General features: G+C 46.0%; 2 protein-coding genes across 4 annotated transcripts in view; both read left to right on the plus strand.

Moving 5' to 3' along the window:
- Nucleotides 1-2,761, plus strand: part of LOC142296997 (cytochrome P450 2C5-like) — a 150,592-nt gene extending 147,831 nt beyond the window's left edge. For both annotated transcript variants that reach the window (XM_075341199.1, XM_075341198.1), the window contains 2 exons: nt 1,666-1,807; nt 1,922-2,761. In XM_075341199.1, the coding sequence (XP_075197314.1) occupies nt 1,666-1,807; nt 1,922-2,100 (321 nt within the window). In that variant the 3' untranslated portion in view covers nt 2,101-2,761. The remainder of the gene's footprint in view (nt 1-1,665; nt 1,808-1,921) is intronic.
- A 28,964-nt stretch (nt 2,762-31,725) lies between these two features.
- Nucleotides 31,726-118,436, plus strand: LOC142296996 (cytochrome P450 2K1-like). Of its 2 annotated transcripts, XM_075341195.1 has the most exons (11): nt 31,726-31,874; nt 39,355-39,551; nt 46,627-46,780; nt 62,113-62,211; nt 69,069-69,218; nt 82,814-82,974; nt 97,197-97,373; nt 100,876-101,017; nt 116,571-116,755; nt 117,214-117,355; nt 117,471-118,436. In XM_075341195.1, exons 2-11 carry the CDS (start codon nt 39,369-39,371, stop codon nt 117,647-117,649), a joined length of 1,572 nt encoding a protein of 523 aa, XP_075197310.1. In that variant the 5' UTR covers nt 31,726-31,874; nt 39,355-39,368; the 3' UTR covers nt 117,650-118,436. The 2 variants fall into 2 exon arrangements, with proteins under 2 accessions (XP_075197310.1, XP_075197311.1); XM_075341196.1 differs by lacking the exon at nt 62,113-62,211 and having other exon boundaries at nt 31,728-31,874.
- Nucleotides 118,437-121,896: the final 3,460 nt, after the last annotated feature.

Here is a 121,896-nt window from a genome sequence, read left to right on the forward strand (position 1 = left end):
TCCATAGGGGCCTTTTTAAAATTGTTGCTTACTGGGGCAACTTTGCCTATCTTAACTATGTAGGTGAACCGGGAATACAGACTGCATAGGGTAAATTTGTCAAACTTGTTGCTCTGTGGGAGAAGTCTGGCAATCTTGACTGTGTGGGTGAAATGGGAATACAGGCTCTGAAAGGGCCCTTTTTTATTTTGTTGGTCTGGAAAATCTCCGAAATCCATCTATGTGGGGTCACTGTTACAATTTATATTTTCTTAATTCACTTGCTATGTAACCATAATTGGTATGGTGACAGAAGCCCTTGAAGTCATTTCCCTATCCACATTTGCTTGCAGGGTAATTGGCATGCTCTTATCCCCATATAGGTTCCTTTTGCAGCCCCCTATCCCTTATTACAACCATTTTACAGCCCTGAACTTGGGCTCCCTATTAATTTGTATGGGGTTTGTTGTTCAGGGTCAAGTTCTGTTGCCGAATCCAATTTATTTTTTTTTTCTTGCTCGGTGCTCTTTCGGTGAACCCGAATATCCATGGGTTTGCTCCTCTCTAAATACACTCTGTCGGATTATGGATTGGTGGAGCCCAAACTCATTAGAGATGGTTTATAACCCTTTACAGCCTGTTAAGCTAAATTGTCAACAGGACAAGTTTTCTTTGTTAGTGCCATAATACACTTCCACAAAGGTGTTTGACGATCAGACTTTTATAGATCATTGATAGTTAAATAAAAGAGGTCAGCAACTCATACTTGATTGTCCTCCCATCCCACGATTGAAAATTCCAAGCTCTAATTGCACCTTATTATCTGCTAATCTTACAGGTTCACATATTTTTGCCACTCACAGATATGTGATATTGGATATATTTCCTAAAAAAAATGATAGGGTCTAATATGTTGAGTAATTTGTTTGATTATGTACTTTTATATCTACTTTTACAACCTTTGAGTATCTGATGTAGTTTTAGGTTAAATTTTTGCAGCAATATTGAAAATTCTTAAGGGTTCACAGATTTTCAAGCACAAGTGTATTTTTGTCACTAAAAAGAAAGATGGCTTTCTTATAGAACAGTGATATCTTGAAGACTTTGGTTAGAGCGAATTTCACTAAAGAGGTGGCGCTGCGATCAGTGCTGTAAAATTCGCACTAATATTGAGGGCAAATAGGGAGCCCAACTTCACCTGTAATCTCTCAGCCACTGGCAATCTATCAGTGAAGAAAAAAAATTAGAAAAAGCAGCAGAATTTGGTTTACAAAAGGAAAGGTCACTAATTATTAGCTAACAATGAGCAAATTGGTTCCCAATATGGTGCCCTTCTTTTCACCTAAGAATAACTACACAGGCCATGGACTAGATTATTATTCTTTTTCCAAGCCCCCTTGGACCTACTAAGTATACTGTATGATCCTGAGAGGCTACAAAAAGATTATATTGTTTTCCGTCATTTCGAAATTAGTGGATGATTGAGAATAAGTACACCATCCTCCTCAGTTGCCCACCAATGTGTTCATGATGGAGGCTGATGAATATAATAGGATTTTTAGGGACCCAAACTCTGGTGCTATAAGAACCTACATATTTTGGATGGGGACCCTATCTTAAAGTTTCACTATATTGAGATTTTTGGGGGTGAATTTCAGTAAAAGAATCATTCATACATTTTTGCAGGGAACTCACATAATGCCATCAATGACGTCTCTCCTGCGAGATGACAAGTACTTCAAGAAACCTGACGAGTTTTACCCGCAACATTTTCTTGACTCTGATGGAAACTTTGTCAAAAACGAGGCCTTTCTACCATTTTCTGCTGGTAAGTAATATCAAAATAAAGATGAGGAATACCTCAACCAACCCAGGGGCTTTCTGCTATCAGACTCCATGATAAACTAGCACTATGATGTTTTCTGTCTGCTCCTTTTTGCAGGGAAGAGAAGTTGTGCCGGTGAGAGCTTGGCAAAAGTTCAGCTTTTCCTTGTCTTCACAAAGCTACTCCAGAACTTCACATTCACGGCTCCTCCAGGGGCACAGCTGGATCTCTCTGCTGCCGTTGGCATTATCTCACACCCCAAAAAATACGAGATCTGTGCAATATCAAGAACTTAATGGACAGGTTCCACTGTGTTTGCCCCACAATTAAAGGAGATAATAACTTTATGGTTAAAGTGAAAAAAATGTGTGTTATATGTGAATATTTTCAAGTTACTAATATACCGTTTATTGACATTCTGTGCCATTTTCAATATTGATCAAGTCACATCAGTCTTATTCGGTAGTATGCCATCCACAGCGTGCTTTCCAATGTGATATCTGCAGATGGAGACCATACACATGCAACACCTGCCTGGAACTGTACCGCCCGGGGCTTGACTGGCTGCCGAGCCGCTTGGATCTGTGCTCGTCGGTGGGTGGCTCAAGCTCCTCACGGACCCGGGAGTCGCATCGCTCTGAAAGGGAGTTGCTGGCGCTACGTGAGGGGTGGTGTTCGGTTGAGAGGTCCACGGCCGGGGCCGTGGTTGTTTGGGGGTTAAGTTTGTGACGCCACCCACGGGTTGTGGTGAATGGATGGACACCACCGCTGCCGTTGACTAGGCTCCCGGGGACGGTGTTGCGCAGCTTGGTATTGCCCCCCTCCGTGGGTAGGGGGATGATGGTCCCGGGGGCCCGAGGGAGGTGCTGACTCGGGGGAATGTATGATGCTGCTGGCGTGTCGGTCCGGCGCGGTGCGCAGCCCGAAGGCACTGTTGTCCTCACTATTACAAACACGCTGGAGTCTCTGGTAAACCAAACAAGATGGTGGATGGTGCCCGCAACCGGCTGCGCTTTTCCCCTTTTCAAGTCGGTGGTTTCCGCCTTTCTCCTGCACCTCACTTTTGTAGAAAATGATAACTTCAATGCCTGAGCAATGGTAGTCCGCTCCCCAGCCTGATGTGTGCCAGTAGAGCCCGTGTGCCCGCAGCCGCTGGCCCGTGGGGTCTCGATGCCTGGGCGGTGGCTTTCTACCTCAATCGTTGGGCTGTTGTCTTCAGTTGGGTCTTAGGTGGGAAAGGACCTAAAGTCCAGTCCTCAATCAGTTGATTTGACTCGGTCCAGTTGTTTCTGGGCCTCGTACTGAGTCTGGGTACCCCTCCTGGTGCTCCAGTTTCCAATCGGTTCCCCGGTTCGGTACCGCAGGGCCACTACCCGGTCCTGGTCCCTTACGGTTCCACCTGCTGTAATTCCAGCTCCTGCAGGCAGCCACCACCGTCTGCCTCCTTGCCAGAGGTGACTGGCTGCAACCCAGATACCTGGTGTTAGACTATGGCAGACCTGGACACAGGTCTGCACTTGAGCTCCACTCCACTTCACTATTCAGACTCAACTACTGTTTTTCCTGCCTCAGGGCCTGTGTACTCCTCGGTGGGCGGGGCCAACCACCTGGCTCCACCCCCTGGTGTGTACATCAAACCCTGAGGGAGGTGACAAGGGTTTTGTAGGTTGGCTGCTGTCACCTTATTAAGGGAGGAAGGTGTTTGTGTAAGGGCCTACCTGTGACTACCTGGCTAGTCCAAGGTGTCACAGAACCACAGGCTCAGACTGGCTGTCATGGACAGGCTAGAGGAAAGCTACTCACAAAGCAGGACTCCAAGAACCCCAAAACCCTTTAACCCCTATACAGGCATTTGGAATTACTACAGGGACGTGGAGATCACTACCTGTGGAAGGCTGGAGTCAAGAGGAGAGTAGTAGTCAGGCAGGGTCAAACCAGGAGATGCAGAACAGGGACAAAATCGGCAGACAAGGACGTAGTTAGGAAACCAGAAAGAGGTCAAATCCGGATCTGGCAGTGAGGTACAAAAACGGCAAGTAAAAGGGAAATCAGAGAACAGGCAGAGGTCAGAACCCAGAGATTACTATTCAGAACAGAGCAGGGAACAGAAAGCAGAAATAGAAAACTATCTCTAGCAGTGACCAGCAGACAGGAGGGGGAATTAGAAGTATGTGGTGTCTTCCCATTGGCAGTAGCTGAATGGTGGTAACTTCAGCTGAAAAAAACCACGCCACCTACAGTTAGCCATTGGTACTGCAGGTCCCAGGGAAACCCAGCTTAGTGGATGAGTTGAGCCTACGCCCACCAGAGCCCCTGGTACTGACTCCTCTCCCATCACCAGCACAATCCACGGCGGGAACACGGCATAGCCTGGCGATCAAAGCAGAAGTCACAGGAGTGGACTCTATTTGGGACGTGACAACACATCATTCAACATCCTCAGCTGCACACTAAGGCGGGCTTTGCACACTACGACATCGCAGGTGCGATGTCGGTGGGGTCAAATTGAAAATGACGTACTTCCGGCATCGCATGCGACATCGTATTGTGTAAAGGCTTGATTATACGATTAACGAGCGCAAAAGCGTTGTAATCGTATCATCGGTGCAGCGTCGGCGTGATCCATGATTACGCTGACGCGACAGTCCGATGTTGTTCCTCGCTCCTGCGGCAGCACACATCGCTGTGTGTGAAGTCGCAGGATCGAGGAACATCTCCTACCGGCGTCACCGCGGCTTCTGTAGGATATGCGGAAGGAAGGAGGTGGGTGGGATGATTACATCCCACTCATCTCCGCCCCTCAGCTCCTATTGGCCGCCTGCCGTGTGACGTCGCAGTGACGCCACACGACCCGCCCCCTTAATAAGGAGGCGGGTCGCCGGCCAGAGCGACGGTCGCAGGACAGGTGAGTCCATGTGAAGCTGCCGTAGCGATAATGTTCGCTACGGCAGCTATCACAAGGATATCGCTGCTGCGACGGGGGCGGGGACTATCGCGTGCGACATCGCAGCATCGGCTTGTGATGTCGCAATGTGCAAAGCCCGCCTTAGTGTACTTTAGTGGAGGATCTTGAATGACATGAATAGTCACCCGAATCTCTAAATGCTTGCAGCCATCATACGGACCAGACCATTTGGATGGCACATAAAACGGACCAGACCATTTGGATGGCACATAAAGCTTACCAATCAAAAAAGCATGACTTAAGGTGCTTGTGCCCAGATTGTAAAATGTATGTTCTTGTATGTAAGAGAAACCACAGTTCAGGAGTCTTAGGATTGAATTGGGTGTTGGTACCCCAGGTGCTTTTGGAGTATACAGAATATATAATCGGGATAAACACAAGAAGAGGAAGGGCACTACCCGTGGGATCTCCAGGTATACAGAAAACTATGCCAATAAATGTAAGAGAAAAGAGGTATACCAAGCACGGGATCACCACATTGTCAATTAATACAAGGAGTTAATTTTATTGTACAAAAAAAACCACATGTCCGCACCGGAAGTGTGGCACATACAAAAGATAATAAAAACACTTAAAAAGCCTATGGCATGTTAGACCTATCACGTTGGAAAACAATACATATAATGAGAAAATTGTATATCAATATAATATTAGTAACCTCTCCTTAATGCACCATACATATATTTCAACCAGTATCTACACGTTACATTGCTACCAAGTTTATCCAAAATAATTGATCAGTTGGATCCACCACAAATGATGACAGGATTTACAATACTACATACAATTTAGTAAAGGCCTAGACCTCCAATAATATGCAAGAGATGTAAATAAAGGATGCTACATTAACATCAAGCTGCAGTATTACATCCTAATATCCTAGAGATATATCGGTGAGATGCCAGCAAAATACACAAAGAAACGTGCTGTCTCAGCTTTCTCTTTTCCCCTGAGGAAGCCACCCTTAGAGGTGGCGATACGCGTGGGGTAATCCCGTGGGAAACCCTCTCCTTACGCCACCTTTATTTGCACGTTTCTTTGTGTATTTTGCTGGCATCTCACCGATAGTGAGTATAGACTAATGGGACCCTGAAGGCTTGGTGTAGGACAACTGCTCTGATTTATTCTGGGTTACACTGGATTGTGGTCATGTTGTCTCAGTATAGCCAGATTCCTGTAGCCAGTTAATGATCTAGGATATTAGGATGTAATACTGCAGCTTGATGTTAATGTAGCATCCTTTATTTACATCTCTTGGATATTATTGGAGGTCTAGGCCTTTACTAAATTGTATGTAGTATTGTAAATCCTGTCATCATTTGTGGTGGATCCAACTGATCAATTATTTTGGATAAACTTGGTAGCAATGTAACGTGTAGATACTGGTTGAAATATATGTATGGTGCATTAAGGAGAGGTTACTAATATTATATTGATATACAATTTTCTCATTATATGTATTGTTTCCCAACGTGATAGGTCTAACATGCCATAGGCTTTTTAAGTGTTTTTATTATCTTTTGTGTGTGCCACACTTCCGGTGCGGACATGTGGTTTTTTTTGTACAATAAAATGAACTCCTTGTATTAATTGACAATGTGGTGATCCCGTGCTTGGTATACCTCTTTTCTCTTACATTTATTGGAATATATAATCGGGGTGATGAATAGTAGATTTGAGATAAAATGGGGGACTAGATAGATATTTAAGAACTTTTTATTCTGATGTGTGAGTTGAAAGGGAGGAGAAAACCGGTTTATTTTCTGGTTCTTTATAGCTTATATTGTATGTTGGTGAGATTTCAGGGTCCATATATACAGTGGGTGAAATAAGCATTGAACCTGTCACCAATTTTCTAAGTAAATATATTTCTAAAGGTGCTGTTGACATGAATAGCTAATGTGATATTGATAACAACCCATGCAATTCACACAGGCAAAGAAATCAAACAATAAATGTCTATAAATTTAAGGTATGTGTAAGGCCTGCGACACACATCCGTGCTGCCGGGACGTGTTTGCCATTTTTTATACGTACCAGTGGCACGGAGACACGTTAAGCAATGCTACCCTTTTGTAGCAGGCACACACGTAAAACCACACGGAACGTGTGTCCGTGTGCGTTTGTGCGTGTGTGCGTTTTTCTACACGCTGACATGTCAGTGATTTCTCCAGCAGCACGGGTGTCACACGGCCCGCACCCGTACCACACGGGTGTAGTGTGGATGCGGTCCCGTGTGACACGCGCCGGAGAAAATACACGTGTCAGTGAAAAAAAAAAAAAAACTTAACTCACCTTCTCCAGCCCTCCTGTCTCTGCCGCTGCTGCCTCTTGCTGCCGACCGCTGCTCATTATTCTCATTTAATATTCACTTCACTGCCTGGCAGCAGCAGCAGCGGGGAGACGAGAGGGCTCGAGACCGAGGATCAGCACCACGGACAGCAGCGCGGACCACGTGAGTATGTAAACAACCTGTTCTCCGTATGTTATCACGGATAGCACACGTAGAACACAAGTGGCCTGCACGTACCAGAGACATGTACTTACCTGCACGCAACACGCAGGGGAAATACGTGTCTCTTGGCACGTGCGTGATTTTTACGTGAGTGTGTCGGAGGCCTAATAATGAGAAATTACACAGGGGAAAAGTATTGAACACACAAAGAAAGAGAGGTGCAAAAAAAAATGGATAGTGACACCAGCTGAAATCTATCAGTAATTAGAAATCAATCCTGTCAGTTAGTAAAAAATACTATCAGCTGGTTCAACTGATGGACTATAAAAAGGTGTCTCATTACCAAGGTGCCACACAAGAAACATCTCATAAAAGGTAAGAGTGAAGAGTGTTTGTGTGAAAGTTTGGCCAAAATCACACCTGAGCAATGAATGCAACTAGTTTCTCCATACAGAAAGTGTTTTGAAGCTTCATCACCAACAAAGGTTTTTGGATGGCGTAATAAGTAAATTTCAGTGTGTTAAATGTTTTCCTTGTGTCATTTCTCATTATTACAAATTACTACATTTATGGACATCTGTGGTTTCTTTGTCTCTGTGAATTGAATGGGATGTTTCTAACATCTGGTGAGAAATTCATGTCAATAGCACCTTTTAAAAAAAAAAAAATAAAAAAAATAATAATAATAATTGGTGATGTGTTCAATGCTTATTTCACCTGCTGTATGCACTAACTGTTTTAGCATATAAACTATGTATTTTATACATTTATATGGCGATATTTTTCAGTTGCAAGTCTTCTAACAAGTATAATGCTGCTAAGCTTATTATGTCGGGTAAGAAAGTGCCCATCAGGGATAAAAAATTCCTGTTCTGTTGATTAGTGCAGGCATCAGTGGTTGGACTCAGCCCAGATCAGTAAGTTTTTACGTATTCTATGTATAAGTGATTAACTGCTTCAATATGGAGTGTTATAACAATGTTACCTTATTATTTTTATCTTGGTGAAGGAGTTGGGACAAAACATGCTTTGTGGATTGTGCCCTTTTTAAAATTAGTAATAATCCTTACAAGAAACACTTTAAATAAAAAAAGTTATGAAAACATGTTTCAGGGCATTTGCTATGAAAATAATCCATTGCATAACCCCTTTAAATTTGTGATTAGTTACACAGCAAAACATCTGTATTTGTATATTTTTGTTTATCATACAAAGATTTTTTGCAACCTTGTTTAATTTAGTGGAAAACCGGGGGAATGTGTCCAGCAGCCAACAGGGAAGAGCTCCTGTGCCTTCTGGTTCCAGAGCGGCTCTTTACCCGCTCATAGCCTAGATCGAGCTCCAAAATGGGCTCCGCTCATTCCACTGATGACCCTGGACACGAGGGAACTGAAAAATTCCCGAGAGAAGCAGAGGAAAAGCCCCTTGAAACTCACCCACTTCTTCTGCTGCCAAGATGGCGCTGGATACCTCAGCAGAAGTGTGCCTGCAGTCTGTGCCAGCACCAGTGTGTGCAGCGGGGTGAGTACCTCTTCCCCCGGCAGATCCCCAGCCTAATCCCAGTGCCCAGCAAGCAGCGACCCTGGTCAGTCTCTCCTTGATGCAAGCATACTATCCCTGAAGTTACGGGTGACAGAGATGTCGCGGGCGGAGAGGACGCCGCCGCTGCTGCTGGTCGCTTGCCAACACTCGGGTCTGGCGCTGCTGCGGCTGCTGCTGCTCGGTGGCTCAAGCGGTGGGCCGGATCCGGGGACTCGAGCGGCGCTCCTCGACCGTGAGTGAAAGGGTTGGTTGGTTTCGGGGATTTAGTCCGTGACGCCACCCACGGGTTGTGGTGAAGATAAACACCACCGCTGCTGGTGACGGGGATCCCGGGAGCGATGGTAAGGAGCAGCTGGGATGTTGTTTCCCCCCTCCGTGGGTAGGTGTCGGTGGTCCCGGGGCCCGGTGGTTTGACGTGGTGGCAGGGTTGGTGAGGTGCAGGGTTGCAGGGGCAGTGCAGCGCGGTGCCGGATGGCATGGGTGTACTCACTCGGCAAGAGATGCACAAAGTCCTCGGTAAACCAACCGGCTGGATGGACGGGTCCCGCAGCCGGCTGCAGTGTCTCTCCCTGGACAGGTGATGGCGGCTGTCTTTCCCTGCACCTTGTTGTACTTGTTTGACTACGATGGATCCCCAACGGTAGTCCGCTCCCCGGTGTATGGATGCCGGAGGAGCCCGTTTGCCCGCAGGCGCTGGCCCTTGGGTCTCTAGCCTTAGGCGGTAGCTGTATACCCTCACGGTGTGGGTGGTTTCCTTCTATCAGGTCTTTGCCTGTTAGGAAACCCCTGGGGTTCCGGTCACACTCAGATTAGACTATTGTCGGCGGCACCAAGCCTGGTCGGGGTCCGATGGCCCTGCCTGTGTGTGCTGGCTTCACTTCGCTCCCCGGTCAGTACCGGCGGGCCAACGCCCGACCCCGGTCCTACGGTTCCGCGTTGCTTCACCACTCCTGCAGACGGCCACCACTGTCTGCCAACCTTGCTGTCAGTGCCTGGGCCACAAACCCAGACACCCAAGTTTTTACGCCTCACACTTCAAACTCCAAACTCGTTCTGTCACTTTTTCCGCCTCCAGGCCTGTGAACTCCTCGGTGGGTTGGGCCAACCGCTTGGCTCCTCCCCACCTGGTGTGGACATCAGACACTGGATGGAGGCAACATGTTACCTCTCTAGGATCCCTTTCATATTGTATGCAGCCCCATAAGGATAGCCTCTTTTTCTGTGACCATTTATATTACCAGGGGGATGTTTTATCCCTTACAGGGGATAAACAAAGCTCATAGAGGCTTGTTTGTATGCCTTTTTAAGTGTTTTTAACATGTTTGTGTCCACTTGATTGTCTGTTGTATAATAAAGACCCTTTGTACACTTCTACAGGTGTATCCCTTGTTTTTGCACACCATCTTTCTCTCCATATACATTTGTGAAGAAGGATGTAACATTAGCGTATCGTGCCAAATCTGGCTCCTTATTGATTGTGGGAGACTTTAATGCGGGCGTCACATGGTACGATATATCGGACGATATGTCGGCGGGGTCACATGGTAAGTGACACACATCCGGCATTGTTTGATATATTGTAGCGTGTGACCACTACGAGTGACGGTGAACGAGCAAAAATACTCACCTTATCGTTGCTCGTTGACATTTCGCTCAGTTTCAAAATGTCGTTTCTTCTTCTCTGCGCTGGTTGTTCATTGTTCCCGAGGCAGCACACATCGCTCCGTGTGACACCCCAGGAACGATGAGCACAGCTTACCTGCGTCCCGCCGCAATGCGGAAGGAAAGAGGTGGGCGGGATGTTTATATCCCGCTCATCTCCACCCCTCCACTTCTATTGGCCGGCCGCTGTGTGACGTCGCTGTGAGGCCGAACGTCCCTCCACCTTCAGGGCGAGGATGTTTGCCGCCCACAGAGACATCGCTCAAAAGGTAAGTGCGTTTGACGGGGGTTAACGAGTTTCTGCGCCACGGACAACAAATTTCCCGTGACGCACAAACAACAGGGGCGGGTACGATCGCTCGTGCGATCGCACGATAGATCGTACCGTGTGACGCCCGCATAACTCTACTCTATTGCCCACTATGGACTCCACCACCAAGTCCAAAAAATTAAATCCAAACCCCTTGGTTCAACACTTCCACAACAATGAACATTTTGATGTGTGGAGAGTATGTAATCCTTCGGAAAGGGATTTTACTTTCTTTTCCAACCTCAACCAAACCTACTCAAGAATAGATTTCTTTCTGATAGAACCCTCCTGTCGAGGATTAAGGATGTAAAAATTTCTAATATAACATGGTCCGATCATGTCCCTATCTCTATATCCCTCTTAGCTACTTCAGTCTGCACGCTCCTGTTTGGTGGATAAATATATATATCCTAAATCAAACAGAGATATCCCTCCTTCATCACCAACTCCATGAGCTGAATTTGTATAAATACGAATATGCTTTGAAAAAACGTAAGATGTCCTAATATTGGCAGGGTAATAAACCTGGTGCTTTGATAGACAAAGTGACCAAATCTAGGCAAACCAAATCTACAATTCCGTATATAAATTCTACCAACAACTCTAAACTTATGGACCTCCATAACATAGTGAACAAATTTGCAAAATATTACAATTCATTATATAATTTAAAAAATGACTTGTAAACATCTCAACCAAACTCTAAAGCTATTTCCCAATTCTTGAATAAGATCGACCTCTCTTCCCTTACTCTAGAGCGGCTAGATTCTATTTTCCATAAAAAAGTGGCCAGAGCCATTGATGACTTAAAATTTTACAAATCCCCGGGCCCTGTTGAGTTATCTAATGAATACTATAAAAAATACAAAAATAAAAAACCTGTTGAAAAAGAAGCGCAATAGGGTCTTACCCTGACAGTCAGGGGGTGACAGAAAGGATAATCCTACTCACCAAGGAGGGTTGTGAAAGACACAACTCCTGTAACAGCATAAATCTGGATCAACGGCAGCAGTACCCTAGGTGGCTGATAACAGAGAGAGATTGTGGAACAGGGCTTTGTAAACCGCGCCAAAGATCACTGATGAAATTTTGGATTAATGTAAACTTTTTATTTTTGCACAGGTCTACGCGTTTCAGGAGGCTCTGCTCCCTTCCTCAGGACCAACAGGCATAAGCTACATCAAATTTGATGTAGCTTATGCCTGTTGGTCCTGAGGAAGGGAGCAGAGCCTCCTGAAACGCATAGACCTGTGCAAAAATAAAAAGTTTACATTAATCCAAAATTTCATCAGTGATCTTTGGCGCGGTTTACAAAGCCCTGTTCCACAATCTCTCTCTGTTATAAAAAATACAAAGACATTCTGACCCCCTTCTTGGTAAGCCTCCTTAGCTATGTGCCGACAAGAAATCTTAAAAGCCCTGATTGTTACTATCCCTAAACTGGGCAAATTTCCAGACTCCCTGGTTAACTTCAGGCCCATATCTTTGCTCAACTCCGTTCTAAAGTGTTACACTTAAATCATCTCCACAAGACTAGTAAATATTCTTCCCACTTTGATACATCGCGACCACGTGGGGTTTATCAAAAATCGTCAAACAAGGGATGGCACTAGACGATTCATTAATCTAATTTCCCAGGTGGAGGGGGGAGGTCGGAGAGCCTTATCTGATCCTTTCTTTCGATGTGGAGAAGGTATTCAACTGTGTTCACCTGGGGAACCTTGAAAAGGTGCTGAAAAAGTTTGGCTTTGCTGGAGAAATCTTATTGGCAATAAAATTTCTTTATTCCAATCCTTCGGCTCAGGTCTATACTTCGACAGCAATATGCACTCCCTTTCCTATAACTAACGGAACCCACCAGGGTTGTCCACTTCCCCTCTAAGCTTTACCCTAATCATGGAACCCCTCGCCCAAACAATTTGCTCCTCCCCAAATCTTATGGGTATCCGTGTAGGCCCGGTGGAGCACTGTATAGGATTATTTGCGGACAATCTAATCTTTTGTGTATCTAATCCCCTCAGCCCATTCAGGATGAATATTAATATAATCCAGGACTTTGGAGGTATTAGTTACTATAAAGTTAACACATCTAAATTGTTAATTCTTGGCATGCACATTCCGGATCCCCTGAAAATAAGTTTGCAACAAACCTTCACTTTCTGCTGGTCTGAGGGCATGTTACCCTACTTGGGGATTTTGTTAACCTCCCCAATCAAAAATCTAGAACCCCTAAATGTTGGTTCTCCAAGAAATACAATCTAGAGGGGTATCCAAAAGTATAATAAATTCCCATTATCCAGGTAGGTCGAATATCTACGGTAAAGATGATTCTCTTGCCTAAAATGATCTACTACTTTCAGAATTTGCCAATCTAACTCCATCTCTTCCAAAATCCTAAATGATCTGCAGTTATTATTTTATAACTTTCATTTGGAATAATAAAAAAGCCAGAGTCCCAAAGAGAATGTTGGATTTACCAGTGGATGTGGGGGCCCTGGGCTGCCCAGACTTTATGAGCTACCATAGAACCTCCTTGCTGGACCAGCTGAGAAGTTGGTGGTCCAATGACTCCTCTAAGCTATGGGTTGACCTTGAATCTCATATTACTGGCCTACCCAGATTTTCATTTGCTTTGTGGTTGTCCACGGGTTCTGGGGAGTTTCACCATCCTTCATTTCCAGCAATTCAGACAGCCCCATGCATTTGGATGAATAAACTTAGAAAAGAAACTTTGGTGCCATTTAGGCCTGCTGAAATGCCTATGGATCTCATTTCGTGTCTTGTTCCATCCATTAGACTAGATGACTGGATCTCAAAGGGTATCCTCAAATTTGGCAACCTAATGCAATCCTTATACAATGAGACCCTTCTCAAACCTGAGGGAATCATGTGAATTTCGCAAAAAATTACTTCTATATGTACTTGTAACACAGACACTTCATTAGTACCTTAACTAAGTTTCTCCAGCCTACTAGATCAATGTATGAAGACTATTTCCTCACTAATAGAGACACTGCCAAGGGTATCTCCAAAGATTACCATTAGTGTTGAGCCACCCCCCTAGTGTTCGAGTTCGGTTTGGTTCATCGAACGGCGGGCAAGTTCGGTGAACGTTCGTCGAACGTTCGTCGAACCCCATTGAAAACAATGGCAGGCAAACACAAACACATACAAACACATAGAAAACACCTTCTAAGGTGTCCAAAAGGTGACAAACAACTCACAAGACACCACAAACACATGGAAAAGTGACAAGTACATATACTCATGCGAAAACAAAAGAGCTGGATGAGTAAAAGGAGGAGGAGACACAGATATAGGCATGTCATGCCCTTCTAAAATCATGTAAAATACAGCAAGGGGACTCAAAGCAGAGTCTCCCTTTTTTCCAAAAATTGGGCCACAGACACCACTTCAGAGGCATCACTTGTCCTCCAGTTGCAAACTTCACATGTTGATTTGCATCAAGCACATTCAAAAATACGCCAGCCTTTAGTGTCCACAGGATGACACAGGGGTAGCAAAGTCCTTGCTGAACCATGACTTGCTCATCTTGGAACTTTTTTAAAAAAACAGCAAGGGGACTCCAAGCAAAGTCTCCCTTTTTTCCAAAAATTTGGCCACAGACACCACTTCAGTGGCATCACTTGTCCCCCAGTTGCAAACTTCACATGTTGATTTGCATCAAGCACATTCAAAAATACGCCAGCCTTTACTCTCCCCAGGATGACACAGGGGTAGAAAAGTCCTTGCGGATCCATGACTTATTCATCTTGATGAACGTTAGTCTGTCCACATTATCACTGGACAGACGCGTGCACTTATCTATCAGCACACACCCAGCAGCACTGAAGACGCGTTCCGAGAGAACGCTGGCTGCTGGACACGACAAGATCTCCAAGGCGTAAGTGGCAAACTCAGGCTATTTCTCCAGATTGGAAGTCCAAAATGAGCAAGGCTCCAGTAGCAGAGTCATGGCATCTATATTCACTTGGAGATACTCCATAGAGATACTCCTGTATCATTCTCTCCAGCCGTTGACTATGTGTCAGACTTCTTGTCTCTTGTGGCCTTGCAAAGGATGGTCTAAAAAAATCATGAAACGATTCCATAAAATTGCTGTTACCACCAGATATGGTGTTGCTGGTACATTTTGACTAATGATGACTCGACAGTCACATGGTTGGCAAGTTACAACTGTGAAATTAACTCTGTGCACCACTGGTGTTTATTGGAAAAGCCGAGCTAAGATTGCATAACAGCTTCTGCTGATACTCCTGCATACGTGCGTCCCTCTCTATGGCTGGAATTATTTCGCAAATTTTGACTTGTACCGGGGATCTAATAGTGTGGCAACCCAGTAGTCATCATTACTTCTAATTCGGACATTCCGAGGGTCATGTTGTAGGTAGTGCAGCAAGAAGGCGCTCATGTGTCTTGCGCATCCATGCGGACCAAGTCCTTGCTGTGTTTGTGTCGGCGAGGTGATAACCGTGCTTCCTTCCTCTGACATCTCCCCCCAACCTCGAACAACCGAAATTTGATCAAGGTCTCCCTCATCTGCTGAGTCTTCCATGCCCATTGCCAGTTTGTCCTCCATTTCTTCCTGGGCTCCTGCACCTTCCTCAACAGTTTGGCTGCTACCATGTGCCCTTGTTAATCCCTCTACCCCACCGTCCCATGCCTGCCGACTTGGTGATGCTGAACGTCTGGACCTTGTAGATCTTGGTATCCCTTCTGCACATGAATCCTCCTGTAGTTCCTCCCTTTCCTCTTGTCCCACCACCTGACACCGAATAGTGTTTAGCGTGTGCTCCAGCATGTAAATGACTGGAATTGTCATGCTGATAATGGCATTGTCAGCGCTAAACATCTTCGTCGCCATGTCGAAACTGTGCAGAAGGGCGCATAGGTCCTTGATCTGAGACCACTCCATCAGCGTGATCTGCCCCACCTCTACATCTATTTGACCCAAGTTATTCGTCATAACGTATTGCACCAGGGTTCTGCGGTGCTGCCACAGTTGCTGCAACATGTGGAGAGTCCAATTCCAGCGTGTCGACACATCGCATTTGAGGCGGTGAACCGGCAGGCCGAAAGACTTCTGGAGCGATGCAAGTCGCTCAGCTGCGCCGGTTGAACGGCGGAAGTGAGCAGATAGTTACCGTGCCCTGTGCAGAAGCCCATCTAGGCTGGGATAGTGGGTTAAAAATTGCTGGGCAACAAGGTTCAACACGTGAGCCATACAAGGCACGTGTGTCACCTTGCCCCGGCGAAAGGCTGCACCAATGTTTGCAGCATTGTCGCACACGGCCTTCCTTGGCTGCAGGTTGAGTGGAGACAACCATTTACGAAACTCGGTCTCCAGAGCTGACCACAACTGGTCAGCTGTGTGACTCTTATTTCCCAGACATTTCAACGTAAAGACCGCCTGATGCTGTTGAGCTCTGCTGCCATCATAGTAAGGAGGTATGTGGGATTCCTTGGGCGCAGTTACAACATGGGTGGCCTGACCAGACAGGCTTGGGGCGGAGGTGGAGGACCCAGACGAGGTTGAGGAGGCAGAAGCAGTGGAGGAACTTCTACATACAGAGGATTGATGCACAACTCGTGGGGACGGCAAGACTTGTACAGCAGACCCTTCTCCATCTCTCACCATAGTTACCCAGTGCCCAGTCAGCGACATGTAACACCCCTGTCCATGCTTACTGGTCCAAGTATCGGTGGTGAAATGAACCCTGTGACACACAGTTTCTCAAGGAAGCGGTGATGTTGTGTGCGACATGCTGGTGTAAGCAGGCACACATTTTTTGGAGAAGTAGTGGCGACTGGGCATCTTGTACTGGGGCACTGCGATGGACATAAGGTCTCGAAAATCCTCTGTGTCCACCCGGCGAAAGGCAGCATTTCTGTAGCCAACAGCTTGCAGAGGGTGAAACTCAACCTCTTAGCTTTGTCATGGCTAGGAGGAAATGGCCTTTTACTTGTCCACATCTAAGGGACCAAGGGCTGGCTGCTGTGCTGAGATGGCGTTGAGTAGGGTGTCCCATGAAAATGGTAGGAAAGGAGAAGATAGGACTCAGCACCAATGCCATATAGTAAAACTTGGAAACTTTATTTCATCCTTTTAAAATAATCAAGGGTATTCCAAAAAGAACGCCATGCGGCTTGCCATGCGGCTTGACGCGTTTCGGACAAGAAGGGGGAATTAAAAACAGTCCTTAATCATAAGCCAAGATGTGTTAGTGGCAACAGGTATTTATAGTGTCCAAGACAAAAAGACAACAAGTCAAAGAGCAAGAAGGGTGTAACCCCAAAAAATGCAAATGAGAGAGGAGAAAAAGACAAAGGAATGCGATTTGATTAACCCCTGTGTGGATATGTGAGAAAAACAGGGGGAGGACACTATTTGTAAACAATGTGCATACATAGAAAGACGCATAAGTGTCAAATATATAAGATCATACCATGAACACTATTTACAAAAATGTATATAGCTGAAAGTGAAATCAAATAAAGTAAAAAAATTAATCGATTCATTTATTCTTTTTATATCATTACCTTTATGTTGTGTATGCTATACAATTGGTTTATATATCTATTTATATTTATTGCATGTTCATGTTTCATAATTACCTTTTGATAATAATTATTATATATGTCTTATTTTTTATAACTATTTTTTATTATAATTTATTATTTTTATTATTATTTTTTATTGTATATTATTTGACTTTATTATTTACTTTCCGTATATTATCTTATTATTTATTAATTTGTTGTTTATTTCTGATTATAATTATGTATGTGATATATCCTATACCTACTGTTTGTAATCAAGTTTTCCTGCATGGATAAATAGAAAAATTCTTATAACGGCATAGGTAAGATTCACTACATATTATCTATATCATATTCATATTTGTTAAAATTATATGTAACTTTATGTCTATATTTATGTGGTTATGAAAAATTAATAGGTTTTTTGCTGCATTTTTTGTTATTCTGATTCTCTTAATTCATTACTATTTTAGCTCATTATGTACTAAAAAGCAAATGGAATCTCCTATGATATAAGAAAAGGAGAGAGATTCTCATAATATCGGGGAAAATTGATGGTAGTTTGAACTTTATGTCTAGAAAATTTCTTTTACCCCTATATTTATATTAATATTTGTAATGATTCATTAAAACCCATATAATTCCATTCCATTTGATTTAGGAATATAATTAGGGAAGCAAGGCCAAAAGCAAAATAAAAAAGGAGTGAAGAAAAAATATATATAAAAAAGGGGGAAAAAAAAGAGAAAGAAAAAGAAAAGAATATGGAAATACATTTACGTGAATGTATGTACATCCAAAAACCATATATATGGAAAAGATATATACAAAGAGAATAGATCTCCTTATAATATATGTGCACATACATACATGCATGCAGGAAAGCACATCTATACACTTCCATACTTGTACATTAAAGTTCACATAATATAACGTAACTCTGACCGGTAATTCAGTCCTTGTGGATGTCTGGTGTCCAGATGCAATATCCACTTTGCCTCAGCATACAGGAGATCGCGGAACCAATCCCATCCTCTCAGAGGTTTTTTCACTTGCTTGACGTCCACAACACTCAGCCCGGTGAAATCACCATTGTGTGCATCGAGGAAGTGTCTGGTAAGTCCAGAGATGGATCTTTTGTTCTTCGAGGTATCCACGGGTGTGGAAAATGATGAAACATTTGTGTGCTCAGATATTCTTTTCCTAAGAGGTCTAGAGGTACAGCCAATATAGTCCTTTAGGCATATATCACAGGTGGCTCTGTAAATAGCATTTGTGAGAACCCCTCGTACTACGCCAGGTTCCAGTATTAGTCTTGGATATATATATATGCAATGCCTGATTGGAGCCACAGACTCAGACTGTCTGTAAGGGGAGTCTAAAGAAAAGTCGCTCACAAAGCAGGACCCCAAGAACTCTGCAACCCTTTAACCCTTATACAGGGATTTGGAATTACACAGAGCCTCAGAGATCGCTACCTGTGGTAGACTGTAGTCCGTGGTCGTCAGGCAGAATCAAAAACCAGGAGATGCAAAACAGGAACCGAATTGGCAGGTAAGGGCATAGTGAGGAGACAAAGCAGAGGTCAAATCCGGAACTGGCAGCAAGGTACAAAAACGACAGGCAGGAGGGTAGTCAAAAAACAAGCAAAGGTCAGCGCACAGGAATCAACATACAAACAACACATGAGCCAGGAGTACAGAACTATCTCTGGCAGTGGTCATGTGACAGGAAGGGGAATAAGAAGGGTGTGGTGTCTTCCCATTGGCTGCAAGTGAATGTTGTCAACTTCAGCTGGAAGACACACACGCCACCTACAGTCAGCCAGTGGTACTGCAGGTTCCAGGGAAACCCAGCCTAGTGGATGAGCGGAGCCTGTGCTCCGCAGAGCCACGGGCACCGACTCCTCTCCCATCACCAGCACTATCCATGGTGGGAACATGGCGTCGTCTGGCGATAGGAGCAGAAGTCGCAGGAGCGGGCTCCGGTGGGGATGTGACAATATATGCTGGGGGATACAAAGTTGCCAATTGTCTTGGCCTTTCTGGCCACAACATTTACGCCGTTAGACAGTATGTTGGCAAGTTCAATATTCTGACAAAGGAGGGGAATATGGCGTAAAAAGACTTCTTTAATCCTGGTGAAATCCACACTATAAAGAGTTGAAAAGGTTACTCGATTGATTCGTTTCTCAGGCTTGTTATTATCTAGAAGCAAGTCACTGTGGGTTTTATTATTTGCAGTTCTTAGTGCACGATAGAGAACCTTATCCTTGTAGCCTCTGCGCCGCAGACGTGTTTTCATATTTTCAACCTCAGAGAGGAAAGTAACATCTGTGGAACACAGGCGGCGAGCTCTTAAAAACACACCTAGGGGTAAATTAGATATAGTATTGTTGGTATGGGTGCTGTCCGTATGGAGAATAGTGTTTCCACTAATCAGTTTCCTATATAGAGAGAGGTATTTATGGAACCGGTTTCAGGATTGCCTGTGAGCTGCACATCCAGGAAAAAGGTGGTATTTTGAAAAAACGCAAATGTAAGTTCATATTATTGGAGTTCATATAAGTACAAAAAGCTTCAGACAGGTTCATATTGGGTGGTTTTCCTTGTGTTTCCAAATCATTATCAAGTCATCTATATATCTTGCGTACCAAAAAATATGGTCTATAAACGGATTTTCAGATGTATGTATGAAAGATGCTTCCCAGGAAGCCATATATAGGTTGGCCAAAACGCAAGAAAAACTGGCACCCATAGGGCAACCATTGACTTGTAAATAGAATCACTGATTGAAGCTGAAAAAATTATGTTTCAGTAAGAAATCACAAACTAAAAGAATGAACTCTTTATAGGTGTCACTTAAATTGTTTTGTTTGTTCAGATGAAAGGAAAGGGATCTAAGAGCCTGATCGTGTGGAATGCACGAGTACAAGGAGGTGACATCACTTGTGACCCAAAACAAGTCATCAGTCCACGTTAAATTGAGAAGGCCCTACAAGAGGTCTTTAGTATCTCTAATGTAGCCAGCAGTTCTCTTAATCAAAGGTTGCAAGATGTTATCAAGCCAGTCAGAAGTCCGACTTGTGAGAGAATTAGTGCTGGCTACAATAGGACGTAGGGGTGGGGGAAAAAAACCCTTGTGAGTTTTAGGGAGTCCCTGAAAAATAGAACAAACAGGAAAAACATTGGTTAAGTATTCACGTGTGCGTTTGTCCAAATTACCTAGAGCCAAACCCTGATCAAGGATGGTATTCAGTTTGTTTAAAAAGGTACTTGTAGGATCGCCAGTTAATCGCCTGTAGGTGGAGGTATCCTCTAACATTTTTAGTATCTCTCTCTCATATAGAGAACTATCCAAGATCACCACTGAGCCGCCTTTATCAGCAGCTCTGATGGTAATGTGGTGATTATTTTTAAGATCCCTAAGGGCTTTTCTCTCATGGATAGTTAGATTGTCCATCACTGGAGAGTCTGTGGAGAGAATATTTTTTATCTCAGCCTCCATTATGTCCTGGTACATGTCCATGATAGGCGCACGTGAGGCAATGGGGTAGAAGTCACTATTAGTGGTTTTGAAAGGAGGAACCCTTAATTCAGTGTTTTGGGAGCTATCCAATTCCAGCAAAGTCTGTATGGAGATATGTTCTTTCAGATTCATATGTATAGTAAAAATGATCTCCTTGGGAGTGACATCAGGTAATGCAGGTGTGTCAATCTGTTTTTGTTCAGACGGGAGAAATGCTTTTTAACCGTCAAATTTCTAATAAATATATTTACATCTCTGATGGTCTGAAAGAGGTCAGCTCTGGTGGTGGGAGCGAAGTTCAAACCTTTTTTCAGAACTTGAAGCTGGTGAAAATTGATGGTACATGCAGACAAATTGATGATGGAAAACTCAAGGTTTTTGGTCTCATTTAGTATCTCTGTTGTCTGTTTCTGTTGGTACGACGGGGAATATCTCTTCTTATACCCATTGTGTTTTCTTCCTCCTCTATGTCGACTGCGTTTTTTGACTTTTTTGGAATAGCACCCCCTGCAGTATTGGAATATCTTTCAGAGTCCAGTGAACTACCACTCTCACCTGTCGTATCCAAATCTGTGGAAGAAAATATCACGGACTTGTCTTTGGGAATTTTTTCATTGCGATTCTTCAAAATGGATTTTCTGGTTATATTCCAGGTATAAACTTGATTGGTGTTATAATAAAAAAAAAAAGAAGAAAATAAAAATAATTGAATTTCTGTTTTTACTAATTATGTACACAGAAGAACAAACAGTAGTAGTACCAAATTAAATAATATAAAGAAAAATTAGAAAAGAATAAAGAAGTTTTAATTAACCAAATTATCTATATAAATTTACAAAAAAAATGATCAATCACAATGAGTTAAAAGAGGGTTGAAAACAAAAGTGTAAGGGTACAAATAGCCCTGTACAAGGATTCAGCAATGAGAGTACAACCACAGAATTCATATAATGTAAAGAGAGGACCTTATACAAATACAATAAATCTTACCCACCAAGGGTTAACAAGGGACATAGAATAAAAAATGTGCAGCAGCTATTGCTACTATAAAAATAAGTTCCAAGTTAACTGCTAAGACCTTTGAGGTGAGGGTATCATAAGGTCACAACCAAGGTAAGGCCTGTTTTAAATGTCAGTGATTCTGGTACGTATGTGCTAGTTGTTATATGTACCAGAATCACTGACAAACGCAGACCCATTATAATCTATGGGTCTCCGCACACATCAGTGATTTCTCACTGACCGTGTCTCCGTCCACCATACATGCGTGTCCGTGATTGCTGTACAGAGACATGTCCATTTTTTCTGGCATCACTGATGTCCCATGGATCACACTATGGTGTGGTCCGTGAAACACGTACCAAAAAAAACCCTACATTGAAAATAAAAAGCATTTTCAACTCACCTGTCTCCAGCGACGCTGTGTTCGGCAGATGCTGTCTGCTTCTTCCTGGCCGGCTCATTATGGTATGCATATTCATGTATGCAGCCAGAGCCGACCCGGAAGTAGCTGCAGAGGTGACACAGCAGCGCCTGGATGCAGCAAAGCCAGAAACTTCAGCACCACGGACAGCATGAGCGGAGACAGGTGAGTTTATCGCCTTGTGCAATCAGGGAGTATCATGTATCAGGGATTGCACATGGGCAACCCACGTGAATCACGGCACATGGAGGGACATAGGCATTTTTATACGTCAGTGAAAAAGTCTGTGGTTTTCACTGATGTGTGAAACAGGCCTGAGGAGAAAGGCTCTTAGTTGCAGAGAAGCCGCAAGTGGTTGCACAGAAGAAAGTACATGATGATTTCTGCATTGCCTCTACAACAGTGTGGCTATAGTGGAGAGAAAGGAGCGAGCCCCAACGACCATTTTGCTATGTAAGCAGCTTTTTCCAAGGGGTGATGTAACTGAGAATGTGTCTGTGAACCATTTTATTCTGCAGATATATGTATGCCTGCTTGTGAATGATTGCAGAATTCAAATAGGAAAAGGTCCAGATAATGTGAGGAATGATGGTCCTATGAAAAGATCAAAGGTCAAAGATCCACAAAAAAGGGGGAAAGGAGAAGACCTATTTAAGATCTATTGAAGACCATATGCGATTAAAGTCTTAGGGGTACTTTGCACACTATGACATCGCAAGCCGATGATGCGATGCCGAGCGCGATAGTCCCCGCCCCCGTCGCAGCTGCAATATCATTGTGATAGCTGCCGTAGCAAATATTATCGCTACGGCTGCTTCACATGCACTCACCTGCCATGCGATGTCACTCTGGCCGGCGAACCGCCTCCTTATTAAGGGGGCGGGTCGTGCGGCGTCACTGCAATGTCACACGGCAGGTGGCCAATAGGAGCGGAGGGGCGTAGATGAGCGGGATGTAAACATCCCGCCCTCCTCCTTCCTTCCGCAGAGCCGGCGTTAGACGTGGTGACGCAGGTAGGAGATGTTCCTCGCTCCTGCGACTTCACACACAGCGATGTGTGCTGCCGCAGGAGCGAGGAACAACATCGGACCGTCGCATCAGCGTAATATGGAATTCGCCGACGCTACACCGATTATACGATTGCAACGATTTTGCGCTCGTTAATCGTATCATCTAGGCTTTACCTACTACGATGTCGAGAGCGACGCAGGAAGTGCGTCACTTTCGACATGACCCCACCGACACCTGCGATGTAGTAGTGTGCAAAGCCCGCCTTAGACTGCAAAAAAGATTTTTTTTCCCTCCTGGTTTCATATATATATATATATATATATATATATATTATATATATATATATATATATATATATATCTCTGTATATATATGTATATGTATACATTATAATTTTATCTTTGTGTGGTGTGTCGTTTATTCATTTTTCTTTTTCCGTTTGTATTCAGTAGGTCAGTTTTTCTTCAATATGGTGTGCGCCTGCAGAAAGCGTATACGCCCGAAAATGGTGCCACGACAGAGCACACGGTGACGCCATCTGCTCCATTACAGTCAATGGCCAAACCGGCACATGTGTTCAAAACCCGTTTTGCGGGGTGTTCGGACAGAGGTCAGGACAGTCACAGGACCACTGAACGTTGGTAATATAACGCAATGTGAAGGGGCCCTAAAGGTTAGAATCAGGAGGCATATTTCAGACAGTAATAAAAATTAGAAATTTAACATGTCGGCGGTCTCAAATATCGAGCTATAAAAATGGCTATTAAACCAACCCGAGGAGGAGACTTCAGAAGGAAAATCCTGAATATGGAATCCTACTGGATTTTTAAACTTAAAAGCAGATTTCCGGATGGTTTGAATGTCAAGCAGGATCTTATTATATAACACATAATTGTGCTGGGTATCTCCATGATTAAATTTATTAGTTTTTCCTATTACATAACATCTATAATTATGGTACTAATTTCCATAAAACATTTTACTATAGCTTGCTACTATATTTTCCGACTTGTGACTTGTCTGCAGATTTGTTGTTTCTTGCTAGCTTCATAAATTAATGTTTTAATGCAATATTCATGATTTTGGTGGGAATTTTTGTGATTTCTATTCCTTGTGTAGCATGTTTTCCCATGGCTTGTCATTGCATTTCTGTACTTGTAATTTGTCTGTTTGTTTTTGGTTCTTTGTTAGTTCCTTAATCAATGCTGTTTTTGTGTTTTTTCCTTCTTTCACTTTGCGCCATTTGCATACTTCATGTTAATTTGATTTCATCATGGTGTAATTAACATAATTAACATGGCGTTCCTTCTTTTTAGATATATCTTTGTGATCTGGTGGACTAGATGTTTATCCATGATTAAAGCATATCTTACTTGCCGAAACTAGTTGGATTTCTTTTCCATACATCAGCTCTGTTTGTGTCTGGGCAGATTATTTTAATATGTAAAAAAAAAACCTCAGGATTTTATTAATCTATTCAGGCCTAAGCTCGCTGAATTTTGCTTTTCCTAAAAATTTGGTATATTCCAAAATGGTACCCAAAAAAACCTTCAGCTCATAATTCAAAAAATAACCCTCATTCAGCTCTGTTGGCCAAAAAATAAAAAAGTTGCAGCTTTTAGAATAAGATGATAAAAAAAACCTATATAATCTATATAACCTAAATAATTTTTAAAGTGTGTTCTTAGCAAAACATAAAAACAATCTGATATCGTTGTAAGGACATTGACCTGAAGAATAAAGTCATCTTATCAGTTATACCATACAGTGAACCACGCAAAACTGAGAATTATTCCTGTACTGCTGTCTAATTATTCATTTTACCTCCCAAAAATCAAAGTAAGGGTCAGCTGACATTTATCCTGCACACTTACAGAAGCATGTCAATAAATTAGAATATCATCAAAATGTTAATATATTTCAGTAATTCAATACAAAAAGGGAAACACATATACTATATAGAGTCATTCCACACAGAGGGATCTATTCCTATTTATTATATAGAGTTATTCCACACAGAGGGATCTATTTCTATATATTATAGTCATATATTATAGTCATTATACACAAAGGGATCTATTGCTATATAATATATATAGAGTCATTACACACAGAGGGATCTATTCCTATATATTATATAGAGTCATTACACACAGATATTTCAAATGTTTATTTCTATTAATGTTGATGATTATGGCTTACAGTCAATGAAAGTCCAAAAGTCATTATCTAAGAAAATTAGAATATTATATAAGACCAACTGAAAAAATGATTTTACAATCAGAATTGTTGGCGCCTACTGAAAAGTCTGCACAGTAAATGCCTCAATACTTGGTCGCAGCTTCTTTTGCATGAATTACTGCATCAATATGGCGTGGCATGGAGGCGATCAGCCTGTGGCACTGCTGAGGTGTTATGGAAGTGTGACGCCCTGGCAAAACCAGGTAGTCATACAGATTAGGCCCCCGCACAACACCTTCCCACACACACACTGGCAGGAAGGAGTTAAAGGCTTTTCAGCACGTTGTTGGAGCCTGTATGACTCATTCTGTCTCCTAAATGAGCAGGTGTTCAGGTCCCCATGACAACCTGAGGGAGGGGGCCTGAATGAGGAGTGAATACAGTGCAGAGCAGACAGGAAGTTTGGCAGTCTGCAGGAGAAGAGGAGTTTGGAAGGAGCTCCTGTGTGGAGCTCAGGAGAGTGGCAATGAGGGCCACAGGAGAAGGCCAGCCACTTTCGGGGAACCTGAGGCCGACCGGGGCAGGGTTGTAGCCCACCGGTGCCAAGAGAGGGGACCCGTTCCGGACCTGTTTACCAGCAGACACAGACATCAGGCAGGAGGAAAGCACCTGTAGTACACACCGGGAAGTCTAGTCCAGAAAGAACACAAAGTGCAGAGGAAAGGGACATTGATCTTCACCTTCGGGTGTGGGACCAGATACACCCGTCTGCGGAGGCCGGCCACCATCACCTTGGTTTACCAGAGACTTGTGTGTTTTACTAACAGTGAGTGCTCCAGCTCCCCCTGCGGTCGCTATCCCCTGCACCGAGCCACCGCGTCCCGGGGCCACCATCCCTGCCCACGGAGGGGTTAACAACTTGCTTCACAACATCTCTCCTGGGTGCCCCATAACAGCAGCGGTGGTGTTCCACCTCACCACACACCGTGGGTAGTGTCACGAACTTACTACGGCCTAGCCCGTACATCTACATCCCCCAATTTATTCGGCGTGTCCGCGAGACCCCCGGGTCCGGAGACCCTCGAGCCACCACCCCAGAAGACCCGGATCCGAGCAGCACCGGCTGCTGGCACGGGGGCGGCACAGAAGCCCAGGTTGCTTTGATAGCCGCCTTCAGCTCGTCTCCATTGTCGGGTCTGGTGTCTCATGTATTCCTCTTGACAATACCTCATACAGTAGATTCTCTATAGGGTTTAGGTCAGGCGAGTTTGCTGGCCAATCAAGCACTGTGATACTGTGGTTAGTAAACCAGGTATTGGTACTTTTGGCAGTGTGGACAGGTGCCATGTCCTGCTGAGATATGAAATTTCCTTCTCCAAAAAGCTTGTCGGCAGAGGGAAGCATGAAGTGCTCTAAAATTTCCTAGTAGATGTTTGTGCTGACTTTGGCTTTGATAAAACACAGTGGACCTACACCAGCAGATAACAGGGCTCCCCAAACCATCACTGATTGTGGAAACTTCACACTAGACCTCAGCAGCTTGGATTGTGGCCTCTCCACTCTTCCTCCAGACTCTGGGACCGCGATTTCAAAATGAAATGCAAAATTTACTTTCATCTGAAGACAATACCTTGGACCACTGAGCAACAGTCCAGTTCTTTTTCTCCTTGGCCCAGGTGAGACGCTTCTGGCGTTGTCTTTTGGCCATGAGTGGCTTTACACAAGGAATGTGACACTTGTAGCCCATGTCCTGGATACATCTGTGTGTGGTGGCTCTTGAAACAGTGACTCCAGCAGCGTCCACTCCTTGTGAATCTCCCCATATTTTTGAATGGCCTTTTCTGAACCATCCTATCAAGGCTGCGGTTATCCCGGTTGCTTGTACACCTTTTTATACCAAACATTTTCCTTCCACTCAACTTTCCATTAATATTCTTGCATACAGCACTCTGTGAACAGCCAGCTTCTTTAGCAATAACCTTTTGTGGCTTACCCTCCTTGTGGAATGTGTCAATGACTGCCTTCTGGAAATTTGTCAAGTCAGCAGTCTTCCCCGGGATTGTGTATCCTACTGAACCAGACTAAGGGACAATTTTGAACGCTTAGGAAGCCTTTGCTGTCTTGTGGTAATTATTCTAATTTTCTGAGATGACTTTTGGGTTTTCATTGGCTGTAAGCCATAATCATCAACATTAACAGAAATAAACATGTGAAATAGATCTTTCTGTGTGTAATGACTCTATAAAATATATAGGAATAGATCCCTCTGTGTGTAATGACTCTATATATATAGGAATAGATCAATAGATCTTTCTGTGTGTGATGACTCTATACATGTGTTTCACTTTTTATATTGAATTACTGAAATAAATTAACTTTTTGATGATATTCTAATTTATTGAGATGCACTTCTACATTGATGTTTCTGTGTAAATTCCAAAAAATGCAGTTCAAACAAAACCCCCGACAGAACCACTCACTATAACAAGGCAAATATAGACACTTTAGACTCCATCTAGTTTCTGTTCTGGTGGTGTCCCATCATTTTATGCATCTGTCGCAGGCGGGGAAGGATGCCGCTGCACTGCGCTCGCTAACGCTTGGGTCCGGCGCTGCTGCGGTGGCGGGTCGGTGGCTCGAGCGGTGGGCCGGATCCGGGGATTCGAGCGGCGCTCCTCGCCCGTGAGTGAAAGGGGGTAGTTTGATTTGGAGATTTGGTCTGTGACGCCACCCACGGGTTGTGGTGAGGTTGGACACCACCGCTGCTGGTGACGGGGATCCCGGGAGCAATGGTAGGGAGCAGCTGGGGTGTTGTTTCCCCCCTCTGTGGGTAGGGGTTGGTGGTCCCGGGGCCCGGTGAGGTGACGGGGAGGCAGGGTTGGCAAGGTGCAGGGTCGCCTGGACTGCGCAGCGCGGTGCCGGTAGGCACGGTTGTACTCACTCGGCCACAAATGTACACAAAATCTCTGATAAACCAAACGGCTGGATGGACGGGTCCCGCAGCCGGCTGCTGTGACTTCTCCCGGACGGTTGGTGGTGGCTGCCTTTCCCTGCACCTTTGTGTATGTTCAGTCCCGAGGAATTCCCACAGGTAACCCGCTCCCCAGCGTGTATATGTGCCGGAGGAGCCCTTTTGCCCGCAGGCTCTGGCCCTTGGTTCTCTAGCTGTGGCAGTAGCTGTATTCCCTTTTGCTGGTCAGACGGTTGCCTTCAATCGGGTCATGGCTGTTAGGAAACCCCTGGGGTTCCGGTCACTGACGGATTTGACCTCTAATGGCGACTCCAAGCCTGGTTGGGGTCCAGAGGCCCTGCCTGAGTGTGCTGGCTTCACTTTGCTCCCCGGTTCGGTACAAACGGGCCACCGCCCGTCCACGGTCCTACGGTTCTGCGTTGATCTGCCTCTCCTGCAGACAGCCACCACTGTCTGACAACCTTGCTCTTAGTGCCCGGGCCACACACCCGGACACCGTCAGTTTCCTCCTCCACTACTACTTCACTCTTTTCACTTGCACTTCCCTAACTGATCTCACTTCCTTTTCCCGCCTCCAGGACTGTGAACTCCTCGGTGGGTGGGGCCAACCGCCTGGCTCCACCCCATCTGGTGTGGACATCAGCCCCTGGAGGGAGGCAACAAGAATTTTGTGTCTGGCTGATGTGCCTGTCTCAGGGTGGGGGTGTCTGTTGTAGTACCTGTGACGACCTGGCTAGTCCAGGGCGCCACACATCTTTTTAGCTCACAAGTGTGGATGACCACAGAATTGTGCATGACAAAAAAAAAATGGATATAAATGGAAAAAACACCAAATTGGATCCTATATTGTCTCCATCTGCCTCATTATAGTGAATGGTTCTGCTGGGGGTTTCGTCTGAATAGTAGAACAAAGACCCTGGAAAAGTGACATGGCTCCCACTCTCTGAAATAAAATCCAGTTAAATATGCGCTCCCAAATCCTCTACTCCTTCATAGCCCCCTATGCCTAAATCACCCTAAGTGACCATTATTGTGGTGGGGAGAGCGTACTTAACAATTTATGGGGTGCGTATTTCAATAAACACAAGTCGGGCACATTGTATGGATACTCCACTAGCACATTTGCAATTCTCCAGAAAAAAGAAAACATAGCATGGATGGGACAAAATAATCACTGCAGCCATAGATTAATTCATTGAGAGGTTCAATTTGTGCAGTGGGGTCACTTTGGGGGGTTTTCTACTTTTTTTGGCACCTCAGGGTCTCTGTAAATACAACATGGTGTCCAAATTTGCATTAAAAAAATGAAATAGGGCTCTTTCCTTTCTGAGCCCAAGCCATGTGCCCGAACAGCAGTTTATGACCCCATATAGAGTTTCATCATGTTCAGGAGAATTTGCATAACAAATTGTGGGGTCTGTTTTCTCCTATTATCAATTGTAAAAAAATCAATTTTGGGACTAAAACAACATCCTAGCGGAAAAAAACTGAATTTTCATTTTCACATTAACATTTTAAAAAGTTCTATGAAGCACCTATGGGAATTAAATGCTGAACACACCCTTAGATAGATTCCTTGATTGGTCTAGTTTCAAAAATGGGTCATTTGTGTTATTTTTTGCTGTTTAGAAACATTAGGGGCTCGGCAAATGAGACATGGTGCCTATAATCTATTTCAGCCAAATTTGTGTTCCAAAATTCAAATATTGCTTCTTTCCTTCCGAGCCCGGCCATTTGTCCAAACAGAAGTTTCTGACCACATGTTGGGTATCAGTGCTCTCAGGAGAAACTGGGTAACACATTGTGGTGTCCAATTTTTCATTCTACCCATTATAAAAGTAAAAACATTGGGGCTAAATTTTAGAGGAAAGATTATTATTAGAGATGAGTGAACCCAAGTTTCAGTGTTTGTACCTGAACTGCCCAATTAGTTACTTAGTGGGATGAATGGGCCCATTGAACTTCCGTTTGGTGGGGTAAGCCAAACTTTAAATGAAGTTCTGTTTGGGACCCGAACTTGACCTGAACCACAATGGAAGTCACTAATTGGGCAGTTCTGGTCTCTGCCCACATACAGCCAGCCATGAACAGATCACTTTTGGGGTGGGAGTATTTTTTCTATTTTTTTTTTTGTGCAAACTACATTAGATCACACTGTCGTTACCCCCCAGTGACAGCCGATTAAAGACTGAAAGCGACTCGCACTAGGCTGAGCACCGAGCATACCCGAGCACAGCGATGCTCATGCAAGTGAGGTTTATATGTAAAGCACCTAAACTCTGAACCTGAACTCAGTTTTTCCATATACCTTGAGTTTGTTTATCTCTTGTGTGTGTATTATGTTTGATAGACAGTCCGTAGTGTCCTTCTGTAGAAGGTCGCAGTATTTGACTACACAAGCTGCTCTCCGACTTTCCCTTTTTCCCTGCTTCGGGTTACTCCCTTTATCTTTAGGACCCTACAGATTTCCTCACCTTTTCAGCTGTTAATCTTCAGCACTTCCCTTTGTGTCTTTATACACTCTCATTCCCCATTACTCTGTGCTGGTGATAGTTTTAAATAACCTTTACAGACCTTGTGAGTGTAAGCAGTCGGCTTGTATTCATCTGGAGAAACTTTGTTGTTGATGCAGTTCCTCTCTCTGAGTCATCTGAAGATAAGTTGTTCTTGTACTTTCCCTGTGTGCTCCCTGCTTGTTCTTTAGAACTTAGTGGGGTTGACTAAGCGCTCATCCCATCCATTCTCTACCTAGGGCTTATTTCAGAGTCAGCCAGAGTCAGATATCCTGCTTGATACATAGGTGCAGAACCTATCTAGGGTGGTGAGGGAACCGGGACCAGTAGTAGGCTTGGTCAATCTCCCCCTTCCCTAGACATAGGAATTACCTTCCCTTTTGGCATATGCTTGATACCTCTCCTTACCTAGTGTGACATCTCTAGTGACTTCCATTGGGGTTCAGGTCAAGTTTGGGTCCCAAACCGATCTTAATTTAAAATTTGACTCAACCTGCCAAACCGAACCTACATCTCTAAATATTATTTTTTTCTTTCCACTTTGCATCAATTTCTGTGTAGCACCTGAAGGGTTTTGCAACAACATGGAGCCTAAACAAAAATCTTTTCCCCATGCATATGAAGAAGTAAAAAATGTCTTCTAGTGATTTTCTGAATGAACTATTAATCATGACGATGATTACACGGCATAAGAAAGTAATGACTATATACAGAACAGGGCAGAACATGGGTGGAACATTGGCTTTAGACAAGAAGCTGCCTGAGGACAAACAAGGTTTCCCCATTCTCACGTCTTTCCTAAGCTAGTCTCTGACAGATTAGTCAAGTTTCCAGTTGGAATGAGTAAGTCGTGCACTTGCGGCTCATAGACCAGCTCCCAGTTCTCCGATCACAATACTGGATTTTATAGTAGCTTTGGAAACCAGTGATTCTTGAATCAGAATAGAGGTGAGTTCTTTTCCCCTGACTTCTTCTATAACCCCAAATGCATTGTGTGAATAACCTAAGTTAGTAGATATAGATATTTACCTTACAGTTAGTTCAGTTTAAGAACAGGCTATATCTACTGAACTCTTTCTATAGGAAATTGGGCAGTTGAGGTCTTAGATGATTTGGTAAGACCTTCCAAACCACCTGTTTGAGAACAGAAAACAATGATGCAGTCAATTTTTGGAAATCCACATTTTTTTTACTTGCATCAGTTTTAAAGGCCCAGTTGACTATAAAAAATATTAAAACCACATTTTAAATAAGAGCTTACTAATGGCCGACATACACATTAGGCTAGGTTCACATTTCCGTTGTTTTGCATCAGTCACATGCATTGCTTGACGCTTGTGACTGATGCATTGTACAACGGATGACAAGAATAGAATTCATTGTCGGACTCCGTTGTAAAAGAGAGAACGATCAGCTGATCGTTCACAATAGCCGTCCGGCTTTTGAGAGCGAACAGATGACCTCCCGATGGCCGGCTAATGAGAGCGATCAGCTGATCATTCACAGCAGTCGGCCGCCGAGAATGTGTGCGGGCTGGGTGGAGCCGAGCGGGGTAATGTGTGCGGGAGGTGAAGTGCGGGGTGGGTGGAGCCGAGCGGGGTAATGTGTGCGGGCTGCGGAGTGCGGGGTGGGTGGAGCTGAGCGGGGTAATGTGTGCGGGCGGCTGAGTGCGGGGTGGGTGGAGCCGAGCGAGGTAATGTGTGTGGGCGGCGGAGTGAGGGGTGGGTGTGGCTGAGCGGGGCCATGTGGCGCTGAGGACGTCAGTGCCAGCGACTGCATGGCTGGGGACAGGTGAGTGTGAGTGTGTTTGTGTGTGTATGTACAAGCCGAGTGCAGGAGGGGGCGGACCCGAGCGGGGAAGTATCGGGCTCCCTGCACACGTAGCCAGGATAAATATCGGGTAACTAAGCAAAGGACTTTGCTTGGTTACCTGATATTTACCTTGGTTACGTGTGCTGGGAGCCAGAGAGAGCATGCGCAGCGAAATCCTACAGATTGTGCTGCTCAAAAAACGTTACAAGCTGCATTCCTTCCGCCCGGCAGTCAGTCGTTCCATGACTGATCAGTCGGGCGGAGGATGCAACGCAGCGTCATCAGTCACAATCCGCCGCTCATACAAGTCTATGGGAACAACAGAATCCACCAAACGGATTCCGTTGTTTACCAGAGCCGCGGATTGTGACTGATACGAATTGACGGAAATGTGAACCTAGCCTTAGCCTAATATTGGCAGAAGCTGCTATCTTCAAGTTTGGCCAACAGTCTAATGGGTATGGAGGCACTGGCTGACTGAATGTTAAGAGGGAAGTGAGATGTTGATGGAGCTTTTCCAATTTCATGGAGGTCAGTCATCGGCTGACATGTTAACCGGTGGATTTCTCATAGAAAACACAAGAGTGCTTTGGCGCACAACTAATCCTGTGTATGGGAGTGTTGGCTGAGTTGACCGTCATTCACTCAACCTTATCTAATGATGTCATGCTTAACTCTCTCTCTATTTATGTTTTGCTGTTTTATATAATCCTACCTGATTGACAACTTACTATGAGCATTTTAGTTGATAGAAGTCCCATTATGGGGAAAATGTCTCATGCATGGAGCGGAAAGTTAGTAAAGGGTTGGGCAAATCTGACTACGTCTCTCTTCGTTAAATTCTAAGTTAAGGAACTTATCAAACAGTAGTGGGAACTGGGACATTAATCACCTTGTCATCAATAATTAAGATCAGAAGACCTCTTTACTTGTAATTAGTTGTAATAAAAAGAATAGGACCCCCACCTAAGAGAATTTTGTAATTTCTTTTAAAAAAAAATATTATCTTTACACTTAACAGGGAATCTGTAATGAGTGGTAAAAAGCTGTTGGTTTATTTATATTTCATAGTAGGGTTCCATGATATTATGATACCTAGCACAGATAAAGTATACAACTACAGGTTGCAGCCCGCAGCTGTGCGCTTATCTTGGCAGTGTATCAGCCTGCAGCTGCACCCGCTCAGATTTGTCGCATCCATTAGATGCAACAATCCCAGCACTTTACCAGGCTCTTCCTGATTGCCGTTGTGCGGTGGCAATTGAGGTACAGCCCACAGCTGCCACTAAGCCATCAATTAGTAATTGAATGCATTGATGAGAACCCCATTACTAATCTGTAAGTGAAAAGAAATAAATACAAATGCCAAAAAATAAGTTATTTTGAATAAAAGACAAAAAACACCCTCTTTCACCACTTTCTTAACCCCCAAAACACCCCTGCAGGTCCGACATAATCCACGCGAGGTGACACGACAATTCACCTCTACTACATCTGAAATTACAGTGCGTGATTATGGAACATGTCCACACACTGTAACTGCAGGCAGAACCTGAGCCGTTATCAGCGGTGACATCACTCAGGTAGGTTGCGGTCACAGCTGGATGTTCCCATGGTCTTCCAAATGTGACAGCAGGTAACCTGACCTCAGAGTACTTCATTAAACTAAAGCCTGCTTTACACGCTGCAATGTATCTTACAATGTGTCGGCGGGGTCACGTCGTAAGTGACGCACATCCGGCATCGTAAGGTACATTGCAGTGTGTATCAGCTACGTGCGCTTGCGATTGAATGGTAAAATCTTCATCACATGCACGTCGTTCATCCTCATGAATTGAACGTCAGATTGTTCATCGTACCCGGGGTAGCACACATAGCAGTGTGTGACACCCTGGGAACAATCAACAGATCTTACCTCCGTCCTGCGGCTCCCGGCCGGTAATGCGGAAGGAAGGAGGTGGGTGGGATGTTTACATCCTGCTCAGCTCCGCCCCTCCGCTTCTATTGGCCGGCTGCCGCGTGACGTCGATGTGACGCCGAACGTCTCTCCCACTCCAGGAAGAGGTCGCATGGACGGGTAAGTACGTGTGACGGGGGTTAATCGTTTGTGCGGCACATTCAACAAAATTGAACGTGCCGCACATACGATGGGGGCGGTTACGATCGCATACGATATCGTATGCAGAATCGTAACATGTAAAGCAGGCTTAAGGTCAAATTAGCTGTGGTCACAGATTGAGTACGATGGGAACCTCCAGCTGTGACAGCAAATTACCTGAGTGACATCACTGCTGATCGCGGCTCAGTCTCTGCCTGCAGTAACAGCGTGCCAACATTTTCCATGATCGCACGTTGTAATTTCAGATGTAGCAGAGCTGAATCATCGTGGAAACTCATGTGCATTACGTTGGATCTGCAGGAGAGTTTTGGGGAATAATAATGTAGTGAAAGAGGGTTTTTTTTTGTCTTTTATTCCAAATAAAGCATTTTTTTCGATGTTAATGTTTATTTACTTTCACTCACAGATTAGTAATGGGGAGTCTCATGGAAACATCCCATTTCCATTCTAGGGCTTAGTGGCAGCTGGGGGCTGTCATTAACCCCTTAATACACCAATTGCTACCACACCAAAGCAATCGGGAAGAGCCTGGATGCGACAATCCTGGGTATCTGCAGGCTGCTATTTTTAGGCTGGGGGGCTTCCAATAGCCATGGGTCTCCCCAGCCTGAGAATACCAGCCCCCAGCTATCGGACTTTATCATGAATAAGTATCAAAATTGGAGGAAACCACACACTGTTTTTTTTTTTATTATTTATTTAAATAATCAAAGAAAAAAGCTGCATATGGTTCCTCATAGTTTGATATACTACCAAAAGAAGTGCACGGCTCGGGGCTGCAGCTTGTAGCCGTAGGCTTTATCTGTGCTTGGTATCATAATATGTGAGGACTCTACGCCAATTTTTTTTAAATGTATTTATTTTTACTTTACGGCATAGACCCACAGACAGGGTGTTACGGTTGCTGCGAGCACTGGAGACTATGTCCAGATTTCTTGCTACTGCACATGTGCGAGCGCTGGAGACTAAGTCCAGATTTCTTGCTACTGCACATGTGCGAGCGCTGGAGACTAAGTCCAGATTTCTTGCTACTGCACATGTGCGAGCGATGGAGACTAAGTCCAGATTTCTTGCTACTGCACATGTGCGAGCGCCGGAGACTAAGTCCAATCTTGGAGCCATTGCACATGTGCGGGTGACATCATCGCTGACACGAGGTCACATGTCTCTGACACCTTCTATGCCGATTGGTCGCTGGTCATGTGCTTGTGACGTCTTGCTCGGTGATAGGCCAGCATGACGTCACTCCTGTCGTTCTGGAAGCGGATTGGCTCTGGTGTCCTCCATCTTGGATGAGGCACAGAGTCTATATAAGACCCTGACACACGCCGCATGGTGCTCAGTCCTCTTGGTTCATGCATATGAGTAGACGCTCTGTGCGCGTTCCTCTAGGCATCTCTCTGTCTATGCTAGGTGAGCGCTACCGGCAGGGTAGCGTTCTTATACCTTACAGCTTCGGCTGCTGTCCGTATCCTTACCTCTTAGGGGAGCGGACATAGGCAGGTGCCTGAGGCACATGGTCTGGCTGGGCCTTGTGATTGTACTCGTAGGTGGACGTTGCCGCTAGGGTAACGTTCCTTATACTGCGTCTGGCAGTTGTTCGTATCCTCGCACACTAGGGGAGCGAACAGAGGTAGGAGCTTTGTGCGGCTTACGCTGCTGTTCGTCTCTTTTGCACCACTAGAAGAGCGGACCTAGGCAGGTGCCATATCTAGTGGTTCGTGTCCTTGCACACTAGTGGAGCGAACGCAGGTAGGAGCTTTGTGCGGCTTACGCTGCTGTTCGTCTCTTTTGCACCACTAGAAGAGCGGACCTAGGTAGGTGCCATTTCGCACACATTGCCTTTGTCTCTGTGATTATTAACAGAGATCATTCCACACACCCTCCAAGTAAGGGAGGAATTGCTTTACTTTCTTATTATATCCTTCTGTGAGTTAACAGAGGTATTGCACTCTGCCATAGTCTGCAGCAAAGTCTTTGCACGGTGGACCCTGACTGTCTGATACTCCTTTCGGTTATTATCAGACAGCCCCCCGTAACACAGGGTCTGTGATTGGAAGCGTCAGACACTATCACTCAGCCTACTGGTGCTGTCTAACTGCAACCAATCAGAGATGCTGGTGAGCAGGGAAATCTGTGCATATGGATGTGTCTAATGAGCGGACCCGGAAGTGAAAGAGCGGCTGTAGGAGCAGTTACAGCCGTGCCAAAGCCTCAATAAGTATAGTGTACTTGATTTATTATTTTTTCTTTTATTTTTTCGTTATTTTTTGTATTACCCGAGTGCCTGAACTGGATCATTAGCTGGAATTTCTTGAGAAATTGGGTACATTTGAAACCTGGGGATCCGGATATATACAGTCCGAGTCCGCCCATCACTATTCAGAACCTATTTTTTTGTATAGATATATAAACTGGGAATGCTTTAATCTAATTAATGTAATTGTGTAGGGAGCGTGGGAAGTGATCTGTGACATAACCTACTGTGTGTTCTCCCTGTGTTTGCATAAGTTGCTTGACTATAGGCAGGATGCATTTGTCTTTCGTACTCATCACCTGGTTGCCGCCACACAAGCTTAACACCATCTAAACCAAATAAGTTTATCTTTGTCTCATCAGACCAGAGATCATTATTCCAATAATCCATGTCTGCAGTCTGGTTGTCTTCAGCAAACCGTTAGGGCGGCTTTGCACGTTGCGACATCGCACGTGCGATGTCGGTGGGGTCAAATCGAAAGTGACGCACATACGGCGTCACTTTCAACATCGTACTGTGTAAATGCTAGATGATACGATGAACGAGCGCAAAAACGTCGTTATCGTATCATCGTTGCATTCACCGACATTTCCATTATGCCGCTGCCGCGACAGGTACGATGTTGTTCCTCGTTCCTGTGGCAGCACACATCGCTGTGTGTGACGCCGCAGGAGTGAGGAACATCTCCTTACCTGCCGCCGGCGGCTATGCGGAAGGACGGGGGTGGGCGGGATTTTTACATCCTGCTCATCTCCGCCCCTCCGCCGCTATTGTCTGCCTGCTGTGTGACGTCGCTATGACGCCGCACGACCCGCCCTCTTAGGAAGGAGGCGGGTCGCCGGCCAGAGCGATGGTCGCAGGGCAGGTGAGTGCATGTGAAGCTGGCGTAGCGATAATTTTCGCTACGCCAGCTATCACACGATATCGTACCTGCGACAGGGGCGGGGACTATCGCGTGCGACATCGCAGCATCGGCTTGCGATGTTGCAACGTGCAAAGCCCGCCTTAGGGGAGTTCCTTGTGCATCATCTTTAAAAGAGGCTTCCTTGTGGGATGACAGCCATGCAGACGAATGTGATGCAGTGTGCAGTGTATGGTCAGAGTGCTTATAGGCTGACCCCCCTCCCCCACCCCTGTAACCTCTGCAGCAGTGCTGGCAGCACTCATACTTCTGTTTTGAAAAGACGACCTCTGGATATAACGCTGAGAATGTGCACTCAACATCTTTGTTTGACCATGGCGAGTCCTGTTCTGAGTGGAACTTGTCTTGTTAAACCGTTGTATGGTCTTGGCCACCATGCTGCAGCTCAGTTTCAGGGTGTTGGCAATCTTCTTATAGCCTCAACCATCTTTATGTAGAGGAACAGTTCTTTTTTTTTCAGTTCCACAGAGAATTATTTGCCACGAGGTGCCATGATTGGCTTCCAGTGACCAGTGATACGTTTGTGTGAAAAAAAGGCAATTGTTGCACGTTCTGATTTGACCATCCGTGTGCCGTCCAGGTGCTGTCCATGTGCACGTATGTGTCACATACTGGAAAAACGCATGACACTGAAATTAATGGTTTGGATGTGTACAAGGTGTGCATCCTCTAGCTGTGTGTTTTACCTCTGCTGATTATCAAAAATAGGAGGGAGCTAAAGGCATTTTTAAAAATTCTATACAGGCAACTTCCGCATGCAATAAAGCTTGTTGATTGGCTGTGCTGCAGCCTTTCAGCAAACTTTATTAACATATGAAGAGTGCCCAAACACCAAACTCAGACAAAGTTTGATCCCCAGTACTCAAACATCGAAATCGGACACAAGTTCGACCCCTGGACACCCAGTGTACTTTACGAACCCCAAACTTTACCGTTTGAGTTTGCTCATCTCTATACATTACCATTCTGTAGCATAGGACACTGTAAAGGGTCCTGTAAGGGATTGTAGAATAAGAGCTGCTGAGAAAAAAAAATGCATTGCCTACTCATGTTATACGACTGCCAGGCAACAAACAAATATTGCACACTCTTGTAGCACTTGCATGACATATGATACTCGAAACAGATTTCACTCATCCAACTTTTTTGGATGAGAATGTGACCGATTGTTTTTTATATGCAACTGGTTGCAAGCCCTTATACAGTCAGTGAGATGGTTGGGTGAATCTGCAATATTCAAGTGATCATCAGTGGTTAGGAAAATACATGCCCTATACATGTTTCACTCTAATGTAAGATTCGCCTTTCTCCACCACAGGTTCTTCTGAAGATATGTTTCCCCTTGATCCGGTCACAGTTCTTTTGTCCATAGTGACATGTATCTTTTTGGCAATTGTTCTATATAAACAGAAGGAACGTGTTCATCCGAATTATCCTCATGGTCCCAAACCATGGCCAATAATAGGGAATATTCTTCTCATGAATGCTCAAAGACCTTACTTAACATTTCAAGAGGTAAGATCTGAAGAATATTATTACAGATTAATTGTTGTCTTGTCTCGAGCTAAATTGCTTGCTTGACCATGTAGAAACCGCTTCAATATTTCTTGTCTGATTTCTTTTAATTATTTGCATGGGAAATCCACTTTGTTATTCATATCAGGACTTTTTAAGTATTTTTTTACTGAAAAAGTTTTTAAAAAAATACCTGGTAGGAAAGAAAGTACAATGTCACTTCTTGGATCTTAATATAATCTCCAAACTAGGGACAGTCATAATATATTCCTGGAAAAAAAACTTAATTAATACAAAAAAAAACTCTTCCAAAATCATTTGGGAGACAGTTCAGGAAAAGATAAACTTTTGCAAATTCAAGCATCCAAAATCATTTTCTGAATCTATTTGTGCTTGAAAAACTCAACTCAACAATTTCTGAACATCTCAAAAACCTGTACTAGCCATCTTAATAATATTGACATTGCCCCTTCCAAGGCCTTTGACCCCGATTCATTAAAAAAGGGGTTTTGTATACACAGGACACAGGAATAAGCTGGGCCAAAATTTATTAAGATGCGCACACAACTTGATGAATACAGCACATCTTATCAGTGGAGTATGTCTCACCAAAAGTGTTAATCCAGTCAGACTGGAATAACATTTCTAGCATAAGCAGTGCCACCAAAACTGATGAATATTACTGGTGGGTGTTGCCATTGCCCGAAATTGGTGTAGCCTAAAAAGGTGGAAAGGTTTTGTGCAGCGACTGTATGACTTGCACAATTTTTTTTTGAGCTTTTCAAAGTGTATTTTCCCAGTTTTATCCCAGAGCGACTAATGAATAGGGGCCAAAATATGTTCAGTTGATCATCATGAAGGAGTGCTGTAAACCTGTGTTCTTCAACTTCAGTCCTCAAGGTCCACGTGCAGGTCATATTTCAAGGATTTTCTTTGCATTGTTTAGGTGAGGGAATTATTATCAAGGCATTAGAAATTTCCACAGGTGCCCTTATTTGTGCAATACTAAGAAAATCTGGTGGAGGAACTAGAGGACTGGAGTTGAGGTGATGGAGAGCGAGAGGACTCCACTGACCATAAGAGCTTACTCTCTACAGGAGAAAGAGAAGAGTCGGCTGACCATAAGATCTTACACTTGACTGGAGAAAGAGAAGACTCTACAGACCATAAGAGCTTACACTCTACAGGAGAGAGAGAAAGGACCCCCGTGACAATAAGAGCATATACTCTACAGAAGAAAGAGAGGACCCCACTGACCATAAGAGGTTACACTATACAGGAGAGAGAGAGAACCCCACTGAGCATAAGAGCTTAAGGCCGCTTTACACACAACGATATCGCTAGCGATCTCGTCAGTGATGGGACACGCCCAGATCGTTGCTACGATTTGCCGAGTCCGCTCATAGATCGTTTTGTAGTGGTCACACGTACCCATCTCACAAACGACGCAACATGATTCAGCGATATATTCTTTGACCAAGGCGGTCGTGTGGACACCATCACACAGCAATCCGCTCAACGATTCTGGCAATGACAGAGGCGTATAATTGTCCATAGCATACACCCTGGCGTGTGGTTGCCTCACCCTCTACACGCCCCAACTTCCATACTGTCAGAATCTTCTCCGGTCTTCTGTTACGTGATTGGTTGTCTGTGAAATAAAAGGCCGCATTTGCGGCTGCCCCCTGTGACGCAACCACCGATGGCGCACACGTGATCTGTTTTGTGTGTGTGCGGCATCCTTTATGCCTTTCTGTGTTCTCCAAGGTATGTTATTTTTTTTTTTTTTAAATTTAAAAAAATTAAAAAAAAAAAAAAAAAATAAAAAAGTGACATGCGGCCAACATGTGCTTACAGCGGTATGAACATATGAACAATGCAGGATAGGGCTCAGTGTTTTTTAACTCCGGAAGTATGCACAAAAACAAGGTCTAAAATTCATTTTAAAACAAATATGAACCTACCGAAAAGATGCAATAAACCAGGAAAAAAGATAGTAGCCGAAAATGAAATAACACACATGTCACAGCAGAGCTCTGTAATGAAATGCACACAGGACCGTGGGCAGCCACAAAGGACGTTAATGAAACTTTGTGTCCGCCTTATCAACCATGCCTGCCAAATCAGAACACAGTTGGTACCACCAATAAGAGCGGTGGAGACGTGGATCATTGCTCGTAACGCCACGTCCGCGTTGCTGATGACGGAAGCACTAATGATGTTCTTTGTCGTTGGCAGGGTGTTAAACGTAGCGATATGTCTGCTGCGTTCAAAACAACGAACAATATTTTGAAACTGAACGACGTGTCAACGATCAACGATTTTCGCTATTTTTAAGATCATTCGGAGTCGCTCGTAGGTGTCACACGCAACGACGTCGCTAACGATGACGGAAGTGCGTCACGAAAACCGTGACCCCGACGACATATCGTCAGATAAATCGTAGCGTGTAATGGGGCTTTACACTCTACAGGAGAGAGAGGACTCCAATGACCATGAGAGCTTACACTCCAATGAAGAGAGAGACGAACTTGTTGACTATAAGAGCTTACACTCTACAGGAGAAAGAGAGGACTGCACTGACCATAATAGCTTACACTCTACAGGAGAGAGAGACAAAGACTTACCCAGTGACTCTGGTCATGGAGAGTGACTCTGCTGTATAAACTGTGCTACTCTGGGAACCACTAATGTGTGATGTCCCAGGTTCTGAGATCCCTGTACAAGGTGTGAGAATGTGTAAGATGTTGTAGTTGTAGGCCATTATGGGAAGGCTCGTGTGGCAAAGCAAAATGACATCACCCACTCTCTGATCTTTTTGTAGTGAGGGAAATGGTGATGGAAAAGTTTTGCTGGGTTTTTTTTTATTGCTAACTGCAAATGGAATATTAAATTGTTTGAATTTCTATGCAATTGTAAATTATAGAAAATTCAACTTGAAAATCAGTCCTCTGCAGATCAATCCCCTCATTTATTGTTATTTGTAGTGATGGAGGACTCTTCATTATCTAGTGAGGTCACAAATAGAGATGAGTGAACCTTTCAAAGTTCGGTTCCTCGATCTTTAACGAGCTTCCCAGTTTTTGCCTACCTGTTCGACAAACAGATCGGCGAACATACCGAACCCATTGAATTCAATGGGAAGCCAAACTTATGAGTTGTAAAATGATGTAGGGGGCTGAAAAAAGAAAATAAAGCACGACATACTTATTGAGTCTCAACATAAAAAAAGGTAGAATCGTGGCACATGCTGTTTTATAAAAGTCCTTGCCGTATTATAAATGCATAAAAGGTGGGCGAGTCCGAGACCAGATGCTGACACTGCGGAGGATGATGGCCGTTTTGCACAACTGCACTTCTACGGGTCCCGGGAATACCGGTAACGTGAATCCGCCTCCACTTTAAAGGAAGCATCTAAAGCAGTGCCAGCATCTGATCTGAGACCCGCTCGCCTTTTATGCATTTATAAAAAACCATGGGGCCCTTACCGACAGCCAGACAGGTTTGTCAAGTCTTCATAAGGAGAATAGTCCTCCCTGTTGTCCCCACATAGCTTCTCATAAGCCAGATCAGATACCCAGTCTTTGCACTGACGAGGGGCAATCACCCCAAAACACATTGTCTGCAAATTGGGATTCTGGTCTGGCAATAAATCCTAAGTCTTATGAAAAGGCTTGTTTATTAAAAGCCACTTTTAACTTTTAGGATTGCTACTTCCAATAGGTGGCACTAGAGTTTGTCTCCTTCCTAACTGGAGGGACAATTTGAATAATAAACCATGGACTTTTATACAACAGCGAGTGCCACGATTCTACCTTCTCTTATGTTGATCTTTGCTGGACTGGTTCCCTTCTGGTCAGCACTGCTGCATAGAGCCTTGGTAGTTATTGTCACTCCTCCTGTCCTCTGCAGTATTGAACCAGGTGATCCGGTGGTGCGTTATTGCATCTGTTATTTTTGTTTGATATTTACCGAGTCTCCCCGTGGCTGTAACTGCTCCCACGGCTGTAAAGGCTCCGTTACACGCAACAATGTATAATGATATATCGCCGGGGTCAAGGATTCCGTGACGCACATCCGGCATTGTTAGTGACGTTGTTGCATGTGACACGCACGAATGACCGTAACGATGGAAAATACTGACCTTATCATCCATCGTTGACACGTTGTTCCTTTTCAAAAAATCGTTGATTGTTGAGCACGCAGGTTGTTCGTCGTTCCCGAGGTAGCAAACATCGCTACGTGTGACACCCCGGTAACGACGAACTGCAGCTTACCTGCGGACGCTGGCAATGCGGAAGGAAGGAGGTGGGCGGGATGTTACAGCCGCTCATCTCCGCCCCTCCGCTTCTATTGTGGGGCCACTTAGTGACGCTGCATGAACCGCCCCCTTAGAAAGGAGGCGGTTCACCGGCAACAGCGACGTCGCTAGGCAGGTAAGTCTGTGTGATGGCTCTGAACAATATTGTGCACCACGGGCAACGATTTGCCCGTGACGCACAAACAACGGGGGCGGGTGCTTTCACCAGTGATATCGCTAGCAATTCCGCTGCGTGTAACACCCCCTTAACACTGTTCCTGCAGCTGTACTTCCAGAAACGCTGATTATCCTCATACCTATTGACTGCTTTCTCCAGCCACCAGCATCTCTGATTGGCTGCTGTCAGAACCCGTCCATAGACAGTACGTATGATTGGTTGGAATCACAGACCCTGTCTGCGGGTTTCTATCATTGTATAAAATACATATATAAATAAAACAATTGACATAGGGTCCCCCCATTTATTGATACCAGCACAGATAAAGCCCACTGCTACAGGCTGCAGCCCCCAGCTGTGCTCTGATCTTGGCATTGTATCAAAATAATAGGAAACACATGCCACTTTTTTTAAACAACAATTCTTTAAATAAATAATTTTAAAAAAAGGCATGGGGTCCCCCAATTTTGTTACCCAGCCATGATAAAGAAAATCTTGACTTGACAAAGGCTACAATATGTAGCCGAAACGCGTTGAAACTGTCAAATGTTTTTCTACACTTTGAAGCTGTGCATGAACTATGCCTTACATGCTTTATAATTTTACAACTATACGTCAATAAACAAGCTGGAAATTTATCCTGAGTGGCGGTTACTATACTCCCTATGCGCTGGATTACTTTTTTCCTTCTTCAGCCATGATAAAGCACTACAACTGGGAGCTGCTACTCTCACGCTGGGGAGACCCATATATAATGGGCTCCCCAGCCTAAAAATAGTAGCTTGCAACCACCCAGGATTGCCACATTCAGTCTATATAAACCTAAAGAGTAACATCCCCAATTTTGCAAACCTTTCACTCTCTCTCTTCCAATGCTTTTCTTTTAATATACAATAAGAAATCCATCACTTTTAAAAAATTAACTTAATTTATGTTAAGAAATGTAATAAAAAAAGTGGGAAATTACAAATAGTGGTTTACACATTTCGAGGCGAAATTCCTCTTTGAGGTTATGATTTAAGAGACATTTAACCTCGAAACATGTAAACTGCTTTTTGTAATATACCTCTTTTTGATTCTATTTTGTAACTTGAAAAAATAAAAGTTTATTTTTTAGAAGGTCTGGATTACTTTTCGTGAATTGTCTATCTGGAACTTTGCTCTCTTAGGCCTGTGCCACACTCACGTGCCTCCGGTACGTGTTTGCCATTTTTTTACACGTACCGGAGACACGTACACAAGGGGACCTAGGTAATCCTAATGTTTTGGACACACGTAAGTATTTAGGAACGGAACGTGTGTCCGTACTTACGTGTGTCCGTGAGTTCCATACGCTGACATGTCCGTTTTTCTCCGGCAGCACGGGTATCACACGGCCTGCACCCGTACCACACGGATGTAGTGTGGATGCAGTCCCGTGTGACACGCGCCGGAGAAACACACGTGTCAGGTTAAAAATAAGAAAACCACACCCTCACCTCCACGAGCCCTGCAGTATTTGCCGCCGCTGTCCCCTGCATCAGTCCCCCAGTGAATTTGAACAACGCATCTTCTTCACTGGGGGCAGGAAGCAGCGTCCGCGGGGCGTGGCCTTTGCTGGACGCTGTCATTAAGCACCGCAGACAGCTCCGGAAGAAGCAGGTAAGGCAGGGCTTTCCGTTCTCCGTGTGTTATTACGTATAACACACGGAGAACACGTACGTGCCACAAAAACAGCACACGGGGAGCAAACCACCCCTTTAACACGTACGTGAAAAAACGATGCGGTTTTTTCACGTGTGTGTGACAGAGGCCTTACGGAGAGGTGAGTTGAACGTTTTCTCATTGTTTTGTTAGAATGCTTTTCTCATGCTGCAGCTCTTCTCTGGAATTCACTATCCCAGACAATCATGATAATTCCCAGTATCCCCAGTTTTAAGTGCCCCTTAAAAATACTTGTATTTAGGCAAGCTTATCACATTATCTTGGTAATCTAACATTTCACAGTTCTCCTTTTATTTATATTCCTTAAAAATCTGGTCCATTCTTTTTTCTGTTCCCAAACCCCTCCATCCTCAGTTGCTCTATAAACACCTTTACATGTAGAGACTGGATCATGCCGCTTTACATGAATACTCCCATTTAATATAAAGATGGAATAAATACAAAGACCTTCTACTTTTTCACTTCCCATATTTCCTCATAGATTGTAAGCTCTTGTGAACAAGGCCCTTACTCCTTTTGTATTGTTGAACTGTGTGATTTTGTCTGTACACGTCCCTCTGAATTGTGAAGTGCATTGGCATATGTTGGCACCATAAAAGTACTAATTACATTTGTTATAACTATTATTAAGCACAGGAATGTTGACAAATTTGTACTTGTGGGTATGTTTACAGCCTCTTCTTACTACACAGACCTGTTTTTGCAATCTATTCCATGGGTGCAGGAACTATAATAATATTGTAATTTGAGGGGAAAAGCAAGGAAGACAAAACAATAAATATGCATAAAAAGAAAAATGCTCTCAAAAACAGCTTTTTGCAGCAATTTCCAAATATGTGTTCCACTCCGACCAGCAACATATGAACGCAACCTTACAGCCTTGTATTTTGCAGCTCGCAAAAACGTATGGACCTGTGTACAGTATGAAGATTGGAGCCCAGAAGATGGTTGTGTTGTGCGGCTATGACGTAGTCCATGAAGCTCTTGTAACCAAGGCGGAGGTGTTTTCGGACAGACCTGTTTTCCATGGTTTTACAAGAGGATATGGTAACATTTATATGATATGTGATGTATATCTAACATATAAAACTGAGCATGTGTATGCATGTGTGTGTGTGTGTGTGTATGTGTGTGTATGTATGTGTGTGTGTGTATGTATGTATGTATGTATGTATGTGTGTATGTATGTATTTATGTGTGTATGTATGGTTTGTGTGTGTGTATGTATGTATGTGTGTATGTGTTTATGTATGTATGTATGTGTGTATGTATGTGTGTGTGTGTGTGTATGTATGTGTGTGTATGTATGTGTGTATGTATGGTTTGTGTGTGTGTACGTTTGTGTGTGTGTGTGTATGTATGTGTGTATGTATGGCATGTGTGTGTATGTATGTGTGTATGTGTGTGTGCTTGTATGTATCTATGTGTATGTATGGTTTGTGTGTGTGTATGTATGTGTGTATGTGTGTGTGTATGTATGGTATGTGTGTGTGTGTGTGTGTATGTATGAATGTATGTATGTGTGTATGAATGTATGTGTGTATGTGTATGCCCGCTAAAGGAATCCGAGCCATGGCATTTATGATTGCTAAATTTTCCACAGCCGACTCATTTGATTTAGGGAACGTCAAAGACTATTTCTGAGGGGATATTTTAACACCACACTTTACAGTTATTCGCCCCGCTTACTTAGTGTTTAGATGTCTGAGGTAATATATTGGTTGTTTTGACAGCCTGGATATTTATCAGGTGGCCTATAATAACCAATCACAGCTCTGCTTCGATATTGCTACGGGTCATTAATATGAGCTTTAATTGATTGCTATTGGCAACAAAGGACATTCTTAGTATAAGAAGCTTATTTGTCAATTATTATGATTTTGGTAGTGAGAGAGAGAGTGGGAGAGAGGGATAGAGGGAGAGAGGGAAAGTGATAGAGAGAGAGGGAGGGTGGGAGAGAGGGACAGTGTATGAGAGAGAGATGGGGAGAGGGATAAAGAGAGGGAGAAAGAGAGAGTGCGAGAGAGGGAGAGTGTACGAGAGAAAGATGAGTTTTCAAAAGGAAGGAATACGGGTTAAACTGCACTAAAACCTAAGGATTCAATGGATTGGTGAATTCCCTTTTATTTGTTCACAGGTTTACGCATTTAAGAGATATATCCATCTCCTTCATCAGGACATCCAAAAGGAATCATGTATCCTTTTGCATGTCCTGATGAAGGAGATGGCTATATCTCTGAAACGCGTAGACCTGTGAACAAATAAAAGGGAATTAATCAATCCGTTGAATCCTGTGATTTTAGTGTGGCTTAACCCATATGCCTTCCTTTTGAAAACTGATCCTATCCCTCGGGGCTCCTGCTGACCACTACCATTACATGCGGTACAAGGGGTTGTGACTCTCACAGCCCCACCAGGTGAGTGCAATCCTACTATTGTCTTTATTTTCCCAACTTGGTAAGACCCTATTGCGCTCTTATATCTACAGCTCAATCTTCTCGAGAGAGGGAGAAAGAGAGGGAGAAAGAGATGGTGGGACAGAAAGGGAGAGTGGGAAAGAGGGAGAGTGGGAAAGAGGGAGAGTGGGAAAGAGGGAGAGTTGAAAGAGGGAGAGTGGGAGAGAGGGAGAGTGGGAAAGAAGGAGAGAGAGGGAGAGAGAGGGGGAGAGTGGGAAAGAGGGAGAGTGGGAAAGAGGGAGAGTGGGAAAGAGGGAGAGTTGAAAAAGGGAGAGTGGGAGAGAGGGAGAGTGGGAAAGAAGGAGAGAGAGGGAGAGAGAGAGAGGGAGAGTGGGAAAGAGGGAGAGTGGGAAAGAGGGAGAGTTGAAAGAGGGAGAGTGGGAAAGAGGGAGAGTGGGAAAGAGACAGAGAGAGGGAGTGACTAAGTTACAATCCTGGGCAATGCCGGTTACTGGAGCCAGTGATAAGTAAAAATCAGGGGGGGGGGTTTGGACAAATTTTGCCTTTTTTCTGTAAAGAAATTCTTATTTTAAAGGAAATTGGTACGGACAATTTTACTAATCAAACTACTGGTATGGCTGTATAACTCATAGAACAAAAATATAAAAAACATAAAGTAAAGTTAAGACATCTAAACACTATCACAAAGTGACTGATGTAATCGAAAAAGCTCACAGACCAGCAGCTTGCGAATCAATATTTTCATCAGTTTTTCTAATCAGGCAGCATCCATTAGGATATATGTTAAGCCATAGCTTTGTTACCAATTCTCAAAATGTGCCTAAAAACCCCCATACAACAGTGATTCTCTGAAAATCAGAAAAGCCTAATAGCTTAAAATCATTTGCAACTTTAAAAACTAATTAGCATACTCCAAAAAGTTCAAATGTTCAGTTAACTCATTTTGCAGCCAGCAACAGTGAGCACAAGACAGAGGTTATATACAATAAAGAATCCTATATATAAATTTGCGCTGAACCACAACAAAATGAATTTGGAAAAAACTATGTAGTATATTTTATTTTATTTTATTTTGTTCTCCACTCATGTAATAAAACCAGGGGGATACACACAAACTCTAGCATAAAATACCATAAATCAATGAAGCAGATGGAGCCTCGGCTGACCGCTCACCTGCTAAATGTTGCAAAAATACAAGTACTTGTATACAATTTTGAAATGTGACAAAAAACAAAAAAAAACAAAAAAAGAAAAAGAAAAAATAATATAAATTTGAATAAAAACCTCAGGGAAGGTTTTCTAGTAGTTGACACAGACCCCTATATAAAAGAATTGGTGAGCATATTAGAAATATTAAAAGTAAATGCAATAAACACCCCCTGTCCAAACATTATACACTAAAACATGGTGGATCTCTTGAGGGATCCAAAATTTGGGGCCTTCAGAAAATTACAAAAGATTGGAGGGGTGGTGACTTTATTAAAAAAAATGTCCAGAGCTGAGAGTCAGTGGATCTTTGAGCTCAACACTCTAAAACCTAATGGACTAAATAATGATATTGAACTTTTTGCTTTCAATTGATAAAAAAAAACCCTCCCCCATTTATATTTATATTTATATTCATGCCATTATTTGCATCCGTCTTTGTATCCATATTTATATCCCTATCTCCTTTGTGTATAGAGGTATATATTTTATACATTCCTATATTCCCATATATTTTTCTACTTTTTATATTTTTTATATATTTATCTATTTATATATTTTCACTGTATTATATTTATATTGAGAGTATTATCTATATTTGCGGTTTTCTTTTATGGTTTTCCTTTATGGTCTCCTTTTAATTGCAAGAGGGATATCAGGTCTTTCTTTGTTATGTTGGCTATGTTTGGTGGTACATTAATGCATGTATGTGTGTATATATATATATATATATATATTTATATATATATATATGTGTGTGTGTATATATATATATATATATATATATATATATGTGTGTTATAATATTTTTTTCCAATGTTTTCCATTTTTATTGGTTAATTCTAATAATGGAATTTTAAATTAATTATTTTATGTATTTATTGCGTCGTATTTATTGTATTAAATTGAGGGTGTTCGTTTTTGGCTTGCAAATGGCCAACTAGTAAAACGTATGCCTTCATACTATTTTATCCTAAATTTCTGTAGTTTGTTATGTTATTGCAATGAGCTGTAGTATAAAATAGGGTCTCAGCTGGTGGTTGAGCTATCCTTGAGGAAGGGGACCGGTAACGCCCCGAAACACGTGTCGGATCAAGCTCAGTCCACCTATATTCTTTTTTACGGCGGAACAGCCGGGTCGTGTGTCTATTCAAGCGTCTGGATCTTCAATCTGCTGAAAAGGGTTAAGGCCCTAGCTAATCCTCTGGAATTTGGAAGGATCCTGTACCTAGGAGCTCTGCTGCAATTCAGGAGCCCTGGCGGTATCTTCTTATCAGGAAATCAGGAGCCTACACAGGGGAGTATTTGTTTTATCTCCATTGAAAATCCTGTGTTCAGGTATTTCTAAAAAGCGCTCAGGCGATATCTTCTCTCCAGGAATTCAGGAGCCTGTATAAGGGAAAACCTGCTGTGTTCCTGTTTAAATCTCCTACTCCGATACATGGAGAAAAAAAATCCAGAGCGCAGACAGCCTGTTATATTCTGCTAGAGACTTTGTATCCAGGAACTGAGAAACTTGTAGCACAGAGATTGCAACTATCTGTTAAAACTGCTACATTCTTGCAAATATTGAGCGGTAATATGCTAGATGTGCTGATATTAGTAATCCTGTAAAGGCAATTGCAGCTTTTGTGGAGTGCATGAATTAAAGCACTATTTGGGGACTTTTTGGTACTGCAGTACAGAAGTCATCTATCCTTAAAACGGAGGGTTGCTTTGTGTACTGTGTCAACTACTAGAAAACCTTCCCTGAGGTTTTTATTCAAATTTATATTATTTTTTATTTATTTTTTTCTTTTTCTTTTTTTGTTTTTTGTCGCATTTCCAAATTGTATACAAGTACTTGTATTTTTCCAATTTGTATGAATCAGCAAACCGTATAAAAGCTCAATCCCGATTCCGTCCTGGAATTGACGTTTTAAATGAAGTCAATAACATCAAGTGTCAAAATACTTATGGCTGGATAACAGCAGATGTCATTTCCCTATACACTTCAATACCTCAGCAGGTGGCGATAATGGCAGTCCAAAATCATTTAACAAAATACTCAAACTTTGATAATGAAAAAAATTTTTTCATATTAGAAGCCATCAGGTTTCTCATGGCAAACAATTATTTTTTGTTTGACTCCCAGTTTTTCATCCAGAAAACTGGGATGTCTATGGGCGCCAAATATTCCCCGTCAGTCGCAAATCTGGTTATGAGTTGGTGGGAAGAAACATATATCTATAGTGACAACAATCCTTTTGTGGAGCATGTGGTCTGGTACGGGAGATTCATCGATGACGTCCTCTTGGTGTGGGCGGGCGGTGGATCCCTCGTGTCGGACCTCATTGCTTACATAAACAACAATCCTTTCAACCTAAAATTTAAGGTGGACTTTCATCAGTGCACTGTGAATTTTCTGGATTTGCGATTGACGGGCTCTAATGCTGGGCGAATTGAAACATGCACTCACAGAAAAAAAGTATCAGGAAATACGATCTTGCACGCAGCAAGTCATCATCCTTCACACACTATTAAGGCCATACCAGTAGGGGAAATGCAACGAGCATATAGAAATTGCAACTCTCAAACAATCCTACAAACTGAAATAGATACCATTAATTTAAGACTCAAAAAAAGAGGTTATAAAAACTGGATGCTCAGCAGAGCTCAAAAAATTGTAAAATCAAAAAATACCTCATTAAAAACTGTCACTCAGATTTTGCCTAAAAATCAATCAACTGCCAACTCAGCTATTACTTTAGCATTACAATATAGCAATCAGTTTGCGGATATACGAAAAATTTTCTTCCGCAACCTAAGCATATTAAAAACAGATACAACTTTGAAAAAAATTCTTAATAATAATTGCAGAGTAGTTGCCAAAAGAGCAAAGTCACTGGGTGATAAATTATCCCCGAGTGACATTAATAATAAAAAATCGAATCTCTCAGGCACCAATTGGTTGTCTTTGAAGGGTTCTTAGCAATGTGCGAGAAAACAGTGTAAATTATGTCCACTAACTCCTAGAAAAACTACCTCTTTTGATAACAGCAACGCTAGCAGTAGCTATGCAATAAAAGCCTTCATTAATTGCAGAAGTACATATATAATTTATTTGGCAGAATGTACAACCTGCAAATTAAAATATATTGGAAGCACTAAACGGGAACTTCACACACGCATCAAAGAACACTTATATGATACAACACATAAAAAAAACTCCAAAGGCACCTCTCAGTTATCAAAACATTTTATTAATAAACATCAGGGTACAATTGACACTCTGTGGGTATATGGCATAGAGAGGGTACACAGGTCGCATTGAGGGGGCAACATGGAAAAACTTTTGCGTAAAAGAGAGGCCTGGCGGATATTCAAGCTGGGAACTACCTTTCCTCATGGCTTGAATCTTTGCAGAGACCTCATGATTTTCTAATAAATAAAAAAAACAGCGAAGGTCTGTTTTAGTGCTATACTGTGGCGAAAAAATCTCTGCATCTTATAAATATATTGGTAATTATATATTCATTAACACTGACCAGATGCATGAGCATCAGGTCTGAAAATATTTATAGGTAATTTAGTCACTCACAATTAGAGATGAGCGAACCGGTCCCGGTTCGGCTCGAGGTCGGCTCGCCAAACGGAGGTCTCGTTCGAGTTCGGTTCGTCGAACGTTCGACGAACCGAACTCGAACCAATAGGCTATAATGGGAGGCAATCACAAACACATAAAAATGCATTCTAAATGTACACATACAGTAAATAAACATTGCCATAACACTTACCGGTCCCCGCGATCCCTCCTGCACTCTGTCTCCTGCCGCAATTCCATCCGATGATCGCTGAATCCTCCCGGTGACCGGCACTGCCAGCAGAGAAGCAGGACCTATCGTGATGTCAAAATAGCCATGTGACCAGTCACGTGGCTATTATCTCATTGGCTACAGACTGGTCACATGACTATGACGCGTCATGTAGGACCTGCGAGTGCATCTCTCCGGTACACGGTGCACATTTGTGTATTGCCGTGTACCGGCGATATGCTCTAGCACACGGTCGACTCCCCGTTCCGTTAGGGACCGGCTGACACAGCCGGTCATTAACGGAGATCACCGTTGCCATAGCAACGCAGTTAGCGGTGACGTCACCGCTAACCGCGGCTCCGGGACCACCGTTGCTATGGTAACGCGTCTGTCAGCCTTACCGCTGTTACCGCTAGCAGCACTGATCACTCACGGAGTGAAGGCTGCACGCTGCTTCCCGATTGTAGTGAGGATTGTAGTGAGGATGAGGTGCCCCAGCCCATCAAGTGATGGGCTGGGGCACCTCATGCTCACTACAATCCTCACTACAATCCTGAAGTGCAGTTTCTTCAAATTCATTTAAAGGCACTTGGAGCGCTGAAATTGCTGCTTATAATTTAAGCCTCTATTAAAAACCTCTTATCAGCGCTGGTTTATTGGGGATTTATTGGGCTGACAGGGGTAATAAAGATGGAGTCTCTAATGTGTCTGTGTATTTATTTCTATTAAAGTATTTTTTCTCTGTGTGGTGTCTTTTTTTTAACCCTTTATTGGAGATTCTTAATGGCCGGGTCAAACATGCCTGACATTAAGAATCTCTGGCTTAATACTGGCTAGTAAAACAAAGCCAGTATTAACTCATGATTACCCAACAAGCCACCCGGCTCCAGGGCTGTTGGAAGAGTTGGATACAGCGCCAGATGATGGCACTTCTATGAGAGTGCCATTTTCTGGGATGGCTGCGGACTGAAATTCGCAGCAGAGGCGCCCAGAAACCTCGGGCTAACCTGTGCTGCGGATTCCAATCCCCAGCTGCCTAGTTGTACCTGGCTGGACACAAAAATGCGGCGAAGCCCACGTCATTTGTTTTTTAATTATTTCATGAAATAAGTGAAATAATTAAAAAAAAACGGGCTTCCCTATATTTTTGGTTCCCAGCCGGGTACAAATAGGCAACTGGGGGTTGGAGGCAGCCCGTGGCTGCCTGCTGTACCTGGCTAGCATAGAAAAATATGGCGAAGCCCACGTCATTTTTTTGGTGGGCAAAAAACTTCTGCATACAGTCCTGGATGGAGTATGCTGAGCCTTGTAGTTCTGCAGCTGCTGTCTGCTCTTCTCCATACAGACAGACAGCAGCTTCAGAACTACAAGGCTCAGCATACTCCATCCAGGACTGTATGCAGAAGTTTTTTGCCCCCTGAAAAAATTATGTGGGCTTCGCCATATTTTTGTATGCTAGCCAGGTACAGCAGGCAGGTACGGCTGCCCCAACCCCCAGTTGCCTATTTGTACCCAGCTGGGAACCAAAAATAAAGGGAAGCCCTTTTTTTATTATTTCATAAATTTCATGAAATAATTAGAAAACAAATGACGTAGGCTTCGCCCCATTTTTGTGTCCAGCCAGGTACAACTAGGCAGCTGGAGATTGGAATCCGCAGCACAGGTTGGCCTGAGCTTTCTGGGCCCCACTGCTGAAAATTGCAGTCTGCAGCCGCCTCAGAAAATGGCATTTTCATAGAAGCGCCATCTTCTGGTGCTGTAACCAACTCTTCCAGCACCTGCCTGCTATACCTGGCTAGCATACAAAAATATGGCGAAGCTCACGTCCTTTTTTTGTAGTTTTTTGGCAAAAAAAATAAAAAATGCTTCCCTGGATTTTCCATTGCCAGTGAAGGTAACACCAAACAGTGGGGGTTAGCAGCCAGTATCTGCTTGGATTACCCTTAGCTAGCAATACAAAAAATGCAGCGGGAGCCCATATATATTTTTTTTAATTTATTTAAATAACTAAAAACAAAATGGGCTTCCCTGTATTTTGATTGCTGGACATCACAGTGCTGTAAAAATAAATCTTTAAAAAAAATGACGTAGCGCTCCGCGGTATTTTTGATTCTCATCGCAGATAAAGCAGACAGCTATGGGTTGCCACCCCCATCTGCCTGCCGTTACCTTGGTTGGCAATCAAAATACAGGGAAGCCCATTAATTTTTTCTATTTAAAAAATACTTAAAAAAAAAAATGACGTTGGGTCCCCCCATTTTTGATAGCCAGCTGGGGTAAAGCAGACGGCTGTAGCCTCAAAACCACAGCTGGCAGCTTTACTGTGGTTGGGGATCCAATGTGGAGGTCCCCCCAGGCTCTTTTTTTATAATTATTCTATAAATATTAATAATTACACAAAAAAAGTAGGGTTCCCCCCCAAATTGGAACACCAGCTAAGGTAAAGCGGACAGCTGTGGTCTGGTATTCTCAGGGTGGGAAGGTCCATAGTTATTGGGCCTTCACAGCCTAAAAATAGCAGGCCGCAGGCACCCCAGACGTGGCGCATCCACTAGATGCGCCAATCCTGGAGCTTCACCCCAGCTCATCCCGTGCCCTGGTGCAGTGGCAAACAGGGTAATAAATCGGGTTGATACTAGCTGTAAAGTCACCTGAGATCAAGCCCAGCAGTTTGTGATGTCATGGCGTCTATTAGATACCCAACATCATAAACTGTCAGTAAAAACAAAAAAAAAAAAAAAATCGACAAAAGAAATTTATTTGAAAAAACAGTCCCAAAACATTTCCTCTTTCACCAATTTATTGTAGGAAAAAAAATAAAGGGGTCCCACGACGACTCTGGACCGTCTATGGTCTATGAATATGGGGGGAGACACTCAGGGAACGTATCCCCCATATTCTAGGAGTGCGGACCCTTCATGTGAGGAGTGTGGGTGCAATGAATCTGCACTCACTCTCCCCGGGTCCACAGCAGCAGAGTCCATGTCATAATGGTTGCTACCAAAGCTGCAATGCCCTGCTCATGAGGTAAGGGCATGCCTAATCAGGAGAACTACTGTAGAGGAAGCTCTGCTCACTGGTATATAGGTGCTCAGAGGTAATAATAGATAAAATTAGTGAGTAACCTCGGCACTCTAAATCTCCCAGACTAAGTCAGTAAGTCACAACGGATAGTAATGCAAAATCACTCTTTATTGGTCCTTATTAGGAAAAAAAAATTTTTCATAAGCATATATGTTTTTGTCCAAAACAAGTTACAAATGACGTTTCGGCCTGAGCCTTCGTCAGATTGGACTTATCTGCATGTAGTCATGAAAAATGCCAATAATCAGTATCACATAAGAGTGAGAGAACAATAACATAAACTCGAACAATGTAGAGGTACAATTGGGATGCAGCAAAAAAATTGCAACACAGCAAGAAATGAAACACATGATACAAATGTCATAATACAGTACAAGGACAATATAGTAATGACAAATATGGGGTCAGAGTAGGCTTAGACAGCTCTGGTACGAAAGAGATGTCAATCATAAAGTAACATGTGCAGTAGGTGTAGAGCTACACTATGCATGGCAGAGCTAATGGGTAGACCGACCATAGAAAAAGAACGGAGAAAAAGTGGAGAAAAAAGTAGAGAACAAGTGGAGAAAAACTGGAGAAAAAGTGGAGAAAAAATGTAGAAAAAGTGGAGAAAAAAATGTAGAAAAAGTGAAGAAAAAGTGGAGAAAAAGTGGAGAAAAAGTGGAGAAAAAATGTAGAAAAAGTGGAGAAAAAGTGGAGAAAAAAGTGGAGAAAAAGTGGAGAAAATGTGGAGAAAAAGTGGAGAAAAAGTGGAGAAAAAGTGGAGAAAAAATGGAGAAAAAGTGGAGAAAAAGTGGAGAAAAAGTGGAGAAAAAGTGGAGAAAAAAGTGGAGAAAAAGTGGAGAAAAAGTGGAGAAAATGTGGAGAAAATGTGGAGAAAAAGTGGAGAAAAAGTGGAGAAAAAGTGGAGAAAAAGTGGAGAAAAAGTGGAGAAAAAGTGGAGAAAAAGTGGAGAAAAAATGGAAAAAAAATGGAAAAAAAGTGGAGAAGAAGTGGAGAAGTGGAGAAGAAGTGGAGAAGAAGTGGAGAAGTGTTTGTTCATGCCAGATGGGAGATAAATATTTTTTTACCGGCGCTGTCATTTACTGTAACGTGATCATCGGTGTACGGTGTATACCAGTGATCACGTGAGCGGGGACCGGAAAAACCGTCCTGAATCATGATCTCCAGGGTCTCGGCTAGCCCTGAAACCCCGGAGATTTTCTGATGCTGGGGGGCGTTATTCACTTATTTCTGCCTGCTGTTTATAAACGGCAGATCAGAATAAGGCTACATTAACACGACCGATCCATTTTTGCGGTCTGCAAAAAAGTCCGTTTTTTTTCACGGGTGCATCTGTGTGGCATCAGTTTCCGTTCCGTAGACGGTCCGTATGTCATCTGTTTGTCATCCGTGTGCCTTCCGTTTTTTTTTGTGTACTGCAAAGAAACTGAAGGAGGGTAAATGCATAAATTTACCTAGGATCCATAGCTTCATCCTACATGAGGCGGTCACATGTTCACTCCAGTGCCATTTTCTACTGCTTTTCACAGCGTAGAGCGCTCTGGTGATTTTTTTGTGCTTGTGCACTTCATATCAGTCTTTTCTGTCATTATAATGGCAGAAAGACACATAATGTCCCACTCTCCTGCATTTTGTAATTTTGCACCCTTTGGTGCCTTTCATGTGGCACTAAGGGGTGCTTAGCTTTGTATTTAGCCAAAAAAATGAAAAAAAAAAATGACGTAGGGTTCCCCCTAGTTTTCTAGCCAGCTAGGGTAAAGCAGACCACAGCTGGCAACCTCACCTTGGCTGGTAATCCAAAACTGAGGGCACCCCACGCTGTTATTTTAAATTAAATAAATAATTTAAAAAAAAAACACGTAGGGGTCCCCCCAAAATTGGATCACCAGCCAAGGTAAAGCAGACAGCTGGTGTCTGATATTCTCAGACTAGGGAGGTCCATGGTTATTGATTGATTGGACATCCATTAGATGCGCCAATCCTGGTGCTTCGCCCCAGCTCATCCTGCGCCCTGGTGCGGTGGCAAACGGGGTAATATTTGGGGTTAATACCAGATGTGTAATGTCACCTGGCATCAAGCCCTGGGGTTGGTGAGGTCAGGCGTCTATCAGATACCCGACATCACCAACCCAGTCAGTAATAAAAAAAAAATACACGACAAACACATTTTTATTTGAAAAAACACTCCCCAATACATTCCCTCTTTAACCAATTTATTACAAAGAAAAACAAATCCAGGTCTGGTGTAATCCAAGGGGTTGCCATGACGATCCACACTGTCCCAGTCAATGAAGAGCAGAATGTTCCCCATTGGCTGGGAGAGCAGTGCAGTGACCTGAGCTAACATCAATGGGTCAGCCCAGGTCACTGCAGGGGATGACAAGTGCTGCTGTCAGCGAGGTACATTACCTGCGCTGATCTCCTGCACTGCCGACAGCACCTGTCACTGAGTTCAATGACCGCCGCCTTCACAGCCAAATATCGCGAGAGGCCCGTGACGTCACCGCTAGTCAGTCTCGGGTCGGAAGCGAGAGGTGATGTGACAAGCGGCGGCCATGGAGGACAGTGACAGCGCTGAGGTCGGGACTTCATCACCGCAGGTAAGCCGAGCGGGACCATGTGTGCAGAGTGTGTGTGTGTGTGTGTTTGTGTGTGTGTGTATGTATGTATGTGTACATGCGGCGGGCAGGAGGGGGTGGAGCGAGCTGAGCGGGGAAGTGTGTGCTTCCTGCACGTAACTAGGATAAACATCGGGTTACTAACCAAAGCTCTTTGCTTGGATACCCGATGTTTATCTTGGTTACCAGCTTGTGGCAGGCTGCCAGCGATGGCTCCTGCTAACTGTAGCTGTAAAAAGCCCTGCTTTTTGCTGCTAGAACCATTCTCGAACGTATCTAGAACTATCGAGCTTTTAGCAAAAAGCTCGAGTTCTAGTTCAATCTAGAACAGCCCCCAAAATCACTCGAACCGCGAACTGGAGAACCTCGAACCTAGAACTGCGCTCGACTCTACTCACAATATAAAAAATTCACCCCTAACCAATGTGATCCTAATTCACACTATGTGCGGCTTGTGTGGTTTCTGTGTTATGTCTGCTCAGCCACAATGCGATTTTCTTTGCCTTGTCTGCGGCGCATGGATTCTTTCATTTGGTTGGAATGCATGTTAGCCGCAGGGTGCATTTTAGTTCCCCTTGAAATTGTTGAAATTTAATCCCAAATGCCGTAATCAGAAATGAATGCATTGCAAAATCCAGTTGTGGCACTTTTAGAGTTTGGTTATTCTGTCAGTACTATCTGACAGATAATTATAACTCACAATACGATTTGGTGGCCTCTGCTTGAGCACAATATATATTTTCATCTCATTTATTTGGGTACAGTCTAAATTAACCCCTTCACGACCCTGGACGGATCTATCCGTCCAGGATCGTGTCCCGTTAAGCCCCGCCCCCTGCCGCGGGCAGGCGGCGTGGATCGGCACACATATCAGCAGTTTTCAACAGCTGACATGTGTGCCTGCTAGCCGCGGGTGGAATCGCTTCCACCCGCGGCCATTAACCCCTTAAATCTTGCTGCCAAAGTCTGGCAGCAAGATTTAAATGCGCGCGGCCATGTTTGTTACTCACCGCCGCCCCCACCGGAAGTCACGTGTGTTATCACGTGACTATCGGTGGTTGCCATCATAGCACAGGGTCATGTGATGACGCCTGCTGCTACGATGTTTCACTTTCATTTTCGCTCGGCCAAGAGCAGAGGGAAAACCAAAGTGACTGAATCTGCTGATTACAGAGGTATAGCTGTGATCAGCAGATAGCGATCAGCAATCGGATTGCTGATCGCTATAGCCCCCTAGGGGGACTAGTAAAATAAAAAAAAAAGTAAAAAAAAAAGTTTTAAAAAATAAAAAAAAAAACAAAAAACCTAAAAGTTCAAATCACCCCCCTTTCCCCCCATTGAAAATTAAAGGGTTAAAAAATAAATAAATATACACATATTTGGTATCGCCGCGTTCAGAAATGCCCGATCTATCAAAATATAAAATCAATGAATCTGATTGGTAAACGGCGTAGTCGCAAAAAAATTCCAAACGCCAAAATTACGTTTTTTGGTCGCCGCAAGTTTTACGCAAAATGCAATAACAGGCGATCAAAACGTAGCATCTGCGCAAAAATGGTACCATTATAAACGTCAGCTCGAGACGCAAAAAATAAGCCATCACTGAGCCATAGATCCTTAAAAATAAGAACGCTACGTGTTTCGGAAAATGGCGCAAAACGTGCGCCACTTTTATTGGACAAACTTGTAAATTTTTTTTAACCCCTTAGATACAAGTAAACCTATACATGTTTGGTGTCTACAAACTCGCACCGACCTGAGGCATCACATAGATACCTCAGTTTTACCATATAGTGAACACAGTGAATAAAATATCCCAAAAACTATTGTACGATCACACTTTTTTTGCAATTTTTCCGCACTTGGAATTTTTTTGCCGTTTTCCAGTACACTATATGGTAAAACTTATGGTTTCATTTAAAAGTACAACTCGTCCCGCAAAAAACAAGCCCTCATATGGCAAGATTGATGGAAAAATAAAAATATTACGCCTCTCAGAAGAAGGGGAGCAAAAAACAAAAACGCAAAAACGGAAAGTGCCCGGGGGCTGAAGGGGTTAATAAACCGGGGAAAAAAAATTCTATATAATAAAAAAAAAATTTAAAAAAAAATCTTCCCTAAAAAAATTTAGTAAAAATTCATTGGAGTGCAGCGCTTGCACAAAAATGGGTCATTTTAGGCAACTCTAGTCTTTTTGCACTCAAAATTGTAATTAAAGGTAGCATGATTTTTCAATAGCACATGAGGGGGAGATGAATACATTTTTTAAAAAAAATATTGTAGCTATGCACATAAAAAATTCCTGTGTGCATCCTCATATATGTGCAGATTCATTCATGTATATAGAATCATGCATTTGCATATATTTTATGTGCACTTACTTGTAGATGTCATATCTGCACATGTATATTTGTGCACCACAATGGATATGTCAGAATTTATATACATTCCTAACTTAGTCCAGAAAACTATTGATACCTATATTGTATTTGTATTTTTATTTTACATGTAATAACTTTCATGGTAACTTTATTTTCGAATATGTAAAGTGCTTAAGTGATTTAAACATCTGTTCTACTAATCAGCATTTGCATATAAACTCTGTAGCACCGTCTCTCCAGCATCATGATTAAGGCTGAGTGTTTTCACCTGAAACGCGTAGTGCTGGTCATGTCATTCTCTGTCTCTGCATGATGAAATAAAGACGTGATTCTTTGCCTGAAGAGCTGGACATCCTCTTTTTTCTGCACTTGTATTTTTGCAACATTTAGCAGGTGAGCGGTCAGCCGAGGCTCCATCTGCTTCATTGATTTATGGTATTTATGCTAGAGTTTGTGTGTAACCCCCTGGTTTTATTACATGAGTGGAGAACAAAATAAAATATATTACATAGTTTTTTCCAAATTCATTTTGTTGTGGTTTCAGTGCAAATTTATATATAGGATTCTTTCTATATATTACATGTATGATTTAGTTTCTTCCAGGCAATAAAAGGGTTTTTGCTAAAAAATTAGCTGCAGAACCATTTGAAACATTGGGTTTCAGCGCTGACCCTCTACTTATTTTGTATTATATGCAATAAAGTTTGTAAAACTTTTAATGAAACCCAATGCAAAAAAAGATTTTTCTACCCAAATACCTTCATTTAAAGTGATGAGTGTCAGGCTGCCACTAGGGGGAGCTGGAGTTCTGCAGGGAAAGACATCACACAGAGCTGAATAAACAAAGAGGGGAACTCACAGTGTGTGCTGGTGCAGTGTCTTGCAGCATCAGCCATAAAGCAGAAGCGAGGGATGGTCGGGCAGGCCGGGTCAAACACAGTACAGGGAGAAGGAAGACCGGAGGAACGAGCAGAGGTGAGTGAGGTCGAGGTAAGGCCAAGGTCAGTACCAGAGGAAGCAACTGAGTGGGGAGGTGGAAGAGGGGGGGGAACAACCAGGGCTATTGTTGGAAGAAAGTAGGTAGGACAGAGGCATGGCAGAACGACTAGGGGACAGAACACAGACAGAGACTGAGGGCTCAGAGAGAGGACAGATCAGGATCACACTTACAGGGACCAGCAATCACAGGCAAAGCAGCGCTAAGCTTATAGCTGGCGCTGGTTCACCAGAGATGACAGTATCTAAAGCATCCAAGCTCCGCCCCCTAGTCATGTGGACGGGGAAGCGAATCCATGACAATGAGCAAACTCAAACTGTAAAGTTTGGAGTTCCTACCGGCCACCTACTTTCCGGTACTCGAACATGGACTTCTCACAGAAGTGATTGGCTGTGATTGGCCCGCGTGCCACGTGACCCAGCCTTTATAAAGACCGGATCACGAGTGGGTGGTGCCAGCATTCTATTCTAAGCCTGTTGCAGAGTACCCTAACACAGCCTGGTGCATAGTGCTCTAAAAAAAACCTAGTACAGAGTGCTCTAACAGAGCCTGGTACAGAGTGCCCTAAAAAGCCTGATTCAGAGTGCCATAACAGAGTCTGCTGCAGAGTGCCCTAACTGAGCCTGGTGCACAGTACACCAACTGAGCTTGGTGCACCATAACCTAATTGAGCCTGGTGCATGGTACCCTTATTGATTAGAACAACAACAAAAACTGCAAGGACATTCATTTTTAAGTGTAACGGCCACTTCCCCTATACATATACATAGTTTGTAATCAGCTGGGCCAAAAAAACAGGGGAAGTTTAAATGGCCAATATATCAACCCCCATTATATAACAGGAATTATCAATCAGGAATTGTCTATGAATAATTGTAATTTTATTAGAACAATAGAAAAAAGACAATTATAAATGTTATCCCCAATGAGGTTACATAATAGAAAAGTATTGATAATATCACAATTGAAACACTAACAATAGACAGAATCGTGAGGACTACAGAAAAAGCCCCAAAACAGACAGCACACGGGCACCCAAGTCAAGCACAAAAAATTACTAGAGGGATGTTATATATATATATATATATATGAGAACCAAACAAAAGGGAGGGCACCACCCACTGGGATCTCCTGGTATACTGAAGAAACTGAATACAAAGGGAAAGGAGAGTATACCGTAGTGGGATCACCAGACACAGGTTATAACAAAGTAGAAAATCTTTATTAAGTCAAGCACATAGGCACATGGCCACATGGTAGTTTAAACAGGACACACAAAAATTAAAAACATTTAAAAAGCCAAACAGGCATGGATTACTAAGTCAGAACCCTGTAATAATATCTTAAATATTTGAAAATAATAGATTTTAGGAAACCGACCCCCTGCATATGACAAAGATAAGTCAGGATTTAGGATAATAAATGCATATATTCCCCCAAAGAAGGCACCGAGGGTGTCAGGTTGCAATTGAAATAATATAGCCTGGACGATTAGATAAACCAATTAATAGAAGGGAGTCAAACATTTAGGCAATCTATTAAGCAATAGTACAGACAATAATGTACCATACATAAAGAAATGCTAATTATGTTGCTCAAACTAGGGACTTAGTAAGGTCATATACAACAACACTTAGAATATAGGTGATGACAATGTATACAGACATACAAGGGTATGCTCAGGCTATGTCTGATATATCTCTGGTCGTATAGGCACCACTCAAAACTACATGGTATGTATCAAATAGTATAGCAAAAATCCTCTTTTTCAATATAGGAATGGTACCACTCAAAACCACATGGTATGTGTCAAATAGTATAGAAAAAATCCTCTTTTTCAATATAGGAATGGTATACTATACAAATAAAGAGCTTGTCACATATATCAGTTCGAAAACACGGTAGAGATATGCGAGACAGCACTCAGAGTATAAGGAAATATACCTCCCAACAGTACAGGCACGCCTCCGTCGCTGGTTAGAAGAAGGGAGGGGGGTGGAGGGGGGGGTTGAGAGGGCCGATTGGAGTCAACCGGCGCTTACAACATGCAGGCGAAGTAGCAGTTTCATGACCAAAGGTGGGTAAAATGGTAATACATTTACCCAAATAGGTACAAAGTGCAGGGGGAAAGGGGTTCTGGCGTAATCACCCCAAACCCACGCGTATCGCCGCTTAACAAAGCGGCTTCCTCAGGGCAAAGAAAGGGAGGTAGTACGGCGGCATATGCATGCCCTATTTAATTACAAAGATAAATTGGTAATTGCTTACCGATGCGTAAATATGCAGCATTAGGTATGGTAGTAGCGGTGGCGGCCGCCATCTTGGTTGAACCATCTGATTCAACCATCGCGATACTTGCATTTGTCACTCGTATTGCGCATGCGCAAAAGAGATACCCACACGATATCAGAGTATACACACAAAATGCGCATGCGCGCAAAAAAACATTGCAAGGTCAGACTGAGGTGTATAGACGCTATAAATATAGCGTTGGAAACCAATCAAAATAGGAGGCAGGCGAGACTCCAAAGTTTTGGCTGTATACACAGCACTTAGTTATATGGCGATTAGAATAAAAATACAAAATCCAAATGTATCCTTCGACTAGTTCCTGAGGTCGCTTACATTGCGCATGCGCACAAGATAGAGCCGATGTGATGGCAGGTTATAGATGTGAAAAGCACATGCGCATAGAAGGTGCCATCAGAGAATCAATATAGTGCACAAAAGCGCTAAGGGGATAGTACTAGCAGCCAATCAGCCGAGATTACTTAATTTTGGCTGTGTGAACGACGCTAATAAATATATTGAAGAAGCAAGGTCCGATTTACAGAGCTCATATGCAACATTCTCATAAAGGAATCTAGGGCTTAAGTTGGCAGTAAGATACTGCCAATATAAGCACCAATACAGTAGGTAGAATAATAGGTTCCAAAAACTAATATGAGACACAGATCAAAAAGGTCATATCCCATATAGGGACAATGTTGGTCCACAAAACAAATAGCTACTAGGTAGCAAAAGATTGAAAAGGAACAGTTATTTTCATAGGCATTTTGGTTGCCAGATTACATAGGTCTCTATAAAAGGTACCAAAAGAGTCCCAAGGGGACTATTGGCATCGTCATGACAAATAGCGGAAACCACACATTAGCACCCAAACTAAAGTTCCGGCATCAAGTTGTCGAAGAAATTCTGGACAACTGTAGCCATCTAGCGTGTAGGGTGTATAACCACCAAAGATGAAACATAGGGAATTCCCTAAAGGGCCACCAAAAAAACTCCATAATATATACAGAGATATCCAAATCACCAATTTACATAGAAATTCAAGTTTATAGCAGCATAATACCACAGAGCTTTGAGAGGAATCTATTGTTTTTGAATAGTCATGTTTATCAGGAAAGGGGAAGTTCCAATAGCCACATATAGACAAGCAATGTGTATATCAAACTCTTAACGCTCCCAAATCATGTTTCAATAGAAGACATTGACCAATTAAGATTAGATAGAGTGAAAGTAAATCGCATGTTTAGAGAGTAACTTCAGACGGGCGATTTAGACTTATAAAGAGTCCCATAGTATCCAGTCGATGCAAGTCTCTCGCTGTTCACATAAGGGTGGTTAAGTGTACTTTGGGTGGTCCAAAGAGCCCCGAGTTGGCAAGGTGGATGGAGACTCGTCCTTCAGTAGAGGTTTGTGGAGTTCCAGAAGAGGATCTGTCCAAAAGAAAGATGAAATCAAAAAGAGGAGTATGGAGAGGTTTTACATTGTGCTATAGAACCCTGTATACAGGAGTTCCTCATTAAGCCCACGTGGAGCCATACTCTTTAGATCATAGATCCACTTAGATTCCTTCTGTAGTAAGATCTTCACGCAGTCTCCTCCCCTAATGTTCTGTTGGACAGAGTCGACTATTATGATTTTAAGGTTTGAAACACGACCCCCATGTTGAGTATGAAAATGTGAGGCTACCGAGGTCAAAGATTTGCCCTTTTTCAAATCCGCCTCGGCAGTATTAATGGTGGAGTCTAACAATAGACAGAATCGTGAGGACTACAGAAAAAGCCCCAAAACAGACAGCACACGGGCACCCAAGTCAAGCACAAAAAATTACTAGAGGGATGTTATATATATATATATATATATGAGGACCATTCAGCGGAGTAAAGGAATAGTCTACAATAAATAAATCCAACCCTAGGAGACACTAGAATAGCGTCAAAACCCTATATGGGGATATATTGTGGATCAGACTTACTAGTTTGTAAGGGGTTAGACCTGATGTAACTAAAACGATAGCCTTAATGGCGCTTAAGTAGCATTCATAAGCATAAATATTTCATTCAAGCAGTCAGGTCACCAACATAGCGACTGCAACCACCATCCTCCTATCTTACCCAAAGTGTGAGAAGTGCCTAGCGTGGGTGTCAGGGTGCGTCCAACCCCAACGTGTTTCGATAAAGTCTTCCTCGGGGGAGATTGGATGGCTGAAAGTGCCTCCAGTTAATTCGTTTAGTCTTTCACCGGGTCACTGTTAATCATGGCCCTAGTTCCGACAAACAACAAAATAGAACCAGAGTCCTATTCCATTATTCCTAGTTGGAGTTCCATTATTTCTAGAATAGTCAGGCTTGGCTGGCTGTTTTGAACAATAATTATATCAAAGCAAACACTTCAGGCCCCTGGAACACTCAGTGAACAGCATCGGGGAAGCGCCCCAAGGCAAATGGCTTTTTAACTGCAACTGCTGCAGTGTATGCTACTGGAGCTAAAATTTTGTCTCTGTGGGCTAACTGGGAAAAAAGGCTCTTTGGGACACTCTTAAAATTGTTGCTCTATGGGTCAACTCTTCAAAGCCTCGTGGCGGACCACCAGCTACATCCCACAATTCAACTACAAGCTTTTTAACTGCAACAGCTGTAGTGTACGCTACTGGAGCTGAAATTTGGCTCTGTGAGGCAATTGTGAAAACAGGCTCTATGGTGGCATTTTTACAATTTTGGCTCCGTAGGGGGAACTATGAAAACAGGCTCTGTGGTAGCACTCTTACAATTTTGGCTCAGTGAGGGAACTGTGAAAACAGGCTCTGTGGTAGCACTCTTACAATTTTGGCTCCGTAGGGGGAAGTATGAAAACAGGCTCTGTGGTAGCACTCTTTAAAATTTTGGCTCAGTGAGGGAACTGTGAAAACAGGCTCTGTGGTAGCACTCTTACAATTTTGGCTCAGTGAGGGAACTGTGAAAACAGGCTCTGCGGTAGCACTCTTACAATTTTGGCTCAGTGAGGGAACTGTGAAAACAGGCTCTGCGGTAGCACTCTTACAATTTTGGCTCAGTGAGGGAACTGTGAAAGCAGGCTCTGTGGTAGCACTCTTACAATTTTGACTCAGTGAGGGAACTGTGAAAACAGGCTCTGTGGTAGCACTCTTACAATTTTGGCTCAGTGAGGGAACTGTGAAAACAGGCTCTGCGGTAGCACTCTTACAATTTTGGCTCAGTGAGGGAACTGTGAAAACAGGCTCTGCGGTAGCACTCTTACAATTTTGGCTCAGTGAGGGAACTGTGAAAACAGGCTCTGTGGTAGCACTCTTACAATTTTGGCTCCATAGGGGGAACTATGAAAACAGGCTCTGTGGTAGCACTCTTAAAATTTTGGCTCAGTGAGGGAACTGTGAAAACAGGCTCTGCGGTAGCACTCTTACAATTTTGGCTCCGTAGGGGGAACTATGAAAACAGGCTCTGCGGTAGCACTCCTACAATTTTGGCTCCGTGAGGGAACTGTGAAAACAGGCTCTGTGGTAGCACTCTTACAATTTTGGCTCAGTGAGGGAACTGTGAAAACAGGCTCTGTGGTAGCACTCTTACAATTTTGGCTCAGTGAGGGAACTGTGAAAACAGGCTCTGTGGTGGCACTTTTACAATTTTGGCTAAGTGGGGGAACTCTAAAATCAGTCTCTTTGGGGGCACGTCTAACAATTTTATTGTATTCATATACTTCCTATTTAACCATGATTCCTATGGTGACAAAACCTTTTTGGCATTTACCTATCCACATTTGGTTGCAGGACAATTTTCTTGCTCTTACCCCCATTTTACTTCTTTTTGTACCCCCCTAGCCCTTATTACAACCATGTTACAGCAGGTCCCCATTGACTATTATTGGGTTTGGGGTCAAGTTTGGGTACTGAACCAACCTTTTAACTACAGTCCGGCCAAACCTAATAGACCTAAGCATCCATGAGTCTGCTCATCCCTCGTCATGTAACTAAAAGAAAACCTCCCTAAATGTGGACAAGTCCATTAATGATACATGGAGATTATTCTATAAGACAATTGGAAATTTGTCAATGACCTGTAACTGATTGAACTCTCCTCCTCAATGCTTTTTCAATGTTTCCAGTTTACATAATTTATCACCTAAGGTCCAGAATGGGGACACAACTCACCAAACCATCGAGCCACTTTACCATAACTAGGAATGGTTAAATGGAGAGGTTTTTGGCATTGATAAAGATAGGTGAGCAAAGACCAGACCCAAAAAATCTCCAAAAGAGACCCTTTAAAGAGGAGCTGTTGAGGGCTCCAAAAAATTGAGGAAACATTTTGTAAAAATCGCTAAGCTCCTCGTATTTTGCCACTCTTTTCCGTTTCGCACTGCAGCGCTCCTTTGCAAAGATATTAACTTTTTTCCTGAGCGCAGTATGTGAAATCTCTGCTTTGCAATCCTGCAGTGTGATTGTCCTTTATCTGAATCTTTACAGTCTTAGTATTTCCATTTTTTGTCAATACTCCTGGCCTCGCATATCCATAACTGTCGTATGTCTATTCTTCAGGTATTATCTACTCTAGTGGACAAAACTGGAAAACCATGAGGCAGTTCACTCTTTCCACATTACGTGACTTCGGTATGGGGACAAGAACCATAGAAGACAGGATTACAGAAGAAGCCAACTGTTTAGTGCAAGCATTTTACTCTTACAAAGGTCAATAATCGGAATTATGCTAAAGCTTACATGTAAGGTTAGGACTAGACCACCTGCTGATTGTGGAAACAATGTGAACAAAGGTATAACCACTACACAAGAATATAACTCCTATAATGCTGCCCCTATGTACAAGAATATAACTACTATAATACTGCCCCTATGTACAAGAATATAACTACTATAATACTGCCCCCTATGTACAAGAATATACAGTAACTACTATAATATTGCCTCCTATGTACAAGAATATAACTACTATAATACTGCCCCTATGTACAAGAATATACAGTAACTACTATAATATTGCCTCCTATGTACAAGAATATAACTACTATAATACTGCCCCTATGTACAAGAATATAACTACTATAATACTGCCCCCTATGTACAAGAATATAAAGTAACTACTATAATACTGCTCCTATGTACAAGAATATACAGTAACTACTATAATACTGCCCCTATGTACAAGAAAATAACTACTATAATACTGCCTCTATATACAAGAATATAACTACTATAATACTGCCCATATGTACAAGAATATAACTACTATAATACTGCCCCTATGTACAAGAATATAACTACTATAATACTGCCCCTATGTACAAGAATATAACTACTATAATACTGCCCCTATGTACAAGAATATAACTACTATAATACTGCCCCTATGTACAAGAATATAACTACTATAATACTGCCTCCTATGTACAAGAATATAACTACTATAATACTGCCCCCTATGTACAAGAAAATAACTACTATAATACTGCCCCTATGTACAAGAATATAACTACTATAATACTGCCCCTATGTACAAGAATATAACTACTATAATACTGCCTCCTATGTACAAGAATATAACTACTATAATACTGCCCCCTATGTACAAGAAAATAACTACTATAATACTGCCCCTATGTACAAGAATATAACTACTATAATACTGCCCCTATGTACAAGAATATAACTACTATAATACTGCCCACTACAACACTATATCCACTATATTACTGCTCCTATAGGCACAAATATAAATTTTAATCTTAAGGATGCACAGATCTACCTCTATTGCCCAGATGTCACCTCTCTGATTTCCAGAACTCCAACATGTCTAGAAGTAATGGCCTTCTTCTTCTCATTACAGTTCTTACAACTCAATATGGGCAAAATCGAGCTCTCACCTCACCCCCCTTTACCAGATCTGTCTATCATAATAAATGACATAACGCTTTCCCTGTATCACAGGTCTACTACTTCAGAGTAACCTTTTACTCTGCCCTGTCCTTCAAACTACAAATTCATGCCCTTTCCACCTTCTGCAGCCTCTAACCCAAAATTTTCAAAATTAGTCCTATGCTCAACCCTGAATCAAATAAAATGTGCAGTCATCATCTTGACTATTGCAATATTTTCCTCTGTTGCTTCCCGACTAAAGGCCCCGTCACACGCAACGACGGATCTAACGATATATGGCTGGGGTCACGGATTCCGTGACGCACATCCGGCATCGTTAGCGACGTCGTTGCATGTGACACCAACGAGCGTCCGTTAACGATGGAAAATACTCACCAAAATCGTCCATCGTTGACACGTCGTTCATTTTCAGAAAATCGTTGATTGTAGAGGACGCAAGTTGTTCGTCGTTCCCGAGGCAGCACACATCGCTACGTGTGACACCTCGGGAACTACGAACTACAGCTCACCTGCGGCCGCCGGCAATGAGAAAGGAAGGAGGTGGACGGGATGTTACAGCCGCTCATCTCCGTCCCTCCACTTCTATTGGGAGGCTGCTTAGTGACGCTGCATGAACCGCCCCCTTAGAAAGGAGGCGGTTCGCCGGCCACAGCGACGTCGCTAGGCAGGTAAGTCCGTGTTATGGCTCCGAACGATTTTGTGTGATTTGTCTATGACACACAAACGACGGGGGCGGGTGCTTTTATCAGTGACATTGCTAGCGAGATCGCTGCGTGTAACACCCCCTTAACACTATCGCATTGATCCAGACCCTTCTTAAATCTGTTGCCACAAGTAATTATTATTATTATTATTTATTTTTATAGCGCCATTTATTCCATGGCACTTTACAGTGAAAGAGGGTATACGTACAACAATCATTAACAGGACATAACAGACTGGTATAGGAGAGGACCCTGCCCGCGAGGGCTCACAGTCTACAGGGAATGGGTGGTGGTACAATAGGTAAGGAGGTAATCTACCTTTCCCCTCTCTACTCCTCCATTTCAGTCCTTTGCCAATCCATTCACTGGCTTCAAATTCCGCAGCAAATCCAATTTACGTTACTAACATTGACCTATGCAAATTATGTCTACAGGGAGGAAGGAGACAAACTGTAGTGCCACCTATTGGAAGTAGCAATCCTAGAATTTCAAACTGACTTTTTAACAAGTCTTGTCATATGACAGGATTTATGCCATATCAAAAGCTCAATTTGCAGGCACGAGTTTCGGGGTGATTGCCTCTCATTAGTGGAAAGTATGAGATCTGATCTGACTGTATGAGAAGCTATAGTGGGGACTAAGACGGGGTCTAAGACAATCAAAGGCAATCACCCCCAACATCTGTATCTCCAAATTGAAGTTCTGATATGGCATAAATCCTTCCCATATGACAAGACTCACTTTTGACTTTTAGGATTGCTACTTCTAATAGGTGGCGCTAGAGTTCATCATCTCCTTCCTCCCTGAAGAGACACTTTGCATATTTCCCAGAGGAGCATTGCAGCTATAATGCCTGCTTTACACGAGACGACCGATCGTGCAATTTCATGATCAATCGTACCCGCCCACGTCGTTTGTGCGTCACGGTCAAATCGCTGCCCGTGTCGCACAAATTCGTTTAACCCCCGTCACACACATGTCGCGGGCGGAGGAGGGGGCGCCGCGCTCTCCCACTGCTCGGGTCCGGCCGCTGCTGCTGCTGCGGCTGCCGCTGCTCGGTGGTGGCTCGAGCGGTGGGCCGGATCCCGGGGAATCGAGCAGCGCTCCTCGCCCATGAGTGAAAAGGGGGGATTGATGGTGGGGTCACCGCTACTCTGGACGGGGATCCCGGGAGCGGTGACAGGGAGCAGCTTTGTTGTTAGTTCTCCCCTCCGTGGGTAGGTTGGTTGGTTGTCCCGGGGCCCGGTGATGGGGTAGGAATGGATGGCATGCGGGTTACGGGGCCTCGCGAGGTGCAGGGTCGTGGGGGGCAGCGCTGTGCCGCACGGTACGGTGGTACTCACTCAGCCCAATGATGAAGACACAGTTCTCGGTAAAACACTCGGCTGGATGGACGGGTCCCACAGACGGCTGTGGTGTTGTTTCTCCCGGCAGGTTGATGGTGACTGCCTTTCTCTGCACCTATGTACGGTTGATGGTTCCGATGGGTTCCCACCGGTAACCCGCTCCCCAGCTTGGATATGGGCTGGAGGAGCCCCTTCTTGCCCGCAGGCTCTGGCCCTGAGAAACGGTTGTCTTGGCGGTGGCAGTGTCTCCCTCTGTTGGTTGGACTGTTGCCTTCTGTCGGGACTTGGTTGTTTGGAAACCCAGGAGGTCCCCTTCACTAACGGATTCGGCAAATTCACGGCGACTCCTAGCCTTGCTGGGGTCCGTAAGCCCCTGCCAGATGGTGCTGACTTCTCTTCGTGTACCAGTCCGGTACCGCCGGGCCACCGCCCGTCCACGGTCCTTTACAGTAACTCTGATAGGCCACTCCTGCAGACGGTCACCACCGTCTGCCAACCTTGCTGTCCTGCCCGGGCCACACATCCGGACGCTGTCAGTCAGTTGCTCCTTTACCACACTTTCCTCCTTCCACGTTCACCTCCAAAACTAATCTGTCTGCTTTTCCCGCCTCCAGGACTGTGAACTCCTCGGTGGGCGGGATCAACCACCTGGCCCACCCCCTGGTGTGATCATCAGCCCCTGGAGGAAGGAAACAAGGGTTTTTGTCTGACTTCGGTGTGCCTGACCGGGAGTGTGGGGTGTGTAGGTGTTGTGCTCTGTGGCCTCTGGCTTGTCCAGGGCGCCACATTCCCCCTTAGTTAAATGCAGACCGTACGCGGGCTGCCCGTCCATCACCGGTTATATTTTCACAACTGAAAAATATTAAAACGGTTAAACAGTAGACATATTTATAAGTATAATAACATCTTCCCACATCGGGAGGTACTCTTACTTAAACGTTACGGTTACGGCTTCCGCTCTCTCCCACCCAAGCAACCTGGCCCTGAAGCTGCCCCTAAGCAAACAGGCAGCACCCCTTGACCCCAGTCCTGCACAAATTGCCCGAGCGGGATCTGTCCTTTTCAGGGGACCCACGTCCATGGGGAACCCCTGAAACCCCCAGAGGATTGCCACCGGTTCCGGTGGTGGCTGGGCCCCAGCCTGCTCCACTGCGGGCCCTTCCTCCAATCTGCCTCTCCGGAGGCGGTAACGGTAGAAGCCATGAACAACATTATTTACAAGCCACTAAGTTTGTGGTTGCTCTGCAAGTTCTCGGGCCTGTTCATAAAGAGTTATTTATGCACAACTTTTTAAACGATCCCCACGGGGACAATGGTGCCGGCAACGACCGGTTTCAATGCAGGCTGTAATCAGGTGGCAAATCAGATGACTTCATCGGTAGATTATTCTTCACTTATCATTTATTTTAACTTCAAACAGTACTTTTAACACACACTGGTGGTCCCAACGGGGGACAAGGACAACGGTATTCCGCTGCCATCACTCTGAGTCCTCAGTATCGCTTAGGGGAGGGAGTGCGGTGCACACACGGGCCTCCTGGCTGCCCCTCAACTTCGCATCCAGTGCAAACCACCCCCCCTCCCCGCATTGCCGGGTGTATTGTACCAGGTCCCCTGACATCAAGTTGCGGCCTGGGTGCTCCTCCGGCAGGTGGGCACCAACATCCCGCCGGGCCATGAAGACTTCGGCCTCCAGGCCCGGCTCACACATGAAGCCACAGCCCCGGCGGACATCGAACCGCCTCACCTGCCCTTCACACAGGGGGCCCCGGACACGGAAGGTCACTTGGCAGAGGCTCTCCTTCTCCTGGATCGTACGGGCCACCATCTCCGCCTTCTTCCTTTCCCTTTCCGCGATCTCCGGGCCCAGTGGTGTCGGCTCCCTGTCCCAGTACGGTGCTGCAGCGAGCTGCGGCGCACGGGTCGGGCCCCGCGAGACCTTCTGGACACTGCCCACCCCTGGCAATCTGGGTGGAAGGTCCCGCGGTGACTTGGCCTGGGGTGCTGCCTTGCAGCGGCAACCCGGAGCAACCTCAGCTGAGGTGTGGGGGATGGGCACAGGGGCTTTCTTCCGTTGGGCCTTCTGCATGGAGCGGCCGGTCGGCTCCGGCTCGGGGGAAGTCTTTGTAAATGCCTCCGGCTCGGGCTTCTGGACTTTCCAGGGCAGCACCTCCGGTCGGTCACGGGCTCCGGCTACAGGTCGGTCCGCCTGGGCGGACATGCAGGGTATCGCTACCGGTTGCGGGGGTAGTGGGCCTAGTGGCGGGGTCACGGCAGCCGGGACGGGTAGCGAGGGAGGCAGCAGGGCGAGCGGGTTCAGACCTGGTCCCGCAGCCACGATGACCGACCCACTTGGGGCACCGGGGCGTGGGTCACTCACCCTCCCTTCCGCAACTTCCTCCTCGCGTCTCCGCACGGTCGCTATGACCTCCGTCATGTCGGTCTCCCACTCCTCTAAGAGGAGCTGCATTTTGACCTGCAGCCGTTGTTGGAGCTGCGCGGTCCGGATCTCCACCCACGCCGCTGTTCCAGGCGCGGGGGCTACGGTGCTACGGGACGGCATATACATCTTGCTGGCGGCCTCTCCCAGGAACAAGATGGCCGCAGGGTCCTGGCGTCCCTGCTTTTATAGCCGCGGGCTACATGCGGCCAGACGCCATCAGTCCCCCTTAGTCTCTTTACGGCTCCTACTCTATAGGGGCGGGGTTTTGGCCTTCTCGCCTCCACTACTCGAGGAGACGCTCGAGCGGGAATTCTTCGCGCCAAAGATGGCGGCTTTGGCAAATTTTCAGCCGGACACCTCCGGCAATAACAAGGCGCACCTCTACCCAACAGCAGAGCGGTAGGATTCTGTTCGTGACGCCAAGTTGTCGCGGGCGGAGGAGGGGGCGCCGCGCTCTCCCACTGCTCGGGTCCGGCCGCTGCTGCTGCTGCGGCTGCCGCTTCTCGGTGGTGGCTCGAGCGGTGGGCCGGATCCCGGGGACTCGAGCGGCGTTCCACGCCCTGAGTGAAAAGGGGGGATTGATGGTGGGGAGTTGATTATTGTCCGTGACGCCACCCACGGTTGTGGTGATAATAGTGACACCACCACTGCTCTGGACGGGGATCCCAGGAGCGGTGACAGGGAGCAGCTTTGTTGTTAGTTCTCCCCTCCGTGGGTAGGGGGTTGGTTGTCCCGGGGCCCGGTGATGGGGTAGGAATGGATGGCAGGCGGGTTACGGGGCCTGGCGAGGTGCAGGGTCACGGGGGGCAGCGCTGTGCCGCACGGCACGGTGGTACTCACTCAGCCCAAAGATGAAGACACAGTTCTCGGTAAAACACTCGGCTGGATGGACGGGTCCCACAGACGGCTGCGGTGTTGTTTCTCCCGGCAGGTTGATGGTGACTGCCTTTCTCTGCACCTATGTACGGTTGATGGTTCCGATGGGTTCCCACCGGTAACCCGCTCCCCAGCTTGGATATGGGCTGGAGGAGCCCCTTCTTGCCCGCAGGCTCTGGCCCTGAGAAACAGTTGCCTTGGCGGTGGCGGTGTCTCCCTCTGTTGGTTGGACTGTTGCCTTCTGTCGGGACTTGGTTGTTTGGAAACCCAGGAGGTCCCCTTCACTAACGGATTCGGCAAATTCACGGCGACTCCTAGCCTTGCCAGGGTCCGTAAACCCCTGCCAGATGGTGCTGACTTCTCTTCGTGTACTGGTCCGGTACCGCCGGGCCACCGCCCGTCCACGGTCCTTTACGGTAACTCTGATAGGCCACTCCTGCAGACGGTCACCACCGTCTGCCAACCTTGCTGTCCTGCCCGGGCCACACACCCGGACGCTGTCAGTCAGTTGCTCCTTTACCACATTTTCATCCTTCCACTTTCACCTCCAAAACTAATCTGTCTGCTTTTCCCGCCTCCAGGGCTGTGAACTCCTCGGTGGGCAGGACCAACCGCCTGCCCCACCCCCTGGTGTGATCATCAGCCCCTGGAGGAAGGCAACAAGGGTTTTTGTCTGACTTCGGTGTGCCTGACCGGGAGTGTGGGGTGTGTAGGTGTTGTGCTCTGTGGCCCCTGGCTTGTCCAGGGCGCCACACACACTTACCTTCTGGACAACCTCGCTGTGGGCAACGAACGTCTACTTCCTAGAGTGGGAGGGACGTTCGGCATCACAGCGACGTCACACGGCAGCCGGCCAATAGAAGCGGAGATGAGCGGGATGTAAACATCCCGCCCACCTCCTTCCTCCCACATAGCCGGCGGGAGCCGCGGGATGCAGGTAAGCTGCTGTTCATCATTCCCGTGGTGTCACACGGAGCAATGTGTGATGCCACGGAAACGATGAACAACCGGCGCCATTTTAATTAAACAATTTTATGAAACCTAGCGACGAGTACACGACTCACGATTTGTGAGCGATACTGCGTCGCTAGGAGGTGCTACACGAGACGACATCGTGTATGATGCCGGATGTGCGTTATGAAAACCGTGACCCCGACGATGCATCGCACGATAGCTCATCTCGTGTAAAGCCCGCATACGACTCCGTACTGGCAGCCAGATGGGTTTGTCAGTCTCTGCAAGGAGAAAAGTTTTCTCCTTAGATAACATTGACCTACAAAGCCATCCATAATCTGTCTCCTCCATACATCTTGAATCTAAACTATCTTTCCACTTGTAATCTCCAGTCTTTGGAAGACTTCCTTCTTTCTTCTACTCTTATATGTTCTTCACTCAATCGGGTCCAAGTTTATTTTTCTGTAGCCTGCCCCATCCTTTGTAATTCTGTGCTTTAGCATGTCCAATTGTGTCCCAAATGTGAAGCATACAAACAAAACCTAAAAATTAATCTGCAAAAACCCTGCTTTCCCCTCTCCACCACCGGAGCTTCTGCAACCTCCCAACAAATGACTCCTCCCCATTACCCTATAGACTCTAAAGGGTGCTTTACACGCTGCGACATCGCTACTGATATATTGTCGGGGTCACGTCGTTAGTGACGCACATCCGGCGCCATTAGCGACATCGCAGCGTGTGACACCAAGGAACAACGATCATCGATTAGAAAAACGACCAAAATCATTGCTCGTTGACACGTCGCTCCTTTCCTTAATATTGTTGCTGCTGCAGGTACGATGTTGTTTGTCCTTCCTGCGGCACCACACATTGCTATGTGTGACACCGCAGGAACGACAAACATCTCCTTACCTGCGTCCACCGGCATTACGGAAGGAAGGAGGTGGGCGGGATGTTACATCCCGCTCATCTCCGCCCCTCCACTTCTATTGGACGGCTGCCGTGTGACATCGCTGTCACGCTGCACGACTCGCCCACTTAGAAAGGAGGCAGGTCGCCGGTCAGAGCGATGTCGCAGAGAAGATAAGTCAGTGTGATGAGTGTAAGCGATGTTGTGCGGCACGAGCAGCGATTTGCCCGTGTCGCACAACCGACGGAGCGAGTACGCTCGCTAGCGAGATCGCAGCGTGTTAAGTACCCTTAAACCCGTGAGGGCAGACTCCTCTCCACTGTACACCAGTATCTTTTGACATGTACTGCACACTGGAATTAATGGTGCTTTAAAAATATTTACAACCAAAACAAATGTATACAAGGAGTGTTCATGAAGAAAAACCAAAAAGAAAAAATACTCCTAAGAACAATATTTATTAGGGTAAAATATTAAAAATGCTCAGAAATACAGAGCAAAGTAACTCTTATATTGTAAACAGTCTTTAATTAGTCACGTGAAGTGAGTGGGAGGACAAGAAGTGTACAAACCAGCTAGTGAGGGAAGGGGCTATTATAATCTCAGCGTTTTATAGGTGAGCCCTAGGTAGCATGGCTCCAAATCTTTGTAAAAATAAATAAATTGATAGCCTATTGTCCTTAGGGATATATCGGATTGGTCTCTCCCTCCCTTATAGCTACCTACCAGCGGAGGTGCACCTTAAAGTATTGGGTACCCCCCGCTCCTCGTCGGCTTTCCCTAAGCTGTCCCTTTGACCCGCAAGTCGCATAAGACCCACCACCAAGAATTTAAGTGCACAGTAGTCAATAGGTCATTGTCAAAAATTGGTCACCAAGGGATTTAGTGACCATAATACAACTTATCCTAAAATAAGGACAGAAAGGCAATACGAACTAATATATATGTTATTGCCTCAAAAAAATGGGAATCCATACACAGTTTTTTCCTATGCTCTTAAATGCTATAATAGCCAATTTTCACTGCACATATATATTTTTAAGCACAGTTAAGCAAGATAATGTTGAGATACCAGCATACCAGTGATGTATAGAGATAACAACTAGTGATGAGCGAGTACTAAAAAGCTCGGGTGCTCGAAGCTCGGGCCGAGCCTCCCAAGATACTCGTGTACTCGGGCCGAGCAACAAGCCCAATGTTATCCTATTGGAGACCCGAGTATTTTTGTGAAATGACCCCCCGGCAGCATGGAGAAACCCTAAAAATGTCACAAAAGTCTCAGAAGAGTGCTCAAATGACATGGCAACAGCATGGGGAAGACCCCTTGAAGCATTTATCACTGAAAAGTCACAGCTGTGAACAATTTTGTCCGCGTTTTACGCCATTTTTACGGACTCACCAGAAAACCTTCCAAAATGACCCCAAAATGATTTTTCATGGCGGAAATGTTAAGGGCACATACCCAATAGTGAGATAGAGCTGGTGTATGTTACTTTTTGAGATTAATACATGAAAGATTTTACGTGAAAACATTGTGTGGCACTCCGATGTCCCTGAGAAGAGATGTACATGAAGGCCTCTTGAGTCTAATGTGCCCATTTTGAGGAAGTGAGTCTTTGTAGTATTTTCCTTTGCCAGGGCAGTCCAAAATTGTGAGGTTCACCAATGCCCCTGCATACAGACGTGCATGAGGGCCTGTAAACCTGAAGTGCCCATTGTAAGGAAGTGGGTCTATTGTAGTATAGCCCTTAGGCAGGGCAGCCAAAAATTGGGAGGCTCCACATTGTCCCTGGATAGAGACGTGCATGATGGCCTGTAAACCTGAAGTGCCCATTGTAAGGAAGTGGGTCTATTGTAGTATAGCCCTTAGGCAGGGCAGCCAAAAATTGGGAGGCTCCACGTTGTCCCTGGATAGAGACGTGCATGAGGGCCTGTAAACCTGAAGTGCCCATTGGAAGGAAGTGGGTCTATTGTAGTATAGCCCTTAGGCAGGGCAGCCAAAAATTGGGAGGCTCCACGTTGTCCCTGGGTAGAGACGTGCATGAGGGCCTCAAAACATTAAGTGTCCATTGTCAGGAAGTGGGTGTATTATAGTATAGCCCTTAGGCAGGGCAGCCAAAAATTGGGAGGCTCCACGTTGTCCCTGGGTAGAGACGTGCATGAGGGCCTCAAAACATTAAGTGTCCATTGTCAGGAAGTGGGTGTATTATAGTATAGCCCTTAGGCAGGGCAGCCAAAAATTGGGAGGCTCCACGTTGTCCCTGGGTATAGACGTGCATGAGGGCCTCAAAACATTGTTCCCATTGCAAAGGAGCGGGTCTCCTGTCGTTGTAATGTCCATTCTGCAAAGAATGGGCGAAAAAATTTACCACTGGGGGTATACCTGAAACAAAGGCCTAAGTATTGCAATTTGTAACGGTCATCATCATGGTGGCGCATGAGGAGAAGGAGGAGCAGTCCAGCGATTATCCAAAGTCCAGAAGTGTGTACCCATGGGTGAGTGGAGGTACATGGCAAACTTTAAATTCCGCTCTCATTTGCTGGTGGTGTGGTGAAGTCTGGCCCAATCCAACCCTTGTTCATCTTGATCAGAGTCAGCCTGTCAGCATTTTCAGTTGACAGGCGGGTGCGTTTATCTGTAATGATTCCACCTGCGGCACTAAAAACACGCTCTGACAAAACGCTAGCAGCAGGGCAGGCCAGGACTTCCAAGGCGTAGAGAGCCAATTCATGCCACGTGTCCAGCTTGGATACCCAATAATTGTAAGGCACAGAGGAATGTCGGAGTACAGTTGTTCGATCTGCAAGGTACTCCTTCAGCATCTGGGCAAACTTAGGATTTCTTGTGGCACTACCCCGCACCTCAGGGGCTGTGGTACGTGAGGGGCTGAGAAAACTGTCCCACATCTTAAAGACTGTTCCCCTACCTCTGGCGGATTGGACTTGTGCCTCTCTCGGCTGTACGCCTCGGTTGTCCACTGATTCCTGACCTATGCCGCTAGCGTTTTGTGAGGGGAATGCTTTGCCTACTTCCGTGACTATGGCCTTCCGGAACTGCTGCATTTTGGTTGACCTCTCCTCCACGGGAATAAGAGACAAAAAGTTCTCCTTGTAGCGTGGGTCTAACAGTGTTACCAACCAGTAATGATTGTCGGCCAAGATGTTCTTAACGCGAGGGTCACGAGACAGGCAGCTTACCATAAAGTCAGCCATGTGCGCCAGACTCTTAACAGCCAGGACTTCAGTAGCCTGACCAACAAGATGACTGAACATGCTGTCCTCCTCCTCCTCCTCCTCCTCCTCCTCCTCATCTACCCTGTCCTCTGGCCAGCCACGCTGAACCGAGGATATGACTGGTGTGCATGTCATATCCTCAATTTGGCCGGAGAGTTGCTCCATGTCTTCATCCTCCTCCTCGTCATAGTCCTCCACTGCACGTTGTGATGAGACGAGGCTGGGCTGTGTGTTATCATCACCCACACCCACTACTGTTTCTTGCTGCAACTCATCGCGCTCCGCCTGCAATGCATCATGTTTGGTTTTGAGCAGAGACCGTTTTAGAAGGCAGAGTAGCGGTATGGTGACGCTAATAATGGCGTCATCACCACTCACCATCTTGGTGGAGTCCTCAAAGTTTTGGAGGATGGTACATAGGTCTGACATCCATCTTCACTCCTCAGGTGTTATGTGTGGAGTTTGACCCATTTCCCGACGGCTTAGGTGATGCAGGTACTCAACAACTGCCCTCTTCTGCTCACATATCCTGACCAACATGTGCAGAGTTGAATTCCAACGCGTGGGGACATCACACACCAGTCTGTGAGCCGGAAGATGCAAACTGCGCTGAAAGCCGGCAAGGCCGGCTGAAGCAGTAGGTGACTTTCGAAAATGTGCAGACAGGCGGCGAACTTTTACCAGCAGATCAGACAGCTCTGGGTATGACTTTAGAAACCGCTGAACCACGAGGTTGAGCACATGGGCCCCGCATGGAACATGTGTCAGCTGGCCTCGCCTCAAAGCCGCCACCAGGTTCCGGCCATTGTCACACACGACCTTTCCTGGCTTTAGGTTCAGAGGTGTGAGCCAGTGATCTGCCTGCTGTTTCAGAGCTGTCCACAGCTCTTCTGCATTGTGGGGTTTGTCACCTATGCAGATTAGCTTCAGCACAGCCTGTTGCCGCTTCGCCGAGGCAGTGCTGCAGTGCTTCCAGCTTGTGACTGGTGTGGAGGGTACAGTGGATGAGGATGCGCAGGAGGAGGAGGAGGCTGAAGAGCATGACATTCCGGAGCTGTAGAGTGTGGGTGAAACACTGACTGAGGTAGGGCCTGCAAACCTTGGTGTGGGAAGGACGTGTTCCGTCCCTCGCTCAGACTGGGTCCCAGCTTCCACAATATTAACCCAGTGTGCCGTCAACGAGATGTAGCGGCCTTGCCCACAAGCACTTGTCCACGTGTCTGTGGTTAGGTGGACCTTGGGTGAAACAGCGTTGTTCAGGGCACGTGTGATGTTTTGTGACACGTGGTTATGCAACGCGGGGACGGCACACCGGGAGAAATAGTGGCGGCTGGGGACCGAGTAACGTGGGACAGCTGCCGCCATCAGGTCACGGAATGCTTCTGTCTCCACCAGCCTAAAAGGCAACATTTCCAGCGCAAGCAGTCGCGAAATGTTAGCATTTAGAACTGTGGCATGTGGGGTGTTGGCAGTGTATTTGCGCCTGCGTTCAAAGGTTTGCTGAATGGATAACTGAACGCTGCGCTGGGACAAGGACGTGCTTGATGATGGTGTTCTTTCTGCGTAGGCAACTGCAGGTGCAGGAGTGGAGGAGGCTTGTTCGCAGGCAGCATGGACAGGGGATTGGCTCGCATGCACAACCAGCGAAGACGTAGCAGTGACATCAGCAAGCACTGCTCCTCGACTCTGTTGTACTTCCCACAAAGTCGGGTGCTTGGCTGACATGTGCCTGATCATGCTGGTGGTGGTCAGGCTGCTAGTTTTGGTACCCCTGCTGATGCTGGCACGGCAGGTGTTGCAAATGGCCTTTTTTTAATCATCTGGATCCAACTTAAAAAACTGCCAATAATAACCTTTAGATTGGGCAATAGATTCATTCTTTTTGTTTTGTAAACATTTTTACAACTGTTTTCTTACTATTTTAGGTGAACCCTTTGACAATGCCAAGATAATAAATGCTGCTGTCTCTAATATTATTGTATCTATACTACTGGGCCGTCGATTTGACTATGATGATCCAAAACTTCAGAGACTTTTGACAATTGTACTGGAAAGTATTAGGATTGCTGGTAGTCCCATGGCTTTGGTAGGTTCATTGCTTATACATTGTTTTAATAGTAATGTAATCAGTGGCAAGCAGCAAGGAGTGAGGTGACAGTGAAGTAAAGATCAAATGAGGCTGCCTTTAGAAGAAGATTGAAGCTATCACATTTTTATTTGTCTATTTCCATAATTCTAATGCATTTTACGCTTCCTTGTTTCACATGTGGAGAAGCTATCATTATCCGAGTTCTACCAGTGGTGGAACTGTGCCGCCTCTGCAACGGTCGAACCGCTCGGATCCGGGGGTTGCTGTGGCTCGAGGGTCTCTGGACCCGGGGGCTCACGGCCACTTGAAATGCAAAGGGTGGTATTTACAGGGGAGAGAGAAGAGTTTGTGACGCCACCCGTGGTTTGCGGCAAGGGGTGTACCACCGCTGCCGATGGGAGCACCCGGGGGAGATGGAGTGGGGAAGCCAGATGATGTTCCCTCCATGGGTAGGGGAGGCCCCGGAACTCTGGATGATGGAGGTGTAGGGGAGTGTGGTGCAGATTGGAAGCAGGAAAGGGGCAGCATACTCACTCAGGCAGTGTTAAAAGGGATGCGACCACAAAGCAGATTCTGACACCAAGGTAAACCAAGTCTCTGGGTGCCACTGCCCTTTTGGGGGAGCTTGTCCGGGTGTCCGTCTCCTCTGGTACTGCCGGATGGTCTGGAGCCTGCCTCCGTGCAAAAAGTTTGGACTGTTCTGGTGGCCCGTTGGCTTAAAGCTGTCCAGGTCCCACTCCCTACTTGTTGGTAGTGTAGCTGCGCTCTTAGGGGCTCACGCTTGGGAATTTTTCAGGCTGCATGGATTGGAAAGCCCTATCCCCCTCGTTGCGCTAGTGCCCCCGATCTCTGAGCTTCTTGGGGACAGTTTGTGAAGACACTATCTTCCACAGGCTAATTGCCGGGTTGCCTGAAGCTATTCCCCAACCTAGGGTCCTGTACCCCACCGTGCTTTCGGTCCCGGACCGGTTATTAGGCTTGAGATGCCGTCCGTCCTCCAAGACTGGGTCAGGCACCCAGCCTCAATACCCTGCGACCGGGTCTCCTACTCCTCCGGGCCCAGACCACTGTATGTGACCCAATCGACTACCTACAGGGAGCCACTACTCCCCCAGCCCCTCACTTCTTAAGGCTAACTCTCTTCTGCGCACTTCCCTCCTACCAACCTACCCGACCTCTAGGTGGGCAGTCCTATTCCAGCTAGGCAGTCCACTGGTGTGTCTGACAGGTGTGGTGTGAGGTGTTGTTTGGATTTGGATGTGGATAGAGGCAGTACCATAGGTTGGGAACCCGGAACCATGAGGGGATGAGTGCTGCACCAAAGGAAAGAGAGGGTGCAGTACCCTGTGACACCCTGACTAGTCCAGGGGGGTCACAGAACTACAGTAGTAGAAGTAGCCATAATAGCTCAGGAGGGCCTGGACTAAAAGTCATGACACCTTTCACGCTGTACAAAGGGCTAGTAAGACGTAGTACAGCGTATTCCCCACTAGGTGGCAGCAGAGTAGTGAAGGAGAATCAAAGTAACAATGTAACAGAAAAGCAGCCGAAGTACAGCAGAGTAACTTCAGCAGGTAGTTCACAGGCGAACTACCAGGGGCAATAGATTAGTCAAACAGTCAAGGTCTAGCCAGGAAAGTTGAGTCACTGCAGAGGGAGGATCAAAATCAAGCCAGAAAACAGGACCAAGTCGGAAGTCGGGAGATCAGGTATGCAGAGGAGAACACAAACAACTGACAGGAGTGGGAAATCAGGGACTGGGACAGACGGACGAACGGGGGAGGGTACAGGACAGGGCACGACAACATGGAGTCAGATAAACCAGGAAATCTCACCAGAGCCAGTCACAGGCATCAGAGCAAAACTATAACCAGCACAGGAATGCAAGGACAGAGAAAAGATATAGTGTCTCCTGAAACCGGAACATGGCTGATGGGAGTTAACCCCTGACATGACCAGGCCAGGTCTGGAAAACTCTGGAGCAGAGAATACTGGTCCTGGATCATGACAGCACCACACTCCCTCCCACACACACTGCTCCAGAGCTGGAAATTAGCAAGCACCAGCTAGTAGCATGGACCTTTTCTAGATCTAGCCGCTGCTTGTAAACCCCCTAAGTTCTCCATAGATGTGACTTCAACACTGGGAAGGTACAGTACATGGATTCTATCTTTGCCTCTCTCTTCCGCTATAATGGCAGCAGAGGTATGAGCGAGGACGAGGGGCGGACATGTCATTGGTGCAAGGTGGCCATTTCCATCTCCAAAGCAGGAGGAATTAGACATTATGATGAGCTGTTGGACTGCAAATGGCCCATATATTGTTCTTGCATGGGGGCCCTCTTCTGTCTATGTCCGCCAGTGGTGGGGAGTGACAGAAGTCTGCTGAGTGAAACAAAAAGAAATTAGGCAAGACAGGACAGGATGTATAGAATTGAGTGCACTGTCTTATACTTCTAGGCCAGCTGAGGCAATGGCCCCTACTTTATCAGGATATCTTTGTATATATGGCATGTGTAATGATTCTGGGTGTACAATGTGTATAAGCTTGTGATGCACATAAGTTAATGTGTAATCTGTATGTCTATGCAAAGAATATTTACTTACAATAAGTCTGAAATTATATGAGCTAATAATGCATATAACACCGTGTTTATTCATGTGTAATGTACACTGATGAGCAAAAAGGGTAACAATGTATTGAGCGTGAGACAACCTTCATTTTAGAAACAATCATCTTGGCTATCTCATACATAAATGTGACTTGCAACTATTTAGCATATGATTAGTTGAATGATACTGACTTCTTCCTGTACCACTGCATGGAGAAGTTGTCTTCCAGAAACTGGCAGTAGGTCTGGGAGTTGAGCTTCGCTCCATCCTCAACCCGAAAAGGTCCAACAAGTTCATCTTTAATGATCCCAGCCCATACCAGTGCCCACCTCCACCTTGCTGGTGTCTGAGTCTGAGTGGAGCTCTCTGCCCTTTACTGATCCAGCCTCTGGCCCATCCATCTGGCCCATCAAGAGTCACTCTCATTTCATCAGTCCATAAAACCTTTGAAAAATCAGTCTTAAGATATTTCTTGGCCCAGTCTTGACGTTTGATCTTATGTTTCTTGTTCAGAGGTGGTGGTTTTTCAGCCTTCCTTATCATGGCCATGTCCCTGAGTATGGCACACCTTGTGCTTTTTGATACTCCAGTAATGTTGCAGCTCTGATATATGGCCAAACTGGTGGAAAATGGCATCTTGGCAGCTTCAGGCTTGATTTTCCTCAATTCATGGGCAGTTGTTTTGCGCCTTTTTTGCCTAACACACTTCTTGCGACCCTCTGGCTATTTGCCATGAAACACTTGATTGTTCGGTGATTACGCTTCAAAAGTTTGGCAATTTCAAGACTGCTGCATCCCTCTGCAAGACATCTCTCGCAATTTTGGACTTTTCAGAGCCCGTCAAATCTCTCTTCTGACCCATTTTGCCAAAGGAAAGTAAGTTCCTTATAGGGTGTTGATGTCATTACACCGCACCCCTCCTCATTACAGAGATGCACATCACCTGATTTACTTAATTGGTAGTTGGCTCTCAAGCCTAAACAGCTTGGAGTAGGACAACATGTATAAAAATTATCATGTGATCAAAATACTCATTTGCCTAATAATTCTGCACACAGTGTATATAAAAATTAAATTATGAGTGAGGGCCGGCTGCTGGCTCTCTAAATATTATGAAAACAGGCCGGCTGCTGGCGCTCTAAAAGTTAGGAGAACGGACTGGCTGCTGGCCATAGAAATATTATGAGAATGGGCCAGCATTTTCATTTGACAGGCACCTATTAGTTATTATGTCCCGGTGGCACTAAAAACCCATGGGATTAACTTAAGCAGTGACGAAGCATTGACTGCAGCCTGCGAGCCTCAGTTTTGCCTCTACTGCGTGTAGAAAAAAAGCTTTCATTCAATGGAAGAAGGGCCCAAATGCACCTCTTGTGTGAATAAATGGACAAAAGAGTTGTGATGTTCTTTCCTCCGGAATGGATTCCCCCCACATGGTTCATGAATTTTCAATAGCAAAGGACTTCAAGGAGATAAAAAAAATAGTTTTGAAACCCCTACTTCAATCTGTTTGAAGCCTCAGCGCTGCCTGATGCCTTGAGCTGACATAATTAATTTTGAGCCTCATATTTTCCCCTGATGAAGCCTGCATAGGTGAAACATGTTGGAGAGGCTTAGTCCTTAAAATATTAATAGCTAGTGTTAGGACAACATTTACTAAAAATGATTGCTGACAAGATACAGTATACGACCATTATGCAATCATAGTAGGACAGAGATAAGATTGAGAATCTCCATAAAGGGATTAGATGAGGTGTTCCTTCCTACACAAAGTATTCTTAACCTTTTCCTATCCAACACAATTTCCTTTTTCGCCCATTGAAAACCTATTATTGGTCGTCATCAGTTATTTTTTTTCCAGCATTCGGTAGTGAAAACGAAATCTGCTCCAATCCATTGGCAGGAGACGACAGTAAAATGCTTATGAAATATTGATGTCCCCTGCCAGGGGACAAAGGTACTTAACGGACTATTTCGAATGTCCCCCCCAGGGGGACAAAGGAAAAGGAAGAGGTTAAATGTGTGTACATGGCAGTTTATATAAATATTTTATTTTTGGATGAATAAAAGTTATGTTTACTAAGAAGTCTTTAGTGTATGGGCTTAGTTTCCATAGGCAAATAGTAGTAAATTCTTCCATTGAACACGATTTTTTGGTTAACTGCTGGATAAAATTTAGGTCAAACATTTTTTTGACGTACATCACTTGTACCTAATCGATTCAAAGTTGCAAGGCAAAATGGATTTACACAAAATAGTTGAGTTAAGTAATAACGTATTAAAATGATAATGGCAAATACACACAAGAAACGTACAAAGAATCAAAATGTATAGCAGGAAAAAACCAGTCAACAGCTAAAAATACAATAATAAACTCAGCCTCCAAATATGGTGAATATTGCAGAGGCCCAGATGGACAAGTGCAGACTTTCCAATGTCCTATGTATTCTCATTTAGCCTTAATATTATACTCCAGAGCTGCGCTCGCTATTCTGCTTCTGAGTTCACTGTTTACATAAAATAATTATTCTGTTCTGATCCTGAGTTATATCCTGTATTATACTCCAGAGCTGCACTCACTATTCTGCTGGTGCAGTCACTGTGTACATACATTACATTACTGATCCTGAACTGATCCTGAGTTATATCCTGTATTATTCTCCTCCAGAGCTGCACTCACTATTCTGCTGGTGCAGTCACTGTGTACATACATTACATTACTGATCCTGAACTGATCCTGAGTTACCTCCTGTATTATTCTCCACCAGAGCTGCACTCACTATTCTGCTTCTAAGTTCACTGTTTACAGAGAATAATTATTTTGTGCTGATCCTGAGTTATATTCTGTATTATACTCCAGAGCTGCACTCACTGTTCTGCTGGTGTAGTCACTGTGTGCATACATTACTTTACTGATCCTGTACTGATCCTGAGTTACCTCCTGTATTATACTCTAGAGCTGCACTCACTATTCTGCTGGGGAAGTCACTGTGTTCATACATTTCATTATTTATCCTGTAATGATACTGAGTGACATCCTTTACCATGCTCCAGAGCTGCAATCACTATTCTGCTTCTGAGTTCACTGTATACATAAAATAATTATTCTGTACTGATCCTGAGTTATATCCTGTAGATCTTTTATTATAAAAGTAAAAAAACATAACAATAAGAGAAACATAACAAAATATCAAATCAGAAAAGCTCCATGTAACTGAGCCCTGGTTCAGCCGCTCGCTCTCTCCACACACACATTATCACATACAACCCTCATATATACACAATAATAACTAATGACATCACTGACTTCTGGTCCAGCTGCCAAAGAAAATAGCAAACATAAAACAGGAAAGAAAATAAATAGCCTGTACGGCAAATTTTTTTTTTTTTTTTCTTTATATACACACGCGTAAACATAAATAAAATCAATACTGACTATATACAAAACTAAATCTATAAACGAACCCCCCACTCCAGACCACCATCCCCACCCCTGCGCCGACCTGAGAGCTGGTCCTGAGTTTCATGCCTCAGTCTATGTCCAACGTTCCTGGACCAGATCAGGCAGCGCCAGTGTGTAACCCAAACCTCAATGTCCCAAAGTCCCAAAAGATGAACCCACCTCCCCCCTCCTGCCACCACCCAACCTAACACCTACACCCCTATCTATATACACAATATATACAATATATACAAACCAACAACAAATCAACAAACAAAACAAACAATCAACAAAGCCCAGGTTCGGCGCCTGCAGCCCTACATCACTGTATACTGATCAAAACAAAAATCTAGGGTGTCAGCAGCAGCCCACCACCAGGAAAGGAGAAGAGTAGACTAAGGCACACTAAAAGAAAAGCCCCTCCAGAGGAGAGCCGCCCTCCGCGCGCCCAGTCTCTCATACTCCAGAGAGCGCACCTTCACCAGGTCACCGAGTATGGTCCTAAACACATCATCCACTGGGAGGATTTTCCGTTGCGTCGATACTAAGCACCGTGCGTTCCACGTGTGATACCTAACCACTACGCTAACTAGAAATAAAGTGCAGCGGTCCCGACCACCCAGGTCTCTGAACGCTCCATAGGCCCATTCCGCATAGGAGAGACCGGCCAGCCGAGGCCAGCCAATGGAGGCGCCCACCCTGGTGTATACCTCTGTGTTAAAGGGACAACGAAGCAGGAAATGGTCCATGCTTTCCAGCACAGTACCACACTGCTCTCGAGGACAATTCCTATCCTCAGAGCTCCTACACTTCAGATTGTCCCTCACACACAGTTTCCCATGGAAGCAGCGCCAAGCCAAGTCCCAAAACTTCGAGGGGATTCTGATAGAATTTAAAAGATGCAAACCCACCCCAAAATCCCGACTTGGGCAGTCTCTGAGCGCCAGAGGCCTCTGGAAATGGGTCAACAGAACCCTTTTGTCAAGGAGCTTCCTTGGCAGAGTCCTAATCTCCCACATTCCCAGACCCCACCGGCGAATTACCTTCAGAACCAGGGTAGCATAAGCCGGAAGATGTCCATGCGGTGTGCGAAGATCCTTCACTTGCCCTCCTGTCTCCCATTCCTGGAAGAAAGGCTGAAACCATCCACTACAGGAGAATACCCACGGAGGAGCCCTATCTTTCCAGAGGTTTGCAATATTGATCTTAATGAAGGTATTCACAAGGAATACCACAGGGTTGACCATACCCAACCCTCCTAGTCTCCTCGTACGGTAAGTAACCTCCCTCTTGATCAGGTTCAGTCTATTCCCCCATAACATCTGGAAGAACAAACTGTAGATCCGAGTCCAGAGAGGCTCCGGCAAGATGCACACGCTGCCCAGATAGATGAGTAAAGGGAGCAGGTAAGTTTTGATCAGGTTTACCCTTTCCCTTAGGGTCAAAGACCAACCCTTCCATTGGTTGACCTTCTGAGTGGCGATCTCTAGCCTGCTTTCCCAATTTTGTTTGGGGTAATTCCCCTGGCCAAATTCGATGCCAAGAACTTTTGCAGAAACTTTGGGTCCTGGAAGGGTGTCCGGGAGATCAAAACCAGGATCTCCTCCTCCCAGCCAGAGACTCTCACACTTATCCCGGTTGATCTTGGACCCAGATGCCTCAGAGTAGCGATTTACCTCTGACATCAGCCACTCTGCCTCCCCATCCGAGGAAACAAAAATGGTGACGTCATCAGCATACGCCACCACCCTTAGAGTGGATTCCGGTGCCGTCCGGTCCATCTCGACCCCCGCCAACGGTCCACTCTCCACCCTCCGAAGGAAAGGATCAATCGCAAACACGTACAGCAGGGGGCTTAAGGGACAACCCTGGCGAACACCAGAACCAACCTCAAAAGAGCTGCCAATCCAACCGTTCACAAGCGGGAAACTCTCTGCCCCAGCGTACAAGGTCTTAAGCCAATCAACAAACCTCCCCGGCAGGCCATACCTCAGAAGGACAGACCAGAGGTACTCATGATTAACCCGATCAAACGCTTTTGCCTGATCCAGGGACAGCATGTACCCCTTCCAGTGGCCAGCCCTACCCTGCTCCACTGCCTCTCGGACACAGAGCACAGCACTAAATGTACTGCGGCCCGGAACAGAGCAATGCTGGGCCCCCGAAAGGAGCTGGGGTGCAAACTTCACCAGCCGATTAAACAGCACCTTTGCCAAAACCTTCCTGTCTGCATTGAGAAGCGCTATGGGACGCCAATTCTCAATGCAAGACGGATCCTTACCCTTTGACAAGATGATCAGGGCAGACCTCCTCATTGACTTCGGCAGAGTGCCCAAGGAAAGACACTCATTGAATACCTCAGTCAAGAGGGGAACCAAGGCGTCCTTAAAGGTCTTGTAGAACTCAGATGTTAAGCCATCTGGACCTGGCGATTTCTTTAGGGCTAGCCCTTCAATCGCCAACCTAACTTCCTCTTCCGTGATCATCTCCGTCAAAACATCAAGAGAAGGGTCTACCCCTGGTTCGGGGACAGCTTCAGCCAGGAAAGCCGACATCTCATCCCAGTCTAGATCCCTCTTCCCCAAGAGGTGCGAGTAGAAGGATCTGACGACCTCCAGGATCCCTGATCTGGATCTCCTCAGGGACCCTGTACTGTCAATCAGTCCTGTGACAACTTTACTATTCACTGACATCTTGCAGTTCCTGTAAGGGTCGGGCGAGCGGTACTTCCCATAATCCCTCTCAAAAACCAAAGATGCGTGCCTATCATACTGACACCTCCTCAGCAAAGATTTCACTCTGGAGATCTCCTCACGGCTACCTCCAGCTGAGACAAGATGCTCGAGTTTCCTCCTCAGGCCCTGGTACAGGCGGTACCTGTCCAGACTCCTGAGGCTTGAGAGCTGGCGGAAGAATCTCGCCACCCTTTCCTTGAACATCTCCCACCACTCTGACTTACTACTACAAAGATCCAGTAAGGGTACCTGGCTCTGAAGAAAATCCTCAAAGGACTGTCTTATCTCCGCTTCTTCCAAGAGAGACGAATTCAGCCTCCAAAAGCCTCTTCCCATCCGGGGGGTCTCTGTAACATTCAGAGAAAACAAAATTAAACAGTGGTCGGAGAACTCCACCTCAACAACAGATACTGCTGAAGAGACGGCTTCCTCCTTTAAATAAAACCTGTCTATTCTGGACCTACAATTACCTCTATGATAGGTGAACCCCTCGTGGCCCGGGGTGTGCCGGATGTGGACATCCACCAGGCGAGCCTCACTAGCTATACTATTAAGAGCGACGCTATCATAAGTCAGCTTGCCTCTGGCACCTCCTCTATCTCGGGGTCTCGTGACAGTGTTGAAATCCCCTCCAAAGACAACCTGCCGACTCGTAAAAAGGTAGGGCTTGATCCTCATAAAGAGACACTTCCGGTCCCACTTAGATTGGGGACCATAGATATTAATGAGCCGGAGCTCCTGTCCCTTCAGGAGGACATCTAAGATCAGGCACCTCCCCATTTCTAACTCAATAACCCGTCGGCATTCTACCGGTGCGGTAAAGAGGACCGCCACTCCGCTATACGGCTCGGCTGCAAGAGACCAATAAGAGGGCCCGAGTCTCCACTCCCTTTTGGCTTTAAACACCTCCGCTGTGTTTGACAGCCTGGTCTCTTGCAAAAAGAAAATGTCAGCTTCAACCCGGCTGAAAAAATCAAAGGCCGCAAATCTAGCCGTATTTGACTTAATGCTGGCGACATTAATGGACGCCAGCGTCAACGGAGTGGGTACCGCCATCATTGGTGATTGAGTTAGACGGCTTTCTTTTTCCCGCTCCCCTTCCTATCTTCTGCCTCCGAGGAGGAATCCTTCCCCCTCTTGAGGGACACAGATACGTCCATTCCCACACTCTTGCTTCTATTATCGTCCTCGTCTCCGGACTCTGGGCCAGTCCCTCCCCCCGTGGACCTGGCATCCCCAGGAGAAGGAGACTCGGCGCCTCCTGTAAGCACCGCCGAGGCCGGAACCTCACCCTTGTCTTCCTCTTCAGAGGAAGAGGTGTCCTCAAGGGCTTGGAACTGGTTAGAGAGACCCACCAGAGGGGAGTCGGCTTTACCTTCCTTGGGTACCTTAGTCAGAGCAGGAGAAGATGTTACATCTCCCTTGTTTTTCTTTTTCCTGGTGCCGCGCTTACGCTTTTCCTGTAGCCACTGCCTATTATCCTCATCCATACTTTCATAATGGGAGGATTCTGAGGAAGTGGCATTTTCCTCCCTGTGGATCCTCCTGGCCTCCTCATCCAACCCATTGTCCCTCGGGGCCTCAGCAGCAGGCCTGGCATCCAGAGCAGGGGTCACCCTAGTTGGCCGGGGCTCGCCCACCTGCCTCTCCTGTCTGCGCTTATCTAGACGCCTCAGCTGGGCAGGCGTCTTTTGCCTGCTTTTCCTCCCTGGCCCCTCAGCTCCTTCACCTCTGCCAGTCCCTTCCCCAGCAGAATCTGCCTCTCGACTTTCTCCCACCGGGGTCCTGACTGTATTAGCAAAGGAGCGAGGACAACGGCTGAACGGATGACCTAACTCACCACACAGGTGGCACCTAATCTCCCCACAAGATGCGGCGAGATGGCCGACATCCCCACACAATGCACATTTCTGCACAGTGCAATTTGCACTAAAGTGCGTGGGGTCGCCACACTTGTGACAGAGCTTCGGTTGCCCCTGGTAGTGGACCAGGATACGATCCCTACCCAGGAAGGCAGATGATGGGATGTGGGCAACCGTACCACCTGAACGCTTAAGTTTTACCAAAAACGTCCAGGCCCCTGACCAGATACCAAACTCGTCTCGGTTTTTCTTCGGCATTTCCACCACCTCCCCGTACCGACTAAGCCACGTCATGATGTCAAAACAAGAGAGCGACTCGTTACAAGTCATCACGGTCACTCTCTTGACCTGGTTTTGGCGAGACACTGCCTGAACGTCAAAGTCTCGCCAGCCAGGCTCGTTCTTTACCAGCTCATAATTCGACCAGAAGAGCTCAAGCCCCTCCGGCCGAACAAAGCTGATATCAAACTCGGTCGTGCCATAGAAATGTAAGAAAGCGTAGATGTCATTCGCCTTGAAGCCCATCCCCAGCAGGAGCTCCACAACTTTTTTCCGTGGAAGACACGCATCACTGCCCCTCCACTGAAGATGGACCACATTCCTACGCACACGGGCCGGCCCGGCTGTCGGGAGGGACCACACAGTATCCCCCTCTCTTTGCTCTCGGAAAGCCCCGAGGCCATGCCTCTCTATCCAAAAGGATAGATCAACCTCTCGACCCTCTACATTTAGTGATCTCTCACCCCTCTTTAGAGCCTCCAGGAGGCGCCGTTGCAATATGCCGTCCACAGAGGCCAGAGACGAGGAGGACGCCCTGGTTCCCCCAGCGGTGACACTGGCATAACTCCTGACAGGTGCTGCCACCACCGGGGGGACAACTGGACCAGTAATTACCTCATCATTACCCACCTCCATCTCACCATCCATCATACCAGCACCCTCACCAATATTCACACCCTCAGACTTTTCCTCACTTGCCCCCACCACCACATTCACACCTGCTGAACCAGTACCTTGAGTGGGTGACATGTTAACCTCAGCATCATCGGGCACAAGGGGCTCAGCCACCTCCATAGAACTGGAGGCGCCCTCACCCCTGGTCTTATGAGTGCCCTCCGCGTCATCAGTTAGTGACTTCTGAGCAGGGCGCCGCTGATCCTTAGCTGTTGTGAGGTGCCGCTGATCCTCACTATCAGTATCCGGTTGACCAGCGGCACCAACACAGAACAGAGGCTTCGTGGGAGGACTGGGATTCTCAGCCCCAGCAGCCCCCTCACACTGCCGCCGCTTCTCAACTGAGTGATCAGCGGCAACAGTATTTAGAGGCGCCGAGGCTTCCGCAGCTGCCCCCGACACTGGGCTGCTCCCCCCTCCCACAGGGGAGCGCACCACAGTATCGCGGCCTGACCGAATGCCCGCCGCCGGGCCGCCCTCACTGTCCAGCCTCTCGGCTGATGCATCCCCTGCTACGTCCCCACTACTACAAGCAGAAACGCAGCTCTGTGCCTCGCTACCTCGCTTTGTGATCTCCCCGCGCCTTTGCACCGAATCCACAGCAGGACCCGGGCTGGGCAACGGGGCTTATACAGCAAGCTGACCCTGCGGCCGGCTCTGGGGGTACAGGGAGGGGGGCATACACATAGCTTACCGTTTCTTGCGGCTTTGGCTTGTTCTTTTTCGCCTTGCTCTTGCCCCCAGGTGCCTCCTCTGGTAGATCATCACCAAGGTGGAAGTTTTGGAGGCACACTGGGGACTCCAGCAGCTTGATCTCCGCCATTAGCGCCCCTCCCTGGCTGCTGTGGTCACTGTCCTCCCCAGAGCCAGCAGGACCGCGACTAGATGGCACTGCCGCCTGTCCCGCAGGAAGCTCGCTGCACGTGGCCTGCGGGTGGCTCTGCAGGCTGCCAGGTGGGGCTTTCTGCTGGTGGTCATCATCATCATCATCATCATCATCTACCTGGCTCTCAGGCTGCAGACCCATCAGCCTCTGCTCTCTGTTATCAGCCATCTGCCGGAACCGGTCCTCACTCATTAGTTTTTCTTTAAACGGTCCACTTTTTTCTCTAATAAATGCTTTTCTCACCTCCAATTCATTAATTTCCTGCTTTAAGCTGTTAATTTCTGCCAGGAGCTTGGTCTTCCGGGCCCTGGAGGCTGTGGCAGCTTTGGCGCTTGTGCAGCGCAGCTCCTCCCGGAGTCTCCTGATGGTCTTGCTGGCTTCTTCATACTCACGGAGATGATTCATGACCCGGGAGCCATAGGTGGACACAGACTCCCGGGGTCGCTGCGAACCCCATCCCTCCTCAGCAAGGTCGGCCTCACCTCCGTGAGTACTCGGCTCTCCTCCGGAAGGACGGCTATCATGCACACTTGCAGGCATTTCCTCCATGCTGGAAGCCTTGCGGCTTCTCGGGGTCTCCACAGACCCGGGGGGAGTAGGAGCCACATTACTGCGACTCCTGGTGAAGGGCCTCACCCCCGAGTCCTCAGATGAGCAGGCCGGTTGCTGGCTTTTCTTGATCCCCGCCGGCCTGGTTCGGGGAACAGAAGCAGGGGTCTTGGCTCCATCGCCCATGCCCAGCAACCCGCTCCCTCCCTGGGGAGGAGAGAGCAGGTCCCTGGTGGAGAGGTCTTCCTTCTCAGGAGCTCAGGAGCACACACCAGGATCAGAAGCGACCACACCTCAATTACCACAGTGAGCAGCAGCTGAGCAGAGCTGCACTCACTATTCTGCTAGTGTAGTCACTGTGTGCATACATTACATTACTGATCCTGTACTGATCCTGAGTTACATCCTGTGTTATACTCCAGAGCTGCACTCACTATTCTGCTGGTGCATTCACTGTGTACATACATTACAATACTGATCCTGAGTTACCTCCTGTATTATACTCCAGAGCTGCACTCACTATTCTGCTGGTGCATTCACTGTGTACATACCTTACAATACTGATCCTGAGTTACCTCCTGTACTATACTCCAGAGCTGCACTCACTATTCTGCTGGTGCAGTCACTGTGTACATACATTACATTATTTATCCTGTACTCATCCGGAGTTACATCCTGTATTATACTCCACAGCTGCACTCACTATTCTGCTGGTGCAGTCACTGTGTTCATACATTTCATTACTTATCCTGTAATGATACTGAGTAACATCCTTTACCATGCTCCAGAGCTGCACTCAGTATTTTGTTAGAGTCAACATTGTTCGTTAACATCTCCCTACACTATTGGTTCCTCAGGATATGCAAAGAAGAACGTAATGAATGTGATAATTTGGGAACAAGGGTCAGGTAATATTTGCTTGTAGCTCATATGTGAAACCCCAGAATCAATGTCACTAATGGGTCCATATCAGGGAAAAATGTGGTTCTTCTGTGCTGCCTTAATGGACGAAAAGGACTCCAAATGGATGAAGTTGAAAATGGTTTATTTGTCTACGCGTTTCAAGGCAATCTCACCCCTTCCTCAGGACAACACCAAAGTGTCCACTAATGGGTCTTTGGCACCCCAGTCCAATATTGTACACATATGTAATGTCTTTTTTCAAATTTTTCTCCATAGTTGTACAACGCGTTTCCATACCTGATGAGCTGGATTCCAGGAAGTCACAAAACCGTCCGACAAAATAGTGATGAATTTGATGCATTTATTCGAGAGATCTACACCAAACAAAGGAATCAACTGGATGCAAATGACCAGAGAAGTCTTATAGATTCTTTCCTGATCAAACAGAAAGAGGTAAAGTAAAACCTTCCATGGATCATATTAATATCCTCCACCTAGGGCTACATTAACCCGGTGGAAGCAAAAGAGTGATTTTTTTGTCTCCGACTACCATAGCTTGTACAGGCCATAATAAAACAAAATAGGCAAACTATAGAGACAATGAAGTAGATTATTTCAAAAAGAGGTAACCAGGAAAGACTCATGCATCATACAGCCCAGTTTCAATGTATAGATGCCAAATGAAGGCTATCAACATGATCTGAATAGGGCCTTGTGGTGACATAAGAGCCAGAGGCTGTTCTCATCTGCTGGCCTGGCTGTCTTCAGAAAGACCAAATGGACCAGGGCTCATCCCACTGAACACTCCCACTCTTTATTCATGGGCAGAGCATTACTCAGCCAACACAGGGTGAGGGTGTGACGGGGTATGCGTCAGAGCAGGCAGGGACACCAGGCCGAGGAACAATTCAATGAGATTTATTGAGTCAGGGAGCATAGAACATCCAATATCAAAATGGTTCTTTAGAGTCCACAATAAGTCCACACAAAGAAAACAAATCCGGGGGCGCCACCCAGCAATCTGACGCCAAGGAAACTGCAACAACAGTCCTTAGATAGGTTCCTTAAATCCGGTAGCGTGGCTGAGACAACACAATCCCACGTAGCAGCTGATCTTCAATGTCCCATAGTCCATACATGGGCACCAGGACCTGCCCTCCGCACAGATCTTCGGCCCTTCAGCCAGCAAAGCATGAACTAACTAACATGTGGCTGATTCTTCCACCTCTCCTTAGATCCACCCCCTAGATGGGAAAGGGTTCACACCCACTTTTGAGTAGGGACTTTATATGGAAAAGTTTCCAGGAACTACAGGCTGGTATTGGTTGAGTCCCATGCAGAGAAGAACAAAGACACAATTGCCCACTAGATGTTGACCTAGGCCTGATTACTTTAAAGTCCAGACACATAGGCCAGGGAGGGACACGTTGTCACAATACTGTTGGAGGCTTGATTATGTGCCGCCCCCGTTTCAGCAGCCCAGCTGCTCGGATCCGGGTTCTCAGTGGCTCGAGGGTCTACAGGACCCCGGGGTCATGTGGCCACTCAAATGAAGGGGGTATTTACAAGGAATATTAAAGAGTTTGTGAAGCTACCCGTGGTGTACGGTAATTTGGGAAGTACCGCCGCTGCCACTGGGAGTACCTGTAGTGATGAAGTGGAGCAGCAAGGTGTTGTAAACCTCCACGGGTAGGGGGAAAAGCCCCAGGACTCAGTGTTTGTGGAAATGCCATGGGGTGCAGGGGGTCAGTCTGGTACTCACTCAGTCCATTAAGCAGACACCGACAACTGGTTAAACAAGTCTCTGGACACCACTGCCGCTGAGGGGAGCTAGTTCGAGTCCTGTCCCCAATGGTATTGCCTGGTGATCCATGACCTGCCTCCTGGCACTAAGTTTACTTCTCTGGTGGTCCCGGTAGTGTGAAACTTGCCCGGTCTCGCTCCCCACTATGGCTAAGTGTGGAAGCTTGCTCTCAGGGCTCAAGCTTGGGATTTTCTGGACCGTTTTGGATGGAAAGTCCTATCCCCCTCGTTGCGCTAGTGCCCCAATTTTGGAGCAGTTGTGAACGAATCTTGAGGCTCCTTTCTCCTCTGGTAAATTACCAGGTTGCCTGAAGCTACTCCCCGACCTAGGGTCCACGTACAGCATCGTGACTCGGTCCCGGACCGGTGATGGTGCAAGGCCGCTGCCTGTCCGCCTCAACAGATACGTGCCCCTTGCCATGATCCCCTGCGACCGGAGGTCCATCTCCTCTAGGCACAGACCACCGTCTGCAACCTAGACAATTTTCCAGGAGCCTTGCTCCTTACCAACCCTCACTTCCACTTCTCAGTCTACACTTTTTGACACTCCTCACCTCCCCTTCCCAACCCCCCAGGTGGGCGACTCTATTCCACTCAAGCCATCCACTGGTGTGTTTGGTGGGTGTGGTGCAGGGTGTATCTAGGATTTAATTAGCTGATGGAGGTAACAACATATGGTTAGGGACCCAAAACCAAGAAGGAGGTGGATACTGCATGGGAGGGTAGATTGTGCAATACCCTGTGACGACCTGATAGTCCAGGGGCGTCACAATTACATTATGGTGCAGGCTGGGGGGGACACACTGTTACAGAGGGAACTATACATTAGTAAGACTTTATTGGTTCACCCATAGGCAAAAACATATCGTACATTCCCAGCAAGTACAAGCGACAGTCTCATCCTTCAGCTTGCTTGGCAAGGATTTGAATCTTCTTGACTTCAAGGTTTCCAGGGCCAACTATGCCAGACAGCTGCACCTCTGTTTTGGTGGGCACCCACTTAGAGGAGATAGTGACAAGTTTAGGAAGCTAATTTTTTTTCTCTCCAAGCATAAAGCTTTCTATTTTAGCAAAAAAGCTTTACTTTTAACTCATCTGTTCACAAAACATTGTTCCAATAGCAGTATAGCTTTTCCAAGTGATCTTTATTGGCAGTGGCACATCATTTTTGATCAGTGTCCTCCTGAAGTGGACACATGAACATTAGCTAATGTGAGAGAGGCCTTTGGTTGCTTAGAGGTCACCATGGGTTCCTTTGTGGCCTTCCGGGACTATTTTATGCTTTGCTCTTGGAGTGATCATTATTGATCACTAGTGTGGAGGGTAAAAATGATCTTGAATTTCCTTCATTTGTACAAAAACTGTATTACTGTGGATTGGTGGAATCCCAATTCTTAAGAGATGATTTTTCTGGTCTGATGGGCATCAACAACTCCTTTTCTGGAGTAAAGGCTGCTTTACACGCTGCGTTATCATGACCGATATCGCTAGCGTGGGTACCTGCCCCCATCGGGTGTGCGACATGGGCAAATCGCTGCCCGTGGAGCACAACATCGCCCAGACCCGTCACACTACTTATGTGCCCTGCGACGTCGCTGTGACCAGCGAACCGACTCCTTTCTAAGGGGGAGGTTCGTTCAGCGTCACAGCGACGTCACAGCTACGTCACTGAACCGCTGCCCAATAGAAGCGGAGGGGCGGCGATGAGCGGGACGAACATCCCGCCCACCTCCTTCCTTCCGCATTGCGGGCGGGAGGCAGGTAAGGAGAGGTTCCTCGTTCCTGCGGTGTCACACGTACTGATGTGTGCTGCTGCAGGAACGAGGAACAACTTCGTTTCTGCTGCAGCAACAATATTAGAGAATGGACACCCATGTCACTGATGAGCGGTTTTGAATGTTTTTGCAACGATGCAAAATCGCTCAAAGGTGTCACACGCAACGGCATCGCTAAAGCAACCAGATGTGCGTCACAAATTACGTGACCCCAACGAGATCGCTTGAGCGATGTCGCAGCGTGTAAAGCGGCCTTTAATGTGAAATAGGTGGAGATTCACTGTAAACAAGCAGAGTAGATGGAATCAATTATCTTTTTTAACTTCTTTGTCAGTGATGTTCCCTAATAGACATATTTTAGATTTTGTGCATTTTAGGAGAGACCAAATCCTGACTTATATTTTCACGATGAAAACCTAACAGCTGTTGTTTCGGACATGTTCGCTGCTGGAATGGAGACAGTTTCTGCCACCATGAGATGGGCCCTTCTAATAATGATGAAATATCCTGAAATACAAGGTAAGTATACAGTATTTTCCTAATGTGTGTTGTGAATGTTATATACAGTATATGTACAACATGTATTAAGGGCATGATAAACTTTGAGCAAACTTTTTATGTATAGGCTGGGTGCTCCTAGGGTCTTAAAAGATCAGGACCAAAAGCATGAAAAAAAATGCTTCTCCATAGTTCCCTTATCACTTATATAACATATACAGAAGGTGAAAAAGGTATTGAACACGTCACCAATTTTCTAATTACCGTATTTTTCGCTTTATAAGACGCACCTGATTATAAGACGCACCCCCAAATTTGGTGAAGGAATAGAGAATTTTTTAATAAATGGGGTCTGTCTTATAATGCCAGTGTCCGTCTAACAAATCATATAGGGTATATGTCCCTCATAGCCCCCCCATCCTAAAATTAGCCCTCTTAATCTGGATATGGCCACCTTATATTGAATATAGCCCCTTTGTGCTGGCACACGTCCCCCAGTGATGCCACATGTCCCCTATGGCTGGCACACATCCTCTATTGCTAGCACACAGCCCCTATGGCTGGCACACGGCCTCTATGGCTGGCACACGGCCCCTATGGCTGGCACACGGCCCACTGTGGCTGGCACACGGCCCACTGTGGATGCACATGGCCCCCTGTGGCTGCACACGTCCCCCTGTGGCTGTACACGGCTGCCTGTGGCTGCACACGGCCCCCTGTGGCTGCACAGGGCCCCCTGTGGCTGCACATGGCCTCCTGTGGCTGTACATGGTCCCCTGTGACTGCACACAGCCCACTATTGCTGGCACACAGCACCCTGTGTTAGATATCGCCCCAGGCTGCTGCTTTTAGTAAAATAAACCTTAAACCTTACCTTCTACAGCACTGTCCTGTCTCGTGACCCCCTCCTCGGGGTTGAGCTCCGGTCTCCTGCATTTCCTGGTTCTCGGCGCCGGTCATGTGATCGGCACGCAGAGTGACATCTCTGCGTGCATGATCACAGCAGCAGGAGGGAGACCGGACAGACACGCTGGAGGAGGTGAGTAAAGAGTTTATTATTTTACTATGGGCAGCAGCATGGGGGCCATAGCTAACACAGGGGGAGGGGGCATGTGCGATCAAAGGAGGGCGCAGGCAGATATAATATACACTGCTGCCCCGGCCCATCGCTGTGGTGCGCTTTCAGCACCATGGTGGTGGACAGCAGCTGTGCATATTATATGAGCGGGTGCAGGAGATCAAACGCTGCCGCTCCCAGCTTTCACAAGCCCCCCAGCAGAGCTCCAGAGCTGCCCCCACCTCCCCTTGGCTCTGTAGTGTGTATATACAGTTAGGTCCACAAATATTTGGACAGTGACACAATTTTCGCGAGTTGGGCTCTGAATGCCACCACATTGGATTTGAAATGAAACCTCTACAACAGAATTCAAGTGCAGATTGTAACGTTTAATTTGAAGGTTTGAACAAAAATATCTGATAGAAATTGTAGGAATTGTACACATTTCTTTACAAACACTCCACATTTTAGGAGGTCAAAAGTAATTGGACAAATAAACCAAACCCAAACAAAATATTTTTATTTTCAATATTTTGTTGTGAATCCTTTGGAGGCAATCACTGCCTTAAGTCTGGAACCCATGGACATCACCAAACGCTAGGTTTCCTCCTTCTTAATGCTTTGCCAGGCCTTTACAGCTGCAGCCTTCAGGTCTTGCTTGTTTGTGGGTCTTTCCGTCTTAAGTCTGGATTTGAGCAAGTGAAATGCATGCTCAATTGGGTTAAGATCTGGTGATTGACTTGGCCATTGCAGAATGTTCCACTTTTTTGCACTCATGAACTCCTGGGTAGCTTTGGCTGTATGCTTGGGGTCATTGTCCATCTGTACTATGAAGCGCCGTCCGATCAACTTTGCGGCATTTGGCTGAATCTGGGCTGAAAGTATATCCCGGTACACTTCAGAATTCATCCGGCTACTCTTGTATGCTGTTATGTCATCAATAAACACAAGTGACCCAGTGCCATTGAAAGCCATGCATGCCCATGCCATCACGTTGCCTCCACCATGTTTTACAGAGGATGTGGTGTGCCTTGGATCATGTGCCATTCCCTTTCTTCTCCAAACTTTTTTCTTCCCATCATTCTGGTACAGGTTGATCTTTGTCTCATCTGTCCATAGAATACTTTTCCAGAACTGAGCTGGCTTCATGAGGTGTTTTTCAGCAAATTTAACTCTGGCCTGTCTATTTTTGGAATTGATGAATGGTTTGCATCTAGATGTGAACCCTTTGTATTTACTTTCATGGAGTCTTCTCTTTACTGTTGACTTAGAGATAGATACACCTACTTCACTGAGAGTGTTCTGGACTTCAGTTGATGTTGTGAACGGGTTCTTCTTCACCAAAGAAAGTATGCGGCGATCATCCACCACTTTTGTCATCCGTGGACGCCCAGGCCTTTTTGAGTTCCCAAGCTCACCAGTCAATTCCTTTTTTCTCAGAATGTACCCGACTGTTGATTTTGCTACTCCAAGCATGTCTGCTATCTCTCTGATGGATTTTTTCTTTTTTTTCAGCCTCAGGATGTTCTGCTTCACCTCAATTGAGAGTTCCTTAGACCGCATGTTGTCTGGTCACAGCAACAGCTTCCAAATGCAAAACCACACACCTGTAATCAACCCCAGACCTTTTAATTACTTCATTGATTACAGGTTAACTAGGGAGACGCCTTCAGAGTTAATTGCAGCCCTTAGAGTCCCTTGTCCAATTACTTTTGGTCCCTTGAAAAAGAGGAGGCTATGCATTACAGAGCTATGATTCCTAAACCCTTTCTCCGATTTGGATGTGAAAACTCTCATATTGCAGCTGGGAGTGTGCACTTTCAGCCCATATTATATATATAATTGTATTTCTGAACATGTTTTTGTAAACAGCTAAAATAACAAAACATGTGTCACTGTCCAAATATTTCTGGACCTAACTGTATATACACCCCCCCGTATATTCGGATTATAAGACGCACCCCCTACTTTCCCCCAAAATTTGGGGGAACAAAAGTGCGTCTTATAAAGCGAAAAATACGGTAAATATATTTCTAAAGGTTCTATTGTAGCGCCCCATGGGGCAGGTGTGTTTAACCTACTAGTCGCCGGGCCATCGACTGTCATGAGCACGGGTGACCTAGCCCGGCTCCGTTACCCCGAGGCGTACAGAAGATGGCAAAGAAGAGATGATAGTAGTGAGGTTTTTGTCATGACGCCACCTGTGGTATGCGGCCAGGGAATGGGCCGCCGCTGCTGTCGCTGTGTCCCGTGGCAGATGGTAGTAGCAGCTAGGAATAATATTGCTCTCCACAGCTAGGGCAGGCCCCGGGGGGGATGATGAGGGGAGTAGCAATGGTGGCCGGGAGCGGCAGTACGGGTAATAAAGAGTCAGAATCTATAGCTGCGGTTCCAGGTTGTTTTACTCACCGAGGTAATATCGGTCACTTGCTATGATGGGCTCCGTTGAACCCTAATCCCTTTAGAGATCAGTCCAGTTTGGGTGTTCGGTGGGTTTACTCCTTGTAACGCCTGTCTGTGGATCCCCTGGCTTGAAGCTACGAGGGGACCCTGGGTTTCATGACATGTACTCTTGTCCCTATCTGCAGGTGCCGCTGTTCCGATGTGGGGTCCGGCTCGAAGCAAGGCCGCGGATTCTATATGGCACTGTTCTGTCGAGCGCTGTGTGGACAGGGAAGCTTGAAACTTTCCCCGTCCAGGCAAATTCTGGAAAACCAACGTGAAGTATGATCTTCCCTAGGGTGCTGCCGCCCTGTGTGGCATCGGTTCCGAGGGGAGCAGATTCCCTCTCCCCACAGCAACCATGGGAACTTTCTCCTCCTTCCCACTGGAGCACCTCTCTCCTGCTGCAGAACTCTATAACTGGTGTTTTGGCTCCTGACTCCCCCACTGGCTGCACCTCAACTCTACCAGGTTATAAGCTAGTGGGACTGGGGAGCCTGTTAAGGGAATCCTGTAAATGCCTCTCTGTCGGTGACCCAGTATTTACCCGACCCTAGCCCAGTCCCCAGTGGGAACAGGGCAACCTGGTGTGTATTCGAGTGTGTAGTGTGGTGAAACCGGGACTGACCTCCTCAGGAATCGGGTTTAGCATTACACCCAATGTTGGATGCAATACTCTGTGGCGACTGAAGCCTCAGGGGCGCCACACTATTGACATGAATTTCTAGATATCAGTAACAACCCATTCAATCCCCACAGGAAAAGAAAACTACCATAAATGGCCATAATTGTTACGTGTAATAATGAGAAATGGCACAGGGAAAAAATAAACACATGAAGAAAGATAGGTGCAAGAAGCCATGGTGTCACGATTCCTCTACTCTGTGTTCAGGGCATGCTGGGCTGTCAGTTGGATGAGTGACAGCTCAGTCATCCAATCTCATACTGCGAGGTGCTGAATTTCTGCAGGTGTTACTGTGGCGCCCCAGGACCTGGTCGCCACAACAGCATTGCCCTCCCAAAGGGTTAATGCTGAGCCTGGAGGTAATTGGGAGGTCCATTGGCCAGCAAGTTTAACATCCAACGCAGTTCTCCCTCCGGCCAGCAGGGGGAGCTCTGAACCTGGGATTCCACGGAGGATCCCCTTAAGTCTGATCTGAGGGAGGAAGTAGTGGTCAGTCTGTAGAGAGCAGTAGAAGTGAACAGACGCAGAGTGAGCTGTCCTGCGAATCTGGGGCCTAGAGCTAGAGTAGCTTGGCCCAGAGAAGCAGGAGTAGCTGAGAGGCAATGGAGAGACTCGGACATCGGAGTCTGTGGCCACCAGGGCTTAAACATACTCCCTGGTAGCCGAATCCGAAGGGCAGGAGAGCTGCAAGCACCTGGCCCAAAACATCCCAAAGGTACAGCTGCAGCATCAAGGCCCGGTGTGGACTCCAGCAGAGAAGCACCAGAGAGAGGGCCTGCACAGCCTGCTACAGAGGGAAAGGGACGCACCATCAGTCCCAGCAGCAAAGAGGGCCATTGCTGGATTCAGAGAAGCAGGGTCCTATCATAACAAAGAAAAGTACAGGAGTAGGCCTCATACTCAGCTGGCCAGAAAGATCACCCCAAATACTTCCAGGCCGACCGGATCCCCATCACCAACTGTAACGGTCTCCCAGTACTGGACTGTTTCCAAAGTAAAAGAGGAAAAGGTAAAGAGACTGTTGTTTATGCCTGGTTCTTTCATTGCCTGTCGGCCCTGCACTGTGTTAGCCACACAACCCCATAGACTTCCACGAGCACTAACAGTGTCCCCGGGGCTCCGCTCCACCTGTGGGGAGCAGTACCACCATAGCTGCTATAACATCACCCCGGAGGCCTCACACAGCAGCGACGGTTTAATAGCCGCAGACCACAGGTGGCGTCATGAAAACAAACTTTATTAATTCAAGCCACATATTCTACTGACACCCACCAGGGCCACGGAGTCGGGCCCAGCCACCACTGACTACCACCGGACTAGTCCGGCCCGGCACCGGGTGTCCCATAGCCCTGGGGTGGGCGAGTCAACTTTGGCGCTGTGAACAGGATTTCGTACCCGGTCACACCGGGTACTGTGCGCCTGAAGAATTGTGTTTTACTGTGAGAAACTGCCGCCATTGCGGCCACTGAGCGCAGGAAGAAGGGGGGCGTGCCTGACAAAGAGCGCGAAGGGAGCGCGCCATCAGAGCAGAGCGCTGTTAACCCCGCGCAACCCAGAAGGGAATTTGAAAAGTGAACGGAGCCTGGTAAGGTTCACTAAGGGGGAGGAAGATGTCCGACTCGGAGGGAGGGCAGGTGGCTGCCATAGCCCGAGACGCCGCAGCACCAGCCGAAGCATTCCCAGTCGCCGTCGCCCCAGCCCCCGCTGTAGCTCCGGTAATGCCGATCACGATGCCGTACATCCCGGGAGCGGAGTGGCTGCCGCAGTACTCCGGGGAGTCCCATACCTTGAGCGACTTCAGAGAAAGTCTGCACAGCTTGTTCCGGGTGTATCCTCTGACTGAGAGCCAGAAGGTGGGCATATTAATGGGGCAGCTAGCCGGCGCAGCCCAGCGTGAAGTGAAGTCCTGGCCTGATACAGATAAAGGGACAGTAACCCAGATACTGGCCAAGCTAAAGAGTACTTTTGACACCCGCACCGCAGCAGAAATAAAGATGAGATTCTTTGGGTGCAAACAACGGGCCACAGACAGCATACGGGACTATGCCTTAAACTTGCAGGAGGCCCTGAAAGCAGTTAAACAGGTAGACCCAGAGAGTGTACGTGAAGAACACAAACTCCTAACTGAGCAGTTCATAGAGGGGCTCCTGTCAGATGCCCACAGGACCCAGCTGCGTATCATGGTCCTGCAGAACCCTGCTCTGGACTTTGCAAAGTTTAAGGACCAGGCCATCCGGGTACTGAGAGAATCTACACCAAATGACCCAGTATCCCTCCGGCCTCTTGCTATCACGTACCCCGGGGTGGTGCCTGCAACACCAGCTGCTGCAGGGGCTGAGGCGCAGTCCCTGGATAAGGATCCCACTGCAGAGCTCAGACAGCAGGTCCAGGAGCTGACCAAGACTGTAGCTGCCCTGGCCAAGACCGTGCAGTCTCTACAAGTGACCCCATCACCTGCAAGAATCGAGTTGGCCTCCAGCCCAGATGACGTCCCATGGATGCGACAGAGGAGGATTCCGCCGACCCGAGGCAGAGACACAGACCGGTATGATTCCACGGGACAACCGATCTGCCGCCGCTGCAGCCAGGCGGGCCACATTGCACGACACTGTCCTTTAAATGGGCCGAGCCTGGGGCCAGGAGCCGACCCCCAGGTGTAAGGAAGCCCGGCTCAACCCCCAGCCGCAGCAAGTATGTGGGAGGACGACCGGTCCTTCCTATTGTGCTGAATGGGATCCCTTTGAATGCCCTCCTGGATACGGGGTCCCAGGTAACAACCATCCCCTATAAACTGTACAAAAGATATTGGGCTGATTCAGACATTGACCATGGCCCAGATGATGATTTAACAATTGTGGCCAGTAATGGTCAGCCCTTACCTCAAATTGGGTACAAAGAAGTAACCATTAAAGTGGGACGGGTAGAATTGCCATGTCAGGGGATGATAATTGTAGATATTGATCGCAAAGAATCTGACCCACTGCTAACCATTGGTACAAATGTGATAGAAAATTGTATTGCCGAAGTGATAATTTTGTTGCAACAGGCGTCTGAAACTGCCAGCTCCGGGCAGCAGCGTGCCCTACAGAGGGAGATCAGAGCCCTGATGAGGAGGCAGCAGGTAGAGCTGGCCGGAGGAGAAATTGGCAGTGTGAGGGTAAGTGACCTCCTCCCCATTGCAATACCCCCAAGAAGTGAAATGTTGATATGGTGTCGGGCAGCAATAGGCCTCAAGGGTCAGGACTACCATGCCTTGGTAGAACCGGTGTATTCAGACAGTAGGCCTGGAGTCCTGATAGCCAGAGGGGTAGCAGACGTCCGCAAGGGGAGAGTGCCCATCCGTGTCCTGAATTGTGGGGAGGAGGAAGCCAAATTGCCCCGGTACGCCACTGTAGCAAAACTGTACACTGTCAGCAACAATACCATCAAAGCAGTGAAACCCTTGATCCCGTCCGACCAGGCGGAAGACAATGGCTCCAAGGGGCAGCTGGAAGACTGGTGCCAAAAATTACATGTGGGCACCGACTCCACCCCCTCACACCAAAAGCATGGGGTTTACCGGGTGGTACAGGAGTACGAGCGGGTCTTCAGCAAACACCCCCTAGATTTTGGGCAGGTGAAAGGGGTTAAACATCAAATCCCCACGGGTGATCATCATCCCATTAAAGAGAGATACCGCCTTGTACCCCCCGCCCAGTATCAGCGTGCCATAGAAATGTTACGGGAAATGAAGGAGGCTGGGGTTATCAGAGATAGTTGTAGCCCCTGGGCAGCTCCACTAGTGCTCGTAAAGAAAAAAGATGGTACAATGAGAATGTGTGTAGATTACAGGCAAATTAACCGCATTACACATAAAGATGCTTATCCACTGCCCAGAATAGAGGAGTCACTAACAGCCTTAAAGTCAGCTAACTATTTCTCCACCTTGGATCTCCCCAGTGGGTATTGGCAGGTTCCCGTGGCAGAGGTGGACAGGGAGAAGACTGCATTCACGACACCAATGGGCCTCTGTCAGTTCAACTGTATGCCATTCGGGCTCTGCAACGCCCCAGGAACATTCCAAAGGTTGATGGAGTGCTGCTTGGGCCACCACAACTTTGAAACCGTGCTGTTGTACCTGGATGACGTCATAGTCTACTCCAAGACTTATGAAGACCACCTGAGGCACTTAGCAGAAGTGTTTGAGTCCTTGTCGAAATATGGCCTGAAGATAAAGCCGTCCAAATGTCACCTCTTGAAGCCAAAGGTACAGTACCTGGGTCATGTGGTCAGCGCAGAAGGTGTGGCACCTGATCCGGAGAAAGTCACCGTAATCAAGGACTGGCCAAGACCCACCACGGTAAAGAAGGTGCGGCAGTTCCTTGGGCTGGTGGGCTACTACCGAAGGTTCATTGATGGTTTCACCAAGATAGCAGCGCCCCTTCAAGATCTCCTGGTGGGCCAGCCAAAGCAGGCTAAGAAGCAGAGCCCTCCATTTGAATGGAGCAGCCAACTAGAAACATCCTTTGTCCGGCTGAAAGGGGCTCTCACGGGAGAAGAAATTCTGGCCTACCCTGACTACAGCCAGCCGTTTGTACTGTATACAGACACCAGCAACGTGGGACTGGGAGCAGTTCTGTCCCAGGTGCAGGGAGGCAGAGAGAGGGTAATAGCGTACGCCAGTAGGAAGCTTCGGCCCACAGAAAGGAATCCAGAAAACTACAGTTCCTTCAAGCTGGAGTTCCTCGCTATTGTTTGGGCAGTGACTGAACGCTTCAAGCACTATCTGGCATCGGCCAAGTTCACCATCTTCACGGACAACAATCCATTAACACACCTGGCAACAGCCAAGCTAGGTGCGTTGGAACAGCGATGGATGGCCCGGCTGTCTAACTTTGACTTTACCATCAAGTATCGGGCTGGCAAGAAGAATAACAATGCTGATGCGCTGTCCAGAATGCCTCACTTACCCGAGTCTAGAGAAGACCTGGATGAACTCGAAGAGATAGAGTTACCGGCTTTCCATCACCAAGGTGTTTCCCAGTGTGAGCATGCTGTAGGAGTGAAGCGCTCGAGCCAGCACGAGGTCTCGGTCAACCCATTACTCCACCATAATTGGGAAGAGACACAGAACGGTGACCCGGCCGTGCGACTGGTCAAAGAAAAGCTAGCACAAGCTGAGACTCATCTTGGCCCAGATGCTCCAGAAGAAGCCCAGCAGTTGTGGAAGGAGAGGGGACGACTGTTCACCTACCAAGGCAAGCTCTGCAAGAGATATGTCAACTGGCGAACGAATGAACTCGTCTGGCAGATAGTGGTCCCGCAGAGGGATGCTCCAATGGTCCTAGCAGCTTATCATGATAAGGCAGGACACTTCGGGTGGAAGAAGTTGGAGACCCTACTCCGTGATCGGTTCTACTGGGTGCACATGAGAAAGACAGTCGAGAAGTGGTGCCGAGACTGTGGTCCGTGTAACCTGAGGCGGAAAGATGATGCCAGCCAGAAGTCTCCCCTACAGCCAATTGTCACGAACCAGCCCCTGAAGTCGGTGGCCCTGGACCACGTGAAGTTAACACCAAGCCGGTCAGGCTATGTGTACGCCCTCACCATTGTGGACCATTACTCTCGTTTCCTGGTAGTAGTGCCCGTGAAGGACCAGACAGCCAGAACAGCAGCGAGAGCATTTCAGGCCTACTTTTGTCGACCTCACGGTTACCCTGAAAGGGTACTGACTGATCAGGGTCCTGCATTCGAGGCAAAAGTGTTCCAAGAGTTCTGTAACATGTACGGTTGTAAGAAAATCAGAACCACACCGTACCATCCCCAAACCAATGGATTGTGCGAGAAGATGAACCATGTGGTTATTGATATGCTCAAGACTCTACCTTTGGAAGAAAGAAACCAATGGCCAGAAAAGTTACCAGATCTGGTAGACTTGTACAACCATATCCCGGTAAATTTGACCAACTGCAGCCCTGCTTACCTGATGCGAGCCAGACTTGGCAAGTTACCTGTAGACTTTGAGATGGGGACTGTGTCACCTGAGGCGGTTCAGGAAATAGAGGATTGGGATACAGAGCGGCAGCAGCGGTACCGTAATGTCCAGGAATGCGTAGAGAGGAGCCTTTCTCAAGCAAGAACGAGACAAGAGCAGCATTACAATCAAACAGCCCCAGCAACTCCCTTAGCACCTGGAGAACAAGTCCTCAAGAAGAAGCGGAGGACGCATAAATTGGATGATCAGTGGGAGAATGAGCCCTACACCATTATCCCCTCCAACTTTGACAATAGTAAGGTATGCCTCATAAGCAAGGATGAAGGCAAGACCTATCAAGCAGTTTCTCGGGACCGCCTGAAAGCGTGCCCTGAACGGTGCAGAACCCAAAAAGAAGTAGAAGAAGTACAAGAAAGTCCACAAAGTCAAGAAAAAGAGGAAGAGATGATCCAAACAATCCTTGGAAAATTCCCCAAAACTTGGACCCGAATAAACAATGCCATAGTGGTACCAGTCTTGACGTTCCCGCAGTTGGTCGAGCCAGAAACAGAAGAGGTTCCAGATCCATTTAAAGAACCGTCCGCTCCAACACGAAGTGACACGCCAGCAGTGGAACAGGAGGTTCAACCCCCTGCCAGTGGTGAACCTGCCGTACCCTTGGCGAATCTGAGATCCCGTAGGCAACCGACATGTATCCCTGTCAGGGTTAGGCCTACCAATCACACGGGGGGGGCAGACACTCTAAGTAGTCAGGGACAAACCCCAGAGCTACGCCGGTCCCAACGTAGCACTCGGGGACAACCCCCTCCAAGGTATAGAACATAGAAAGTAAAATACCTAACCGAATGTAAATAGTTATGTGAAATGTCTGTAATGTTGTGTATAAAATGCTTTTTTGTCTTAGGCGATTAAGTAAATGGACAATTGGGCCACTGGACTATGGGTGGCCAACACCAAATTGTTCATAGTTAGCACCAATGTGCTCAACACCCCTGAAGAAAAACCCGTCCGGCGTGCATAGAGTGGGGTCATCAATGCTCTGACGCACGCCCAGAGCCTACGTTGGGGTTTTGATCGCGGCGGGTCCCCCATGGAGCAGTGTAATGGACACCCGGCAGGGAGCCACACTGGACTCTTATAGTAGTGTCTAAGTTTGTAACGTTTAAGTAATGCGCCTCCCATAATGGGATGAAATGTTGTAACATGTTATGTTTGTTTCCACAGTCCGGGAGTACTGAATTTAACTAAGGGGGAGTGTGGCGCCCCAGGACCTGGTCGCCACAACAGCATTGCCCTCCCAAAGGGTTAATGCTGAGCCTGGAGGTAATTGGGAGGTCCATTGGCCAGCAAGTTTAACATCCAACGCAGTTCTCCCTCCGGCCAGCAGGGGGAGCTCTGAACCTGGGATTCCAGGGAGGATCCCCTTAAGTCTGATCTGAGGGAGGAAGTAGTGGTTAGTCTGTAGAGAGCAGTAGAAGTGAACAGACGCAGAGTGAGCTGTCCTGCGAATCTGGGGCCTAGAGCTAGAGTAGCTTGGCCCAGAGAAGCAGGAGTAGCTGAGAGGCAGCGGAGAGACTCGGACATCGGAGTCTGTGGCCACCAGGGCTTAAACATACTCCCTGGTAGCCGAATCCGAAGGGCAGGAGAGCTGCAAGCACCTGGCCCAAAACATCCCAAAGGTACAGCTGCAGCATCAAGGCCCGGTGTGGACTCCAGCAGAGAAGCACCAGAGAGAGGGCCTGCGCAGCCTGCTACAGAGGGAAAGGGACGCACCATCAGTCCCAGCAGCAAAGAGGGCCATTGCTGGATTCAGAGAAGCAGGGTTCTATCATAACAAAGCAAAGTACAGGAGTAGGCCTCATACTCAGCTGGCCAGAAAGATCACCCCAAGTACTTCCAGGCCGACCGGATCCCCATCACCAACTGTAACGGTCTCCCAGGACTGGACTGTTTCCAAAGTAAAAGAGGAAAAGGTAAAGAGACTGTTGTTTATGCCTGGTTCTTTCATTGCCTGTCGGCCCTGCACCGTGTTAGCCACACAACCCCATAGACTTCCACGAGCACTAACAGTGTCCCCGGGGCTCCGCTCCACCTGTGGGGAGCAGTACCACCATAGCTGCTATAACATCACCCCGGAGGCCTCACACAGCAGCGGCGGTTTAATAGCCGCAGACCACAGGTGGCGTCACGAAAACAAACTTTATTAATTCAAGCCACATATTCTACTGACACCCACCAGGGCCACGGAGTCGGGCCCAGCCACCACTGACTACCACCGGACTAGTCCGGCCCGGCACCAGGTGTCCCATAGCCCTGGGGTGGGCGAGTCATTACCTGATCCCGGTAATTGCCCAGCTCATTAGCTGAGCAGTTTCTCTCAGAACACTGCCAGTCCTAGCCTTCTGTTTTGTGGTGCTTGTTGGCTTCAGTGATCTGTACTATGTGAATTGATCTTTTGCTGCCTGACCTCTGACTTGGTTTGACCATCCTTTTGCCTTGTCCCTTTGCTCTGATCCGCTGTTCTACAGGTATTCTAACTCCAAACTGTGAAATGACTACACCATTGTCTATTCCCTTAAGCTTGATGTGCTCTCCTGATATCTGACCTCGGAACATGCTACCATCCTGCCTCTCGACTGGTCCATGTAGTGACTAGTGTCACTTTACTACTAGCCATAACTGTTTTTTCCATTGTCGCCAGCATGGATTCTGTTTACATACTTTGTGAACAGATGGTCACTCTGACACAAATAATTGAGGATCTGAGGAAGTTTTTTTTATCATGGTGCACTGGCATTTTTCATGTAATTGAAGGATAAATGGACAAATATACCAAGGTATTCTGTATAAAAATATGTTGCCATCTACCAGGAGCATGATGAAACGAGGGCGGACATTGCAACAAGCTCTTGGGGGGGCCGCATATACAGCTCTGGGGGCTGCACATACAAGTCTACAGCGCCACACATAAAGCTCTGGGTTGCATACACATAACTGGGATGGGTGGCATAGAGCTCTGGGGGCCGCAGATACAGTTCTGGGGGCCCATACAGTTCTGGGGGCCGCACAAACAGTTCTGGGGGGCTGCGTATGTGTAGCGCCCCTGCAGCTTTAGTCTCCACAGGGTACTGCACCTCAATTAAAGTGCAGTATTCATCTCGGGTAATGAGGGGGTTAATCACCGGTGTTTCCACATTTCACCTTACATACAGCTTAGGTACTTTCTTACTGGGGACTGGACTAGGGTAGACAGGGGGATGGCCATCATGAAGCATGGGACTTTCCAGGTCACTAGGACAACCACCTGGGGGACGGACACCACTTTGGGTAGAAGTAGGAGCAACTCTGACACAAACTTCAGTCAAGTCGGGACTTCAGTTCTGGCAGCACGACACCACTCTTTTTCTTCTTTCTTCACGGAGCCTGAGGCTTGGAGCATGAAGCTCAGCCGAGGTTCCTCACTTCTGGAGGGACATCCCTTAGGAGAGGATACTTTCAAATACCGGTGGCTACCTCTAACTTATCCAGGATCGGCTGGAGCCCATCACGGCAGAGACCGGTGCCCCTGGGCAACCAAAGAATAGTGAGTAAAAAGACCTGGAACCGCAGCAGCTGACTCTGCCTCTTATTGCCGGCGCCGATGCCCCGCGCTTCAGCGCCAGCCATAACTACAACCCACATCATCTTCCCCAGGGCCCACTCCACCTGTGGGGAGCAGAACCACCCATACTGTGACACAATCAGCCTGAAGGACATCCCCTGCAGTGGCGGCTAATCCCTGGCTGCACACCACAGGTGGCGTCACGAGACAAACTACCATCCTCCATCATCCCTTCTTTTATTGTACACCTCAGGGCCACAAAGCCAGGCAGGGCCACCCGTGACATCCCCATACCCGACATCACCGGCCCGGCGACGAGTAAAGTTAACCCCTTGCCCCGTGGGTGCTACACATGCAAATCTGGAGGATCGCACATACAGCTCTGGGGGGTATACACATTAATGGGGTGGGTGGCATAGAGCTCTGGGGGACAGCACATATAGCTTTGGGAGGCAGCACATATAGCTCTGTGACATTAGAAACTGGGGGACTGCACATACAGCTCTGGGAGGTATAAACATTAATGGGGTGGGTGGAATAGGGCTGGGGGGTAACACATATGGCTGTGGGGGCTGCGCATATGGCTCTGGGGGGCTGCACATGGCTCTGGGGGGCCCATACAGCTCTGGGGGGCCAGCACATACAGCTCTGGGGGGCAACACATACAGCTCAGGAGCGGGGCCTATACAGCTCAGGGGGGCTACACATACAGCTCAGGGGGGCCGCACATATAGCTCTGGGGGGCTGCACATACAGCTCTGGGGGGGCCGCCCACACCGCTCTGGGGGGGCTGCACATATGGCTCTGGGGGTGCTGCACATACAGCTCTGGGGTGCCACACATACGGCTTCAGGGCCACACATACGTCTCTGTGGGGACGCACAAATATGGATCTGGGGGGCCAGCACATATATCTCTGGGGGCAACCCATACAGCTCTAGGGGCAGTTCATACAGCTCAAGGGTGCATATACAGCTCTGGGGAGCCCATACAGCTCAGGGGGGCTATAAGCTCACTGGAGTTTATACAGTTGGAGGCGCACATACACCTCAAGAGGAGAGGGCAGCCTTACAGCTCAGAAGGAGGGAGCGATACAGCTCAGGAGGAGTGGCTCAGGAGGGGAGTACATACAGATTGCGGGGTGTGGAACAAAGAGCTCAGATCATGGTGGAGGGTGCCCATACAGCGCCGGAGGGCAGTGCTGTGCTGGGGGTCATGCTGGTGCTGCGCTGTAGCTCCTCTTCATCTGTGGAACTGGAGCACAACTCACAGTAGCTCCACCCACAGATGAACTTCAATGCAGGTGCATGGAGCGTTCAGCAGTGAACGCTGTGGTCTGCGTGCCAGTGTGGATTAAAGGGCCAGCAGCCAGAAAAGTGCGGCTGCGGCCCGAGCACAGCGGTCTCTGTAACTTGGCCTGGGGGGGCAAAGAAATGATGATGGTGAGTGGGCGCCCTCAGCTGTCCAGGGCCCCAGCACTTGCCCGGGTGCGCCAGGTGCTGATGCCGACCCTGGCTGTAGGCACCAAAATGTTTGTAAATATGTAGTAACAACTATCCCAAGAGTCAATTTACATATCATTTACCAGTATAAAAAGTTTAGAAATACTAAAGGTTTGTTTTTATTTGAGATTAAAGATGTTAAAGAGTTGTCCACTGTTAAGAAAACTAAAAATAAATGGTCCAATAGTGGTGGTAAAATAAATTGAAATACATGCTCACCTACCAATCCCGTTACAGTCCTTGCTCCATACTGCTGCTGATGTTTTTTAGAAGTAGACAACCTCTCTAAGGGTAATTCTTACTTTTGTAACAGAAAATGTTCAAAAAGAAATTGAAAAAGTTATTGGTTCGGGTGAGCCTCAGATGGCGCATCGCAAACACATGCCCTACACAGACGCTGTAATCCACGAGGTTCAGAGATTCGCTAATATTGTGCCAACCAATCTGCCACATCAGACTACTCAAGATGTCACCTTGAAGGGCTTCTTCATACCAAAAGTAAGTGTCTTGATTCAAGCTTCAATTTCTCTCTGTCTCAAATTTTGAAATATTTCAGTAAATTAGATATCCTTTGCTGGTATCCATCCAATCATTATAGAGAATCACTCCAACACTTTTTTTATTCCACCACTGGAGTGATGATTTAAATTTAAGTCCTTTGACCCCTGTCATATACTCAACTATTGTTGTTTTCTTCTGTTATCACCGCAGCTCTTTTCTGACTCTGACAATTTGTAACCTTCCGGCACCTCCAATGTTTCATGGAGCCAGAAGGCATAACTTTATACAAGTCTATGAGAGCCTTATTCTGGCACATATAAACTTACATTGAGTGCTTGTGACAAAATTCCTGACTTACTGCCAATCAGAAGCTCCAGTCACAAGATAGCGCCATGGAATCGGAGCAGAGCAGGGGTCAAAGACAGTCATTTTGAATTTTTTTTAAATCTTTCCAGGGGTCTTACATCATTCCATCCCTGACATCTGTCCTACGAGATAACAATTACTTTAAGAAACCTGACGAGTTTTACCCTCAACATTTTCTTGACTCTGATGGAAATTTTGCCAACAATGAGGCTTTTTTACCGTTTTCTGCTGGTGAGTATCATCAGACGTAAACATAAATGTAAACACCTCAACTGTTAGAGCTTTTGAAACCAGATTCCATGATAAACTAAAATTGTAACATTCTCTTTCTGCTCCTTTTTTGTAGGGAAGCGAGGTTGTGCTGGGAAGAACATGGCTAAAATGGAGCTTTTCCTCTTCTTTACAAAGCTGCTACAGACCTTCATTTTCAAGGCTCCTCCGGGGGCAGAGCTGGATCTCTCTCCTGACCTTGGCTTCACCTTACGTCCACAGCAACATGAGATCTGTGCAATTCCTCGCTACTAATGGACAGTTTGGAAATGTTTTTACATCATGTGGTTGCCCTATGTTTGTTATCCATTATTCTACAGCAAAATTTTATTTAAAGGGAACCAATTACCAGGATTTTTGTATATAACCTAAAGCAAGTACTATACTGGCACTATCAAGCTGATTCTATACATACCTATACAGTCCCTGACAGAAGTTCTGTTGCTTATCCATGTTATGTAAATAAAATCTTATAACCTGACTCCTGGCAAAGAAGATCAAGGTGCTCAAGGACTGGCCAGCCAAGTCACCAGACATGAACATCATTGAGCATGTTTGGGGTAGGATGAAAGAGGAAGCTTGGAAGACAAAACCAAAGAATCTAGATGAACTCTGGGAGGCATGTAAGACTGCATTCTTTGCTATTCCTGATGACTTCATCAATAAATTGTCTGAATCATTGTTGAACCGCATGGATGCAGTCCTTCAAGCTCATGGAAGTCACACAACATATTAAATATGACTCTAATAGCACCACAACTTCATTCACCAATGTTATGCAACATATCTTTGTATTAGAGGTTAATCATTTGTTTGAATTTCACATTACTTTCTGTGGGTGACAAAACTTTTGTTTTGCCAAAATCTGACCTTTCTGTGTTCATTAAATGATCATTATTTCAGCTTTGCAGCAACTTTATTTTCATAACCTATATCAAATTTGGGAGGGTTTCAGAAAGAGTAATTTATAAAACCAATGGATGAATTTAAAGTCAGGTTATCAGCTTTTATTTACATAACATGGATAAGCGACAGAACTTCTGTCAGGGACTGTAGTGGTCAGCTCGGATGTTTAGGTTTTGAAATCCAAGAAAGTAAAGTTTATAAAATCATCAGCTTCTTGAGTGACAGCAGCTGAGGATCAGATAATATCTGGGGGTTTGCAGAGTTATCCCCTCCCCCTGTTAGAATTAGAATAAGTATTATACCATTAATTTAAATTTTGACTTGCATCACCTGTGTGAGGTCATACCCATGTGACCAGAAGGTTGCGGGGCCTCAGCCAACAGAAAAATGTTGCTTCCTAGTATCAGTTTTGTTGGCTGAGGCATTGCCCCTTCTGGTCACATGGGTATGACCTCACCACCGGTCCTGCAAGTGATAATTTAAATCAATTGTATAATACTTATGCTAATTCTAACGGGGAAGGAATAACTATGAATACCCCCCAGATATTATCTCATCCTGCTGTCACTCAAGAAGCTGATGATTTTATAAACTTTACTTTCTTGGATTTCCAAACCTAAACATCCGACCAATAAAGGTATGTATAGGATCAGGATGATAGTGCCAGTATAGCACTGGCTTTAGGTTATATACGAAAATCCTGGCGATTGGTTCCCTTTAAGTTAACCAAATCCTCTGATTAATGATGTGTGACTTTTCTTTGCATTAGAGAATGGCTTAAAAATAATATTGAAAACTTGGGCCCTGATTCATCAAAGTGATTTATGCCAGAATTGCATAAAAATTCTTTGAAAAGTCGCAATAGTTTTGTGTAATCCTTTTTTCACTCCAGTCTCAAACATCTGCACCAGGATGGATGGAGATATGGCAGTAGAAGGGTGCAACTAGATTAAGACTGGTGGTGAGGTAACATACGCACGTGCACCTCTTGATGAATTTGGCACCTCTAACTCCATCACATGAACCACGCCAGCTATGATTAATCGGGACCTTAGGGTTTAGCAAGGGAAAATATATATTTTAAGGTGGCTTTGATTGAATGATTATATCTCTGGTTGTTTAGGGTAGATGAGGAATTAATATGTTGTTAATTGCAAAGAGAGAATAGATATGTGGCAAATCAAATGTCTCGAATTTTACAAATAAATCGTGAGAATTTGGATGCATCTGGTGAATTCAGCAAACTGTCAGCCACCAATTCTGCTTCATATTCTCTTGAAGACCAAGTGCATCCAATTTACATTGAATACATTTGAACAAATCTGCCTAATTATTTATTTTGCTATATTTGGTGGACAGGAGTGTAATTATAATGGGTCCAGGAGCTTCAGTTATACCCTACCCTATTATTTGATGGGCCATCATCATAAGCTGTGGTCACCACCAGTGGGCTCTTATATACAGCATTCTAACATGCTGTATATAAGAGCCCAGATCGCTGTGTAGAACATAAAAAACACTTTATAATACTCACCTAAACCGGTCGCTGCTGTGGATGTGGGTCAAATGGGCGTCTTCATCCTCCTGTGCCGTCGCCGCCTCTTTTGACCATCTTTGTCGCTGCATCTGTCGTCCTTCTAAAGCCGCAGTGCATGACGCGTCTAACATCATACAAACTCACCGGCATTCAGTTCCTTAGCAGGCACACTTTGATCTGCCCTGGGTAGGGCAGATCAAAATATTGTAGTGCGCATGCGCAGGACCAGCGAGTGTGTATGACGTAGGACGCGTCATGCACACAGGCTTCAGAAGGAGGACGAAGATGGCTGAAAGAGGAGGCGCCGGCACCGGAGGATGAAGATGCCCATTTGAGCCACATCCACCACAGCGACTGGTTCAGGTGAGTATTATAAAGTGTTTCTGTTCTACACAGCGGCCCGGGCTCTTATATACAGCATGTTAGAAAGCTGTAGATAAGAGCCCACTGGAGGTGGCCACAGCTTAAAGGGAACCTGTCATCAGTTTTTTGCCCTATAACAATCCCATAGCATAACTTGAATTTCAAAGACCCCAATTTAAATTCTCCAACATGGCCCTCATGTATCATAGGTCTTTAATAGTATTGGTCTTCCGATGTAAGTCAAAAGGACAGTTTTGGCCCATCAAATAATAGGGTAGGGTATAACTGAAGCTCCTGGACCCATTATAATTACACTCCTGTCCACCAAATATAGCAAAATAAAAAATTAGGCAGATTTGTTCAAATGTATTCAATGTAAATTGTATGCACTTGGTCTTCAAGAGAATATGAAGCAGAATTGGTGGCTGACAGTTTGCTGAATTCACCAGATGCATCCATATTCTGACGATTTGTTTTCTAAAATTCGAGACATTTGATTTGCCACATATCTATTCTCTTTTTGCAATTAACAACATATTAATTACGAGGTTGTGCGTCACGGGCAGCGATTTGCCCGTGTCAAACAACCGACAGGGGCGAGTGCTTTCACCAGCGACATCGCTAGCTGTCGCTAGCGATGTCACAGCGTGTAAAGCACCCTTTAAAGCAACACTTCTTGCAGTCACTTATGGTTTTGGACCATGTACAGCTCCTCCTGTTGGCAGGTACAGTATGTGTAATGTTATTTGTGTGTGCTCCCAGGTGCAATGTTTGCCAGCCACCACTAGGTATCACTGGTCCCTTAGCAGTAGGGGAGAGCTTAAAGGGAACCTGTCACCAGTTTTTTGTCCTATAAGCTGGGCCACCACCAGTGGGCTCTTATATACAGCAATCTAACATACTGTATATAAGAGCCCAAGCTGCTGTGTAGAACGTAAAAAACACTTTAAACCTTAACCGGTCGCTGCGGTGGATGTGGCTCAAATGGGCGTCTTTGGCCTCCGGTGCTGGCACCTCCTCTTTCGGCCATCTTCGTTCTTCTTCTGAAGCCTGTGTGCATGACGCGTTTGCGTCATACACACTCGCCGGTCCTGCACATGCACACTACAATACTTTGATCTTCCCTGCTCAGGGCAGATCAAAGTGCGCCTGCTCAGGACCTGAATGTCGGCGAGTGTGGATGACGTAAATGCGTCATGCACCGCTGCTTCAGAAGATGGAGGACAAAGATGGCTCCGGCACCGGAGGATGAAGACACCCATTTGAGCCACATCCACCGCAGCGACCGGTTTAGGTGATTATTATAAAATGTTTTTTATGTCCTACACAGTGGTCTGGGCTCTTATATACAGCATGTTAGAATGCTGTATATAAGAGTCCACTGGTGGTGGCTGCAGCTTATAGGGCAAAAAACTGGTGACAGGTTCCCTTTAAGGCTTAGGTGAAGTGAAAGGGCTGAGATTGCTAAAATTGAAAAAGCCCACCTACAGTAGGGGATAAGGCAGTAAGATCTTCCTGGTGTGAGTAGAGTGCAGAAGCTATGCCTGTGGGAGGTATAGTGAGAGAAGTCAAGTGTGAATTTGACCAGACCCTCAGGTTCACCCCAGGAAGTCTGGAGAAAGTGGGAAAAGAAACTCTTCAGTAGCTGGGGTCAGATGTAGAGCACTGCCCATCTCCAGAAGTAGAAGACCTTGGC

Source organism: Anomaloglossus baeobatrachus, chromosome 3, assembly GCF_048569485.1.
Source record: "Anomaloglossus baeobatrachus isolate aAnoBae1 chromosome 3, aAnoBae1.hap1, whole genome shotgun sequence".
Classification (NCBI taxonomy): Eukaryota; Metazoa; Chordata; class Amphibia; order Anura; family Aromobatidae; genus Anomaloglossus; species Anomaloglossus baeobatrachus.

What these genes read in the sequence shown, in the direction of transcription:
- LOC142296996 (XM_075341195.1), top strand. Translation starts at nt 39,369, where the DNA reads ATGTTTCCCCTTGATCCGGTCACAGTTCTTTTGTCCATAGTGACATGT. An exon ending in TCCTGATCAAACAGAAAGAG is followed by an intron (nt 97,374 to 100,875) that starts GTAAAGTAAAAC and finishes TGTGCATTTTAG; the next exon opens with GAGAGACCAAATCCTGACTT. An exon ending in AGGGCTTCTTCATACCAAAA is followed by an intron (nt 116,756 to 117,213) that starts GTAAGTGTCTTG and finishes AAATCTTTCCAG; the next exon opens with GGGTCTTACATCATTCCATC.